At 46.8% G+C, this 144,179-nt stretch overlaps 1 long non-coding RNA gene across 1 annotated transcript; it reads right to left on the minus strand.

Annotated features, from left to right (window-relative positions):
- Positions 1–24,333: 24,333 nt before the first annotated feature.
- LOC147711607 (uncharacterized) lies at positions 24,334–75,156 on the minus strand. The gene is made up of 6 exons (XR_015295704.1): positions 74,895–75,156; positions 63,137–63,206; positions 44,844–44,939; positions 24,990–25,104; positions 24,843–24,902; positions 24,334–24,630 (listed from the first exon to the last, which is right to left on the minus strand). It is a non-coding gene; the product is annotated as an uncharacterized LOC147711607 (long non-coding RNA).
- Positions 75,157–144,179: the final 69,023 nt, after the last annotated feature.

Below are 144,179 nucleotides of genomic sequence, written 5' to 3' on the forward strand. Positions count from 1 at the left end.
CAAAAGGCTATGACATCCTGTTAGCTGAAAAGGATTGGCCCCCAGAGTTTGTCAGGGAGTGCCCTCGTGGCGAAGAAATGATTATGGCTGCCTTCTCGAATCACATTCCGATTCACACTAAATGTATATATGCGAGGAAATGGGCAGTAGTCCAGGCACCAGCATTATATAAAAATCATGTAGGATGGGATGAGGACTCTCCTCCTCACAAAATCCAGTTAAAAAGTCAACCGACTGCACAAAGGCAGTATCCAATTAAGCAAGAAGCTAAAAAACAGGTCAGGGAGATTTTAGATCAACTTGAATACCAGGGGGTGATTGAAACATGCACCTCTCAAATGAACAACCCTTTGTTTCCTGTTTCCAAACCGGACGATTCATATCATCTAGTTTTGGACTACAGACACCTAAACTCATGTTGCAAAACATTTGCAGTACAAAATTCGCTTAGTGCTGCACTAATGAATAACATAGTTCGGAAAAAATATAAAACGACATTAGACATATCTAAGGGATTCTTTTGTCAATATATTGCACCAGAAAGCAGGTACTTGACCGCTTTCTCAGTAATGGGGTCACAGAAAATTTCTGTAGGCTCCCACAGGGATTCAAGACCAGCCCAGGACTATTCTCAGCCAGAGTAACAGAGTTACTACAAATATATGATGATGAGGCATTATCTTACGTTGATGACATCTATCTAACAGACGACGACTTGGAGACTCACTTGAAAAGGGTGAACACCATAATACTTGCGTTCGCTGCAGAGGGTTACAAATTCAACTTTAAAAAGTCTCGAATTGCCCATCTGACAGTCTTATTTTTAGGATACGAATTATCAAGTGAAGGGAAAAGCCTAGCGGACAACTTCTTAGAGAAGTGCGCTGTACTCCAAGCACCAAAGACGCTGAAGAACTTACAATCGATTCTAGGCTTCCTGAATTTCGGAAGAACTTACATTCTAAATTATGCGGAGAGGGTTAAACCTCTCTACGAACTAATTAAACCTGATTTTAAACCAATCAACTGGACTCAAAAACACACAGAAATTTTGAAATCATTGCAAACAGATGTTAGCAAAAACAAAATTAGATACACGTGACAATACACGAATTCTTGTAATCCGAGTCATCCCAGGAAGATGCGGATTCACGTACCTGACCTCTAATGAGGGAGAAACGGTACCAATAGCTTACAAATCTCACTTGTACACACAAGCAGAAAAAACATTCAGTCTCACAGAAAATACTGTGAAAGCAGTGCAAACTGCTATAGCTAAAGAACGAGAACTAGCACATGGCAAAAGGATCAATGTCCTCACAGCGGAATCCGCCTTCGAGGCACTATTCAGCCCAGTAAACCTGCCTACAGTGTCACTGGATCCGAAATGGATACAGTGGGAAAATTCTCTTGCTGCGGAAGACGTGAAATACTATTTTGCCCCGCACATGAAAAAACTGAATGATTTAACTTATGAAAAAGAATATCCTCTGCCAATCGAAATTCTTCCTCTACAACAATACTCCTGTATAATCTACACAGACAGATTTGTACAGCACTACAATGTAGAAAATAAATCCTACGATGCAGCCTGTGCGATTGTTAAAGGTCGCTGGCCCTGCAGTAAATTCAGACCAAAAATATCAAAAACTGAATCACTGAGAAATTGTTCGGCTCAGCGAGCTGAAATTAGATCTTTAAAGATGGCGCTTGAAAATGCAGAACGTGAATTCCCGACACGAATCGTGTGCGATTCGCATTTTTGAGTCAACTCTTACAATAATAAGTTGTAGAGCTGGGTTCAAAATGATTACAAAGATGACACAGGTGCCACAATCAAGCATAAAATGCTTTGGAAACAAGTAGTTCTTTTACAGAAAGAACTACAAAAGACTCACGTGATACACACTCTGAGTCATCAATGTGATGGCGTTCACGTTGCAGGGAATTCATTGGCTAATACAGCCACTGGGGAAGCAACTAAACTGGCTTCCGTAGCCACAAAAAAGCGTTCGGAAAAATACATAGACGGGGAAACCATGCTGGCAGTAAAAACGTCCTTAAAAAGCGACTGTGCAGCACTACCTGTGAACTATCCACTCAATTATGCATACGTAATTGATGCAAACTCCATTCCTTTTGCTCGAATCCCTGGAGTGGGGGATAGGGTAATTCCAAACACGAACCGGAGTAAGTTATTAATAGCAGACGCACACATGGGTGAAGGTCCAAGGTACAAACAGATGAAGGAATCTCTGACTGAATTACAATCAGTGTACTGGTGGCCGGAGATGAGCCTGCACCACTATAAATATGTAAAGAACTGTCCGGACTGGGACAGAGATCGCAGCAGCGAGGCAAGCGGAGTAATGCCATGGCCTGGTATGTAGGGAGCGTAATGCTGTCTATATGCAATCCAGCGTCCTATTAATTGTTTAAGACTAAATTGACTTAAAAAATGTGGCCCCAGCGCTCGGCTGACGCAAAAACTGTTATAAAAGATCTGCGAGTCTTTATCAGCACATACGCAATTGCCATGTTCCATTCTGACCAGGGTCCTGCTTTCAGCTCTCGAGCTTATAAGGAGGCTATGGCCAGTATGGCGTTGGGTTGCGATTCTCTTGTCCATCACACCCTGAGGGGAACAGTGTAGTGGAAAGAAAAAACTGAGACATAAAGCAATCTATAACGGCGAAGGTATTAGGTTCGGGTGATAGGTGGGTCAAACATTTAATAAGTGTCCAACTTAGTCTAAATAATTTGCCAAGAAATTCTCTAAAAAGTTTCAGCCCGTACGAACTATTGTTCGGAACTAGAATGCATATTCAGGATCTTGATAGACAGGCTTCAGTGGTAAAAGATAAGAATAAAGACTTTGACATCAAAGATCGTTTGGCTGTTTTACAGGACTTGAATGAAACAAGAAAATCCTTAAGCAACATAAAGTTAAAGCAACAGCCAACTACCACTGAAGACACACCACCTGTCCCAGCAAGACCTGTCTGGATTCCAAAGCTTGGGGATCTAGTCAGAGAGAAAATAGAGGTGAAGAAGGAATTTGGGCCTTCTTACAGAAAAGCTGTACCTATCTTGGCAATCAACGGAACAAGATCAGTAGTACTACTGCCTCTTGCTGGTAAAAAGGAGAACCGAGTTGTATCAATCGACCTGGTAAAACCACAAGCATGTGGCCTATAATCAACAGTAGGCCAAGTGGACTCCCAAGAAATAACAGAATACCCAAATTTGCAACAATCCAAGAGGTTCAAACTGAAAGACTAATCACATTTGATAAACCTGCAGTGCACAGAGAGGGACTATGCAATAATGCCATGGAACTCGTGCCTCTTGAAACACAGATTGAAACAGTTTGTCATGAAACACCAGTCTACAATGATGTGGCATCAAAATGTGCTACCGAAAGACAAATTGGGAAAACAATTCCAACAATTGACAGAACTGCCTCTGGCTACTTCATCAACTTCGATACCTTTTCTGAAGATCAAAACGACCCTGAAGTGACACCAGAAACAAAGACTTTTAAAGAAAAGGCAACAGAACTCTTTCATCAACTCAAGGACACGTATCTTATTTCTCCATGGTTAGAATTTTGGTTTGGGTTAGGTGTATTTTTCCTCCTGCTTTGGCTCATCATGATACTTTGTTTGGGAAAATTAATTGAGGGAAAATACAGTTCAATGGACACAGCAAGTCAGAAAATCAACTTAGTCCAGAAACCACACAAATCATCCCACGTGAAGAAAAGAGGATTATCATCAGTAAATGTCACAGCCATTCCAATACCCGGCGGGGTAGTATGGGACAAGACTGACTATGAAGTATATGGCCCGGTCGAGATCTTGAAATATCCTCACCAGTTCAAGGTTTCATTAAGTGACTTTGTAAAACCGAGTACATTCTCTGATGATTGGGATTTTGAAAGTATAAATAATATGATGTCGGATTTAGTATTGTCAGCAAGATTTACAGAACATGATTATTTACAAGGTTCGTCTAATCATGAACAGATGTATTGCTTTTCACATTACGCAGACCACTACTTACATAAATCTGCACAACCTAGAAATGTTTTTAAATATAACCAATGGGAACATTGTGCTACACCACCTAAAAGTAGTTCGAAAACATTCTATGAGAAATTCCAGTACTTCTCAGGGTTTAACACAAGTGATGCAGAAACGTTTTATTATAAACTGTTGGATAAAACAGGGTTGAAAACAATGCTGACAAATACTAAATTGATATATTTAGAAGCATTTTATGAAAAAATGATGACATTTGGTTTTGATTTCTGGAAAAACAACATTGAAACAAAAACAATCTGGGGTACAAAAGATTGGCAGGTACAAGGCCTAGAAGCATTATTTTGAGCCTTCATGATCCCAGAACAAATAATGTTCTTAAATGACACAATTCACCAAACAACCTGTCTTGGCCTAGCTAAGATTAAAGACCTTAACAAACCGTCTATTCCAAAACCAATACCTGATAATGCAACAACAGAAGTTGAAATAGACGTATCAAAAATTTTACATCTAAACAAAACACATCCTGATTGGAAAAAGTGGTTAATCTGGCCTACTGACACGAATAACTGTCAAGATAGATTCCTGAACAAAACACAGGGGTTAACAATGACCAGATCAGACCCTAGATACTCCCAGAGACAACATCCAGGGATAGTAACAACATACAGTGTAGGGAAACTGTGCCTTGAATGGCTAGAATCATCCACACTGGCAGAAATTAAGCAACACTTATCTTTACTTAAAGATGGTGCTGATTTGCGCGATTTCATTATGGGACCACGCAAACAGCGTCAAAAACGTTTCATAGCGGCCAGCATATATGCGGCATACAATGAGGCTTGGAAAGAAACTCAAATTGAAACCCACCTAGTACGGAGGATATCTCGAAAAAGGAGCTAAAGAGGTTGTGTTTGGGTCACCTAAGAGAACTACGTGGCTCAACAGAGATCTTAAAACCCTCCAATTCCCAAATCCACGCAGTCCAGATTATTAAAGGTATGCAACCGTACTTATCGTTTTATTTGTCCAACTACGAGAAATATCATTTGACAAGGTTCCGTTTCAACTCTTTCTTTCGTCTGGTTTCTTTTCCACAAATACAGAACTGGTCGAATGCCATCACGAACTGCCCTTGTGATGGCGTATCCCCCCAGTCAACAATTTAAATTATCTTGTTTTGCAAATTCTACAAGTTACCACGAAAGTCCTGGATTTTACCACTTCTCCGTTTAACTGGCCTACGGTCGTGCCACCCAGCATTTATGTCCCTACAATTCCTGGACTCAGAATGTTCTACAAAATGCATAGTTAATTTTTTTAAAGCTTGCATTACGACCCGTCAAGCTCTTGGTTAATCTTTTTTATGTGCACATATTTTATTCTTATGTTTGTAACTGTTATTTTAAATCTTATATTTGTTTTCGCAGTATATTTTAGTTTATTTTTTCATCAATTTTAATTTACTTTGATCCTGTCAGTATTATCGTTTGACTCGTTATGTATCGGGAAATCTTATATTCCGTTTTGAATTTCCATTTCCTTTTTAATTTATTGTCATTTTTATGTACTTTTCATGGTTCCAAAACAAGTGGTAACCGAATAAAAGATTATGAATTGAAACAGCTGAAAAATGGGTTAATGACTCTGTCCTCCAGAATATATTCATTGGACAGTATTGTATCATCTGCCATCGAAATAATAGATAAAGACTTGCTAATGTTACAGCATGGCCAGTCGCAATTGCGTTCTATTGTACAGTTAGGCTGGACGCTGCAAAATCTTCGTTCAGGCTATGTGCCATGGAGTTTAATCAACACAACGTCATTGTTTTCCATCTTTAACCTTACTGATAAACAAATCAGCTTGGCACAGAAAGGAGCAGACTATACAATCCTGAGCATCAAAAAACGTGAGAGATTACCATTGACAATGTCAGAAAGACCTGTCATTGAATGGATAATACACGGGATTATCACAATTCCGATAACAACTTTCCAATTTAAAAATTGCCTTGAGTATATACCAACTGGCCAGTATGAACGATTGGGTAAAGGGTACATTAAGTCAGCATGGAAATTACCATATACACACACATGCTATAGTGACAGCGACAAAAATGTATTTATTAGTGGTGAAAATTGCAAACATTCACTAAGCGGTATACTTTTGTGCCAGGGTATTAATTTACACGGGGCCTGTGAAGGAACTTCAAACAACCTTTCATGCCACCAACATGTCACACCTGCAACGCAGATAGAGCCCTTCTTTAGGCAGCTTTCTAACGGGAGTTACATTCTAATAACGGATCCCAGCTGTTGTGGCTTGGTGCCAGGGAAAGCATATCTCGTAAGCGTAACTTCCATGGTCACTTACTGTATGCAAGCATTGTTTCCAAACGGCCATGAAGATTCCAAGACGCTGATTTGGCCTTCGTTGAATGTCTCTTCTATACGAATTGATACTTTAAGCAGAATGAAGTCTGTGCTTTTACAGACAACAGTGCCCATAACGTCATCTAAAGAGACGTATGATCTCCAAGTTGCAAGGACAACATCAGAGATACATGACCTTTTATCAACAAATTGCCCCGTGCATTTCACAGAAATGCTTAGCCAAATTCTAAATATGTTGGATGCCGTAGGTATCTCAAACGTATTTAAGACGATTTTTTCGGGACTGTTAACACCATTCAAAGCAATTCTGGGCATTATTCCCAATTTTGTCCATTCAGTCCTTGGCGGCATACCCCTAACTTTGGGACTTGTAGCAGGCATTTTATTTTTGACCCTCCTGCTCCAATATGGCAAGCCAAAACACAGACATGACTCCGGCAAGGATGGAAGAAACTATCCTAGCAGTACGCTACCGGGACCGCATAACTAGAGTCCTTGGATTGGCCAGGCTGAGAGATCTGAACATGACCTGGTTTCTTTCATTCAGACCTATATGGCAGACCTGCATCTTACCTGTGCTTCGATGTATGATATGCGGAGAAGAATGCGTGTTAGACACTTGTCTTGCACTACCATCAGCAGTACCAATGGATATCAATACTTTGCTAAGTCCTGTAACGGCTCATGCATCGTGTTGTCCCCAGCGGCTACCAATCCTGATGACGGCATTCGTTGAGACTCCTGTGCTACGACTAGGTGGCGGCAGTGGAGCGATACATGAAAGCAACATCACCCAGGTACGGCCTTCTGTGAGTATTGCTGATCCAAACATCGATGATAGCAATCATTCTCACACCTGCCAAGTTACAGCATTATCGAACTTGGTCGAACTGTCACATGAATATGTAGACCAATTCTTTAAGAGCCTGTCTGATATGATGTTCTCGCCTGAACAGCAACAATGAATTTTTGGAAACACATTCCGGCGCACAGCGTTCCCATGAACTCTGAATTCGGCCTTCAGTTTTGATCAACAAAAACTACTAAAAAGCGTTTGGAACTCTATTCCCCCGTTCACCCTGAAAATTTTTTGAATTGAACACTTTTCAAAATATTTACTTTTTTCCTGGCACAAATACCTTTGCTTAAAGTAGAACTATTCATAAAGAACAGAACTTCTATTTTTAGTAAATCTAGAGACAAAATAACTTTAGCTCAGCCTCTAGCACATTTTACAGCAAATGCATTTATATGTGATGAAATAGTCTCGCCCTTCTTTTCTGTACTAAGAGACATTTCATGTGTAATTTTTTGCAAAATCGTTCAACTGATTACATATGCTATAATTTTTGAATGATTTCTATGCTTAAAGACGTACAGTACCTATATTTTCATGTATTTCAAATACGCCATTTCAAATGCAAACATGTATTTTGAGGTGGGAAGTATTACACACACATCTTATTGCTTTAGTTTTAGTAATTTGATGGACATAAATTCGTGGAGTGGGTGTCGTGTTCTATCTAGGACCCCGATCAATATTGTGACCTTATGCCCCTATACGGCTATAATCAATCCATATCCCTATAACGGCATAAACAATCAGAGCCATATTTCAGAAACTCGTCTCTGCAGCTCATTACAGTATATGACACAGCAGAAGCCACTATCTTAGATTCCTAGATTACACACCGAGTTCTTTCAACAGATAAAACCCCCAGCAACCTGGGAAAGCTCCGCTTGCTATGTTTTGATTAGTAATAGAACTCTAATGAGCACTGTAAGAACGACTGGTTCTTAGTGACATCTTTATTGATGTCTTATGTCCAAAAACTTACTATAAGGCACCTTTTAGGTATAAATAATACCAACGTTGCCTTAAGCAAACACAGCGGTGGTGGTGGTGAATACAGGAGCAGAACAGCTGTCCCTTGCAGAGCCCAGCAGATGCGAGAAACCCACGGACGCTGCCCCTCCTCCTCCTTGACGCGCTGAGAAAGACGCTGTCTTTTCTCCTGCCGACAAAATCCAGCTCCGGCGTTTCCAGCCTACCCTTGCGGGTAACTGGGATATCGAGTCCTGAGAGGAGATACCAGACCTCCAACATTCTATTCCAGAGGTACAGTGTTGACTAAACCCTTAGAGAGAATTCTTGAAGCAAACCCTTGGCAAAACCAACTTAACTTAAATTGCTACTTACTTACTCCCTCCCAAGTATTAGGCTTAGGTCAGGTACACTGGGGTAGGCGTAGTTAGAAGCACCAGTTGAGGACGTTAGCTAAATGTATATATGAATGTATATATTTTATTCATTTTAACTATCATATGGCTAAGAAACCATATCAATGCTTTTACAGTATTATTTCGCAATCCTCCTTTTACTGTACGCACTTTTTATAATAACAAGTCTTGCAATTGTGGCAATTCATTTCTCGTGCATGAAAAGAAAGACTGTTCAATAAATAATACCTTTTATTGAAAACGCCCGTCTCTCTATTCTCTGCATCCTGGTGAAAGTAATTCTTGCACAACTGACTGAGTGAAATAGCTGTCTATTGTTTCACACGACTCTAGAGATTGACTCTTATTCTAAAGAGCAAAGTTGTCATGTTTATGCGGTTGTTGGAAAACGAAATCCCTTCTTGTCTGAGCCAGGGAAGCTGATCACTTCCTATTCAGTCAAGAAAGTTTCCAGTGACCTCTGAGCTAGTTGGTACAAACCCAATTAAGTCTAACATAGTCAGTAGAGGCCTGGAAGACCGCACTTCTACGTCTACACTGCTGTTTATGTTATTCCAATGCTCAGGGCCTATAGGGAAAATAGGAACTACACTACAAGAAGATTCCACCAAGCTGAAAAAGTGACCTCGTGGCATCCTTTCAGTTGGAAGTAATAACCTGAAAAGCAATAGCAATTAACAAATCCACAAAATTGCCCATCTTGTGAACACCAAACCAATGTACAGAGTTACTGCCCAGAAATATGGAGTAGATATCAAATTGAAAATGGCAAGAGTAAATGGAGGTGATTAAGTTACATACCTTTGTCCAAAAAAAGGAGATGTTAGGACAAAGGAAAAAGGAGTGTAACTATGTGCCAGGAGTGTTTCTACATGACCAACTGTTAGGGAATAAGTCGGAACTAAATTTGGAAATGGCTAATGGGGTTAAAAACAACCTCTGATAGAAGTAATAAATTGTTTGAATAGTGCTAGAATTACAGGAAGTGTGATGTATTCGTGTCCAGATAGAATTCCATGTGTGTACAGACATGATACGCTGCAAATCCAATTCCCATAAAAGTTCAGTTTTACTCTTGGGGCGATCAGGAAGAGAAAAATGTAGCTATTTGTAGATATGAGAGGCCTGAACGGGAAGGGAAGTAGATAACGGTTCTAATGAGGGGTTTGATGAAGAGAAGGGTGATCCAGAAAGAAGATCAAACTCTTGAGTTAAAAGCAATCTTAAAGAGTTGTATTCAAGAAGGAAAGTGACAGGCAAGCAAAATTTTGATTGTACTACCTGAGGAGATCAAAAATGTGTACCATGTACTAAGTGTTTAACCTGGATGATCCCTTTCACCACCTAATCTCTCAAAAATGGTAAAGTTGGAAAGTTTAATGGATGTGTTATGCCATATTGGGGAATCCAGGAAAATTTGCGGAGATGAAAGGGATTTGTTAAGGACCGGGTTAAAGGTCGATATAAATTGTGAGATAGTTAGGGACTTAAATGAGCGCGTAGGATGATTAAAATTAGCTAAAGAAGAGAAAGGAAATAGGTGAAAAACCGATCCCTCCAAACTATGCCAAACCGATACATGAAGTTCGTCCAAAGGAGACAGATAAGGTAATATTTGACGAATTAAAGAAGAGGAGTGATACTGACGAAAGTAGGGAAAATTTACACCAACCGATCCTTAGGAGTAGATAGGGAGGATAAAGATATACGAGCTTTCCGGTTGTTCCAGAGAAATCTACTAACACCATTAAGGGTTTTAAAAATGTTTAAAAAAAGCCTCACTGGTAACATGATTGAAAGTGGCCTAACCCCAGATGGCTGCTAGGACTCTGACATGCAACAACGAGAAGTGGTGTTCCTTTATAACATTTTAATCATTTTTTCTAGGAATTCAAACAGTAAACATTCCGAAATCATTCATTTTACATTATTCATTTCATTTCAATTTGTTTCAACACTGTACAAAATACATTTATAACCAAATACATTTCCATCAATAACCCAATGCATTTCGGAACTTAATGTTCCTTCCTCAGGGGTTCTGTTGAGAAAGAGAGAGAATAAAGGGAACATATTAAGACAATGCCGTGTTAATGAATTATACATTTTAGAGATCAATTTCTATTGACTAACGGTTTTTGACAGGACGATTACTCTTTAGGTTCTGATGTTTGAAATGTACTGATATTAACCTATGATTTTTAAGAATATCAGTCTTACCTAGATTGAGGGATTTGGTGTTCAAAGACACGCGAAATGCCAAGGTTAACACGAAACTGTGGGCATCTGTATATAAATGAACATATACAATGTTTAAACGCGATGTTAAGTGTGCATTTGCGAGGTAATATCTCAATGTACTCGATCTTACCTGTCGAAGATAGTGTTAATAAATGCAGGATAATCGGGGCAACCTGAAAATTTAAACAGGATGTATTCAGGGTTCGAAATTTAAATACGAATTTTTGAGTTTTGATACGAGTTAGTAGCTGTGGTGCAATTTAAACAGCTCACCTGGGGGCGAGGCCAAGATGGCGGAGTGAGCAGACGCTTCTCTCCGGAGCTCCTCCGATCCGACTGGGCCCAAGCCTGAATCCTAGCATTCTCCCCCTGCCACAGCAGAGTGTAGACAGCGGGAGCGAACGCCACAATCCGGACTACCCCACTGCCCATCGGGGCTCCGGTGAACCTGCGGCGGAGAGTGAGGAAGGGGGAAGCGCCGGCCCGCCGCGGCAGCTAGAGCCAGAGGCAGCGAGCGGGGCACCATCCCGAGGGACACGGCGGCCTGGCCTAGTCGGAAGCCGTGCCTTGTGACCGGCGAGTGACAGGAGAGCGGCGCCCGACCCTGCGGCGCAGTACAGCCCAGTGATTTGGTGGGCACGGAGACTTGGAGCCCGACGGTGGCGGGGACGGCCGCCTGGACTACTAATCGAGGCCGCGGCCTACATGGGTGAGGCCCTCGCCGACGGACACCGGGGCACCCGGTGGGTTCTGCCGGAGCGGCCCCCTCCCCGATACCTCACCCGCTCACACTAGCCCCAATCCGGGTCCCCCGCAGAGGCAGTGACAGAGGGGGGCCCGACTCGCCTGGAGAGGCCCAGTGGAGCAACCAGCGCCGAGACCCTACGCCGGGCCTAGAGGAGCTCGACGTGCCACGAACCGGCCTGACCAGGCTGAAACTCCCCGAGGCCTGGAAGCCGAAGCTTACACCCACCCCTGGACCCCCGGAGGGGGGCGACCTACGCTGCGCAACTTCGGGCGCCCATCGGCCGGTTGGACCCGGGACACATGGGGTGGGCCTCACTGGAGGTCCCGGCTGCATCAAAGGGGACAGTGCTTTGGAGGTGAGGAGGCCCACCTCACTGCGAGGGACGGGCGGGGTGCGGGCAGGCGAGCTCCGGCGCGTCTGGAGTCGACGATCATAGCGTGGCCTTCCCGCCAGTACACCTACCTCTGCAACCCGCTGCGTGCTACTCCCGCCGCAGATGAGTCACCGGACGCACGGCCGTTGCTGGGTCCACGCTGCCTGGCGGCGCCGACCGGCTGGGGGAACGAGCGGAGACCTGAAGGGCGGAGACCCACGCAGCCTAGCCACAAAGCCCCGCGGCCGCCGCACACACCTGGCACCGGAGCATCGCAGCTGCGGTCAGCCCCGAGCAGCGGGAACCTCCCTCGGAATGGCTGCCCAGAGTGGGATAAGAAGGGCGAGCGGACACTGCCTGAGATGCTGAACAAAACCCAGGCGAAAACGGACAAGGGACATCCATCACCGAGCTAGTCGAAAGACCAGCAGGATGCTGACACAGGTGAAATACCCATAACCCGCTCCTTTCTGGAATCCCTTTTCAATTCCCTTAGGGAAGACTGCCATACCCTGAAACAGGAGGTGGTGGGCGAGGTCAGAGAAGTGCGGAGGGAGGTAGACAGCCTCGGGGAGAGAATTGCCGCCATGGAGAGCGCAGACACCACCAGAGATGAAGAGATAGTGCAGCAGCAACAGGAGGTGATACGCCTGAAGGACCAACAACTGGACCTCCAAGCCCACACCGAGGACCTTGAAAATAGGTCCCGCCGGAACAACATTCGGGTCCGAGGCGTTCCATCCAAGGAGGAGGGTACCGATGTGGTGGGTTACCTGCAGGACTTGTTCCGTGACATCCTGGGCGAACCAGCGGACTTCCAAATTCGGATTGACAGGGCCCACCGTGTGGGACTTGCGAGGCGGACCTCAGCCCCACCGCCGGACATTTTGGCCTTTCTTCCGGATTACTCGCTCAAGGAACGTATCCTTAGTGAAGCCAGGAAGCAGCAGACCTTGCAATTCCGAGGACATCCAGTAGCCCTCTATCAGGACCTGTCCGCCATAACGCTCCAAAAGCGTAAGTCCTTTAAAATTGCAACGGACTTTCTGAGGGAACATGAAACACTGTATGCCTGGGGTCACCCCTTCCGTATCATCTTCAGGTGGAATGGGACCTTACACCAACTCCGCTCCCTCCAGGACACCTGCGGGGTGTTGGGGATCACGGCCACAGAGGAAGACATGTCCACCCCACGTCAGCGGCGTTTCACCAGGGATGGCTGGAAGCAGGTCTCGCGACGTCGATCGTCAGGATCCAGCTCGCGCCCAGACCCACAGACTATCAGAGCGGACATGGTCAATGCGGTGCGGGAGGTTGCCCGGGACACTGCACCAACAGCTTGAGACTTTCTCAGGGGGAGAACACTTCAGCATCAATCATTTAGCAGGTACTGGGCTCTGGGGAGGGGGGGCGAAGGAGAGAGGCCTGGTGGCTGGACGTCCACTCAGGTAACTTCCACTGACTTGTCCCCTGGTGGGACTGGACTTGGACAATGATGTGTTTGGGGGCCGAAACTGAGATGTTCCTTCATGGTTTCATGTTGGGGGGGGATCCGGGTGGGGCTGGGAGGGGTGTTGGTGGAAGTTGGAGGGGGGAAGGGGGTTTGGGGGGGTGGGGAGAGTGGGTGGGGGTCCTCCTTGTCCACGAGTACTGAACAGGGCCGTTTCTCCTGGTTCACCTCTGCGAACCAAGCGCACCGCATAGCTTCTCCACCTACAGGCTTGACATGACATGCCCATTGACTATTCTCACTCTCAATGCGAGAGGGCTCAATAACCCAATCAAACGCAAAGCGATTCTTTCACTCCTGGAACATTCCGGGTTGACATCTGCCTCCTGCAGGAGACACACCTGCTCCCCAAGGACCACAATAGACTTAAATCACGCTCCTTCCCATGGCAATTTTTCTCATCTGCAAACAAGAAAGTAGCTGGAGTAGCGATACTAGTGGCAAAATCATTTGGGGGACGGGTCCTACATAAGGAAGCAGAGATCAAGGGCAGGTTACTGGCACACCGCTTTCTCATTGCAGGGCAGACTCTACTGATAGGCTCCATTTATGCACCCAATGACGGTCAGGAGGCATTCTTACATAGGGCCTTGGAGACGGTCACAGCCAACACGCACTCACACTTATTGCTGGGGGTCGTCCTCAACTTGGTGTTTCACAACACCGAAGACCGGTCGGGTCAGCGCTCAGGTCAGGTAGGGGCGTTCTCAAAGATGGGCCAGACGGCTCTCGCGGATCTGGGCCTAATTGACTTGTGGCGACAGGTACACCCACAAACCACAGCATACACTTATTACTCTGTGGCCCACAAAACGTACGCACGTCTCGATTATCGTTTGTGTTCCTCCCAACTGGCGTCCTGCTCACGAGACGTCGAGATTCAACCGGCCTCCCTGTCGGATCACTCTCCGGTGGTGGCGTCTTTCATGATGCCGACCAACCCAGGACCCCAGCGGCACTGGCGCTTGAGCGATAGCTTACTGCAAAGCCCGGTCGTGCTAGAGCGCATCAAGACTGCCCTCAGACAATTCCTCGGTCACAATGCGAACGCAGATACCACTAAAGCCACCCAATGGGCAGCGCTCAAGGCAGTCCTTCGGGGCGAATTCATCTCCCTGGCCACAGCCAACAATAAGGAACGCGCACAAAAGAGGGCCGAGATCACCCAACGCGTGGCAGAGCTAGAACAAATGAACCACGCGTGCCAATTCTGCGCGGAAAGGAAGATTATTGCGGCCTTGGATCAGGATGTGGCTGAGTACGCCGCTCTCCGGCTGCGCCATGCGTACTACACGGGGGGACCGATGTGGGAGACTCCTGGCAAGCAGGCTGAGGGAGCAGCAACAAGGGCAGCACATCCGGACCATCCAGGTTGGGTGTGGTGACCCGATAGTGGAGGATGGAGCAATTGCCGCTGCCTTTGGGGACTTCTATGCTGACCTCTATGAGGCGGACCGCTTGGATCTGCAATCCGGCTGGGACTACCTCCAGGGTGCAACCCTCCCTTCTTTAACTGAGGCACAGGCGGAGTTCCTCGATCGTCCCATAGGACTAGAGGAAGTGATTTCAGCGATATCCCGCCTCAAACTGGGCAAATCACCGGGACCGGATGGCTACTCTGCGGTCTTTTACAAGACGTTTTGCCCACAAATAGCCCCTCTACTGCGTGATCTATTTAACACCTTCGACCAACCCGGCGCTGTGCCTCCGGATCTGCTAGAGGCCGCGATATCGGTAATGCCCAAAACTGGCCGAGATCCCACCCAGTGCGGATCATACCGACCAATATCCCTGTTAAATATAGATCTCAAGCTGTACACAGGGATCATAGCGAGTAGACTTGCCCCTTACATGCAGCAACTAGTGGAACCCGATCAGGCCGGATTTATCCAGCAGCGGCAAACCAGTGACAACACTAGGCGAGTCCTTCACTTGATAGAGGCAGGGTCTCGAACGAGACCGGGCTGCATGCTCCTTACCATCGACGCTGAGAAGGCATTTGACCGAGTGCACTGGCCGTACTTAGACCTGGCACTTCAGAAGTTCGGCATAGGTGAGACTCTTCGCAACCGGATTTTCAATTGTTACCAACAGCCGACTGCGACGGTCAGTGTCAATGGCCATACATCTCCGTGCTTTCCAATTGGCCAGGGGACCAGACAGGGCTGCCCACTGTCCCCCCTGCTGTTCGCTCTCTATATGGAGCCGTTGGCACAACGTATACGACAGCACGGCCTCCTTGAGGGTACCCCGTTTGGCGGGGATATGCATAAGGTCTGTATGCAGACGACATTCTGCTCTCCCTGATGACACCGACGCAATCCCTCCGGGCGCTCTTTGTGGAGCTTCACACCTTTACTCTGGCCTCGGGCTTCAAGGTCAACGTAGAGAAATCAGAGGCCCTGAACATCTCCTTGCCACCTGACATGTTGGCGGAGGCCAAGGCCGAATTCAACTTACAGTGGTCTACCTCCCCCATTTCCTATCTAGGGGTTCTGTTGGCACCAACGGTACGAGCTACAGTGGAAGCCAACTACGCGAGGCTCAGCACGCGCCTCAATGGAGAACTCAGGCGGTGGAAACACCTCACACTCTCCTGGCTGGGTCGCATTGCGGCTACCAAAATGACTTTGCTGCCACAGATTCTTTATGTTTTTCAAACTCTTCCCCTACGTCTGCCAGCGGGGTGGCTCCACAAAACGCAGTCCGACCTAGCGCAGTATATCTGGAACGGCCGGCGCCCGTGCTTTAAGCATTCGATTGCTACACTCCCCCCCGCACATGGTGGAGTGGGCGTACCCGACCTCACTCTATACTCCCAAGCCGCCCAGCTGCGTACATTGGTAGAATGGCACCAACTGGAATCCAGTAAACACTGGCTCTTCCAGGACCAGGCAGTAGCAGGATGTCCCATTTTTACCGCGTCGCCATAGGCCGCCCAATCTCTACGCGTCACAGATCACGAGCACGGTCCTGGGCACTTGGGACACAGTGGCGGTACGGCGGGGCTTCACCTCATTCCCCTCCCCGATGACACCGATCTTCGGCAACCCAGACTTTTCCCCGGGCCTTGACCCTCAGGTGTTTGCGATTTGGAGGACGACACCCTGCAGAGACGTGAGACACATGTTTGATCTTAGCGGTATTCTTCCCTTTCAGAAAGTGAAGGAGGATTACGGCATACCTGAATCGGACCGCCTGCCCTACCTACAGGTCCGTCACTGGGTTCTTCACCCGTCAATCAGACCCGGCGCACAGCGACACCTCACACCGTACGAAAAATGGCTGTTGACACATACCTCCGATAAAAAGCTGCTCTTCGACCTATACCAACACTTACTACTCACTAACATTCACTCCTACAATGCAGGGAGGGTCAGGTGGGAGAGAGACTTTGGGAGAGAACTTACACACAAGGAGTGGGAGGGCATATATCACAAGGCCCGCCACTCGGCCTACCACAAACGCTGACAAAAGTGACCACATATTGGTATCACACACCTGAACGCCTACACCGCTGGGACTCCCGAGTCACTGATCGCTGCTGGAGGGGATGCGGGGAGCTCGGCACCCTAGAACACTTACTCTGGAGCTGCGAACGTCTACAACCTTACTGGACCGCAATCCAAGACTTAATAGATATGCACCTAGACACTCAATTTCCCAGATTCCCCGCCTATGTGCTGCTTGGCCTCCCTAACGCCTTGATGTACCCTCTGAAGTTCTTGAGGGGGAGACTCATAGCGATCGCACTGGGAGCAGCGATACAGAACATTGTGGCACACTGGAGAGATGTTCAACCTCCTCAGCAACTTGGGTGGTTACATAGGCTCTGGATGGTACTAGGGATGGAGAAGCTGTCGTAGGCAAAGGCCGGGAGGGGAGCGGACTTTGCAGAACTCTGGCGTCCGTTCCTGACCGTACTCACCGGGGAGTTCAGGGAGTTGAGCTGCCCCCGCTACCTGCGGCTGCTGCGCTTGGCGGATACCTCACTCACAGATCCTAAAACACAATCACGTAGGCCGAAAGCTCAGAGGCGCGCAACCTCCCAGGAAACGCTTTAAAGCGATGTCAGTCTCTTGTAGCTCTCTTACTTGTTGGACAAGGAGGGGGGTGGGATGGGCGGGGTTGGAGGGGGAATTGTTGGGGTTGTCATTGTTCTGCTTAATAGCATACTGCAAGCAAAGGTGGCTCCTGAGCCCTTACAACGCGGCCGGCCCAGTTGGGTTGTAGGCGACTTGCTGTGTGTTACGCAAAAGGAACAGAGCTCATCGCAGACCTCCTTACATGCTTGTATTATCATGGGTGGGTCCGTGCCACTTCAAGCACGAGCCACTGCCCCTTTTGTGATGCTTTTTCTTTCAATAAAAAGATTTAATACTAAACAGCTCACCTGCGTGAATTGAAGGGCTGTTCAAGATATATATGTGAAGTGATAGCAGGATCCCGTAGGTTTGATGACTGAAAGTGAAAAAAGCGACCGGTTTAGATTTCTCGAAAAGTGGTATTCAGACCAATCGGTATTTAACGATTCTAGGCGGACGATGAGTGACTTACCCGTGGATACGGGAATTATCGAGAAGCAGCGTTTCTCCTTCGTTTGTGGCCGCTATACGATAGTCCTTTTTCTTTATTTAGTGACTTGGTTAATGTCAGTGAAAACTGACAAAGGACTGGTGAAATTGTCTAATCAAAAACGAACGACCGAATGTTTGGATCGCTGCTAGACCATATCTGTAAACACTGTGAACAGTGTTTTTAAACATTCTATGAGTATTAAAGTCAAAGTGATTAGTAGTCACTAAAATAGGACTATATTAGATTTTGGTGAAAACTTTGTTATTCACATTTTGAGTAGTATGACCACTATCGTCACACTGAGTTGTAGTCACTGAAAGAGGACTGCTCAAGAAGAATTTTATTGTTCACACATATCGTGTAGAGATGATTAAACCCTTGTAAAGATGAGGAGATATTATCATTGAAATGGCGTGTAATGAATTTTTCAGGATAATTTGGAGTTATTGGATAGATTATTGAGAGTGGTTATATGAAAACATTTTGATTTGATTAATGTGATCCCAAATATATTACATAACATACATATGAAATATTGACATTAGATATCGTCAGAATTTATGTCTGGAGACCTGATGTGATGAATGATTATGTATGTAAGACTGATCTGATGTTTAGGTTAAAGCAGTTATATAGGACAATAAGACGTGCATGTGTCGGTCTTCTGTGGATTTCAGGCTATAGTTTTTGTGTAATTTATAGAAAACAAGCCATTTCTAGTTTGTCATTGAGTCCTGACGGTGCTAAGGTTTACAATTTCTTTATCCAGAAAATTTCTCGTTGGAGCAGAATTTTAGAGTTGTCAAATACAAGCTTTTGTGGTACTAGTTCAATTATTTGGAACTTCAATTGCGCAATTGAATGTCGATGTTCTAACCAGTGTGTCGCTAGCGGTGATGTAGTACTTTTATTCCGTATCCTGCTTTTGTGTTCTGAGAGTCTTATTTTTATTTTCCTCTCGGCCTTGCCTACATATATGAATCCACAAGGGCATTTTATCATGTAGACCAAATGTTCAGAGTCGCAGTTCGCTGTGTGTCGTAATTGAATTTTTTCTCCAGTTCTTGGGTGTGATAATATATTCCCAGTGATGGCGTTATAACAGTTCTTACAATTCCAACATTTGGTTGTACCTTTGAAGGAACTTTGTTTTTCATGATGTGGTTGTTTAATACGTGTAGTGAGTAGTTCTTTCAGATTTTGTGCTCGTTTATATGCGAATAGCGGTTTGTCCTTGAAAAGGGATCCAAAGTCCCTTTTTGTTTCAGGTATTTCCCATCTTTTGAGAATGATCTTTTTTATATCTCTTGATGCTGATGAATACTTTGACACAAAAACCATTCTTTTACTCGATTGTTTTGCTTTCTTTTCAAGAAGTGAAGATCTTGGCATTGCATTTACTTTTGATATGTGTGCATCTAGTTGTTCTGGAGGGTATCCTCGTTCTATATATCTTTGCTTTTGATCTTGAAGTGCTCGATCACAAGTGATCTGTTCTGAAGAGATTCGTCTAATTCTCATAAATTGAGAGACTGGTAGGTTGTTAATCAAGGTCTTGGGGTGAAAGCTTTCATAGAGTAATGCAGTGTTTTTGTCTGTAGGTTTCTTGAATACACTGGTGTGAATTTGGTTTCCTTTTAGTTCAACCAATGCATCCAGGAATGGAATGGCTTGTTTGTCCATATGGTAAGTAAACTGAATTCTAGGGTCAATTTGATTTAGGGTCTGTATATTCTTAATCAATGAAGTTTGTGTGTTTTTCCAAATTAAAAATATATCGTCAATATATCTTTTGTAGCATACCAAACCTTCTTGCCACGTTCGGTCTGCCACGATATAGTCATTTTCAAATTTGGCCATGAATGTGTTTGCATATACACAGGTTCCTGGAAAGCCCATTGCTGTGCCGTTGAGTTGAAGGTAAAAGTCATCTTGCCATTTGAAGTAGCTGTTTGTTAAGCAGAACTCTAAGAGTTGAATAATGAAGCAATTTACAGTTTCTGGTTTATCTTCTTGCAATAAGGCCCATTCGATTGCTTCTAATCCTAAAGCATGAGGAATTGATGTGTACAATGCTACAACATCTATAGAACATAAAGTCCAATCTTCAGTTGAATCCAAGCTGATTGTCATTAAATTTCTTAAGCAGTCGGATGTGTCTTCTAAGTAGCTTGGATATCGTTGAATGAAAGATTGCAATTGACTATCAATGAATCTTCCTGTGTTTTCAAAAATCGATTCACAGCCCGATACTATCGGTCTGAAGGGGGGTTTCTTAAGATCCTTATGTATTTTGGGTAGGAAATACATTCTTGGTCTTCTTGGGAAAGTTTGCCACAAGTAACGTTTGGTGTTTGTATCGATCCAATTAAGGCTCTCTGCTTGATCTAAAATTATACTTAATGTATTTGCTATATCTGTTGTTGGATCTCTGTCAAGTTTAGCATAGATATTCTGTTCCGTCACATGTTCTGTGCCTTTTGCCAAATAGAAGTCCATATCCATCACCAGCAAGCCTCCTCCTTTGTCCGCCCTCTGGATTGTAATTGCATCATTTTTAGCCAGTGTTTGTAGGGCACTGTATTCTGCTCGTGTGAGGTTTTTTAAGGTCTTCTTGTATTTAATTTTGCTCAGATCAGCCTTGACGAGAGTTTCAAAAGTGTCTAGACTCTTGTGCGAAATTGGAGCAACAAATGTGCTCTTTGGTTTGAATTTAACAGTAGAATCGTCTTGGGATTCAATGGGATTAACCAATATAAAGAAATTCTTGAGGCAGAGAACTCTCATAAATTTGAAGAAAGAAACTTCTGTTTCCAATTCTGTTGTGTGGTAAGTGCTTACAAATGTAGTGCCTTTGTTCAGTAGATTTTCTTCAAATTGTGTGAGGTTTTGTTTGGAGATATTGACTATGAGAGTTTCCCTTGGCTTCTCAAACCCTTTTTCGTGTTTTCTTTTTCCTTTTTCTTTTCCTCGTCTTGTCTTCTTTCGAGTGGTTTGTTGGTTGTTTGATCTGGTGGTCTGCTTTGCGTTCCCTCCTTCTCTAAAAAAGGCAAAGATGATGCGGATTCTGTATTACTAGCATCTTGTTTTGATGTTGTTTGGTCTGTTGTCTTATCGGATGGTTTGTAGCTTAATGAGTGGTTGACTGGTTATCTAGAGATATTTGTGTCATTATCCGAAATAACACTCTCTTCTGAAGAAGCTGGTTGTGTTTTTTTGCTGCTGAATCTCCGTTGTGCATAAACTTCGGCCCATGTATAAGCTTCATTCAGCTTATAATCAATGGTGTCTCTCTTGAATTTCCTTAACTTGGTTTCTTTTAATTGTCAAGACAAGTGTTTAGGTCTTCAAGAAATTCTCCCCATTCGCCAAGATAGATCTAGTTTTATGTTATATATTTCCTCCTCAAGTTCACTAATTGTTTTCGAAAGTTCCTCTATGTGAGAAGTTGGCCTGATATATGATATCTCCAATTCTGGGGGCACCTTGTATCAGTCCAAACAATCCCTTATGGTGATGGTTGTAAGTCAACCTTATAGACAAGCTATCCTAAGGGTAGCATGGACTAAGCAGCCTTAAAGGCTTAACTCAAGAGGGCAAGTGAAGCAAGCTGTTTTACCAATCACAATCCTGTAATATCAAATGACAGGACACCACACAAGTTATATATTATAAAAATATATTTATTTATTACTAGAATAATCCTCTGTACTCTTTATGAGTGCAGAGGCACAAGCGTTTAAACAAAAGCACAGTTAAACATATAAAAGTTGCACAATTATGGATGAGGCCCAGGGACCACTCAAACCATATTTTTAAAAAGTGGTATAAGTATCACTAATCAAACAGTGGTCAGGCCTAGGGCCTGGGGAATCGCTGGGAGCAATCGGGACTAGCAATGCTGAAGTCTGGAAAAGCCCGCGGGAATCGGGTGCAGCACTGAAAGCACACACATGCACCAATGCAAAGTCAATGGTGCGTAAAAGTTATTGAGTTACTGTTTTAAGAGTCTCCCGACTGACCTAGAAGGACAAAACTTTAGACTTAGGCACTAGAGGTGTATACCTATACAGGAGCACCGGCGTTCAAGAGTTACCTCACCCACAGGAAGCGGGTGCACGGGTGCAAAGTTGTGCCGGCTTTCGTCGTGTACATCTATGGAGCCTGTAGATGAAGATGCTGCAGGCGGCCAGAAGAGAAGTGTCCCGTGCGATACAAGGGTGGATCGAAGCTGAAGGGAACCTGAAAGCAGAGGGGACAGAGTCTGGGTCACTCAGCAGTGACCAGGGTGGAACCAGGAAGGAACCAGGCAATGTCGGGCGCAATCAGGTGGTTGTCAAGAAGCTTGTCTCCGCTGTCACGTGGACTCTGGGGCACCGAGGATGTCCAGGAGTGGACCACGAGCTGTCCCACAAAAGTTCTCACTGTCAGTGGTATCGGATTCCAGATTGGAGCAAACAAACCTTGGCAAGCGCAACCCACGCAGGATTCGAAGATCGCTTCTTACTCAGACCGGGAAGGTCAGAGCGGGTGCTCCTTTTCAGGGGAGCGAGGGCCAGTCCAGAGCAACCGGACTGGCAGAGCAAATTCAAAGGTTCGTTGGTACTGGGGCCGCTATCTAACGGGCAAGCGACCCGGACCAACGCGTTGAGCCAAAAGATGCAGAAGGGCTCCACGCAGCACTCAGTGAGTGTAGAGGGGTGAGCTTCGGAGCAAGAGTGGCTCAGGGCTAGGGCTTCTCAAACCCCAATGCACAGTTTCGAGGGAGCCTCAGGAGCTGCACGGTCATTGCCTTGTGGTCTTTCCAAGATGGCCGGCCCCACGCTTCAGGTCGCCTCCACGGGTCTCAGCTCTGCAGGGACTGTGGATCTGGCGGTTAGAAGGCCGGCACGCTGGGTCTTGTTGATCTCTGTCACTCGAGTTCCGGCGGGAACTGCAACAAAGCAAAAGTCGAGGTGCTGGATGGTGCCTGTTTGCATAGGGTGGTCACTCCTTGACCACAAGGGAGATTCTTCAGTCTTCTACGTCGAGTAGGATGTCGAAGGGACCAGAGTTTCATTTCATAAGTTTCAGTCAGGATAATCTGTGTGCACTAGCACTGCTCCCACTCTTATACCAATCTAGTGGGCTGGATTACCTGTAAGGTCCCTCCTATGGGTGAGACCCAGGAAGCTCGTGGTTACACCCCTTTTCCTTTGTCCAGGGTCGCGCTGGGACTGGGGCTGGAGTGCCCCAGAACCGGTTTGACCGGATTATGCAAGGGGAAGCCTTGTGCGCCCCAGGCAGTGTCTAGTTTCATTCAACCCAAACTGCCCCAATACACTATCTCCTGTCTGGGGAGGTGTAGCACCTCCCTGCGACAGGAAACCCTTTGTCCAGGCCTCCTCTGCCAAGTTTCGGTCAGCAGCAGGAGGTCAGACTTGTGTCGGTGGCAGCAGCATCCATTTTGTGATACTGAGGCTCTGGTTAGAATTAATTGTGTTTTAGCAAAGAAACATGTCTTCTCCCTCTAGAAGGATGGAATGCTACCCCCGTCGCCAGGACTGGTGAGGGGGTAGTATTCCAAATCATATGACACCTTGCACATGTTTTGATAAAGCCAAACCAAAGTTAGCACATAACCGCAATGGATTATAATGCACTTAAGAGTATATGGTATGGAAATATCCCGGAACAGCTAAGGAAGTTGGTGTCAACAGCTGCAGACAGGCTCAGCTCGTGCTAGAGCACCATCTCACATAAAACCAAGCACTCTGCCTCCAGGATTTATAAGGCCTGCCATAGGAGTGACTTATAGGTATGTATGTGTCCAGATATAGGTTTAGATATAGGTATACTATATCTAAGCAAGGGGGGATTACACCACCCTCCCCCAGCTGAGTGATCAGCCAGTTGTATTAATTTAAGAACCAGCCAGGGGTGGCAAAATATATGCCGCAGCCCCTGGTATTTAAAGGAAAAGTTGCCGGCAAGGGATTTGTTTGGTGCTTTGAGTTTCACAGTATCATGAAATCTATATTAATTAGATCAATCAGCTGAATAAAACAGCAACTGTGCAACGTTTTGTCAATTCTAAGAGAGACCAATAGAAACTACCACACTAGCTCTATAAACAGTCTAAGGACTTAAACTAATTAATGATCACTTTTGTGTGTTAAATAAAAGAACAAAAGTAAAGCAACACGGGAAGGTTTGTTCTTGAAAAAGGTTTTTGTTTATATTTGTATAGAAATAAATTGTCAACAAATAAAGGGTACACAATTAGTAGCGATTGCATATGTATCTTAAGTAAATGGAACTGAAAAAACAATCCATTAGTACAAAAGAAAACAATCCAGTCTATAACAAAGTAGATAAAATTGACTTCTTTTAAAAGATCATAAATAGAAAGTCAAAAACAAACAAAGGACTTGGATTGATGTGTCGACGTTTCGGTCTCAGTGGAGAAATCCAGAGACCATCATCAGGACAAGAAGGTAATGCAATGAAGATGACCCCTACAAAAAATATTTGATAAAATTAACAAATAATCCTAACACGTGTTGCTAGCATATATCCACAATTTGCGCATTTATTTACATTGTTTACATATATCCAAAATTTACACTATTTACATTGTTCACATAAAAGAAGTTTAACAAGCTAGTCAGTGTGGTGACAAGGATGTTAACTAACAAAGTTAATAGAGCCTACTGAAAAATACACTTACTTATAATGTATTAAAGACCCAAATTTTGATGAACTCAGGTGAAAAGTCAAGGTTCATAACCTACAAGGAATGAAAGGAAAGCCCAAGTGAGCTATCAGGTAACAGTGTTATTTGTGAATATATCTATCTCTGAGGAGACCTGTTTACCTTAAGGGAAATATGATTTATACCCTTTGGTTGTATCCATGCGTCCAGGCTAAGTCAAAATTAAATCCTTTATGGTAAGGTGAGAACGTGACATCAATGTCAGGAACCACGAAAGCTGTGGAATGTATAAAATCAATGATTTAATTGCTATGGAAGGAAATGTGACATTTAATTTATACACATGACAGAGATTAGCTCTGGACTAAGTACAGTCACTCCGCAAGATTAAGCGGTTATTGGCCGAGGACAAAGCATTCTGTGTATTTACACTTAGTTACTAACATTTGGTGCAGTTAAATGAACAGAGATAGATGTTTTGTCATGAAAAAATCATGTTCCAGAATCGTTGTATCAAAGTGCTCACTGCGATATATATATGCTAGTGAGCAAAGAATACAAAACACGGAGCTAACACGACTGTGATCGGTGATCGCAGCGTGTTGACACAATTAACTGCTCTACATGGACAAAGCCGAGATGTAAATGGTAATAAATCTAGTGCAGCGTGATAAATCTGGTGCAGCGTGGTAACGAAAGACAGCTGCAAGTACACCCATCTGTTACATTTTATCATCGTGAAAATACGATGAGAGAGCTAGGCAACATTGTAACTCGAGCGGACATTGAGTAAATGGAGAGACCACGAAGGTGCCTGCATTAAGTGCGTGACAGCGGCGTCTTAGAGTTAGCTTCGTACTTACTTCGGGAAAGGTAGCAAACGTCTCCTCTGTGCCGGGTCAAGGGTGAAACAAAGCACCACGACCAACACGGCCAATAAATAGCCCCTAAAACTAAAGTGTCATAGTCATGTGATGTGGGAAAGCCTAAAGCCTGAAAGCTTAGCACACACGGCCGCCATCTTAGAATGATAGTATGCTCATGTATCGCTACAGAAGCGCATCTTATTATGTAAAGGATGACGCACGATATTGTGACTTGGAATTACGAAAGGTCCATCATAAACATATGTTAGACCGTGGTTTCAAAGAAAAAACACTATTAGTCAATATGTGTATTGTTTGTATGTGTCTCACAGTAACTATAGGTGAGTGTGTGAAGGGAAGCAAAATACACTGTCACATCCCAAATTGCGCGCACATTCTTAGTTGTTTCATACATGTGAAATCTCATGGACATTTATGCCATACATCATCAAGCTTCCAAATATGAAGATAGTGACTAATATCCCAGTTATTGTTATTACTATAAATTATCTTAATGACTGTAAGTGAATCACAATTAGGAGAACATGGTGATATGTGATGAGAAATCAATTATAGGCACAAAGGCTTGTCGCATAATAGAGGCGCTCACAATCTCTGGAGAGAAAATTCTCATAATGTACTGTTATCACTGAAATTTATAGTCATGACATTTAGTGACACACAGTCAAAAGAGCATGGAACTATAGGATGGGAAATCAGTTCCAAGCACTGAAGTTTGTCGCATTGCAGAAACGCTCACATTCTATAGAAAAAATGGAAAAGAACTTATCATGGTGTGTCAAGTAATGCAGGCTAATGTATGCCACTCAGTGGATGAGTTTAAACCATTTTTGAAGCTGTTCGCAAATTCTATCCACTGATTTTCTTTTAAGGTTAGAAGTCTGTCTACATTTGTTTGCCTAATAGTAGGTTTGACTACTTCTATGACCCACCACTTGAAATCATTTTCCCTGTGTTTCTGTTGAGTAAAATGCTCCACTAAGGGGGCATTCTCTGTTTTGCACCTAATTCTAGGTTGGTGCTGCAGGATTCTTTGTTTAATCATTTGTGTGGTTTTACCAATGTATGTCATACCACAAGGGCACTCGATACAGTAAACCACATTTTGTGTACGGCAGTTAGAGAAACTTTTCATTTGAAAAGTTTTGCTATTCACAATGAATGATTTCATGTTTTCCGTAGTCCCGCAGGCAGTGCATTTGTTACATTTATAATGGCCTGTTAGAGGGGCCAATTGTCTCATGTTATCAACTAGGTTTTGATTATTATTCTCGTAGGCATGTACCAGTCTGTCACGTAGGTTACGGCCACGTTTGAATGAGAATAAAGGTTTCTCTTTCAATTCCGGTAACTCTGATAGTAGTGGCCAGTGTTTCATTATGACCTTTTTCAGTTGGTTACTGAGAGTGCCCTTTGTCCAGGGTCGCGCTGGGACTGGGGCTGGAGTGCCCCAGAACCGGTTTGACCGGATTATGCAAGGGGAAGCCTTGTGCGCCCCAGACAGTGTCTAGTTTCATTCAACCCAAACTGCCCCAATACACTATCTCCTGTCTAGGGAGGTGTAGCACCTCCCTGCGACAGGAAACCCTTTGTCCAGGCCTCCTCTGCCAAGTTTCGGTCAGCAGCAGGAGGTCAGACTTGTGTCGGTGGCAGCAGCATCCATTTTGTGATACTGAGGCTCTGGTTAGAATTAACCGCGTTTTAGCAAAGAAACATGTCTTCTCCCTCTAGAAGGATGGAATGCTACCCCCGTCGCCAGGACTGGCGAGGGGGTAGTATTCCAAATCATATGACACCTTACACATGTTTTGATAAAGCCAAACCAAAGTTAGCACATAACGCAATGGATTATAATGCACTTAAGAGTATATGGTATGGCAATATCCCGGAACAGCTAAGGAAGTTGGTCTCAACAGCTGCAGACAGGCTCAGCTCGTGCTAGAGCACCATCTCACATAAAACCAAGCACTCTGCCTCCAGGATTTATAAGGCCTGCCATAGGAGTGACTTATAGGTATGTATGTGTCCAGATATAGGTTTAGATATAGGTATACTATATCTAAGCAAGGGGGGATTACACCACCCTCCCCCAGCTGAGTGATCAGCCAGTTGTGTTAATTTAAGAACCAGCCAGGGGTGGCAAAATATATGCTGCAGCCCCTGGTAGGCATTGGATGCACCTATGCCCTGGGCACCTATAGTGCACTGTACAGGGGCTGATAAGGTGTCCAGTACCAGATTGGTTATACACCTAGGGTGCATGGAGTCCATTTTACAGAGAGAACAGATAGCCTGGGGCCCTGATTAGCAGGGAACCAGGCCAACTAAGTCGAAAACCAGCTAAACACAAGGCAAAAAATCTGGGGTAACCATAGTCAGATATCCACCTTCCTACACTCTATTAGAAGTATAATAATCTAGTGAATTGCTAGCCTGAGACCACGTGGTTTCCTTTTCACGCGATGATATTGTATTAAAGTGGAGGCATGTAGACGTTGATTAAGTTTGAGCCTTGTAAGATATTCCAATTGACGTAATTGTTGAGTAATTTATCCACTTTGGGCATCGAATGTTTTAGTTTCCTTTATTAGTTTGTAGATTTCTGTTGTTTCATCCGCCATGTAAACTTTTGTATTTGCATGGTTGTCTGTTATATTGGCGATTGTTTCAAAAGACATTTTTTGATTGGTGGTGCTGATTTTCACTGTGGCAGAATGTGAGAATCAATGTATGTGTGTGAAACTCGCACTCGAGTTTTTGAGGTTCAAATAACTATTTTAATACGTGTGCTATGTCACATTAATGCCTGCTAGCATTTGAAATACAATTGAAAGTGGCATAACCCCAGATGGCTGCTAGGAGTCTGACATGCAACAACGAGAAGTGGTGTTCCTTTATAACATTTTAATCATGTTTTCTAGGAATTCAAACAGTAAACATTCCGAAATCATTCATTTTACATTTTTCATTTCATTTCAATTTGTTTCAACACTGTACAAAATACATTTAGAACCAAATACATTTTCATTAATAACCCAATGCATTTCGGAACCTAATGTTCCTTTGTCAGGGGTTCTGTTGAGAAAGAGAGAGAATAAAGGGAACATATTAAGACGATGCCGTGTTAATGAGTTATACATTTTAGAGATCAATTTCTATTGACTAACGGTTTTTGACAGGAAGATTACTCTTTAGGTTCTGATGTTTGAAATGTCCTGATATTAACCTATGATATTTAAGAATATCATTCTTACCTAGATTGAGGGATTTGGTGTTCAAAGACACGCGAAATGCCAAGGTTAACCCAAAACTGTGGGCATCTGTATATAAATGAACATACATACATAAACAAAAAGAATCCACTCCTTGAACATGTACAATGTTTTAACGCAATGTTAAGTGTGCATTTGCGAGGTAATATCTCAATGTACTCGATCTTACCTGTCGAAGACAGTGTTATTAAATGCGGGATAATTGTGGCAACCTGAAAATTTAAACAGGATGTATTCAGGGTTCGAAATTTAAATGCAAATTTTTGAGTTTTGATACGAGTTAGTAGCAGTGGTGCGATTTAAACAGCTCACCTGCGTTAATTAAAGGGCTGTTAACGATATATAAGTGAAGTTATAGCAGGATCCCATAGGTTTGATGACTGAAAGTGAAAAAGCGACCGGTTTAGATTTCTCGAAAAGTGGTATTCAGACCGATTGGTATTTAACGATTCTAGGCGGACGATGAGTGACTTACACGTGGATACGGGAATGATCGAGAAGCAGCGTTTCTCCTTCCTTTGTGGACGCTATACGATAGTCCTTTTTCTTTATTTAGTGACTTGGTTAATGTCAGTGAAAACTGACAGAGGACTGGTGAAATTGTCTAATCAAAAACGAATGACCGAATGTTTGGATCGCTGCTAGTCCATATCTGTAAACACTGTGAACAGTGTTTTTAAACATTATGACCACTATCGTCACACTGAGTAGTAGTCACTGAAAGTGGACTGCTCGAGAAGAACTTTATTGTTCACACATATCGTGTAGGGATGATTAAACCCTTGTAAAGATGAGGAGATATTATCATTGAAATGGCGTGTAATTAATTTTTCAGGATAATTTGGATTTATTGGATAGATTATTGAGAGTGGTTGTATGAAAACATTTTGATTTGATTAATGTGATCCCAAATATATTACATAACAAACATATGAAATATTGACATTAGATGAATGATTATGTATGTAACAGAAATCTACAAACTAATAAAGGAAACTAAAACATGCGATGCCCAAAGTGAATCAATTACTCAACAATTGCATAAATTGGAATATCTTACAAGGCGCAAACTTAATCAACGTCTACATGCCTCCACTTTAATACAATATCATCACGTGAAAAGGATCCCACGTGGTCACAGGCTAGCAATTCGTCCAATGTTATTCAGACTCAATACCAACCAACAATTTATGGATAAATGGTATTGCATCCTCAATAAATGCTCACTAGATTTAATTCTACTTCTAATAGAGGAACTTTCGAAAACAATTAGTGAACTTGAGGAGGAAATATATAACAGAAAACAAGATCTATCTTCGCGAATGGAAACAGAACCATGGGGAAAATTTCTTGAACACCTAAACACTCGTCTTGACAAATACGGCAAAGAATTACAAGGAACCAAGTTAAGGAAATTCAAGAGAGACACCGGTTTAACGATACTTTATAAGCAATTCTTCAAGTACGGTAAAATAGTACAAGGAGGTCTGGACTCAGGGGTCCCCTCGGTTCTAGTCTCTGGATTGGGAAAAGGGTAGCGGGACAGTCTTGTTACCAATTGAATAGATGAAAATAGCTCTCAATCCTCAAGCTCGGCGTTCTAGATGATCGGGCCGCGGCGGAGCCAGCAGGTCTCGATGAAGATGGTTGAAGGTAGCGACGGTCCGCGGCGGAGCCAGCAGGTCCCGATGAAGATGGTAGTTACAAACGGTCCGCGGCCACGCCAGCAGGTCCCGACGACGATGAAGGTTACGAAGGTTGCGGCAACGCCAGCAGGCAGGATGATAGTTCGCAAGGCAGGGCTACGGCAGCGCCAGTAGTCCGTCAAGGATGAGTTCTTCTCTGCGTCTCTCGACTCCAGGATACAACTGCCTTCCTGCTCTGGAGCTGCCCCAGTTATAGGTCTGGCGCCCTTTGATGTCCGGACCCTCGCACTTGGAGGTCGGGAGGTCCGGGATGAGGGAGTCCAGACACCCAGCAGGGGGGTGGAGCCAGCGCCCGGGGAGGCTGGGGGCGATCGGCACCTGGCGGGGGAGAGCCATCGACACCTCTTTCTCCCATTGACCTGCCAAGTAGTCCGCTCACCTCCTGGGTGGATGGTGGTGCCGGGATGTCGGGGGCCTGGCCAGGCCCAGGGTTAGGGTTGATCGGAGGCCACGCGGCCTCGTGGTGCAGTGTCCAAGATGGCGCCCAGGTCGGGCGCGAGGGCCGGTAGAGGATCGGGCCCATGAGGTCGAGATGTTCAGAGGCAGGGGTCCCAGAGGGGACGGAAAACGTGGAGTGGTGGCGTGTAACACTTGAGGGGCCGGGCTCGGGCCTGGTCGTGCAGAGGGGGAGCGGGCCCTTCATGTGGCCTGTCCAACATGCGTCCCCCCCAGCTGAAGGCGGGGAGAGTCACCCATCCTCTTGGGGACTCTCCTCGTCGAGGCGGAAAAAGCGTGACAGGCCATCCGCGTTGGCGTGGTCTTGCCCAGGTCGATGTTCCACAGTGAAGTCCATCCCCTGTAGGGAGATGGACCAACGTAGTAGTTTCGGGTTTTCCCCCCGCATCTGCATCAGCCACTGCAGGGGTCGATGATCGGTCTGTACCCGAAAGTGTGTGCCGAAGAGATAGGGCCGGAGCTTTTTGAGGGCCCATACCACGGCGAAGGCCTCCCTCTCGATGGTGCTCCAGCGTTGTTCTCGGGCCAGGAGTCGCCTGCTGATGAAGGCCACTGGCTGGTCAAGGCCTTCGGGGTTCAATTGAGACAGGACCGCCCCAATGCCATGGTCGGAGGCATCCGTCTGGACGATGAACTCCCGGCTGTAGTCGGGGGCCTGAAGCACAGGGGCGGAGCACATGGCGGCCTTCAGTTGCTCGAAGGCTGCTTGACAATCTGGGGTCCAGTTGACCTTCTTTGGTTGGTTTTTGGATGTGAGTTCCGTGAGGGGCCCCACTATGCTACCATAGTCTTTCACGAACCGTCGGTAATAGCCTGTGAGTCCCAAAAAGGCGCGTACCTCGGTCTGGGTGATGGGGGGCTGCCAAGACTGGATGGCGGCGATCTTGAGCTGTAGAGGGGCCACCAGACCGCTTCCCACCTGGTGTCCGAGGTAGGTCACGGACCCCTGACCAATTTGGCATTTGCTGGCCTTGATCGTGAGGCCAGCTCGCTGAAGGGCCTGTAGCACCTCTCTGAGGTGGTGGAGGTGGTCGGACCAGTGGTGGCTGTATACAGCGATGTCGTCTAAGTAGGCGGCACTGAATCCTTCACGTCCTGCCAGGACCTGATTAACTAGCCGCTGAAACGTGGCTGGGGCATTCTTCATGCCGAAGGGCATGACCTTGAACTGATAATGGCCATCAGGAGTGGAAAACGCAGATCGTTCTTGGGCCCGGGATGTGAGGCCGATCTGCCAGTAGCCCGCCGTCAGGTCGAAGATGCTGAGGTAGCGGGCAGCTCCCATGCGGTCGATTAGTTCATCCGCCTGGGGGATGGGATGTGCGTCTGTTCTGGTGACCACATTCAAGCCCCGGTAGTCGACGCAGAACCGGAGTTCCGGTGTGGTGCCGAGGGCGGCCGCTTTGGGGACCAGTACTACTGGGCTGGCCCAGGGGCTGTCTGAGGGCTCAATGACCCCGAGCGTGAGCATTTTGGCCACCTCTTCTTGGATGCAGGCCCGTACCCGATCTGGTACGCGGTAGGCCCGGTGGCGGATAGGGGGACTGTCCCCCGTGTCCACGTCGTGTACACACCAGGAGGTGACCCCTGGGGTGAGGGAGAACAGGCTGGCGAACTACAGCAGAAGGTTTCGACATTCTTGGCGTTGTTCCAGGGTGAGAGCCTCCGAGAGTCGGACCCCGTCCACGGAGCCGTCTTTCTCCCGAGTCCGTAGGAGGTCAGGGAGGGGTTCGGAGTTTTCCTCGGCCCCATTGTCTGTGGCCATCAGGAGGCTGAGTTCTGAACGCACGAAATGGGGTTTCAGTCTATTAGCGTGGAGAACCCGGAGGGGGTTCCGTGAAGATTCCATATCGATGAGATAGGTGACAGGGCCCTTGCGCTCGATCACCTTGAAGGGCCCCGTCCATTTATCTTGCAGGGCGCATGGTTCGGTGGGGGACATTACCCATACTTGTTGGCCGGGTTCAAATTCGATGGAGGAGGCATTTTGGTCGTACCACCTTTTCATGTCCTCTTGACTGGCCTCCAAGTTTGCTTTTGCCATCTCCCTGAATCGTCGGGTCTGGTTGCGGAGGGTTAGGAGGTATTTGAAGACATCTGGAGGGTTCTTTAGAGGGGGCATTTCCCAGCCTTCTTTGACTAGGCTGAGCGGCCCTCGCACCGGGTGTCCATACAACAGTTCAAACGGGCTGAAGCCGAGTGATTTCTGGGGGACTTCTCGGTAGGCAAAGAGAAGGCACGGTAGTAGCACATCCCACTGGCGACGGAGGGGCTCTTCCAACCCCCCAATCATCCCTTTGAGCGTGCGGTTGAACCGCTCAACGAGTCCGTTTCCTTGAGGGTGATAGGGGGTCGTGAATCGGTAGGTGACCCCACACTGTTGCCAGAGGGACTTCATGTATTTTGAAATAAAGTTTGTGCCCCGGTCACTGACGACTTCCCGGGGGAATCCCACCCGGGAGAAGATCCCCATCAGAGCCCGGCCGACTACCGGGGCTGTCACAGTTCGCAGGGGAACAGCCTCAGGGTAGCGGGTGGCGTGGTCCACCAGCACCAGGATGAACCGATGTCCTTGTGCTGTACGGGGGTCGAGGGGCCCCACAATGTCTATCCCCACCCTCTCGAACGGGGTGGTGACCACTGGAAATGGTTGCAGGGGGGCTTTCAGTTTGCGGCCGCTCTTTCCACTGGCTTGGCACGTGGGGCAAGATCGGCAGTGCTGGAGTACATCGTTCCTCATTTTAGGCCAGAAGAAGTGGGTCACCAGGCGGCTGTAGGTTTTATCCTGACCCAGGTGGCCAGCCAGGGGGACATCGTGGGCCAGGTTTAGCAAGAAGTCTCTAAAACGGAGGGGCACTACTAGCACTCGACTGGCCCCTAACTCTGCGATTCTTTGTTCACTGTATAGCAGATCATTGTCCCAGTAGACCCAATGTGTTCCGGAAGTATCCCCTGCGCTCTGAGCGAGGGCTTGTTGGCGGAGTCCCTCGAGGGAGGGACAGGTCTTCTGTTCTTGGCGAAACTGCTCCTGGGTGGGCCCCCCCTCGTGATGCCACTGATCCAGGCCGGAAAGGTCCGGAGGTTGAGCGAGTCCCTCGGGAGCTTGTTCTGGGGGGACGGCACGGTCGGTGTCTTCTACGGGAGCGACCGGGGGAGGAGGTGCCGGCCATTCAGGTTCTTCGGGTCGGGGATTGGCACGGGCGGCCATGGATCGGGTGGTGACGCACGCCCAGTCCGGGATGCCCAACATCCCCAGGTGTTCTCTTCGTTCTACGGCTGCCCACGGAGAGCTTTCAAGGTCATTCCCCAGGAGGCAGTCTACGGGAGCGTCATCTCGGACCGTCACCTTCAACATGCCGGAGACTCCTCCCCATTCGAAGGGGACGCAGGCCATCCGACACAGACTCTCCGAATTATCGGCTGAACGGACAGGGCAAAGAATGTTTGGTAGGATCTGTTCTGGGGTCACCAGGTGACAGCGGACGGCTGTTACACTGGCCCCGGTGTCACGTAGGGCTTCGGCCCGGCGTCCATTGATGCTCACCCATTGACTGTACTTCCGGGTGTTAGCGGGTAGGGGGACCCGCGGGACCATGTCCTTCCCCCCTAAGCATGCTAGAGCCATGGCGGCTGGCTCCCATTCTTGGTGTTCTTGCTCATATTCTTCTTGTTCCTCGGAGATCTGTTCTTCCCCCAGGGCAGCAGCAGCCACTTGGCGGGGTCTCGGGCTCTGGTTCTGTGGGCAATTTGGGTCGTTTGCGTAGTGGCCGACTCGCTGGCATCGGTGACACGTGACATTGGCTCTATATCCCGGTCGTGCCGGGGTGCCGCCCCGGTTGGCCGGGGGGGTGGTGCTGGTAGCGGGGGCGGCCGGAGCGTTGTCTCTTCCTCGTCCTTGGCCCCCTCCTCCTCCTCCTCGGGGACGGTGCTGACCGTGGTGGTTCCGGTTCTGTTCATAGGACCTATTTCGGCCCACTCTGGTGATTTCCCACCGGTCAGCCTCGGCTGCGAGCTGCCGTGGATCCGTCAGTTTGCTGTCGAGGAGGTGCTGCCGGAGCTCGATGAAGCAATTATTTGATAGATGCTCCCACACCATGAGATTGAAGAGTTGTTCGTAAGTTGTGACATTGCTTACTTTGATCCAACCCTCGAAGGCTCGGCTGAAATAGTTCACGTATTCCACCCAAGTTGTACCCGGGATGCGGGTGCAGTCTCGGAACCTCTGACGGTACATCTCGGGTGTGAGCCCATAGCGGGTGAGGAGGGCAGCTTTCATGTGGTCATAGGAGGTCATCAGGTGGTCCGGGAGCTGTAGCAGGGCATCGCGGCCCTCATTGAGGAATCTCCCCCATAGACCGGCTCCCCAGTCGCTTCGATCGATCCGGTGGGAGGTCATAGCTATTTCGTAGGCCTTGAACCATTGTTGGATGTCGTCCTCTCGGAAGTATTCTCGAACGACATCCTTGGGGATGTGTACCTTTTTATCTGTTGCCCTTGGGGTGTGGGGTTGCTCGGGCACCCCTAATTCTTTGTTCTGCTTGCGTAAGTCTATCTCAGCTAATTTGCGCTCATGTTCATATGCCAGTCTTTTTTCCTCGAGTTCTCTTTGTCTCTGTTTTTCCTCTCTTTCTTCTCGGAGCCGCAGATGTTCTAAGTTCAGTTTCTGTTCGGCCAATTTGAGTTCACCATCCATTTTGAGCCGGGCCATTTCTAGTTCATGTAGTCGTGTTCTTTCTCGTTCCTGGATCTCGTCCTGCGAGAGACCCGTTCTTCGCTCCTCGGGAGCCGTGGTGTCTTTTTCTACTGCTGCGATATTTTGGTCCGGGGGTCTGACGGCCCCGGTTTCTGCCCAAGACTCCAGGGCATGCTTGAAATCGTCTTTGGTACTTAGACCGGTGGTAGCGATACCTAGTTCGATGCAGAATTGTTTTAATTCACAATGGCTGTATTCTTCCAATTTCTCCATCTGAAATTTCTCGGTGGATCCGCTTTCTTTGGTTGTCATCGTGATTTCGTCGTGGGGTGAGCTACTCTCTGTACGATTATGCGGTGATTCGGATCGCGCCGCTGGCCACCAATGTTAGACGGGCCGGGAGGGTCGGCCGAGGATAAGGGGAGAGGTCTCCGGGGAGAGCCGTCTCCAGCGATCGTACAGACAAGTAACTTCCCCCCCACAGACGGACACCACACAAGGATAAGGTTTAACGATACTTTATAAGCAATTCTTCAAGTACGGTAAAATAGTACAAGGAGGTCTGGACTCAGGGGTCCCCTCGGTTCTAGTCTCTGGATTGGGAAAAGGGTAGCGGGACAGTCTTGTTACCAATTGAATAGATGAAAATAGCTCTCAATCCTCGAGCTCGGCGTTCTAGATGATCGGGCCGCGGCGGAGCCAGCAGGTCTCGATGAAGATGGTTGAAGGTAGCGACGGTCCGCGGCGGAGCCAGCAGGTCCCGATGAAGATGGTAGTTACAAACGGTCCGCGGCCACGCCAGCAGGTCCCGACGACGATGAAGGTTACGAAGGTTGCGGCAACGCCAGCAGGCAGGATGATAGTTCGCAAGGCAGGGCTACGGCAGCGCCAGTAGTCCGTCAAGGATGAGTTCTTCTCTGCGTCTCTCGACTCCAGGATACAACTGCCTTCCTGCTCTGGAGCTGCCCCAGTTATAGGTCTGGCGCCCTTTGATGTCCGGACCCTCGCACTTGGAGGTCGGGAGGTCCGGGATGAGGGAGTCCAGACACCCAGCAGGGGGGTGGAGCCAGCGCCCGGGGAGGCTGGGGGCGATCGGCACCTGGCGGGGGAGAGCCATCGACACCTCTTTCTCCCATTGACCTGCCAAGTAGTCCGCTCACCTCCTGGGTGGATGGTGGTGCCGGGATGTCGGGGGCCTGGCCAGGCCCAGGGTTAGGGTCGATCGGAGGCCACGCGGCCTCGTGGTGCAGTGTCCAAGATGGCGCCCAGGTCGGGGGCGAGGGCCGGTAGAGGATCGGGCCCATGAGGTCGAGATGTTCAGAGGCAGGGGTCCCAGAGGGGACGGAAAACGTGGAGTGGTGGCGTGTAACACTTGAGGGGCCGGGCTCGGGCCTGGTCGTGCAGAGGGGGAGCGGGCCCTTCATGTGGCCTGTCCAACATGTGGGCGGAAGTTTATGCACAGCGGAGATACAGCAGCAAAAAAACACAACCAGCTTCTTCAGAAGAGAGTGTTTTTTCGGACAATGACACAAATATCTCTAGACAACCAGTCAACCACTCATTAAGCCACAAACCATCCGATAAGACAACAGACCAAACAACATCAAAACAAGATGCTAGCAATACAGCATCTGCATCATCTTCGCCTTTTTTAGAGAAGGAGGGAACGCAAAGCAGACCACCAGATCAAACAACCAACTAACAACTAGAAAAAAGACAAGACGAGGAAAAGGAAAAGGAAAAAGAAAACAAGAAAAAGGGTTTGAGAAGCCAAGGGAAACCCTCATAGTCAATATCTCCAAACAAAACCTCACACAATTTGAAGAACATCTACTGAACAAAGGCACTACATTTGTAAGCACTTACCACACAACAGAATTGGAAACAGACGTTTCTTTCTTAAAATGTATGAGAGTTCTCCGACCTCAAGAATCTCTTTACATTGGTTAATCCCACTGAATCCCAAGACAATTCTACTGTTAAATTCAAACCAAAGAGCACATTTGTTGCTCCAATTTTGCACAAGAGTCTAGACACTTTTGAAACTCTCGTCAAGGCTGATCTGAGCAAAATTAAATACAAGAAGACCTTAAAAAACCTCACATGAGCAGAATACAGTGCCCTACAAACACTGGCTAAAAATGATGCAATTACAATCCAGAGGGCGGACAAAAGAGGAGGCTTGGTGGTGATGGATACGGACTTCTATTTGGCAAAAGGCACAGAACATGTGATGGAACAGAATATCTATGCTAAACTTGACAGAGATCCAACAACAGATATAGAAAATACATTAAGTACAATTTTAGATCAAGCAGAGAGCCTTAATTGGATCGATACAAACATCAAACGTTACTTGTGGCAAACTTTCCCAAGAAGACCAAGAATGTATTTCCTACCCAAAATACATAAGGATCTTAAGAACCCCCCCTTCAGACCGATAGTATTGGGCTGTGAATCAATTTTTGAAAACCCAGGAAGATTCATTGATAGTCACTTGCAATCTTTCATTCAACGATGGCCAAGCTACTTAGAAGACACATCCGACTTCCTAAGAAATTTAATGATCAGCTTGGATTCAACTGAAGATTGGACTTTATGTTCTATAGATGTTGTAGCATTGTACACATCAATTCCTCATGCTTTAGGATTAGAAGCAATCGAATGGGCCTTATTGCAAGAAGATAAACCAGAAACTGTAAATTGCTTTATTATTCAACTCTTAGAGTTCTGCCTAACAAACAGCTACTTCAAGTGGCAAGATGACTTTTACCTTCAACTCAATGGCACAGCAATGGGCATTTCAGGAGCCTGTGTATATGCAAACACATTCATGGCCAAATTTGAAAATGACTATATCATGGCAGACGGAACGTGGCAAGAAGGTTTGGTATACTACAAAAGATATATTGACGATATATTTTTAATTTGGAAAAACACACAAACTTCATTGATTAAGAATATACAGACCCTAAATCAAATTGACCCTAGAATTCAATTTACTTACCATATGGGCAAACAAGCCATTCCATTCCTGGATGTAATGGTTGAACTAAAAGAAAACCAAATTCACACCAGTGTATTCAAGAAACCTACAGACAAAAACACTGCATTACTCTATGAAAGCTTTCACCCCAAGACCTTGATTAACAACCTACCAGTCTCTCAATTTATGCGAATTAGACGAATCTCTTCAGAACAGATCACTTGTGATCGAGCACTTCAAGATCAAAAGCAAAGATATATAGAACGAGGATACCCTCCAGAACAACTAGATGCACAAATATCAAAAGTAAATGCAATGCCAAGATCTTAACTTCTTGAAAAGAAAGCAAAACAATTGAGTAAAAGAATGGTTTTTGTGTCAAAATACTCATCAGTATCAAGAGATATAAAAAAGATCATTCTCAAAAGATGGGAAATACTTGAAACAGAAAGTGACTTTGGAACCCTTTTCAAGGACAAACCGCTATTCACATATAAACAAGCACAAAATCTGAAAGCACTACTCACTACACGTATTAAACAACCACATCATAACAAACAAAGTTCCTTCAAAGGTACAACCAAATGTTGGAATTGTAAGAACTGTAATAACGCTATCACTGGAAATTTATTATTACACCAAGAACTGGAGAAAAAAATAAATTATGACACACAGCGAACTGCGACTCTGAACATTTGGTCTACATGATAAAATGCCATTGTGGATTCATATATGTAGGCAAGACCGAGAGGAAAATAAAAATAAGACACTCAGAACACAAAAGGAGGATACGGAATAAAAGTACTACATCACCGCTAGCGACACACTGGTTAGAACATCAACATTAAATTGCGCAATTGAAGTTCCAAATAATTGAACTAGTACCACAAAAGCTTGGATTTGACAACTCTAAAATTCTGCTCCAACAAGGAATTTTTTGGATAAAGAAATTGCAAATCTTAGCACCGTCAGGACTCAATGACAAACTAGAAATGGCATGTTTTCTATAAATTACACAAAAACTATAGCCTGAAATCCACAGAAGACCAACACATGCACGTCTTATTGTCCTATATAACTGCTTTAACCTAAACATCAGATCAGTCTTACATACATAATCATTCATCACATCAGGTCTCCAGACATAAATTCTGACGATATCTAATGTCAATATTTCATATGTATGTTATGTAATATATTTGGGTTTACATTAATCAAATCAAAATGTGTTCATACAACCACTCTCAATAATCTATCTAATAACTCCAAATTATCCTCAAAAATTAATTACACGCCATTTCAATGATAATATCTCCTCATCTTTACAAGGGTTTAATCATCTCTACACAATATGTGTGAACAATAAAGTTCTTCTCAAGCAGTCCTCTTTCAGTGACTACTACTCAGTGTGACGATAGTGGTCATAATATTCAAAGTGTGAATAACAAAGTTTTCACCAAAATCTAATATAGTCCTATTTTAGCGACTACTAATCACTTTGACTTTAATACTCATAGAATGTTTAAAAACACTGTTCACAGTGTTTAGAGATACGGACTAGCAGCGATCCAAACATTCTGTCGTTCATTTTTGATTAGACAATTTCACCAGTCCTCTGTCAGTTTTCACTGACATTAACCAAGTCACTAAATAAAGAAAAAGGACTACCGTATAGCGGCCACAAACGAAGGAGAAATGCTGCTTCTCGATAATTCCCGTATCCACGGGTAAGTCACTCATCGTCCGCCTAGAATCGTTAAATACCGATTGGTCTGAATACCACTTTACGAGAAATCTAAACTGGTCGCTTTTTTCACTTTCAGTCATCAAACCTACGGGATCCTGCTATCACTTCACATATATATCTTGAACAGCCCTTCAATTCACGCAGGTGAGCTGTTTAAATCGCACCACTGCTACTAACTCGTATCAAAACTCAAAAATTTGCATTTAAATTTCGAACCCTGAATACATCCTGTTTAAATTTTCAGGTTGCCACGATTATACCGCATTTAATAACACTGTCTTCGACAGGTAAGATCGAGTACATTGAGATATTACCTCGCAAATGCACACTTAACATCACGTTAAAACATTGTATATGTTCATTTATATACAGATGCCCACAGTTTCGGGTTAACCTTGGCATTTCGCGTGTCTTTGAACACCAAATCCCTCAATCTAGGTAAGACTGACATTCTTAAAAATCATAGGTTAATATCAGGACATTTCAAACATCAGAACCTAAAGAGTAATTGTCCTGTCAAAAACTGTTAGTCAATAGAAATTGATCTCTAAAATGTATAGCTCATTAACACGGCATCGTCTTAATATGTTCCCTTTATTGTCTCTTTTTCTCAACAGAACCCCTGACGAAGGAACATTAGGTTCCGAAATGCATTGGGTTATTGATGGAAATGTATTTGGTTATAAATGTATTTTGTACAGTGTTGAAACAAATTGAAATGAAATGAAAAATGTCAAATGAATGATTTCGGAATGTTTACTGTTTGAATTCCTAGAAAACATGATTAAAATGTTATAAAGAAACACCACTTCTCGTTGTTGCATGTCAGAGTCCTAGCAGCCATCTGGGGTTAGGCCACTTTCAATTGTATTTCAAATACTAGCAGGCATTAATCTGAGATAGCACACATATCAAAATAGTTATTTGAACCTCAAAAACTCGAGTGCGATTTTCACACACATACATTGATTCTCACTGGTAATATGGACAAGTAAAAATTAATAACAAGGAGCATCATCATTTTAATTGTGTCCAATCTGCCCCACCATGACAAAAATAAGGGAGACCATTTGTCTGCCACGCCCGATACCTTTAATAAAACATCCTTCAAATTAAGCTGAACCATTCTAACGACTAAAGAGGAGTATTTGACCCCCAGGCATGTAATATAGTTGGTGTTCCATTTGACATGTGTTCCTTCAAACATACTTCCTATGCATTACTTGTTCAATGGATGCACTTCAGATTTAGAAAAATGTGGGGGCATATTAGCTAGAACTTCGTTAGAATTATTGCCGTTCTAGTTGTAGGAAAATACTGCTAAAACGGCGACAATGGGCTTGCTAATATAGGTTATAGAATTCCAATAGAAGCCCAAGTTAGATGTGCAGGACATTTCACCTGGGCTTCTATTGGAATTCTATAACGCATATTAGCAAGCCCATTATCGCCGTTTAAGTGGCAGTTTCCTGCCGCTAAAACTGCGATAATTTTAACGAGGTTCTTGCTAATATGCCCTATAATGTATAATCTGACAGAGCTGCATATGGAGATAAATATATAACAAAATGTCATCTGCCTAAGCAGTGAACTTGATTTCAATTGATTTGTGTGTAAAATGACGAAATACGGAAGAATGTTGTAGAGAGTGAAGAAAAGGTTCAAGAGATAAGATAAAGAGCAAATGTGAAATAGAGCATCCTTGATGAGTGCCCCTTTGGAGGGTAAAGTAAGGAGATTGAAATCCATTAACAAAAACTGAAGTGGTTGGAGACGAATGTAACAAAACTTATAAGAGACAAGATAACAGGACCAAAACCATGCCACTTAAGTGCGTGCATCATAAAAAAAAGCCAATGAATGCGATCAAAAACGTTCTCATCGTCTAGGGTGATGGCTGCAACAGGGGAGGAACTCTAAGACACAACATGAATTATATTTAAAAAAAGTTCTTGAATAATCTGCCAACGTTCTTCCTTTAATAAACCCTGTCTGTTCAGAGTCAATAACATCAGGAATTACCTGATTGATACAAAGGGCCAACACCTTAGCAGAAATGTTGCAATCAAAATTAATTAAAGAAATAGGGTGACAGTTTGCACAGGATGAGGTATCTTTATTCTTCTTTGGGATTAACCAAATCATGGCTTCAAGAAAAGAGCACCAAGCCTCATTGTGAGAAATGAAATGCTGAAAAAGAGATAAAAGGGAGTAAAGTCTGTGAAAAGCAGGAATAGAATTCAGCGTTAAAACCATTGGGCCCAGGGGCCTTATCTTTAGGTAACGGGGATATGGCTAACTTAATTTCTGAGGGGGCAGGTCTTTATCTAAAAAAGAGCAATCAGGGGAGGGGGAGGAACGAGGAGGCAACAAATCAAAAAATGCCTCAAAGAAGTGTCAGATGGAGAAGATTCAGGAGCGTACAAGGTCTTATAAAAATCCATAAAACATTTTAATAACTCCTAATCTTTTAAGTGATTAACACCGTTATTATCAATGATATTAACTACTTTGGATCTTTGAGATTTAACTTTCAAATAGTTCGCTAGCAGTTTGCTGGCTCTGTTACGACCACCGTCGAATTTGGAATTCATTTTTAGTAAAATTGCAGAGGCTTCCTCCGTTAATTTCCTATTAAAGTTCAATTTTGCTTGGACTAGTTTCTTAAGAGTATAATCAATATTAGAAGAAAAATAGGTATGCTCGAGTTACTTAATGGAAGATAATATGGAAGCTGATTCCTTGAGAATTTGTTTCTTCTTGGCAGCCACGTAATCAATGATAAATTCTCTGGCTGGTGCCTTAAAAGTGCACCAAATGGTGTGAAAAGGTATGTCCAGGATAGCATTACGAAGAAAGAACTCTCACAAAAAAATCCTTGAAGCGCCCCACAACAGTAGGATCTTTAAGTAGATAATTATTAAAGCTCCATCTGCAGGGTTTGGATGGTTCAGAAGGAATATCTAAATTAATAAAGACATGAGCGTGCTCTGAGATAAGTATGGATCCAATTTCGGCATGGATTAGATTAGGGAGAAGGTGCGGACTCAAAAAATGTAATCCATTCTAGATGTAGAGTTATGTTTGGGAGAATAAAAACTGAATTCCAAACGGTCCGGATTATGTATCCTCCAAGCATCTACCAAACCTCTCGAACGAATAGTGCTCATAAAGTTTTTTTGCATTTTAATAAGTATATATCTAGAGGAGGATTTCCTGTCAATAAAAGGATCCATGACCTGGTTGCAGTCCCCACCCACTAAGAGGTTAGACTCAGAACAGTAGTGGAGGATATGTGACATGGACTGCTAAAACTATGAATCAATACCAGTAGAACCACAGATATTAAGGAGAGAGATTGAGGAACCATTACTAAGTGAACGAAGAAGAAGCCATTTGCCATCAGCATCTTCTCCTCCTTTTCCATAGTAAGTGAAAGGGACTTATGAAATATTGTCACCACTCCATTTTTTATTTCTTTAGCTGGCAAAAAATACACATGACACACCCATTTCTTTTTAAGAGAGCTAATATCGTTTTCAGTAAGATGTGTTTTTTGTAGAATCACAATTTTACAGTGTAATCTAGATAAATGAGTAAGTACCATTTGTTTCTGAACGGGATTACGAAACCCTTCACATTCCAGGATACTATGCGATCATTATCAATCATTATGAGAAGGGAGAAACAATAAACAACACCATGGGCATTCTAAGTTTGGTAAAACTGATAATTCAGCATGAGAACCTTTTGAGCCAACAAATAAGAAAATGTGCAATAAGAACAAAAAAGAAAAAAGATGTTAAATGAGTAAAAAACAAGAAAAGAGGAAGGGACGAAAATGGTCAAAGATGATATATTGGAGAAAGACGAAAAAGGAAAGGGCCACAAATCAAAGAAAAAAGAACAAGAAAAAAGAAAGAAGAATAGAATAGAAAAAAAAAGAAGAAAGAGAGGAGGGTATAGATGATAAAAAGAGAGAAGATGGCAGGAAGCCAGGAGACTTCCGCCAAGGTGAGCAGAATACATTTCCAAGTTGAAAGGGACAGCATGAGAAAGCGGGGAGCCGCGTAAGGAAGACAGACGACAGAGCCATCGAGGTCAACGAGAAACGACGAGGACCGCAAAATAAGTGAGCATAAAAAAGGAGAATATAATAAGGAGCAGCAGCTAGGAAAGTATAGTAAACAAACTTCACCTATTGAGATAGATAATAAAAACAAGCAAACATATAATACGAGCATACTTAATGGAGGGAGTAACACTTACCACACTTAAGGAAGAACTATGAACACTGAGGGTGGGATGGGAGGAAAGGGAAGGATGAAACAATGAGGAGGGGTGTCCGTATCAGACAAGAGACATCTGTGAAAAGAAACCACATAGTTAATAGGGAACAGCCTCCAGAGAAAGTAGACACATAAAAAACACGAGTGAAATAAACAGATAACAACAAAAAAAAGGCAAGAACCATAAAAAACCTGTAAAATTAGGTGAGGTTAAGACAAAAAGGAACTAAAACCATGTGAAGCAGACAATATCAGGCTTTCACAAAACCCTATTCTGGTGAAAATCATCAGAATCTATAAATTAGAGAAAAGTAAGCAAAAATGTTGTTACAAAACAATGTTCATGTTTTCCCAAAGTCCATTTCTTCTTCTTTATGATGAAAAATAAACTGTCATAAATCCTCAGGACAGTCAAATGAATGAGTCCTTTCCTTGTACTTGACTTTAAAGAGGCAGGGATGTACAAGACCATATCTGGCATTCATAGAACGAAGAGCAGGTCAATAGGAAAGGAACTCCTTACGACGAGCAGCAGTGGCACAAGCAATATCCTGAGAAATAAAAACCTTTTGGCCGGAACAAAGCATTTGCTTCCTCTGCTTTGCACCCGGCAGAACCATTAACAAGTCAGTATATTAAACAAAAAGGACAATTATCCCTCTGGAGTGCCAAGCATGTCAGGCCCCTCCTCCCCCTCAGGAATTCCGTAAATTCTATGGTTGTTGCGCCTGTTGCGGTTTTCCAAGTCCTGCGTTTGTTTGAGCAGAGCTACTTCTTTGGACATAGCTTCAACTTTAGGGATCACATCCTGAGCATCACTGATCCTCTGCTCCACCATTGATACCTTGACTCTAAATTAGACCATTACTCCTCTAGTCTCTGAAGAGTAGCGTTAGTGTCAATAACGAAGGGTTTCATATGCTTTATTTCCCCCATGAGATCATCCAATGTTATGGGCAGGGGAGATTTTGTGGGAGAACCGGGGTCCTTCTTCTGGCGTTTAGAAGCGGCAGTGGTGGATCTTTATGGAGGGAAGACATGGTAGCTGCAGCGCCCTTCTGGTTGGAGGGGTAAGGATGTTCCATATATAGGCAGGAGACTATATAACACAGCCTCAAAAGACACTAGGTTAATACTTGTTTGGCGATTGCAAAGTCCAGACCCTGGGAGTAAAAAAAAAAAAAACACTGAACCTCTTCCATACCTCTTCCCCCCTATCTCCTGAACAAACAAGAGAGAGGCAGAGGTGAACATACAAAAGCCACTAGGATAAGTCGCCAGTGTCCCAGTAGAGACAGAGGGCTTTAAATATGGTTATAAAAAGGTTAATTCAGTCACAATTATTCCAATAATAATCAGGACTCCTGTCTCTAGGGTTTAATACATTGCCAGATTGATGAAATAGCAGCTGTTCACTGTCGCCTCCCACTGAATTAAAAATGGCGGCCACAGTAGGGAACCTGTGGAAAGTGCGACACGGGGGAAACAGGGTTGAAAAATGGCATGAAGAGGTAAAACAATATCAGCTACCTGTGCTCCCACATCCACGCCTCCAGAGCCTTCACCGCATGGTGCACAAGAACAAGTGCTGCCACTCCGGGGAAAGAAACGGTCTCATTGAAGCGCTGAGCCGCAAAGAGTCGCTGCCATATTGTGCGACTCAAGCCACGCCCCGTCTTCTCACATTGATATTTGTAAGACTATAAATCTGCTGTCCCCAAGGCTTCTGCTGTTAGTAGTTATGTGAGACTGTAGAGCACATGTGCAAACTTGGTGGAACATTTTGTACAGTTTAAGATAGAATGTATTGTTCTTTTCATGTTTGAGGTAGTTGCTGATGCAGACTGTCTGCCGTTGCCAAGGCACTACTTTCCTTTGCTTGATGTTAAATTTAAGTATTTGAATTTCAGTTGCTTCCTATCTGACATTGCCATCTGTGCATCCAGTTTACCAACATTGCTGGCAAATGGGTGAGTCGGTCTGTGCTTGTCTGACGTGCGCACACTTGGTTTGTATGCACGAGCAGACAAGAGTCTGACATTAGCATGATGACAGGTAGCATCTCGCCATAGATACATCCTCGCCTCCTCCACATACATTAAGCGTCACTCATTGGCTATGGATTTCATACCGTAAGTCCATTCTTATTGTCGACCACACTTGCACAGCTTACAATTTTGAAGTGAGCATTCGCTCCAAGCAGCTTCTTTGTTGTGACTAACATGCTTTTTTTGATCCAAATCGGTGATGCTCATGTTATCGACATTGGAAGAATGAAGGACTAGGAGGACCCGCCGGGACTCGAACCTGTGTCTAGGAGGTCAAGGTCGAATTACTGCAGTGGATGCATCAGACTAAGTATGGTTGCCCCATTTAAGGGGGACCTACAACTCCAGAAACGTAACTTTTTTTTTAACTCAAGAATGCCTGGTCCAGTTACCCCAAAATGTATTTCCTGTTCAACGTTGAACCTATACATTTGAGGACTTAACAGAAGATGTCCTTTACTCTTAATCCTGTTTTTTCCCTTCTCTCCCTTTCCAGTGCCTTCACGCACCCCATGGCCCGTACCTCCTTCTTTCTCAGGACCTCTACTAATTTGGGAAATACCTCAGCCTATGTAGCTGTTTCCAGTTTACAATCCGACCCCTGCCCCGTTGGTGTTCTCGTGCATCCCTCCCACTTCTGCTCCCTGTTGAACTAGTCTAGATTTCAGTAGGTCTTATGCCACCCCATGTGTAGATGCGCAGATGCGCTTGTCTGATCTGTCATTGCGCAGCACATGTAACCCTCTTCAAGCAATTCTCTAACGCAGAGTTTAATTATCCTCACTGCTTGCATATGGTTATGTTCCTCCCTCTCCACTAGACAAATTCCTTCAGCTAACCCCTTTCTACATTCCTCCTTCTCATTGGGCAGCCCTGATTTATTTCCAATCCCTTCCATAGTTTCCATAGTTCCCCCGTTTAGCTGTCTCATTGTCTGCCTTCTTGCACAAGTTGTTTCCTATCATAACCTTATTTCTGCCCCTGAAGGTTTCTTGGTCTTGCTTTTCATCTTGCTCATCCTGCTGCTCATACTCCCCTGCTCTCTCTGTGGTCCCCAGCAAGGGGAGCTTCAGCTTGGAAACTTTAGGAGGTTTTACTGTTGCTCATCCCCAGGGCCGCGTTCTTGACTGTGAATTACTGCCCTGAGTACAGTGCCCAGAGGCCGACACCAGCGTGTAACAGCTGAGGCAGCGAGTTTGATGATCAGAATAGCAGGTGAAATGTTGTGTAAGGGAGAGTTATTGCTGTCTGTCAGCTGGAGGCGTGGCCTGCCTTATAGCTAGTGAAGCTATATGTAGCTTCATTGGACATCCATTATGGTCATTAACCCCTCCCCCAACAAAAAAAAATGTGATCTCCATTTCTGATCAAAAATATGTATGTCCAGGACACTCTCATTTGCAAAAGACTGCTATCTGCTTTCAAGGGAAGGTGGTTAGCTGTTTGTCCGAATCTACCTGCTGCTTACCTGTTATCTTCATGCGTGAGTGGTCATCTGCTTTATAATCGAGGGAGTCTGGACCCCACGGACACTTAGATTGCGGCATTAAATTGACTGGCACAGTAAGGTCTCTTAGATTGCCTTTAGCAGATTTGGCACCTTGACATTTTTTAACCACAACCTGTCTTCAGACTTGCCATAAGGTGCTTCTCTGCTAGGGACAGGTCCTGGGACACTGGCTTGCTGTTGGTGTTCTACCTCCCACTTTAGGAGGAGCCACAAGTCTGCTTGGGTGCCCATTAGACTGTTTGTAGTCCTAACACCCCCTGCCTTCCTTCATAATGTATGTAACGTTCCGGAGACATAATTTAAACTTCAAAACCATCACGATTATCCTGTTAGGATACTCGTGAGAGAATATTTATTATCTCTTTTGACTGATGCTTTAAAAGTACTGTGGTGGCAGCAGGACTGCTGTAAGGATACAAAGCGCTTCAGGTCTGTAGGCAGCTCAGCCTAGTCCAGGATGAGCATCAGATTGCTCTTCAAATGGAGCTAAAGTTCTTCCACTTTGCCTTCTACAAAAAGACTGGATGACTGCAGTTTGGGAAGCAAACTTCTATATTGAAGCCGGCCTGCGTCTGAACACTGCATTCAGAAAGTGTGTGGAACCAAAGGACTAAGTAATGCTATAGGCTAGTGAACACTGCTGGCTCCAGCGAGTACGCAGCCGCCACTGAGCACACTCTCCAGAGTAGACAAAGTCATCAGACCTAGACACTTGACTGATCTGCCCTGTCCTGAAAGCCGTTGCAGCTCCTGTTGCTGTAATACATTGTTGGAAATAGAGTGCAGCTTTACAAAGTTTGCATACAGGCATGGAACTGGCCTGATTGCAGAGCTAATAAAGTATAACCTAGTGTTAGAAGAGCTTTTATATTTTGACTGATGGCATTTTCGGCTCGTTAAATCATGACAGAACCCCTTCCACACAGACAGACACTGCAGCACAGTCTAATTATAGGTGGTTGTTTCACGTTTGTTGAAGTTTACTGGCATCACTTTTTTAGGTCGAGCCAGGCGGCAGCGCGCATGCGCTGCTCGCTTTGTGAGACTGCTGTAGTAGAGTATGAGAGAGAAGCTGCGCCCACTCTCCACCCATATTTTTCTTTGCCTTGCGTTATTGACTTTCATAAATGCTGCCTTCGGATTTGTTAATAGGCTTGTTAGTCCCTCCTTAGTACGGCCTTATCTTCATTTGTAACCTCCCATGGCGACTGGCCCCTTTACTTCGGTTGTTACACAGGATCTCTTATTTAGTCTGTAAGCACTATTTACTTTATTGAGTTTCTCTTATTGCAGTCCGGACATGCGCTGCTTCAGCTGAAACCGCAAGAGTTTTTTTAACCAGCACGGCCACCCCCGTAACACGGGCGCCCGCTTTCATTCACTTTAACCCGGCCTTATCTCGATTTAGAAACGATTAGCGATTTAAGTCATGTGAATTCCAGGTAGCCCATAATCGTGTTCTAAAAGGCCAAAGATGACAACAGTACATCTGTGTTGCATGTCATCTGTACTAAATCCACCTGACGAGTTGTTTTCAAAAGCCTGTTTTATTAACACCAACACCACAACCAATACCACCACCACTACCAATACCATCACCACCACCACCAATAGCACCACCACAACCAATACCACTACCATTACCACCACCACCACTAATACCACTACCACCACCACCTAATACCGCCAACACCACCAATACCGCCAATACCACCACCACCAATACCACCACCAATAACACAAATACCACTACCAATATCACCACCACCAATACCATCACCACCACCAATACCACCACCACCATCGCCAAAACCATTACCATTACCACCACCACCACCAATACCATCACCCCCAACTCCAATACCACCACCACCACCAATACCACTACCACCACCAATATTACCACCACCAATACCACCACCACCAATATCACCACCACCAATACCACCAAAACCAAAACCACCACCACTAATACCACTGCCAATACCAATACCAGCAATACCACCACCAATACTACCATCACCAACAACGCCATTACCAATACCAATACCAATACCACCACCATCAATACCACTAGTACCAATACCACCAAGACCCATACCACCACAAATACCACCACCAATAGTCCCACCACAATACCATCACCACCACCAATACCACCACCACTAATACCAGCACCAATACCACTACCACCACCAATACCACCATCACCAATACCACCACTACCAATACCACCACCACTAATACCACCATCACCACCACCAATACCACCACCAATACCACCACCACCAATACCAACACCACCAATACCACCACCACCAATATCACTACCACCAATACCACCACCACCAATACCACCACCATCACCAATATCACCACCACCAATACCGCCACCAATACCACCACCACCAATACCAATACCACCAATGGCACCTCCACCAATACCAGCATCACCAATACCACCACCACCAATACCACCACCACCCAATACCACCACCACCACTACCACCAATACCAATACCACCACCACCAATACCACCACCTCGCTGCCTCTCGCTCCCTAGTAATAGCTGGGGCACTGTATGAGGCCGGAGTTGAGCCAAGACCATCCCTCTCTCCCTCCATGCATGCCATAAAGCACAGCCTGCCCTGCACCAGGGTTGAAGCCAGGGCACTACTACAGCTGGAGGGTTTTTTATTAGCCCAAAGATAGCAATGACATTACGCAATGCCGCACTGCACACTCAAATCAAGGAGAGGGCAGGAATTAGTCGCTCCCCCTCTTGCTCTTCCTCCTGAGCCACAACACCGTAATCACAGAGCGAAAGGTGTTGGAGCACTTTGTTAGTCTTTATAGCTCAGATCATATGTAACTCTCACTTCACACTTTGCGTCTGTGTAATTTACAACACGTACACATCTAATTCACGGCACTATTTATCACTACTTTGAAGATGCCGCAGGCCGGTCTCTTCCTCTGATATTTACAATCTAACAAGCGGTCGAGAAGGCCTTTTATTGCAATGCAATAGGTCTCGCATTTGCAAGAGTTTAAGCTATTACTATTGTAAATGACAATGCCTTTTATTTGTTTTAACCCCTTCGCTGTTAGGCCTTTTTCCCTCCTGTGCTAAGACTTTTTTTGGCGATTTGGGGTAGTGCGCGCTTAGGCCCCTGTAACTTTTTGACCACATAAGGTATCCACACCAAATTTACGTCCTTTTCTTCCAACATCATGTGGATTCCAAAGGCGCCAGGGTTTGTGGATTCCCTTGGAGGGGTCCCAGAAATTAACCAAAATATAGTGAAATTTTTGTTTTTTCAGAAAAATGGGAAATACGGGCTGCAAATGAAAGCCTCTGGGTTTTTCCCTGAAAATGTTATCAAAAAAGGGTTTGTGGGGCTGAAATCTCCATTTTCTCAGCTTTTAGGGAATGGTGGTCTTTTTGTCAGAGAACCGACATTTTTCACACAGTTTTGGCATTTTTCTGGGACATAGCCTATATTTGCTATTTTTAGAGCTTTCCACCTCCTTCCAGTTAATGGTAGAAATGAGTTTGAAAGCAATAATGGATCCTATAAAACTGTACATTTCCGAAAATTAGACAGAATTCTGAATTCAGAAAGGGGTCATTTGTCTAAATCCATGAAGGTTTCTTTATAGAAACTAACAGTTAAATATTGGAATAATTGAAAATTTGTATAACTTTTTCTAATCTTGATAACTCTTGAAAAGCAATATACCGTTACATCCGTTAGACCTTCCTGGTTGTGGGGATATATAGGTCTTGTAGTTTCACCAAGAACCCGACGAACCCAGATCCAAAAACTGAGCAGCAACTTGCAATGGTATTTTTTCATTTACTGGGTGTAGAGCACTTTGTCTTAGAAAATGTATACATGGAAAAATCTGTATGAAAGACACCTATGTACTTCTGAATTGGGTACAAAATATAGAGTTCAGAAACAGTATATAATTGCACATTTTCAAAATTGGGAATACTCATACTAGCATGATAATTATTGGTCATTTTTCAAAAACATTTTTTTTTACACAATGTCTTTCATTGAAAGGGAGAAATGCATGAACGCTCAATTGGTAATAACAGTTGATTTACAAATTTAAATTACCCAAAGTCTCCCGATAAAAACGGTACCTCACTTGTGTTGGTCGGCCTTGTGCCTGCGACAGGAAATGGCGCAAAATGCAACGTGGTCACACCTCAATTTTGCAGTTACAAATTGACCCTTTTATGGCAATGTGCCTACCTGTAGTTTTTGCACCCTAGCTCTGCTGGCACCTAGGTAAACCTAGCAAACCTATACATTTTTGAGAAGTAGACACCCAGGGGAATTCAGGATGGGGTGACTTGACTGCCTACCACCAGGTTTTGTTACCCAGAATCCCTTGCAAAGCTAAGAATATGACAGAAAAAACACATTTTCCTCACATTTCTGTGGTGGAAAGTTCTGGAATCTGCGTGGATCAACAAATTTCTACCCACCCAGCGTTTCCCCAGGTCTCCCAAAAAAAATGGTACCTCACTTGCGTGGGTAGGCATAGTGGCTGCGACACGAAACAGCGCAAAACGCAACGTGGTCGCACCTCAATTTCCCAGTAAAATCTTGTGCTTTTTAGACAAAGAGACTACCTTTTGTTTTTGAGTGCTAGCTCTGCCAGCACCTAGGGAAACCTAGCAAACCTATACATTTTTGAAAAGTAGACTCCGAGGGAAATTCAGGATGGGGTGACTCGACTACCTACCACCAGGTTTTGTTACCCAGAATCCCTTGCAAAGCTAAGAATTTGACAAAAAAAACACATTTTTCTCACATTTCTGTGGTGGAAAGTTCTGGAATCTGTGTGGATCAACAAATTTCCACCCACCCAGCATTCCCCCAGGTCTCCCGAAAAAAATGGTACCTCACTTGCGTTGTTAGGCATAGTGGCTGCGACATGAAATAGTGCAAAACGCAACGTGGTCGCACCTCAATTTCCCATTGAAATCTTGCGCTTTTTGGACAAAGAGACTACCTTTTGTTTTTGAGCCCAAGCTCTGTCAGCACATAGGGAAAGCTAGCAAACCTATACATTTTTGAAAAGTAGACACCCAGGGAAATTCAGGATGGGGTGACTCGACTGCCTACCACCAGGTTTTGTTACCCAGAATCCCTTGCAAAGCTAACAATTTGTAAAACAAAACACATTTTCCTCACATTTCTGTGGTGGAAAGTTCTGGAATCTACGTGGATCAACAAATTTCCACCCACCCAGCGTTCCCCCAGGTCTTCCGAAAAAAATGGTACCTCAGTTGCGTGGGTAGGCATAGTGGCTGCGACATGAAACAGCGCAAAACGCAACATGGTCGCACCTCAATTTCCCAGTGAAATCTTGCCCTTTTTGGACAAAAAAACTACCTTTTGTTTTTGAGCCCTAGCTCTGCCAGCACCTAGGAAAACCTAGCATACCTATACATTTTTGCGAAGTAGACACCCAGGGGAATTCAGGATGGTGTGACTTGACTGCCTACCACCAGGTTTTGTTACCCAGAATCCCTTGCAAAGCTAAGAATTTGACAAAAAAAACACATTTTCCTCACATTTCTGTGGTGGAAAGTTCTGGAATCTGCGTGGATCAACAAATTTCTACCCACCCAGCCTTTCCCCAGGTCTCTCGAAAAAAATGGTACCTCACTTGCATGGGTAGGCATAGTGGCTGCGACACGAAACAGCGCAAAACGCAACGTGGTCGCACCTCAATTTCCCAGTAAAATCTTGTGCTTTTTAGACAAAGAGACTACCTTTAGTTTTTGAGTCCTAGCTCTGCCAGCACCTAAGGAAACCTAGCAACCCTATACATTTTTGAAAGGTAGACACCCAGGGAAATTCAGGATGGGGTGACTCGACTACCTACCACCAGATGTTGTTACCCAGAATCCCTTGCAAAGCTAAGAATTTGACAAAAAAAAACATTTTCCTCACATTTCTGTGGTAGAAAGTTCTGGAATCTGCGTGGATCAACAAATTTCCACCCACCCAGCGTTTCCCCAGGTCTCCTGAAAAAAATGGTACCTCACTTGCGTTGTTAGGCATAGTGGCTGCGACATGAAATAGTGCAAAACGCAACGTGGTCGCACCTCAATTTCCCAGTAAAATCTTGCCCTTTTTGGACAAAAAAATACCTTTTGTTTTTGAGCCCTAGCTCTGCCAGCACCGAGGGAAACCTAGCATACCTATACATTTTTGAGAAGTAGACACCCAGGGGAATTCAGGATGGGGTGACTTGACTGCCTACCACTAGGTTTTGTTACCCAGAATCCCTTGCAATGCTAAGAATTTGACAAAAAAAACACATTTTCCTCACATTTCAGTGGTGGAAAGTTCTGGAATCTGTGTGGATCAACACATTTCTACCCACCCAGCATTCCCCCAGGTCTCCTGAAAAAAATGGTACCTCACTTGCGTGGGTAGGCATAGTGGCTGCGACACGAAACAGCGCAAAACGCAACGTGGTCGCACCTCAATTTCCCAGTAAAATCTTGTGCTTTTTAGACAAAGAGACTACCTTTTGTTTTTGAGTCCTAGCTCTGCCAGCACCTAAGGAAACCTAGTAAACCTATACATTTTTGAAAAGTAGACACCCAGGGAAATTCAGGATGGGGTGACTCGACTACCTACCACCAGGTTTTGTTACCCAGAATCCCTTGCAAAGCTAAGAATTTGACAAAAAAAATACATTTTCCTCACATTTCTGTGGTGGAAACTTCTGGAATCTGCGTGGATCAACAAATTTCCACCCACCCAGCGTTCCCCCAGGTCTCCCAAAAAAAATGGTACCTCACTTGCGTTGTTAGGCATAGTGGCTGCGACATGAAATAGTGCAAAACGCAACGTGGTCGCACCTCAATTTCCCATTGAAATCTTGCGCTTTTTGGACAAAGAGACTACCTTTTGTTTTTGAGCCCAAGCTCTGTCAGCACCTAGGGAAACCTAGCAAACCTATACATTTTTGAAACGTTGACACCCAGGGAAATTCAGGATGGGGTGACTCGACTGCCTACCACCAGGTTTTGTTACCCAGAATCCCTTGCAAAGCTAACAATTTGTAAAAAAAAAAACACATTTTCCTCACATTTCTGTGGTGGAAAGTTTTGGAATCTGCGTGGATCAACAAATTTCCACCCACCCAGCGTTCCCCCAGGTCTCCCGAAAAAATGGTACCTCACTTACGTGGGTAGGCATAGTGGCTGCGACATGAAACAGCGAAAAACGAAACGTGGTCGCACCTCAATTTCCCAGTGAAATCTTGCGCTTTTTGGACAAAGAGACTACCTTTTGTTTTTGAGCCCTAGCTCTGCCAGCACCTAGGGAAACCTAGCAAACCTATAAATTTTTTGAAACTAGACACCCAGGGGAAATTCAGGATGGGGTGACTTGCCTGCCTACCCCCAGGTTTTGTTACCCAGAATCCCTTGCAAAGCTAAACATTTGACAAAAAAACACATTTTCCTCACATTTCTGTGGTGGAAAGTTCAGGAATCTGCGTGGATCAACACATTTCCACACACCCAGCGTTCCCCCAGGTCTCCCGAACAAAATGGTACCTCAGTTCCGTGGGTAGGCATAGTGGCTGCGACATGAAACAGCGCAAAACGCAACATGGTCGCACCTCAATTTCCCAGTGAAATCTTGCCCTTTTTGGACAAAAAAACTACCTTTTGTTTTTGAGCCTTAGCTCTGCCAGCACCTACGGAAACCTAGCATACCTATACATTTTTCAAAACTAGACACCCAGGGAAATTCAGGATGGGGTGACTCGTCTGCCTACCCCCAGGTTGTGTTACCCAGAATCCCTTGCAAAGCTAAGAAATTGGAAAAAAACACATTTTCCTCACATTTCTGTGATGGAAAGTTCTGGAATCTGTGTGGATCAACAAATTTCCACCCACCCAGCGTTCCCCCGGGTCTCCCGAAAGAAATGCTACCTCACTTGCCTGGGTCTGCCTAGTGCCTGCGACAGGAAACTGCGCAAAACGCAACGTGGTCACAACTCAATTTTGCAGTGAAATCGTGCCCTTTTTGGGCAAAGAGACTACCTTTTGTTTTTGAACCCTAGCTCTGCCGGCACCTAGGGAAACCTAGCAAACCTATATATTTTTTAAAAGTAGACACCCAGGGAAATTCAGGATGGGGTGACTCGACTGCCTAACCCCAGGTTCTGTTACCCAGAATCCCTTGCAAAGCTAAGAAATTGGAAAACAAAACGCATTTTCCTCACATTTCTGTGGTGGAAAGTTCCGGAATCTGCGTGGATCAATAAATTTCCACCCACCCAGTGTTCACCTGGGTCTCCCGAAAAAAATGCTACCTCACTTGCCTGGGTCTGCCTAGTGCCTGCGACAGGAAACAGTGCACAACGCAACGTGGTCACAACTCAATTTTGCAGTGAAATTGTGCCCTTTTTGGGCAAAGAGACTACCTTTTGTTTTTGAAGCCTAGCTCTGCCGGCACCTAGGGAAACCTAGCAAACCTATACATTTTTAAAAACTAGACACCCAGGGAAATTCAGGATGGGGTTACTCGACTGCCTACCCCCAGGTTCTGTTACCCAGAATCCCTTGCAAAGCTAAGAAATTGGAAAAAATGTGCATTTTCCTCACATTTCTGTGGTGGAAAGTTCCGGAATCTGCGTGGATCAACAAATTTCCACCCACCCAGCGTTTCCCCGGGTCTCCCAAAAAAAATGCTACCTCACTTGCCTGGGTCTGCCTAGTGCCTGTGACAGGAAACAGCGCAAAACGCAATGTGGTCACAACTGAATTTTGCAGTGAAACCGTGCCCTTTTTGGGCAAAGAGACTACCTTTTGTTTTTCAACCCTAGCTCTGCCGGCACCCAGGGAAACCTAGCAAACCTATACATTTTTGAAAACTAGACACCCAGGGGAATTCAGGATGGGGTGACTCAACTGCCTACCCCCAGGTTCTGTTACCCAGAATCCCTTGCAAATTTAAGAAATTGGAAAACAAAAACGCACTTTCCTCACATTTCTGTGGTGGAAAGTTCTGGAATCTGCGTGTATCAACACATTTCCACCCACCCAGCATTCCCCCAGGTTTCCCGATAAAAATGGTACCTCACTTGCGTGGGAAGGCATAGTGGCTGCAACAGGAAAAGGTCCAAATCGTATGGTGGAGAAATTTAAATAACCAATAGCATCATTACCTTCTTTTGGGGGATGGGGGGACTGAGTTTTTGGACCGGGGCTCGGCGGGCATCTTTGGAAACTACCAAACCCAAACAGTTCTGAAAACTAGACACCCGGGGGAGTCCAGGGAGGTATGGCATGCGTGGGTCCCCCAACGTTTTCCTACCCAGAACACCTTGCAAACCTTAAAATTAGGTTTAAAAAAGTCACTTTTCCAAACTTTTTTGCGTGGGAACTCCGTGCCGGCAAAAATGTCCTAGCACCCAGCGTTCCCCTTGTTCTCCCGAGTAAAATGAAACCTCACTTGTGTGGGTGCCCCAAAGCAGAACAGGCTAAAAATGAATTTTTAAAAATGTACTATTTAGGTTTGTCAAATTAAGCACCCCACCCCAGTCACATGCCTTTGGCCCACCCACACAAGTGAGGTATCATTTTACTCGGAAGAACAAGGGGTGGTAGGACATTTGTGCCGGCAGGGAGATCCCTCCCAAAAATGTATTGAAAAGTGGTTTTTTAACCTAAATTTAAGGTTTGCAGGGATTTCTGGGTAGGAAAACATTGGGGGACCCACGCATACCATACCTCCCTGGACTCCCCCGGGTGTCTAGTTTTCAGAACTGTTTGGGTTTGGTAGTTTCCAAAGATGCCCGCCAAGCCCCGGGCCAAAAGCTTAGGTGACCCCCTCAAAAAATAAGATAGTTTTGCTAAAGGTAATTTTTAATTCTCCACCGTACGAATTGGGCCTTTTCCTGTTGCAGCCACTATGCCTACCCACGCAAGTAAATGAGATACCATTTTTATCGGGAGACCTTGGGGAACGCTGGGTGGGAGGAAATTTGTGTGAGCCCAGTGATGCCACACTTTCCCACACATTTTTGAATGTCAATACCACCAGCTTTTGCAAGAGGGGTTACCTGGGTTTTTGGCCCCGTGCTAGACGGCCATCTAGGGAAACCTACCAAACCCACACATTTCTGAAAAGTAGACACCCGGGGGCTTCCAAGGAGGTATGGCTTGCGTGGATTCTCCAACGTTCCTTTACCCAGAATCCCTTGCAAATCTCTATTGTAGCTGAAAAAAATCAGATTTTTCACACATTTTTGTGTGGGAAAGCGTGGCATCACTGGGCTGACACAAATTTCCTCCCACCCAGCGTTCACCAAGGTCTCCCGATAAAAATGGTACCTCATTTGCGTGGGTAGGCATAGTGGCTGCAACAGGAAATGGTCCAAATCGTACGGTGGAGAATTAATTTTTCAATTTGAGAGCGTGCGATTCAAGGAAATTGTGACAGACAATTTCAAGTTTGCAGGAGATTGTGGATAAAAATCAACAATAGAATTCACCAGAAAGACATGACCATATACTTCCATGGTTTAACAATAATATCTAAATTTAGTAAGTTATTTATAACTATAATGTACACCTTAACAGAGTTACTCAAAAGTCAAACATTCAAGCACGGCTAACTATTCCTCAAAGACACACACAGACAGGTTGGATTTGGCACGAGGGCGAGTGATGGTTCAGTACATAAAATGTTATTAACAAGATATTTCAAAAAATGAAATGCTCTGTCAATAAATAAATGCATAAAAACCGAACCAGTGACTCGCAACTCGTGAGCTGTAAAGCCACGACAAGGCACCAACCGTTTTACAGGCCATTCACGCGCCTTTCATACCTGATACAAACCAGACCATTGACACCATCCGGAAGGAACAGCAACACATTACAACAATCACAAAAAGGGACAAGGTACACCCTACTTCAGAAAGAGATAAAAGACAAACATTACTGCACAGCCATCTAATCCGCAAGCACACACACATTCTGGTTGGATTTGGCACGAGGGTGAGTGATGATTCAGTACATACAATTGTATTCGCAAGTAATTTCACAAAAATTAAATACACTGCGTATAATTGAAAGTATGATAAACTGAACCACTGACTCACAGCTCGTGAGCTGTAAAGCCACGTCAAGGCACCAACCTCTTTACAGGCCATTCATACACCTTTCATATGTGTGACACATACAAAACATTCACACCGCCAGCCGTGGACCCATCACATTTCAACACTCACACCAGCAGACAGCGCCATTCAAGGGCCCATCACTTTCACACGCCACATTTCTGACATTGCAACAACACAAAATGATGGACTGCGTGGAATGTCACTCAACTTGCAGTGTGTGTAGTGACCAACAGAAAGTAACTACTCACACACCGCCAGCCGAGCACCAGTCCACCGACACCACCATCCAAGCACCAGACCATGCACACCGCCAGCCAAACACCACTCAGCGCACACCGACAGCCACGTACCACTCCACACACACCACTAGCCAAGCACCACTCCACGCACACTGCAAGCCAAGCGCCACTCCACACACACCGCCAGCCAAGCACCACTCTGTGCACAGACAGCCAAGTACCACTCCACACGCACCATCCAGCCAAGCGCCACTCCACACACACTGCCAGCCAAGTGCCACTCCATGCACACCACCATCCAAGCACCAGACCATGCACACCGCCAGCCAAACACCATTCAGCGCACACCGACAGCCAAGTACCACTCCACACACACCACCAGCCAAGCACCACTCCACGCACACCGCAAGCCAAGCGCCACTCCACAAACACCGCCAGCCAAGCACCACTCCGTGCACAGACAGCCAAGTACCACTCCACGCACACCACCAGCCAAGCGCCACTCCACACACACCACCAGCCAAGCGCCACTCAACACACACCACCAGCCAAGCGCAACTCCACACACACCATCAGCCAAGCACCACTTCGTGCACAGACAGCCAAGTATCACTCCACGCACACCACCAGCCAAGCGCCACTCCACACACACTACCAGCCAAGCGTCACTCCACGCACACCACCAGCCAAGGACAAATCCAAACACAACACCAGGCAAGCGCAAGAGCACGCACACGGCCAACCAAACACCAGACCACGCACACCGCCAGCCAAGCACCAGTCAACAGACACCGCCAGACAAGCACCAGTCCACAGACACCGGCAGTCAGGCGCCAAACCATGCACACCGTCAGACAATGGACACTACACGCAAACCAACATCATACTTTAGTTTTTTTTTAAATAAAACAAAAACAAAAACAAATTGCAAATTGATACAAATCTACTAACTCAACAACTGAACTAAAAAGACTACACAAATGCAAACGTTGAAACTGAACAATAAGACCAACCAGTTCACTTTACCACTCATTGATACTCCCAAAAATTCTTTTGCGTGTGGTACAATCTAAAACAAGCAGGTACACACATCCCGGGGTTTGAAGGGCAGTCAGGGCAGTACAGACGAACCTCCTTCCGCAAACCTCTTCGCCAACAGACTCTACATCTCCGACTGGGAAAGTCTTTTGAGATTGTAGGAGGAATTGTATCAGAAAAGAGGCGATCTTTCAATCTGGCAATATCCTCCACCACTCCAACTCTAGGAACACTTGCCTGTTCCACTAAAACAAGGCTGCCTATTACAGACTCCTTAAACTTTTCAAAAGTCTTCTTTGACTGGGGACAAGATTTCTTGAACACAACAAAAGCATTAAAGGTTGCCAAATGGAAAAGATGGATAGCCAACTTCTTGTACCAAATGTAAGCCTTACAAAGAGCAGCATACAGTTCCAACCTCTGATCTACTCTGTCAACACCACCCATGTACTTATTGTAGTGCATTATGCACACAGGTTTGCGCACTTCTGCAACCTGACCTCAAACAGTCACCGGTTCAGTGCTTTCATCATGTATTGTAGTCAACATGTAGACATCTCTCCTGTCTGAAAACTTCACAGCTAGAAGCTCCTCACAACGCAATGCACTGCACTGTCCCCGAGCAAGCTTTTGACAAACAAGTTCTTTTGGGAAGCAACAGTGTCCACTTTGGCCAATTCCCTGAACGACCGCACACCAGTGTAGAAGTTATCGACATACAAATGATGGCCTTTGTTAAAAAATCCATGACCAAGTTCCCACACAATTTTCTCAGTCACTCCAAAAGTCGACGGACAACCAGGGGGGTTAATCCTGGATTCCTTACCAGTGTACACCCTGAAATTAGAGACATATCCAGTCTCACTGTCACACAGCATATACAGTTTGATTCCATAGCATGCCCTCTTACTAGGAATGTATTGCCGAAATACCAAGCGGCCTTTGAACAACAGCAAAGACTCATCCACTGCAATTTCTTTCCCAGGATAAAAGATCTCAGAAAATCAATCAACAAAAGGATCAATGACAGGCAGAATCTTGAAAAGACGGTCACAATCAGGGTGATCTCGTGGCAACGCAAGACTATTGTCAACAAAATGCATCATCCGAAGCAGAAGCAAATACCTATCACGACTCATGACTGCCGGAAATATAGCTGTTGCCATCAAGGGACTAGTAGACCAATATGAAGCCATTGATGGTTTCCTAAGAAAGCTCATCAAAAAAGTTAAACCCAAAAACGTTTTCATCTCCAAATTTGTGGGAGTCCACCGGGTAGCTTTAGTGTGGGGCTTAAGGCTGGCACTGTTCACCCTCAAAAAAATTTCAGCATACAAATTAGTCTGCTCTACAATCTCTGCCAAAAACACATCATCCATAAACAACTTGAAAAAATCAATAGGCAAAAAGTTTTCAGTGTTCACCCTACACCCTGGAACACCAGTAAATTCAGGCAATGCCGGCTGCACCATGCCTGGTGCAACCCAGAGGTCAGAACTTTCAACGTCAAGTCTTGCAGCCGCAGGCTGCCGCCCAGCTGCCTCTCGTCTCACTACACCAACTGGAAGTCTATCAGCCCCAGGCTGCAGCCCAGATGTCTCTTGCCGCACTATTGGCACAGCAATGTCCTCCGCAACCACAGGCACAGCAATGTCCTCAGCAACAACAGGCACAGCAATGTCCTCCGCAACCACAGGCACATCATCCACACCAAAAGTAGCTTCATCAGCACTCAGAGTGTCTTCATCATCAGATGAAGCCATGTGTAGAGAAAATCACTACCTGAATCTTCACCTCCCACCTCTGGATCAGAATCAGAGTCAGTCTCTGGACCATGGTCAGAGGAAGAATCAAAAAGCAATCCAACAACTTGCTGAGCAGTAATCCGGCGGCTAGCCATTATCCTTACAAATAAAGGAGTCTGCACAAACAACTCAACAACCCCAACACTGCGCAAAGTAAGATAAAAAATGTAAGCCTTTTTTGAAAAAAATTATATTTAGAAAAAAAATACAATTCACTTACAAGACACAACTACACTCACAAGCACCTACTCTGCAAAGACACAGCAAAGAGGCAACGATATCCCACTAGAAAGAAGAAAAAAAAACTTACATCTACAGGACACATCAAAAACAAATGCAAAACATGTTTTACAATCACAACAAACAGAAACCAAACATACTCGTATTACTACACACTTTGCAAAAAAAAACAATTACATTACAATTGAACAAAAAAGAGGTCTCTTACCAAACACATGCAACTACAGAAACAGCAGAACAACAGAACCACCAGTAACGGAACCGCACACTGCAACAATCTAAAGAGAAAAAAAAACAATACACATTAGAAGAAACAAAAACAACACACATTACAACAGGCTATGTCACAGGGTATGTCACAAATGGGGTGTCTGTCCCCAAGGGGGGGAGATTATAAATCATTATAAATGTGGGCCCCCTGGAAGCAACCCTACGGAGGGCAGAGAGGCCAAATAAAGACACGGCAGAACATACTTTTGAAAACAAATGGGCCCAAGGAAGCAACCCTTGGCCAAGGGGTCGCTCCCTAAAAAAAGTCTAAAAAAAATTTAGGGCCACTAGGAAGCGACCCTTCCCCAAGGGGTCGCTTCCTTTTCAAATACAAACAAATGCCTGGTGACTAGTGGGCTTTTCTGCCCCCCCCCCCCTGGGTGCAGATCGGCCAAAAAAACGGCCGATCTGCCCCAGGGGGGGCAGAAAAGTCTGAAAAATATTTCATCCCCCTAAGGAAGCGACCCTTGCCCAAGGGGTCGCTTCCTTCATAAATATAAATCAATCCCTAGTGTCTAGTGGGCTTTTCTGCCCCCCTTAGGTCCAGATGCGGCCCAAAAAACGGCCGATCTGCACCCAGGGGGGGGGGGGCAGAAAAGTCTAAAACAAAATTAGGGCCACTAGGAAGCGACCCTTGCCCAAGGGGTCGCTTCCTTTTCAAAGGTAAACAAATCCCTGGTGACTAGTGGGCTTTTCTGCCCCCCCCCTGGGTGCAGATCGGCCCAAAAAAACGGCCGATCTGCCCCAGGGGGGGGGCAGAAAAGTCTGAAAATTATTATGGCCCCCAAAGGAAGCGACCCTTACCCAAGGGGTCGCTTCCTGCACAAATACATTAGCCCAAACACAATCCCTGGTGTCTAGTGGGGCATTCCTGGTGCACGATTGTGACGCTGTGCGCGATCGTGCACCAGGAATGCCCTGCATTGGGACATCAGGGGGCAGGAAACACAGTTTCCTCCCCCCGATGCCTCAAGGCACCGAAAACCGCCCCCCCCCCGCCCCACCGGAGCACCAAACACCGACCTGTCTGCTGGACGTGCTGGAAACAAATGGCTTCCAGCGCGTCCAGCGCTTCCTGATGACGTTGGCGCGCGCTGTGCGCGCTGACGTCACCAGGAAGCGTGGGGGGGGCCAGGGGGTGGCAGCGGAAAGTCTTCCGCTGCCACCTCCGCTACAAGCACCAGGATCGATGCCCCAGGGGGGGAGCGCTGGCGCTCCCCCCCAGGGCTGTACTGATGACGGAGCGGTTCCGTCATCAGCACAGCCCAACCGATGCTGATGACGGAACCGCTCTGTCATCAGCATCGAAGGAATGCCCTGCATTGGGACATCAGGGGGGAGGAAACACAGTTTCCTCCCCCCCGATGCCTCAAGGCACCGAAAACCTCCCCCCCCCGCCCCACCGGAGCACCAGACACCGACCTGTCTGCTGGACGCGCTGGAAACAAATGGCTTCCAGCGCGTCCAGCGCTTCCTGATGACGTCGGCGCGCGCTGTGCGCGCTGACGTCACCAGGAAGCGTGGGGGGGCCAGGGGGTGGCAGCGGAAAGTCTTCCGCTGCCACCTCCGCTACAAGCACCAGGATCGATGCCCCAGGGGGGGAGCGCCAGCGCTCCCCCCCAGGGCTGTACTGATGACGGAGCGGTTCCGTCATCAGCACAGCCCAACCGATGCTGATGACGGAACCGCTCTGTCATCAGCATCGAAGGGGTTAAAACCCAAAACATAAATAAAAGGCATTGTCATTTAAAATGCCAATAGCTTAAACTCTTGTGAATGCGAGACCTATTGCATTGCAAATGCTTGTTATTTCTCTAAGCACTCCATGAGAAGCCTTCTTTTTATTGCTCTCTCTCGTGTGCTGCTCCCTCTGGAAATACTCCCTTCACTCTCCTTGTTGCTTCCTCCCCCCTCAATTGTTCTCTCCCTTATTTGCTGCTTTTCGCATTTCAATCATACACGCCTTTACTCCACATGTGCCTTATAGCGCACTCTACCTCCCACTATGCCCACTCCTTCCCTATAATAAGCTTTTTTTTAATTTTATTTTTTTACTTCCTCCTGCCCTAAAGTTCAACTTTCATTGTTACTTTGGTCCACTCCCTGTTGCTTGTCCCATCCGTTCCGTCTTGGCTCCTGCTCCACTCACGATCCATAAAATGTTCCTTTTATTTATCGGAGGGCGCAGCAGCTGCCTTTTGCTGCCGGGCCCTCCTGCTTTCAGATAAGTACTATTGTGCAAGTACAAATTCTTTTTTTAATTTACTGCTCTAAGTGGTGTCCAACATCTTGGTTCAGTAAATTTTAATAAATGGTGCCAGCATCCTTTAGTAGGCTTGTGAATGCTTGGTAACGCAGGTTTGTGACTACGGAATGCACGCATTTGCATCATTACACCTTTTTCTCGTTTTTTTTATACTGATGCAAATAACATCCGCAAAAATATTTTGCTTTTTGCTAATGCTGCACAGAAACAGCAAAATGTATTGGCAAAAATAATAGGCCATCCTGTGGCATTCTCCTAGTTTGCACTCAAAACATGGAATGTCCTCCGTCAGAACATCTAGGCCTCCTTCTCACTTATTATGTTCCCAAGAAGCTGAAGACCCGACTCTTCAAATAACTCCACGTGGACCACACGCCCAATTATAAGCTCAAACAACTCAATACCCTCACGGGGGATTAGTGCACTGTACGAATTGCCATAACATAACAATATAACATAACACTCTTGCTCGCACATACACACCCCACATTTACAAAACAGAGCAAGAGGTCTCTTGTTCTCCAACTTCGCACCCAAAAATTGGAACACCTTGCTCAGAATATCAGTGTCTCCTCTCACTTCTTGAGTTCTGCAAGAAGCTGAAGGCCTGGCTCTTCAAATAACCCTGCGGGGATACCCTCAGGGGTGATTAGTGCACTCTATAAATTGACATAACATAACCAAAAAGCACATTATTTTGGCTTTGCCAGTGCTTGTTAGGTGTTTTGCCTCCAAACAGCTTTTTGCTGTTAATCTCAAAGCACCTCTTGTAGACCACACCAACGCTTGGAGTGAGCTTTAGACAAGCCCATTGATTACCACTAGTTAACTTTCTTGTCAGTCTTATTTGCTGGCTTCATATTCAGTGGATTTGCTTCCTCTTCTTACGTTTATCCCTCCCTGGACCATAGCTTCTTTACCATCCTTTTTAGGTCTCGACCTAAAGCATTGCTTTTAGCAATGCTTGTTGTCGAGATTTCTAGTAAGCAGTTTGAAAAGTCTGCCAAGGGCGGATTAGCCACATTTCATGTGAGAAAGGCGCGTGCACAAACCAGCCACGTCACACACCACCATTTGTCTGCCTCCCATCAGACTTCAAAGGCTCTCCCGCCCCGCCCCCACCACAGCAATGCCGACAGCTTGTTTACCATTGTTTACCATTTACCATTGATTCATCTTCAAACGAGTGCTGCCAGGGCCCATCTCTACTGCAGCGTCGCCTATTCAAATATAACAAGGCTGCATTTCCTGTTCGCATCGATGCTGATGGAATCGCCAATTCTAATCTAATCTTACATTGGGGTGTCAATTAGTTAAAGCGAAAGCGCTCGCAAAACCTACTGCTTTCAATTCTATTGAATACAGAGAGGAACAAAATAGCAACATGGAGATCGCCTTGGCAGAGAAGACTTTCAATAAGGGGAACTGTAACCCATGCAGTGCTGGATTGTGAAACATGAATCTGCTGAAGCAACTTGCAGTTCCAACTGCAAGGTCTATAATGTGATGTTTCCTCTTTTGGTGAGCCTAAAGTGACTCCTAAGAACTTGTATCTATGCAGAATGTCCAGTGTTAGCCCATTCGTGCGATTATCACTATGTCTTCCAAATGATGTTACTTTTGTTTTGGAGATGCTCATTGACAGTTTATTGTTGTTCTTATACATCGTCGGGGAACTTTATAATCTCTGCAAGACAAATGGAGTCTGATAAAAAGATCAAGTAATCTGCGTAGGAGAGCAATCAAATTCTAGACCTCCCTAAATGAGGTGAAAAGCAATGTGTACTTTTTTTATACGCAGTCACTTATTCGCTCACCTATTAAATCATAAACCACACACTCACCAATCCATCCAGGCACTAATTTACCCATCCATTCATCTATCCATGGACGTTCTCATTCATCCATTCATCAACCCACCCATTGATTCAATTTTGCGCTCAACTACTCACACGTTCACTAAACTTTTTTTTGTAGAAAAGTCAGCTCCAGAAGTGTGGCTCAATGATTAGAGAGGCAGACCCTGATGCAGAGGTCTAGCCCGGGACCAGGGTTCAATTCCCTGCTTCGGCGGGTCTTTAGCTCAAAATTCCACGGACCTGATAATTCTCGCCTCGGTGCCTATTCGAATCATGGAGTCCCACTCTGCAACTCTGGGCAATAGCTTGCTTAATCTCCACAACAGCCTCCACAACGCTAAGGATGCCTGGCCTCCACCTTGGGGTGCCCAGGAGTGGACGCCTCACAGGGAAAGCCAGGATGGGTTCCACAGCGGTATTCGTACAAGCGCCTTGAGACCCTTGCGGGTGAGTAGTGCGCTTTACAAGTATCAATTTACATTTAAAGTAGGTTCTTGGAAAGATAAACGCAGCACAATAGTGCTTTTCATTACCATTCAGTTTAGACCCAACATGGGTGTAAGTGGTTCTGAAGATAAAATGTAAAACGGTATTTATAAATGTGGGTCCCTGGTGCCACAAGACAAATAGCAATAAAAAATTAAGACAAATGGTAGAACAAACAACCATTGGAAATGTCAATAGGCCTGGCTTATAGCTGAAAGTGTCTTTTACATATGTTTAGGCTATCAATAAATCATCATGTATGAACTTTGGCACTCATTCTTGCCCTCATACATCATGCTAGCCACTCGCTGACTCCTTCTTGCACTTTCCCACTTCCCAATCCGTAATAAAATTGACACACAAAATCCCATAGGCATGTGCAAAATAAATTATAAGAATAAAAGTAGAAAAAAAACTTAGCAGCATGTATTTACAATACAAAATTAAACTAAAATATAGTAGTGGGTAGCCATCTTGCATTGGTATTGTACAAAGTATATAATTGTTTTAAAGTTACAACGCAGCTACCACACTGCTGTCTGCCTCATACTGCTGCACGCCTCACACTGCTGCACGCCACACACTGCTGCACGCTGTAGGCCACACACTGCTGCACGTCACACACTGCTGCACGCCACAGACTGCTGCACGCCACACACTGCTGCACGCTGCAGGCCACACACTGCTGTACGCCACACACTGCTGCACGCCACACACCGCTGCACGCCACACACCGCTGCACGCCACACACTGCTGCACGCCTCACACTGCTGCACGCCGCACACTGCTGCATGCCCCACACTGCTGCACGCCTCACACTGCTGCACGCCACACACAGCTGCACGCCACACACTGCTGCATGTAACACACTGCTGCACGCCTCACACTGCTGCACGCTGCACCCTGCTGCATTACTCATACTACTGCATGATGCACACTGCTGCCCGTCTCACACTGCTGCCTGCCTCACACTGCTGCAAGCCTCACACTGCTGCACACTGCACACTTCTGTGTGCTGCACACTGCTGCATTACTCACACTGCTGCATGCTGCACACTACCGCACGACTCACACTGCTGCACGCCTCACACTGCTGCATGCCTCACACTGCTGCATTACTCACACTGCTGCATGCCACACACTGCTGCACACTGCAGGCCACACACTGCTGCATGCCACACACTGCTGCACAACACACACTGCTGCACGCTGCAGGCCACACACTGCTGCATGCCACACACTGCTGCACGCCACACACCACTGCACGCCACACACTGCTGCACGCCACACACTGCTGCACGCCTCACACTGCTGCACGCCACACACTGCTGCACGCCACACACTGCTGCAGGCCACACACCGCTGCACGCCACACACTGCTGCACGCCACACACTGCTGCACGCCACACACTTCTGCACGCCTCAAACTGCTGCACGCTGCACCCTGCTGCATTACTCATACTACTGCATGCTGCACACTGCTGCCCGCCTCACACTGGTGCACACTGCTGCATTACTCACACTGCTGCATGCTGCACACTACCGCACGACTCACACTGCTGCACGCCTTACACTGCTGCACACCTCACACTGCTGCCTGCCTCACACTGATGCACGCCTCACACTGCTGCACGCCACACACTGCTGCACGTTGCAGTCCACACATTGCTGCACGCCACACACTGCTGCACGCCACACACTGCTGCACGACACACTGCTGCACGCCACGTACCGCTGCACGCCACACACCGCTGCACACCACACACTGCCTCACGCCTCACACTGCTGCACGCCACACACTGCTGCACGCCACATACTGCTGCATGTCACACACTGCTGCACGCCTCACACTGCTGCACACTGCACCCTGCTGCATTACTACTGCATGCTGCACACTGCTGCCTGCCTCACACTGCTGCATGCCTCACACTGCTGCACACTGCACACTGCTGTGTGCTGCACACTGCTGCATTACTCACACTGCTGCATGCTGCACACTACTGCACGACTCACACTGCTGCACGCCTCACACTTCTGCACACCTCACACTGCTGCACGCCTCACACTGCTGCACGCCTCACACTGCTGCATTACTCACACTGTTGCATGCCACACACTGCTGCATGCAACACACTGCTGCATGCCACACCTGCTGCACACCACAGACTGCTGCACGCTGCACACGGCTGCACGCCACACACTGCTGCACGCCACACACTGCTGCATGCCACACACTGCTGCACGCCACACACTGCTGCATGCCACACACCGCTGCACGCCACACACCACGGCACGCCCCACTCTGCTGCATGCCTTACACTGCTGCACCCCACACACTGCTGCATGCCGCACACTGCTGCACGCCTCACACTGCTGCATGCTGCACACTGCTGCACGACACACTGATGCATGCCACACACTGCTGCACACCTCACACTACTGCAAGGCTCACACTACTGCACGCCACACACTGCTGCACGCCACACACTGCTGCACGCCACACACTCCTGCACGCCACACACTGCTGCACACCTCACACTGCTGCATGCTGCACCCTGCTGCATTACTCATACTACTGCATGCTGCACACTGCTGCCCGCCTCACACTGCTGCCCACCTCACACTGCTGCACGCCTCACATTGCTGCACACTGCACACTGCTGCATGCTGTACACTGCTGCATTACTCAAACTGCTGCACACTACCGCACGACTCACACTGCTGCACACCTCACACTGCTGCACGCCTCACACTGCTGCACGCCTCACATTGCTGCACGCCTCACACTGCTGCATTACTCACACTGCTGCATGCCACACACTGCTGCACGCCACACACTGCTGCACGCCACACACTGCTGCATGTCGCACACTGCTGCACACCGCACACTGCTGCACGCCGCACACTGCTGCACGCCTCACAATGATGCACGCCTCACACTGCTGCATGCCACACACTGCTGCACACCACACACTGCTGCACGACACACTGCTGCACGACACACTGCTGCACGCTTCACACTGCTGCATGCCTCACATTGCTGCACGCCTCACACTGCTGCGTGCCACACACTGCTGCACGCCACACACTGCTGCACGTCACACACTGCTGCACGCCTCACACTGCTGCACCCTGCTGCATTACTCATACTACTGCATGCTGCACACTGCTGCTTGCCTCACACTGCTGCCGCCTCACACTGCTGCATGCCTCACACTGCTGCACGCCTCACACTGATGCACACTGCTGTGTGCTGCACACTGCTGCATTACTCACACTGCTGCATGCTTCACACTACCACACGACTCACACTGCTGCACGCCTCACACTGCTGCATGCCTAACACTGCTGCACGCCACACTGCAGCACGCCTCACCCTGCTGCATTACTCACACTGCTGCATGCCACACACTGCTGCATGCCACTCACTGCTGCACGCCACACACTGCTGCACGCCACACACTGCTGAACGCTGCACACTGCTGAACGCCACACACTGCTGCACGCCACACACTGCTGCACGCCACACACCGCTGCACGCCACACACCGTTGCACCTCCTACACTGCTGGACGCCTCACACTGCTTCACGCCACACACTGCTGCACGCCACACACTGCTGCACGCTGCACACTGCTGCACGCCTCACACTGCTGCATGCTACACACTGCTGCTCGACACACTGATGCATGCCTCACACTGCTGCACGCCACACACTGCTGCACGCCTCACACTGCTGCACACCTCACACTGCTGCACGCCACACACTGCTGCATGCCACACACTGCTGCATGCCACACACTGTTGCATGCCAGACACTGCTGTACGCCACACACTGCTGCACACCTCACACTGCTGCACCCTGCTGCATTACTCATACTACTGCATGCTGCACACTGGTGCTCGCCTCACACTGCTGCCCAACACACACTGCTGCCCAACACACACTGCTGCACGCCTCACACTGCTGCGTGCTGCACACTGCTGCATTACTCTCACTGCTGCATGCTGCACACTACCGCACAACTCACACTGCTGCACTCCTCACACTGCTGCACGCCTCACACTGCTGCACGCCTCACACTGCTGCATTACTCACACTGCTGCATGCCACACACTGCTGCACGCCACACACTGCTGCACGTCGCACACTGCTGCACGCCGCACACTGCTGCACCCCACATACTGTTGCATGCCTCACAATGCTGCACGCCCCACACTGCTGCATGCCACACACTGCTGCACACCACACAATGCTGCATGACACACTGCTTCATTACTCACACTGCTGCATGCTGCACACTGCTGCACGGCACACTGCTGCACACCTCACACTGCTGCACGCCTCACACTGCTGCATTACTCACACTGCTGCATGCTGCACACTGCTGCATGGCACACTGCTGCATGCCTCACACTGCTGCACTCCTCACACTGCAGCACGCCTCCCTGCTTCACGCCTCACACTGCGGCACGCCTCACTGATGCACGCCTCACACTGCTGCACGCTGCACACTGCTGCATTACTCACACTGCTGCATGCCTCACACTGCTGCATGCCTCACACTGCTGCACGCCTCACACTGCTCCACGCCTCACACTGCTGCACGCCTCACAATGCTGCACGTCTCACACTGCTGAACGCATCACACTGCTGCACACTGCAGCATTACTCACACTGCTGCATGCTGCACACTGCTGCACGACACACTGCTGCACAACACACACTGCTGCACACCACACATGGCTGCACGCCACACACTGCAGCACGCCACACACTGCTGCATGCCACACACTGCTGCACGCCACACACTGCTGTACGTCACACACTGCTGCACAGCTCACACTGCTGCACGCCTCACACTGCTGCATGCCTCACACTGCTGCATGCCTCACACTGCTGCACGCTGCTGCATGCTGCACACTGTTGCATTACTCACACGGCTGCATGCTGCACACTACCGCACGACTCACACTGCTGCACGCCTCACACTGCTGCACGCCTCACACTGCTGCACGCCTCACATTGCTGCATTACTCACACTGCTGCATGCCACCCACTGCTGCATGCCACACACTGCTGCATGCCACACACTTCTGCACGCCTCACACTGCTGCACGCCTCAAAATGCTGCATGCTGCACACTGCTGCACGCCTCACACTGCTGCACACCTCACACTACTGCACGCCTCACACTGCTGCACACCTCACACTGCTGCACACCACCACATCACTCAGGGACACCACCACATCACTCAGGGACACCACCACATCTCTCGGGGACACCACCACATCACTCAGGGACACCACCATGTTAGAAATGGGATCCCTGGCTGGCCAGGGCTGGTGCCAAAGTCAGTCAGAGACCACCACTCCCAACTCAGGGCAAGGGAGTTACACGCCAAGATAACCCCTGCTCACCCTCTAGGTAACGTGGCGCGAGCAGCAAGGCTAAACTTGGAGGCGATGTGAGTTAAGGATTTGCGCACGCACCCCAGCAACAACACCCAAGGCCCACCACAAAGGAAACTCCACACAAGGTTATATATAAAAATAGCCTTTGTATTACACCAAAACACATTAGATAAAACACACACTTTACAATGTGCCAACAGGCACGGGCAGAATTTACAGGGGATATGTACAAGACAGGGCCACATGGACCACTGTCAGGAATAGGCACTTTTAGAACGTAGCACTAGGTAGAATTAGCACTTAGAACATAGAATATGAATCACTGTAGCACAAAATAGAACATAAAGTACACAACCAGTAACTTCTGGTAAAGGTTAAGTACCACCTACGCAACCCTAACCACCTTAGGAACAGGTCACGCAGGGAACCAGGACCTCACCAGCACCACCTGTACTAGCAAGAACAACCACCTAAGTGTCACAATATCTTGTAGGGGTATAAGCACATTACACATGATGTATCAACAACACATTCAGAGGTGTATGAACATGGCACATGACGCATTAAAACACATTCAGAGGTGCAGGGAAGGAAAACACATGATGCCAAAAAACATTCAGAGATGTAGGAAATAACAATTGCGCAGAAATCACCTTAGCAAATGTAATGGCTGGATTTTCTGAGTAGGTGGGATCAGCCCCCAGGGGCCCCTCCAACCCAGCCAGAACGTACTCACCTTCCCTCCTCAGGACCACCTATCCAGGCACCTGGTACCTACCTGAGGATGGGGAACTCGCAATATACAAGCTCATATTATTAAGAACACCACTAAATCTATAGGGATACTAAGAATACTCACTGATTACTAGGGATATCCATACCCTACACCACACTTATTTACATCAGTTGGTCTCGCGGCCACTCAGACCCAGACCGGTCTACCCTAGGGCAGATATTGCGCACAATCCGGTGCGACTACACATGGGCCTGCAGAACCCAATGCTCCCGTTTCCAAACGCTCAACAATCCTGTCGAACTCCACGCCAGTGTCCCCCCTGACGCTCTCACTTATTCAAGCCACAATCCAGTGGGTATCTACACTGATCTCCTACTCAGTGTTCTCACTAACGCCGCATATCAACGACGACCACATTCCTATGAACACCTATACATATATATATATATATTGGGAAGTCTCTTCACTAAGGGTCTGCTACTACAATAATATTATGGGATGGTGTACTAACTTAGTCCCTTGGTTGCAAGTCTCCTCTCTCCCTCACTATTACTTACCTGATCAGGGGTAGCATCTGTTCAAACAGTAATACCTACCAGGAGTGATTACCCTCACTGTATGGGGATAAAGATATACACACTATGTGACTGAGTTATTTCTTGATTTAAGCGCTCCTACCCCCCTTTTTGATCCATCAGTGGCTCAACAGCAACTGGCTTGAAGCCAGGATAACTTTATCATAAAAGAACTCAGGCATCACTAATTAATGGGGTCATTTATTAGTAGTACAATATAAACCTTTACACAGAACTGACAAAGACTATAGGTAAAACACACCGCTTGAAAGAGAAGGATTAAACATAACAGGAACACTCCGCTGAAAGGGAAAAGATTAGACATAAAGTGTAAGTGTAACTAATTCAGACTACCTCACCTATTAGAAGGAAGATTTCTCTCTCTGCCTCTGGTGGGATTAGGGCTCTCTCTCTGTCTCTCCCTCCTTCACCACATCACCACGCCTCTGGTCCAATTGCTCCAGCTGACAGCCTTCTTTGATGCTCTCTGCACTGCTTTCTCTCTCCTCATCTTCAGCAATCGTCTGCCTTCTTTCTCCATTCAAGAACTGCACTCTATTCTGCAGCTCCAGCAGACATCATCTCTCTCTCTGCAAGCTGTTCTGTGCTCCAAGCTGTTCTGAGCACCACGCTGCACTGCACTCCAAACTGAACTGAACTGCACACAAGCTGGAATGAACACTCCTCCTCTCCTGTAGCTCGCTAATATGGATTCCTCTCCCCTCATGGAAATTTCCAGCAGAGGGCTGTCTCTTACCGAATTCCTGTGCCAGCTCCCAGGCTTCCACGCAACCGCAGTGGCCATCTGCTTGTTACGTCTGGGCCCAAGAGAAAAACACATTCTTCGGATAAGAAGCGGTCCTAACTGGATCTTCCTCTAGCACACAACAGCCTTAACTATAAACTTTGCCTTTGCCCTGAAAAGCCTCTCAGCTTCATCAAGATGGAGTCCCTCTAGCTCTAGGCCTGTAGGCCTGAAAGGGGTGAAATGCTCCTTAGCTCTGTCAGAATACCTACATAAACCATACCAATGTGTCTAATATGTCAAAGCCAATAGGCAATAGACAGGTTAAAGTCAAGAATAAAGGCATATTAAGCAGCTATCCTCTTCTAGATCTGGAAAAAGGGCTTAAAAGGGCCAACACAGGCTAAGAATACCTATACTAGATGCGAGCAAGATTAATGATCTATATCACTGCTAAATAAAGCCAAAAACTCTGCCATAACAGCAAGTAAATCACAAGTTGCGCAAAACTCACAATAGTCACCACCTGTGACAGTCCATAGGCCAACTGACCTCTCTAGGGCTAGGATGCCCTGTGTCCCAGTGTCAGGGACCTAAACGTAGCAGTTGCACACAAAGTGCTGAGCAACTGGTGCAAACAAGGGGGGGCCAACTTGGGAGCCTTGCAGGCTCTGACCATACCAACTGACTGTCCCCTGAGGCTCGCTGGGCTCGCAGAAACGATGGTGGCACTCCAGAGCCTCTCTGGGCTCTAAATTAACAAGGTGGCGCCTGGAGCCTCTCGTGGCTCGAAGACCAAGGAATGCCCCAAGAGCCTCGTGGGCTCTAACTAAACAAATGGTGCCTTCACAAGCCTCAGGGGCTCTTGAAACAAAGAATGCCCCTTTGCATTGGAGCCCCTCTGGGCTCGTGAACCAAATCGCCCCGCTGTTGGAGCCCCCAGAAGGGGGCTCTAGATCAAGTGAGGCCCCACGGGTCTCCCAACACTCCGGACCTGGTACTAGAGGGGAGGGCGGGCACCGGCAATGTGCCCCGACGCCCCCCTCTCTTTACTGGCACTCACCGGGTCTCTTGATCAGGCGGCTGGCAGCGGGGCTCTCCCTCGCGCTGGGGAGCTCCGCTTCTTCTTCTGACACGGCCTCTGCTCCTCGGGCTTCTTCTCCTTGCCGGGCCGCAGGCGGGGCTCTCTCACCCTCGAGAGCCTTGCCGAGGACAAGACGCTGGGCTCCTTCTCACTCTCCCCGGGGCGCTCCCTTCACATGGGAGCCCCGGCAGGCAACTTCCGGCTTCCTCTTCTGGTGCAGGAGCGCGGGGTGGGCTCCCGTCAGCTTCCTGTTGTCCCGCTCGTCCCGCCCCCGGCCTGCCTGACTTCCGGCCGGGTGGCGGCGGCGAAACTGACAAAGCAAAATGTGGCAAGGAGCGGGGCAATGCCGGGTGGGCACCGGCTGAAACACACAGAGCGCTCTCAAGCGCTTAAGACGGGCACAACGCTTCCAGGCGCTTTAGAAAGGAAATGAACCGCTCCCAGAGCTAAAAGCAAAATGAAGCTCCCCTAAGCGCTATGAGCAAGGAAATAGCGCTCCTAGGCGCTATGGACATTAAAGCGCTCCCAGGCGCTTTAGGAGAGCACAAGTCCAGGAAAAAGTCCTTCAGGATGCAGCCAGGCGGGGGGGGCAGGACTGGGCCAGGGGCCAGCTCACTGGGCCCTCCAGGCAGGAAGGCAGTCCCAAGTGGCGGTTCCTCCTGGCACCAGCAGCAGCAGCCCCCCACAAGTAGGATCAGGAAAAAACAACATTCATGGGGACACAGCCCCTTCTTATACTGAAAAACCCTTTGTCTGTAGGTGCAGGGTGGGGGAGAAACCAGTCGCAGCTGGTTTTGGAGCACCCTTGATGGCTCAACCCCCCCCCCTTTCATTCACTAGGGAGGCTAGGGTCGTTAGACGCACCACAGGGGGCGGAGCCAGCATTGTGTGCGGAAAGCCCAGCCCCATTCAGGAACCAGGTGCAGTCCTCCCCAGCCATCAGCATGCTAATCTCATACTCACCACCGGGCAGACCCATCCAGCCTTCCTGGAGCCAGGCTCACCAGCCAGCTCCAGCCAATCACAGGCGAGGCATATTTTACCCTAATATGCCAACTCCTAGAAGTGGCACTTCTACACAAGACATAATCATGCCACATACATTGTTGCAAAGCATTCAATCACACGAGTCCGCACATACCAGACTCCAGCCCGTACACCCCACGCATCAGGAACTACCAGGGACACATACATTCCCCATGCATTCCTATGGGAGGGCAGGCCTATCTCACCACATGCACTCAGAGTGCGCACGCACTTTACACTGCGCCACAGTGCTAAAGTGCGCAAAGACCAGAAATCACTACCACTGGGTCACAAACACAAAGCAAAAAGTTTATGGGTGAACCTGCCAGAAGGGCCAAGTCCAACACACCACATCACTCAGGGGCACCACCACATCACTCAGGGACACCACCAAATCACTCACAGACACCACCACATCACTCAGGAACACCACCACATCACTCAGGAACACCACCACATCACTTAGGTACACCATCACATCACTCAGGGACACCACCACATCAGTCTGGGACACCACCACATCACTCTAATACACCACCACATCACTCAGCCCAACCACATCATCACTCAGCACCACAACAGCGTCACTCAGCACCACAACAGCACTGTCCTTGCTTACTACCAACAAGCATTGCCATAGCCAATAGGACTCGCATTAGGAAAGTGTAAGCTATTGGCTTTGTAAATAACAATGCTATTAAGTTATATATTTTCAAAGCCAACACATATTTTAAAAAAAAGCATTTACAATTCCAATAGCTCACACTTTCCTAATGCGAGTCCTATTGCATTGCAAATGCTTGTATTACTGAATGACTTGTATCTTTCCACTCTTCACAATCCTGGAAGAACTCCTTTCAGCACTCCATGAGGGTGCATATTTTTTTTGCTCTCCTTCTCGTGTGCTACTTTCCACTCTCAAATGCTCACCTATTCTGCACTCTCTTTTACACCAAACTGAAGCTTGTCCTCTGCTGCCCCACCAGTTCATGGCTTTTGTTTGCATTCTAATTGTTTCTCTCCCCCCCCCCCCTCAAGCGCTTCGTACTGTAAGGCCTGTGCAAACTCTCTATGACGTCCCCTCATTGATTTTTCCCATAAGTGATTCTCTGTTGCTCGCCCACCACTCCTATAATGTTCTTTAAAAAAAAAAAAATCCTTCGGCAAAAAAGTTAGGACGTACAAACATGTGCGTCACATGCATACGTGATTATCATGTTACAGCTGCCTATCGTTATTTAGGTGTGTGGCTATGTAAAAAGATCCTACAGTCACGAGTGAGAGCCAAAGTTAGTGTGGTGAAATTAAAGACAGATGCATGAGGAGGTGGAAATCAAGATAATGCAGTGTTGGTATTCACTAACCCCACGCATTTGGCAGCGCCAGCTGTGAGTTTTTATCTGCTCCTGCACTTACAGTTTTTATTTATTGATTTATTTTAGAAATATTTACCACTGCTTTTTGTATTTAGCAGAAGTGCATACTTATACTGTGTTACAGCTACACCAGTGTTCTGGCTCAATCAACCTTCTGCTGCAGCAGTGTGTTCAGTGTGTACCACATGTTAGAAAACATCCTTTAAAGTACAGTGACAGTCAGGGATTGGCTTTGTCAATGCTGGTCTCCATCAATATGGCACAAAATATTGCTTAGTAAAAAAAAAAAAACCTCAAGGACTCTGATCATTTTCTTTCCTATTGGTGCATATGGCTTGCACCTAATGTAAGCATGTGGGGTATTCGGTACAAATTCATAAATCTGCTTTGTAACATTCTACTTGATACTTCATTATACTCAGGGCTACTGGAATTATGCAATTTTGCAGCCACTTTATTTTCTGTATAATTAAGGAAGGCTTTGCCACATAATCCATCATCTACTGAACAATCTGCAGATTTTAACCCACAAAAAATTGTTTGTAGCACAAACGGATCAAAAGTTACTAAAAACTGGGGGGGCAGATTTACAAGCCCCTTGCGCCTCTTTTACACTGCTGTTGCGTCACTTTTGTGATGCAGCAGCAGCGCAAAAGATGCGCCATGGTGCGGGGTATTTACAACGTGACGCATCTGGGAGATGCGTCACGTTGTAAAGCCCTGTGCCAGAAGGAGGCGTTCCTGCGCAGGGGGGATGTTCCGGCACAGGAACGCCTCCTAAAAGTGGCTGAGTGGAATCTACAAGATTTCTCCTAGTCACTTTGGGGTCCATGCTGTGTCAAAACCCTGCGCCTGCTTGAAGCAGGCGTAAGGATTGACGCAGCATTAACAAGATAGGGCCCCCCAGAGGATTGCTGGAGCTGCGTCGAGCATGAGATGCAACTCCAGCAATGCGCCACTTTTACGGCAAAGATGAGTGACGAATCTGTGCCATTTTTGCCCCATCCATCCATGGTGGCTGAGGCATGGCGCACAATCAGTGGCACATCCCTGCTGATATGCAGGGATACGCCACTTATTGTAAATATGCCCCATGGAGACGTATTTCTTGCTATAGTCAACCGTGCAGCATAATTTGGTCCTTCTCCGCAGCATAATTCCTGTGGCCCTAATTATACTATATTAAGAGTAAAACATTGTGCAATCAAATCGCGTAGGTTTTCACATTGTATCCCCCTCCTCGAAATATTATCCTGCGATAGGAGCGATGCAATGCTTTCTTGCATTTCACTGTATAATAATCATCGAAGCAGTGATGCTGTTTGGCTGGAAAATCACTAGCAAGCTGTCCCTCCCCCGGCATGCTTGTTGTTGCCGAACAGTATTTGGCGTTGGCTCCAGGGAGGGGTTAAGAGGCTGTTGATGCTGTGTACGTGAGCCACGGACTTCTGTGATGGAACGGGGGCACGTAGGAGGCGAGCTCGCGCCTCCAACCTGTTTATGCTTTCCTCCCCCTGAGTACAGTTTGTGCCCAGACACGGCGTTCAACTGCGCAGCACATACGCACGTCCCCGCCCCGCCCCTCCCACTCGCTCTCTTTCTGCAGCTGCACAGCGGGTCCTAATGCCCAGCAGCTCAGACGTCACAATCAGGGCAACCGTTCATCCAAAGTGCTGGCGAGTCAGCGTGACGCTTCTTTAAATCGAGGAAAAAATACTTTCCCGCATTAAAGTTAGAGGGGATATGAAGTTTTATGCTGTTATATTATGGAGTGGCATGCTGGCACCCACCCACAAAAGGCGTGAGAGCCTTAAGGGGTAGAAATTACTATCTTAATGTAACAACACAATTAAAAACTTTCCACTCATAAGCAGCTCAAGGCTCACGCGCGTCCGAGCTCTCCACATATCAGTCAAAGGCCTCTACAGCTCGAAATAGCTGTGAATTTTTCCACACCAGTGCAGGGTTCTGCACGTCTTGTAGATGTTTATAGACTCTATATAGGCCAACATTTTTGAAGAGAAAAGTGGGAGAGTATAAAAAAGAATCGGGAGAATATATCTTCCCAAGGCATTTTCAGACGGGAGACAACTAAAATGAAACCATTTGTGGCTTTAAAATCGGGAGTCTCCCGCTGGAATCGGGTCTATTGGCATGTATGACTGTTGCCTGCAAGTAATCAGAAATACCTACATGAGTTTCTTTGGGGGTCAATGTCAGCACTGAACACCATCCTTACATGCACCAGTGACGTGCATAGCTCTCGCAGTCCTACTATGGCCATGCGGGTTAGGCTGGTGACCAAGGCTCGAGACGGGGTACCACGCGGGTGGACAGCGTCCCCCCACTTATTTTACCGGGTGGACGCCGTCCCCCCTGCCAAACAGCTGGACTTCACTATTTGGCCTCTGGGACGAGATCGGAGCGCACCTTTTGTGACATCACTTCCTGTTGTGACGTCACTTCTGGTGATAGCGTCCCCCCACTTCTCTTTTTAGGACTCGTGCCCTGCTGGTGACTATGCTAACCATGAATTCACAACAGCTAGGTGTTTGCGATATTCTTTTTTGTTGTATCAATTTTCAGCGCATTGCAGTAATCAACTTTGTCCCACTAACAGAACTCAAACTTCACTCATTTTGATTAATCTCATACAGGCTACAGGTGGGTGAGCCAAAAAATTAACAGTGCACGCCGAGCCAAGGATCTTGCTTGGTTCTGAGAGCTCGTGCACGAGCAGAGCAAATGTTTGCCATGTAAATCACACCACAAACATAAAATATGAATAAAGCCTCTTCAAAATTCCAAAAAGTGTATTTCTTTAATAAGTGATAGATAGACCTTAATCTTCACATTAAGCACTGCACTGGAAAGTACTTATTAAAAGAAACTGTTTTTAAACATGCGCTTAGAACCATTCCAGACCCCTCCTGGGCAACAGTGCCTTCAGTGAACCAAGAGGCAAGACAGTTGTCATATAAATTGAACAAAGAGGAGAGACGGTGGGCTTTTAGAGAATCCAGCATACATGCCCATGCTAAACATAGAGAGAAAGGGTATGCAGTTCCAAATAAAGAAGGGCTGGGGGGGGGGCACTGGAGAAGTCCCTGACTACACAATGATAGTATTGGTGAGAAAGGGGAGGGACTGGGAATTCCTTTCTTTCGGAATGTGAGCCCTCCCACACCCAGCCTGCTGGGTGTCATGCTTCATCATCGGGCATGCTCCTCGTCGGGTCGGCGCTGCATTACCCGACGGGCACCCTATGCAGGGGCTCTTTGGCAGAGATCTTTTATTCCCTGCCGTATGGTTCAGTGGGTGTAAGTGGCCTTGGAAGTGTAGGAGTGCAATAGTGTGGATTAAAACAGGGAAATGGAAGAGTCAGGTAAATTAGACTTTAATAGTCCTGCCTTCCCCCTGATTAAAAATCGATTTGGCGACTAACTTCTATAATGCTGCAGTATGTTGCGCTCAGTCTCGTCTGGTCAACATGTTTCTTGCCTGTTAAGTCAGGATGATCTTAGTGGCAATTCCTCAGGACCTAAAAAGAAAGTAACTCTACACTAAAATATGTGAATGCATAGTGGTATTCTCGCCTATTTGTAATAGTGACACCAAGAGGTAAAGTACCTGTTGGTGCAGCAGCCAATCAATAACTAAGATTCAATTGGCCCGATTTAATCACGGCAGATGAAGGGCACAGAAAGGTTATGGTGTCCAAGAAACTGCGCCCAGGTGACGCCTGACCTACACCGCGCTGCCGGATCTGGGAGTTGTCATGTATACCCTATATGTGGCTCAGATTCTTATAGAAAGAGCAACATTATTGTCTACAGAATCAATCACAACATGTTTTGGTACAACTGCTATTTTGAACTCACGTATTTAAAGGTGATTTGATAGTGAAGAAAAAGGCAGATCAGTAAAATAAAATATTTACCTCAGATAACACAATTTGGTTAAGCTTGAAAGCCATGATTAATCCAGGTGTTTTGGTTTCATTTTTTATAAATCGGCTACTGAATGTCTCTTCTTTTTATCTTAAATGTTCATCTTCTATTTTTACCCCTTGGTGCATATGGTTAGACTGAGGGTGGCAGAAGCCTTGTGGAAGCTCGACTCCTTATGGGCTCGAAGTTGAAAAGGAACTGAGCCAGAGCCAGGCTTCAATCTCCAGCTTTCAGTGGCTTACCACCTCTAGTACAAGCCACACTCTTCCTTAACAATTTAAGGTAGAATTTTGAGGCAGCAACATATGCTTCCTCTGTCATATGGAGTCAAAGAACACCCCAGTGTTTTTATCTTATCTCTACGTTCAACTGGCATGTCTCCATTTTGTGTAACTTTGATTATTTCTTGCACATCATTCAGCAAGTGATCAGATCTGGCCAGAGGAAGCTCAATTTTTTTGGCATCATGTTGATCAGTCAATCTGCACCCAATTGTGTATCGCACTAAAGTCACTAATGCTTCCTCAGTCCACCTCCCTGTCTTCAGACAATTTGGATACAATTGAGTCTCATCCCCTTAATTCTGGAAGGACACCTGTAGTCTACACTGTAACTTGTGGTATGGCAGAAAGGAGAAGAAGCAAGAACCCTGTGGCACTCAATCATTAATGGAGCATTCCTCTGACATCTCACCATAGTTCATTTTGGCAGATGGATCAGAAAGAAAAGGCTTCTCTAATGAGCAGCTCGCGAGCTACTGGTAGCTCCAAGCTACCTATAAGTTGTTCTCCTGTGTGCAGCCCAATGGACTAGTTTATAAGCTTTTGCGTGCTCGATTCAACCCATGTATATGCACATTTAAAAATGTGTATTATAGTGAAAAACAGTGCATTCGCTAAACTCAGAAGCTGACTCTGGATAAAAATGGTTGCATTTTCAAGATATAAAGCTGGCATTTGAGTGCCAAATCTTGTGACGTTGCTGAGACTTATTATTGTTATTATTACCTGGGTGTCAGGGGCATTGCAGCTAAGCCTGTTAAGTATTACCTGAGGAAAGGCATTCCACATTGATAAAGCCTTTTTTACATTTCTGCTGGTAACTCTGCCTGATGTACTGAGGTGATCGTGGATAATCAAGCAAGCCTATCAGTTTTCATAATCTGGATTTTTGCTGAGGGTTTGGCTATGTAACTTTTGCTGTTCCCTAGCACCAAGAAACCTTATGGTGAACGTGCACTTTATCAATTCCAGGTAACATAACAATCTTACATATGGTGGCCACTAATATACATTTGTCGGTTGTGGTCACTGTTACAACAGTAGTAATATTAGTAGCTCAGGAAGATTTTCAATGAACATATGTAGCTCATACTACATGAAAGGTTGTAGACCCCTGGTCTAAACCAACTGCCAGATACCTCCGACACCTTTAATAACCCCTGGCTCAGTTTTGAGTGATCAACGGTGTGAAAGGTCAACTAAAGAACCTGTGATGTTGCTGTGGATTGAAGTGCTTTTATACACAGCTCCAATGCAGAGCCTATAAAATTCACATTATTTTTCAGTGCATGGTGAACATCAGTAAAACAGATCATAAAAGATGCTCTCTAAAGCAGTATGAACATGAGGACTTAGGACCGTAGTTGATCAGACATACAAATATAATAAAAACGTCTAAGAGGACAGGTTTTTGCTAATTTGTTATTCCCCATTTGGCATCTACAGCTCTGACTACTTAGTGGCAATCCTCACTATACTGAGACCTACTCTTTCTCATCACAGTCCTTATTAAAATGGGTGAGGCATGACCAGAAACAAGCCTACCACAAAACCACCTCCCCAACAGTGCAGGACAAGATTGCCAGATGATGACAAAGCATCCACGAGACAGAAGACCTACTCCAAAAACCACAGGGATACAAGATACACCAGAAAGTAATGTTTAATAGCAGGAATGAAGATCTTGGTACTCTGGCCAAAAGTTAAATGGAGAAAACGTTCCACCAAGCACACATTCCCCTTGGGCAAAGTGCAAGAACAAGCCCCATCGAAGAGCAAATGAATCGACCCAAAAAGAGCAAAGCAACAAATATATGCAACATATCACTTTTTTGTGGCCTTGAACTGAACTGAGTGGAACCTATCAATTGTACAACTCATGCAGGATTATATCGACCAGTTTAGCGACTTGGGAGCGCATGAAATTGGGCATAACCGGTTACTCATATCCAAGGATTATGAACTTGTCAAGCGAACCAAGAAAGTCACACCCAGCCTTCGCCAAAGCAAAAAAGCAGTCCCGAAAGACAATCAACGAACAGCTGCCTAAACAAGGGTCATGTGAATATGTAGCTGACTTGTCAAGTTGGAAAAAATGAACACTATAAGAACTGGACAAATCTGCTCTGAACTGTCAAGGTGCAAATGTCACAGAGAGGAACTTTTGAGACAGGTAGCACCTAATATTCAAGCTCATGAAAGTCTCAGTTTCTGTCTGGCAGGAAGGCCAGAAAATACCAGAGGACACCAAGCAACTGCATCAATGTTTCCCTTTGGTAACTACCAGACAACAAGCTGGAAAGTGTCCTTCTTTCGGGTAAGAGTTCAAGTATTAATGTCTCCAGGACAAGTGAAGGAGTTTTTAAAGTGTTGGTCAATTATAGAGGCTATCACAGTTGCATGGTTCTGGTTATAACTCGCCCTCATAATGTAAGGATAAAGGAATGAAATGGTAATGGTAATGCTATAAAATGTGATTAAAAACTATTGTAGTCTGATAGTTTACCACACATATCGGCCTCCGAAAGACCAGTGGGACTATGTCAAAGCAATAATTATTATAATATATAATAGCTGAAGAAATGAGCAAACAGTTGATTATCCTTACCATACCTGGGTTTCTACTATTCCTTTTTGTCCCTCCTTCGCTGACCTCAATGTTGGTAAACCCGGCAATCTTGAGACACCTGAAGATGGCTACCAACATTCACTCTTCCTAGTGGTCATAGATAATTGTCTATTGTGGAATGAGGTCTCACCTTAATTTAGATCAATGTGGAAACACCACCACCAGCTCTGTGAAATCATTCTGCAGTGTCACAGGATCTGGTATTGATTAGATGGAACATGGGGCAATTCAGAGAGGCTTATAGTTTCTACACCCTCTCAAGTAAGGACCTATTGAGCCTGAAGAAGCTCTGTGCAAGTTAGTAATTGAGTTGCTGGTCACCTTCTGTGTCACATAGCTTTCAGGGTGATACGAAGACCAACGGTCCTCTCCATGTTTGGGTAGATAAGCAACCACTCCAGAAAAGACTGCATTTAGTTTTGATATTTCTAGATTTTATTCTTCACATGAAATTGTGCTTCTCCCTTGAAAATGTGGCTGTCCTCTTGTCATGGGATTATTTCATGGTTTAAATATTTTTATTGATTTCCAAACAGATGTGAAAGACAAGACCCTCAGCTCCTCTACCATAGTGCGAAGGAGACTACAAGGTCGCAGTACACATCATTACCGCAGGCAATAAGCATGGAGCGGGTTGACAGAATTAACAAAGGAAGGAAACAAATGAAAATCACTCCCAACTAACCCTCCACCTGAGCCCCCCATCTCGTCCAACATGAACAAAAAAGGGAAAGTGGGAATAGAGGGAGAAGCAGCACACTGTTTAGCAACGTGGTTTACAATTTTTCGTGGAATCGTTGCTTGGTATCTGCGTGTCTGGGAGACGAAGCAGTCGGAGGTATCGAAGGCATGTCAACTATCGGAACTCAGACACCAGGAGAGTCAAGACGGGCCGCCACAACTCAAGTCAAGTCAAGTCAAGTCATACCATTTATATAGCGCACTACATACCCAGAGGGTTTCAAGGCGCTTGGGAAGGGGAGGAGGATTATTTGTCAAATATCCATGTTTTAAGCTGCTTTCTGAACGCTAGGTGATTCTGGGTGAGGCGAAGGTAAGCGGGGAGTGAGTTCCATGTTTTGGCAGCTAGGTATGAGAAGGATCTGCCTCCCATGGTGGTCTTGTTGATGTGAGGTACAGTGGCGAAGGCTTGGCTGGAAGAGCGAAGTTGGCGGGAGGGGGTGTAGAAGGATAGTCGAGAGTTGAGGCAGTCTGGTCCGATGTCGTAGAGTGATTTGTGTGCGTGGGTAAGCAGTCGGAAAGTAATCCTCTTATTGACGGGTAGCCAGTGGAGGTCTTTAAGGTGACCAGAGATGTGTTCGTTGCGTGGGATGTCTAATATGAGCCTGGCTGAGGCGTTTTGGATTCGTTGTAGTTTCTTCTGGAGTTTAGCGGTGGTACCTGCGTAGAGGGTGTTTCCGTAGTCCAGTCGGCTCGTGACTAGAGCGTGGGTGACTGTTTTCCTTGTTTCGGAGGGGATCCAGCGAAATGTTTTTCTGAGCATGCGAAGGATGTTAAAGCAGGAAGAGGATACAGCGCTGACTTGTCTGTTCATTGAGAGTGAGGAATCCAGGATGACGCCAAGGTTCCGTGCGTGGTCTGTCGGGATGGGTGCATTTCCGAGGGCTTCCGGCCACCAGGAGTCGTCCCATGCAGAGGGGGATTTACCTAAGATGAGGACTTCTGTTTTGTCTGAGTTCAGTTTCAGACGGCTTTGTTTCATCCATTCGGCGACTTCTTTCATTCCTTCGTGTAGGTTAGTTTTGGCGGTGCTGGGGTCCTTGGTGAGAGATAGGATCAGTTGAGTGTCATCCGCGTAAGAGATGATGTTGAGGTTGTGTTGGCGGGCGATGGCCGCGAGGGGGCTCATGTATACGTTGAAGAGGGTGGGACTGAGTGAGGATCCTTGTGGTACGCCGCAGATGATTTCAGAGGCCTCGGACTTGAATGGTGGGAGGCGGACTCTCTGGGTTCTTCCGGTGAGGAACGAGGTAATCCATTCGAGTGCTTTTCCTTGTATTCCGATGTTGCTGAGGCGTTGTAAAAGGGTGCTGTGGCAGACTGTGTCGAAGGCTGCAGAGAGGTCGAGGAGGATGAGGGCGACTGTGTCTCCATTGTCCAGTAGAGTTTGAATGTCGTCTGTTGCTGCGATGAGGGCGGTCTCAGTGCTGTGTTTGGCTCGGAAGCCAGATTGTGAGGGGTCGAGTGATTTGTTGGCTTCGAGGAAGGCGGCGAGCTGGTTGTTGACAGCTTTCTCGATGACTTTGGCCGGGAATGGAAGAAGCGAGATGGGGCGGTAGTTTTTGAGTTCGGTGGGGTCTGCTGTTGGTTTTTTCAGAAGGGCGGTGAGTTCAGCGTGTTTCCAGTCTTCTGGGAAGGTAGCGGAGTTGAAGGAGCAGTTGATGACGTCTCGGAGGTGCGGAGCTATGACGGAGTCTGCTTTGTTGAAGATGTGGTGAGGGCATGGGTCTGTGGGGGATCCAGAGTGGATGGAATTCATCAGGCGGATGGTGTCCTCAGTGGAGATTGGGTTCCAGGCGTTAAGGGTGTTAACGGGAGGAAGATGGTCAGCTGATGGTAGGGTGGGTTGGCTTCCGGGTTGGTTGTCAAAGCTGTTGTGGATGTCAGCAATCTTGTTGTGGAAAAAAGAGGCTAGGGAATCGCAGAGGGTTTGAGAGGGGGTGATGTCGTTGGAATTGGCCGAGGGGTTGGAAAATTCCTTGACGATGTTGAAAAGTTCCTTGCTGTTGTGGGCGTTGTTGTCAAGTCGATCCTTGAATGCTGTTTTCTTGGCTTTTCGGATCAGTTGGTGGTGAGTACGGATGGCGCTTTTGAAGGCGTCCTTGTTGCTGGTGGATGGGTCTTTTTTCCAGGCCTTTTCAAGGGAGCGGCACAGTTTCTTGGACTTCTTGAGGTCATCGTTGAACCATGAGGCCTTCTTGATGCCAAGTTTGTGTTGACGTTTTTTCAGTGGTGCTAAGGTGTCGGCGGTGTTGGATAACCAAAGGGTGAGGTTGGAGGCGGCTTCGTTGGCGTTAGAAGAGAGGGCTGGGGAGGTTTGAAGGAGCGATGTGGAGATCTGCTCCGTGGTGATTTTGTTCCAGTTTCTTTGTAGAGTTGGTTGGAGGTGGTTGATGGGTTTCGGCTTGTTGTAGGTGAAGTGAACGCAGCTGTGGTCAGTCCAGAGGAGATCCGTAGTGTGGCTGAAGGAGACATGGTTGCTGGAGGTGAAGATGGGGTCGAGTGTGTGACCTGCGATGTGGGTGGGGGAAGTGACCAGTTGTTTAAGTCCAAGGTTGGCGAGGTTGTCCAGGAGGGTGGCGGTGTTGCGGTCGTTGATCTTTTCAAGGTGGAAGTTGAGGTCTCCCAGAAGGATGTAGTCTTTGGAGGGGAGCGCGTGTGGGGTGATGAAGTCCGTGATGTCTTCACTGAATTTTGCGCGGGGTCCTGGTGGTCTGTAGAGGAGGGTGCCTCTGAGTGTGGTTTTGGGGTCGGTGTGGATCTGGAAGTGAAGGTGTTCGGAGTTAGCGAGGTTGGCGTCGGAGCTGGTAGAGATGCGGATGGATTTCTTATGGACGATAGCGATTCCTCCTCCTGTATGGTCGGTGCGGTCCTTGCGTGTGATCTTATAGTCATCAGGGATAGCGATGGCGATGTCAGGGGCGGAGGAAGTGTTCATCCATGTTTCCGTTAGGAAGGCGACGTCAGGAGAGATGGTGTCTAGTAGGTTCCAAAGGTCAATGGCGTGCCTGTGGACCGAGCGGGTGTTGAGAAGGATGCATTCTAGGTGGTTGGGAACTCCGACCCCCTACCGGCCAGTGTGCTAGTAAGTTTCTCCATGCCCAACACCAGCCAGAGTCTATGGAGCCAGCCAGAATGTGTGGGAAGCTGGGTAGAGCGCCAATGTGTCAGGATGTTCTGTATGGTAGCTCCTAGGGCAATAACCATCAACCGGCCCTTCCGGGATTTAAGTGGGTACGTCAATGGATTAGGTAAACCCAGAAGAATATAGGAGGGGAAGCGAGGGAGCTGGGTCTCAAAGTGTAGGTCTATTTCATCAAGGACATGGTACCAGTATGGTTGTATGCGGGTACAACTCCAGAGGACATGTTTTATTGTACCCACTTCCCCACATTCCCTCCCGCATAAGACGCTCCGCCGGAGATCAAAGCGGTGTAACCGCTCCGGTGTGTAATACCAATAGGTGGCAATCTTGGTCAAGGTCTCTTTGAGGCCCATATGTTAGGCCGAATGTCTTGCCCTATGGTATATGCCTTCCCATTCTTTGTGCGTTTAAACAACAAGGGGACCCAAAGGATGCAGCCATGGACCTTGGGAAAGTACTTTGTCAACAACAGTGGTCCATTGCAAAAAGTAATTTAAAGAAAAACAATAAAATATAGACACAGTCGAAGCTATATTTAGTAAATGGACCAGCCCAGCCGGGCGAGGGTCTGAGGTGTATTGATATAAAAAAAATTGTGAGACAATATTACAATATTACAAAGTGGGGCACAAGCCTGTGACCCACAATACACACTTACACAGTTACGTACGAACAAAACACAAGGGGCTTTTTAGGCAAGAAACAATTGGTTTGTGACACTTCCAATACAATTTTGTCAAAGTGTCACCGAAAAATGAACCATAACACCTTTACAGTCAGATTACAGTCTTTTTGGAATAGTATAAGGCGTTAAAGGAGTGTCGACGGCGTTTCGATTTGCTATTTTAGATCATGCGAATCATCATCAGGACATTAATTTATGCCTAAAATAAGCCATAATAGCCTAGGAAAAGAAGGGAAAGGAAAATAATTACTTAGGAGCCCTGTTATCAGACCACCTGTAGGGGAAGAAGGGGAGAAATTACACGGAATACATATAACATTTAAGATATGTCATGCTTAAACTGTGTTAATCCTGATAATTTGTGAGCATATTGTATGCCGTTAATTAATACTTGTTAACTTATGGTTGTGTTACTATGGAGCTGTGCATGGAGGCACAACCCCGTAATAACGGCAAGGAACATAGTAGGACTACTGTGCCCAATGGTAACATATAGCCAAGGTAGTGAAATCAGCGAGGGGGTTTAGTAGGCGAGTGGTGCAGTTTACATTGATCGTAGTGTGGGAAAAGTGATAGTGGGTGGATAGGGGAACTGCGTAGACTTCACGGCGATAAGGTGAGTTAAAATGATACAATATGGAGCAACGGTGCATGGTGACAGATGTCAGTGTTGCAGACAGGACCGGGTGGAAAAAGTGATTACAAGGATACAGTGATCAGCATCGGTGGGAGAGAACCCTCGGCGATAAAAGTGAGTTAAGAGGTGTCTGAATTTACAGACATAGCCGGGTGGACTTGGTGCGTGCGTCGGCCCAAGGTGACCCAACGAACAGCGTCAGTGAGGGGAGGCGCCAGTCCATAAAGTGTGCAAAAGCTTACCGCAGGACAGGGGATCGTCCACAGCACGGTTGTGGCTGAGAAGGCAGGTCAATACCTACGGGAAATACCTTAGTCAGTTACTAGGTTTCCCATGCGTGGTAAAATGGGGGAGCATGCCGGACCGAAGTGGCGCTTACCTTTAAATTAAGGCGGATCAGTTAGAAATCTCGTGTACTGCTCGGGATGATACCTAAGAAATAAGCGGTAGGCATTTACCGGTTATTATCGTTGCGCAAGTAGGGGTACGAGGTAGGGGGATGCCTCGCGTGGTTGTTGGACTTACCGGTGTAACAGGGACGAGTTTCCATCAATGGACGGCAAGCCCCATTCACCATGCACCACTTATGGATTAGTCCTTCTTCACTGATCACTCGCCCCATGTCACCCGCGTCACGATTCAATCAGGAAGTGCTTTTAATTTAATGCACTGGCTCCGAGGTAGACACACTGCGACCCGAGAGCTTGCCGTCCATTGATGGAAACTCGTCCCTGTTACACCGGTAAGTCCAACAACCACGCGAGGCATCCCCCTACCTCGTACCCCTACTTGCGCAACGATAATAACCGGTAAATGCCTACCGCTTATTTCTTAGGTATCATCCCGAGCAGTACACGAGATTTCTAACTGATCCGCCTTAATTTAAAGGTAAGCGCCACTTTGGTCCGGCATGCTCCCCCATTTTACCACGCATGGGAAACCTAGTAACTGACTAAGGTATTTCCCGTAGGTATTGACCTGCCCTCTCAGCCACAACCGTGCTGTGGACGATCCCCGGTCCTGCGGTAAGCTTTTGCACACTTTATGGACTGGCGCCTCCCCTCACTGACGCCGTTCGCTGGGTCACCTTGGGCCGCCGCACGCACCAAGTCCACCCAGCTATATCTGTAAATTCAGACACCTCTTAACTCACTTTTATCGCCGAGGGTTCTCTCCCACCGATGCTGATCACTGTATCCTTGTAATCACTATTTCCACCCGGTCCTGTCTGCAACACTGACACCTGTCACCATGCACCGTTGCTCCATATTGTATCATTTTAACTCACCTTATCGCCGTGAAGTCTACGCAGTTCCCCTATCTACCCACTATCACTTTTCCCACACTACGATCAATGTAAACTGCACCACTCGCCTACTAAACCCCCTCGCTGATTTCACTACCGTGGCTATATGTTACCATTGGGCACAGTAGTCCTACTATGTTCCTTGCCGTTATTACGGGGTTGTGCCTCCATGCACAACTCCATAGTAACACAACCATAAGTTAACAAGTATTAATTAACGGCATACAATATGCTCACAAATTATCAGGATTAACACAGTTTAAGCATGACATATCTTAAATGTTATATGTATTCCGTGTAATTTCTCCCCTTCTTCCCCTACAGGTGGTCTGATAACAGGGCTCCTAAGTAATTATTTTTCCTTTCCCTTCTTTTCCTAGGCTATTATGGCTTATCTTAGGCATAAATTCATGTCCTGATGATGATTCGCATGATCTAAAATAGCGAATCGAAACGCAGTCGACACTCCTTTAACGCCTTATACTATAACAAAAAGAATGTACTCTGACTGTAAAGGTGTTATGGTTCATTTTTCGGTGACACTTTGACAGAATTGTATTGGAAGTGTCACAAACCAATTGTTTCTTGCCTAAAAAGCCCCTTGTGTTTTGTTCGTACGTAACTGTGTAAGTGTGTATTGTGGGTCACAGGCTTGTGCCCCAATTTGTAATATTGTAATATTGTCTCACAATTTTTTTTTTATATCAATACACCTCAGACCCTCGCTCGGCTGGGCTGGTCTATTTACTAAATATAGCTTCGACTGTGTCTATATTTGATTGTTTTTCTTTAAATTACTTTTTGCAATGGACCACTGTTGTTGACAAAATTCCCATTCTTTGTGGCTTAGGGATCTCCCTAAATCTCTCTCCCAGCGGGCGCGACCCGCGTTATATGTGTGGGTGGTGATGGCTAGAAGCATTTTGTAGAGATCAGAGCTGATTTTTTGTCAGAGATGTGTGTTATCAGCCATTTTTCATAGGGAGATAGAAGATGCTGTGCCTGCAGTTTGATTTGTGGGTGTAATGCCCAGTGTCTAATCTGGAGGTACGGCAAACGTTCCGTTTCTGTGAGACCATAGTGTTCCCTGAGCTGTGGAAATGGGATAATACTGTCTAAGTCCAAAAGGTGGCCCAGGGACCTGCAGGTGGAAAATCGGCAAGCTTGAAAGGCCGGGGCATCTATACCAGGTTGAAACTCCGGGTTGTCAAATAGTGGTGTGAGGGGCGATGGAAAGGTGGTCAGTTGTGCGGAAAACATGTGTGTGAGCCCAAGATTCCATAATGGTGCTAGTGATATATGAAGCACAGAGATTAGGCTGTCGGTGGTGTTTGTAGAGAAAGGGAATACCCTGCAGCCGTCTGCCCGCTACCGTCTGATCCTGAAACAGCCAGTGTTTCTACGATTCCGGGTGTTGCCACTCATCCAGGTATCTAAGCCGAGCGGCGTGAAAGTATAGCTGAAGGTCAGGTACCCCCACCCCTCCCTTTTCTGGGGGCAAGCTGGATGCCTAAGTACGGGATCGCGGCCATCGCCCACTGCATCGTGTGCTCCTCCTGGAGGTGAGTGAGGGTGTGCAGAGAGAGGGAGATATTAAGGGCCAAGGATTTGTCCATGTTAATTTTAAAACCCGATCCCTTGGCAAAGCTGTACAATTTGATAAAGAGGGAGCGCAGGGCCTTGATGGGTTCCAATAAGGAAAGTAGGATGTCGTCTTCGTAGAGGCTTATGGTGTGGGTATCCCCCCAAATGTAATCCCAGTTATAAGAGGGTGCCGATGAACTCAAAGCGCCAAAGGCTCCATGTAGTGTGCAAAGAGGAGGGGTGACAGGGGGCACCCCTGTCTAGTGCCCCTCCCAATGGGGAAACGGGAAGATATGTGACCGTTGAAGAGGACCGTCGCCATGGGAAATCGGTAGTAGTTCAGGATCCGAGTGGGAAGTTTCTCGCCCTAGCCAACGGCCAACAAAACCATCTCAAGGTAAGGCCAATGCACCCTATAGAAGGCCTTTTCTGCATCGATGTCCAGGAGCATTTACTCGCCTTGGGTACGGGACTATTTTTGTATCATATGTAATATGCGTTTAGTGTTGTCACTAGTCTGCCTCTGTGGGATAAAACTGGCCTGATCAGGCTCAACCAGTTGGGCCATATAAGGCGCCAATCGGGCTGCTAAGATGCTAGTGTATATTTTGATATCTATGTTGAGCAAAGATATAGGTCTATACGCGCTACATGCTGTCCTGTCCTTTCCTGGTTTCGGAATAACGACTACTGCCGCCTCCAACATCTCTCCTGGGATCGCTTTGGTTTGCTCAAAGGTGTTAAACAGTCCTGTCAGGATGGGGGCTAATTTGTTGCAAAAGGTCTTATAAAAGGCGGCTGTATAGCCGTCCGGGCCGGGTGATTTGCCTAATTTAAGACGGGAGATCGCAGAAATAACTTCCTCTGTCTGTATAGCTCTGTCTAGGTAGTCAGTCTGCGCTTGAGACAAGGAAGGCATACCAACAGCAGCTATATAATCAGCACTACATTGGGTATCTAGAGGGTCTCCCGTACAGAGGTCCGCATAGAAGTCACGAAAGACTTCAGCTATAACCACTTTGTCGGCCACAAGCTCGCCCTCCGGCATCTGAATGGTCTGAACCCCCTGTCTCTGTCTGACCTCGCGCAACTTATTGGCGAGTAGACGGATGCATCGGTCCCCCACCCCCCCCCGTGTAGAAGGAGTGATGGAGCCTGAGGGCTGCACACTTGGCCCTGCCCTAGTCATGGGCTGCGAGTTGCTTCCTTTCCACGCAGAGCTGACACCAGGATCGAGAAGCGTCTGTTCTCTGGTGTAGCTGCTTGAGTTCCGAAACCTCTGAGTGAGTTCCGCTCTCTTGCGGTCCCTCTCTTGATTGTGGGCTGAGGAGATAGCAATAAATTCCCCCCTGAGGACTGCTTTCAATGCTGCCCATTGAGTCTCCTGGCAGGTGTCGGAGTTAGCGTTAAGGGTGATATAGTCTGTGATGGCTTTGTGAATTTGTTCAATCACTGGTGAGAGGTGCAGCATTGTGTCATGTAGGCGCCAATGTCTAAGAGGGCGCGGTGAGCGCGGGAGCCGAAAGGTAGCTACAACTGGGGAGTGGTCCGAAAACAAGGCCGTCAGAATATCAGTATCTATAGCATGGGCCTGGAGGGATGAGGATCTAAGGAAATAGTCCAATCGTGCTTAAGTCTTGTGGGCCCCTGAATAGAAAGTGTAGCTGCAAGAGCGTGGGTGGAAGTGGTGCCAGAGATCGGACAGCCCTAGGCCATGAAGGAGCGCCTGTCCCGTGGGCGTGAGTATGCCCACCTGGTTCGTCCTTTGACAGGAGCAGTCCAACACATTATCAAAAACAATGTTGAGGTCCCTCCCCCAGTAATAAGTGTCTGTCTGAGGCTGCGGCCGCCTGCTGAAGAGCCTTGAGGAGGAACTTAATCTGCACTTCATTGGGTGCATATATAGATCCTATAACTAGGGTCATCCCCCCTAGCATGAACTGGTATGTGAGTAAGCGATCCCCAATCTCCGCTTCCTTCTGCAAGACCCTCCCAGAAAAAGAAGGGAAACCAGAATTGCCACCTCTGCTGATTATGAGGTGTTAGAAGAGAACAGCTGTGTAGGAAATGCCTTAGACTTCAGTCTATGGTGATCCTTGGAGTTAAGATGGGTCTCCTGGAGTAAACATATGTCTGCCTTTGAATGTTCTAAGTAGTGGAGGACAGCCCTGGATTTGATTGGGTTGTTCAGACCCCTCACATTAAGAGTGAGGATTTTAAGGGAGTCATATGGCATCAGAAGACTAGGGTCGGTGCACGCTGCTGGCTATAGCCAGCGACAGGGAATCTATAGGCATCTGAGTGAACGTTGGCTGATCAGCGAGTCGTAAGGCGAAAAATCTCAAAGGGACAATCCAGGAAAGGTGGACGAGGGAACCAAAACCCATCAAAAACCCCCAAAAATGTTATCAAAATAAATGTCTCTACTAGAAGTGAGTAGATCAAAATCGTAGGAAGAACCAAGTTCCAAGAAAAAGTCCGCCAACCCGGGGTATCCGGGAGGTCGTCAGGTGGGGGCTTGTGGTGTGACCAAGTGGAGGGGTCCGGTTCTCCCCGCCACCCACCGGGATTCGGAGAGCCGTAGTCAGGGACATGTAGGTGTCAGCTTCTCACTCAGCAGTAGAGCTCGTTCCGGCTAAGGCGTCAGTTGCGGAGGCTAGGGCATCTTGCTGGCCTTTTGCTATGTCCGTTTTGTTAGGTTTATGGACCCGCTGCCTTCTGCTTTGGCGTTGCCACCCCGAAGGTGTAGACTCAGGCCCTGAGCTGGTGCTCTGTCGATCCTCCTCTTCACTGGGCACTGCCAGGCCCAACAGTTCGGCAAGATTCAATAAGAGAGACCATCTGGTGAAGCTGACCATTAAAGCGAAAGATGAGGTGGAATGGGTGCCCTCAGGAGTACGAAATGTTTTGTTGCCTGAGATGCTTCGTTACTGAACGGAATTGCCAACAACGCTGCAAAGTGATCAAGGCCAGGTCCTGATAAAGTACTGGGGAGTGTCCTTGATAGGAGATGGGGTGGAGGGCTCTTGCTTTCGTAAGGATGGCTTCTTTGGTTTTGAAATCTTGCAAGCATACCAGAATATCTGCTGGAGGGGCATTAGGTGCTCGTGGCAGGCCAACTCTATGTGCTCTATCCAGGATGATTTCAGTGCTAGGCGGGGCTGCCAAAATATGGTGGAAGAGACCCATCATAAAAGCGAAGAGATCCTTGGTATCTTCTGTCGCTTTCACCCCTTGGATCCGGATGTTATGCCGGCGTGATCTGTTTTCTAAGTCTTCCAGGTGCGTCTGAACATCCAGTTGCTGATCCTGTAGACGAATGATCTCTTGCTGGAGCATGGCCACTTCCGTCGTTGACGCGTCACTTCTGTCCTCTAGAGTTGTGACACGTTCCCTAACGGTGTCCACATCTCGGCACATCTCCCGCATCTCGGTCGTTAATTCAGTTTTCACCATGTGTATATCAGCCTTGAGAGTGTTGAAGAGCGATTCCAGCAATGCCTTAGTGATAGGTTCATCTCCGGTGTTGGGGGTGGGTTGCGTAGTCGCCATTTGAGGGGACGCAGTCGTGATGTCGGGGATGGACTGAGCTCCCCCAAAGATGTCTTTCAGAGATTTCTGTTTCCTCGTCCGGGCCGAGGACATAGTCATGGGGACCCTGATAGAAGGTCTGTGCCAGAGTGTTGCTGTCACATTGACTCCAGATAAGAAGAAACTCCAGGTATCACTTTTGGCTGCATTGTAGAGCAGGCCTCCCACCTCTATTCCCCCAGCTACACAGGTATCTGCATATGCACCCAGATAGAAAGCACTCCTTTCAACTTGAGAATGTGGGGTCACGCCACATCCAAGGCTGCCGCAGCTTGCGTGAAGACCGCCTGGCAGGTGGGAGGGAGATCAGCCGAGTGCGTGCTTCTCCAGTAAGCGGACAGTATGGCGGACCAGAAGCAACCACAGCTGCAGGCACGCTTCCCACTTGGTGCGCCCGGTGGACCTCCTCAACAGCCCGATGCTCACGCAAGGCAAAAATGTCCTCTCATTGTCGCCCAACACTGCAGGGATGCCGAGAGGCCCCAGCACGAGGGCAGGTCTATATGCAGGCAGAGTCGCACGTCTTATGTTGCAGAACCACCCCGTGGAGCTGCCAGAAAGGGGGGAAGGCCCGCCGGGTCAAGGTGCAGTGTCTCTAGGGTCTAAATCTGTATCGCTGCTTCCATGGGCCCCCAGCGGCCTATTCGGATGCCCACGGGTGCTCCTAACCCTCGGGGAGCCGGGGATCCCTCACACAGGGCATTGTGTGCTATGGAGCCCTTCAAGCGCTCCGCAGGCAAGGGTCGCCTCGAATCTGCGCAACATGGGCCTACCTCCTCTTCCGGGCTCTTCCGGGCCTCAGGTCGCCGATCTAGCCGCCCTATGTCGTGTGTACCGACTCCCCCGCTCCACAGGTGCAGCACTGTGATGATGGCTTGATGAACTCACCAAGGTCCTCAACTCCTCGATCACCATGACCCACTTCCCCCAGAAATGGAAACATGGTGACGTGAAGCCGTTGCTGAAGAAATCTTCCGTAGACCCGGGAGAACCAGAAAACTGCCGACCCATATCGCTGCTCCCCTTCCCAGCTGAGGTCATCAAGAAAGCTATCAACATCCAGCTAAATAGCTATCTGGAGAACAACAACCTCCTGGACCTCTCGACATCCATCTTCAGAGCAAACCACAGCACCAAGACAGCTCTTGGGCAGCCACGGACGACAACAGAGTGCTGCATGACCATGGAGAAACATCAGCCCGCATCCTCCTCAACCTTTCAGCAGCCTTTGACACCATATTCCACCACACACTGATCAACAGACTACACCAGATCAGAATTAGAAAAGGAGCAGCCCTCAAGTGGATCACATCCTACATCACAGGAAGAACTCAGAAGACCATCCTTCGTGCCTACTCCTCGCTCACTAAGAACATCATCTGCGGCGTACCACAAGGCTCATCCCTACCCTCATCAATGTATACATAACACCCCTGGCCAACATTGTCAGATGACATGGACTCAACATCATCTGCTAAGCGGACAACACCCAACTCATCCATTCCCTGACCATTGACCCAACGACCATCAAAGACAAGTTCCAAAGATGTATGAACGATGTGGCCATCTGGATGAACAGCAAATGTCTCAAACTCAGCACAAACAAGACAGAAGTACTCATCTTCGGGAAAGACAAGGACACTCTGCTGAACAACGAATGGTGGCTACCCGAGCTGAGCCCAACAACCAAATCCACCAAACATGAATGCAAACTTCGGCATCATCCTCGACAGCCAGGTATCTATGAAGAAGTAGGGCAGCTCTATCTCCTCCGCTTGCTTCACCACCTTTTGAATGCTCAGGAAGGACTTCAGATGGTTCCCACCCAGAACTGGGCAAACTGTCACACAAGCTACTCTACTGTAAGCCGACAGCTACAGTACTACTGAATGGGCCCAGATCTCCCCCCTTTAATATTTTCAGAGGCACCAGGCAAGGCTGCCCATTATCCCCAATCCTATTTGCATTGGCCATTGAACCCTTAGCTGCCAAGCCCAGGCAACACCATAATCACAGAGCATTGATCTATCCAGCCAGACAACTGCTAATTTCTCTATACGCAGATGATATGATATGACACTGTATGTTAAAAAACTTCAGGACAACTTTAACCCTGTGTTGCGAGAGATCACAAAATTTGGTGGTATATCTGGCATACAAATCAACTGGTCTAAGTCTGCTATCTTCCCCCTTACTGATAATACCCAGCCGCACCAACTAGACTACCCCCTGGTCTGGGAATCTGATGAACTCATACACCTAGGCATACGAATTACGAGAAACAAGGATACATTGATGAGGAGTAATTATGGGAAGGCCATTGATAAGATAACTGACAGCATCACTAGATGGCTCCATCTACCACTTTCCATGGCGGGCAGAATCACTCTTATCAAGATAGTAATACTACCTAAATTATTATACCTGTTCATCAATATCCCATATCACCCAGGGAGGTTTTTCTTTAGCACACTTAGGACCCAACTCACAAGACTCATATGGGGAGGGAAACAGGCACAACTTAACCTAGCTACACTGATGCTACCATATCACCAGGGTGGATACGAGGTCCCCAATTTTGAATATTATTATTACTACGCACAGGCCCACTTTGCAACATACTGGGTCCATCCACCGCCGTTTATGTCCCATCTGGCAGTAGAGGATGGCTCTATGGCCCGACGCCTCCGGCGTGCTACCTTTTTAAGCCAGTAAGTGAGCGGGAGCGAGACCCATCCACTGTCGACTGCACAGTGATGTCGTGGCGACAGCTCGCTCGAACTCTGGAAAACCCTTTTTTGTACTCCCCCAAGATGTCTTTGTTGCATGATCCCAGATTACAGGTGACATGTGAAGAGATATGCCGCAGGATGCTAGTGGGACTACAATACCATACCTGGGGACCTTTACACCGGAGGCCAATTCCGTTTCATAGAGCAATTTTTTGGAACGTGCACACCCACGATAATGGACACATTCCTATATACCCGCCTCCAGCAAAGTGTCAGAGCTGCCAACCCCGCATTTCCTGAAGAACCAGACACACTTGCACCCCTAAACGCTTTATTGCAAAAAGAGCCCCCCGCCATGTCATATCCCTCTTGTATAAACACACAGAGTGCGTCACCTACTCACACTTTGGGGACTAGGCAGGCCTGGGATGAAGATCTAACAATACCCTTAACGGATGACCAGTGGGAACTTAGCTGTGTACAGACAGAAGCAATTACAAGCAATAGTAGGCTGCGCCCCATCCATTTTAAATTCTTACATCGTTTGTACCACACCCCCGCCAAACTACATAGGTTCCATCTCAGAGATAATGCTCGGTGTGAGCGTTATGGGGGAAAGGGAGCAGATTTTATGCACTTGGCATGGACCTGCCCCCAAGTAGCAGACTACTGGGCACTTATTTTTGAAAGACTATCGGATGTGTTGGGAGTCAAGATGGCACCATGCCCATTTGTGGCCCCATTGGGCCTGTCACAAGAAATTAAAACTGTCGATAAAAAGTTTTTGGCAATGGGCTTGCTTCTGGCCAAGCGCCAAGTGGCATGCAGGTGGGGAAGAGGTCGGGCTCTCAAATTCAAGACCTGGATACACACTATGTCCACTTGGCAGGATCATACACATTCCTACGCAAAACTGCTGCCCACTAAGTCTCGACCGAAAGATATCAGGGGCCCACTCACCTCTTATCTTCTTAGGCAGGAAGCAGACGGGGAAGGGGGGGAGGAGCGAGAGGATTAAACGGCAGATAGTGAACACCAAACTGCACAGGCTGCACCAGAAGTGTAGTAACTCTGGGGCAAAAGATAACTTTTCAGATATAACCCACTTGGACTGAATGTGATGTGGGTATTGTACTGTGTGAGTACTATAGCTTAGACTGAGATATCGAAGCTTAGACCTAATAGAAGTTGTGTTCTCTCTAAACCACGTATTACCATGATCTTGCTATTACTGTAACGTGTAACTATCAGAACAATGACCCAATTTGTTGCACTGCTATGACCCAGACTGTATTTCACTGTTATGTCTTAACTTTTGAACAGCATGCAAGTTGTTTGAGGAGGGGGGGAATTTTTCCAACAAAATGTGACTGTGGACACCGGAAGGTGTTATTTCTCTGCCTAACATTGTGACAGCCGATTTGATGACTAGATTACACTGATGTACTGTGCTAATAATCAATAAAGGTTTTTGAAACTTTAAAAAAAAAACTGTCACGCAAGCTCTTGTCACCTGCATACTTGACTATGGCAACTCCCTCTACGTAGGAATCACCACCCAACTCCTGAGAAAACTCCAGACAATCCAGAACACAGCAGCCCGACTCATCCTCGACCTCCCCAGACAGATGCACATCACGCTTCACCTCAGGGAACTCCATTGGCTATCAGTCATGAAGAGATGCCAGTTCAAGCTGCTCACCCACACTTACAAGGCACTACACAACTAAGGACCGGCGTACTTCAAAGAATGAGTGAATTACCACTAACCGACCAGGGAACTCCGTCCCGGATTCCTCTACCTAGTAGTGGCCCAACACATCCAGTGAGCAAACAGCACTGCACTGCACTCTACAACACTCTACTCTATGCCACTGCACTCTACTTCACTTAACTCTGTTCTGAAGCAATCTGCTCTACACTACACTATTCAACTATCCCATTCCACTCTACACCAATGCACTCTACCCTGCACCACCCCACTCTAACCCACTTTACTCTATGCCACTGCAGTCTACGCTAATGCACTCTACACCACCTTACTCAAAACCAATATTCTCTGCACTAATCTACTCTGCACCACTGCACTGTATGTCACTATACTGTACCCTGCAAGACTCTGCTCTACGTCGCTGCACTATACACCACTATACTCTACACCATTGCACTCTACATCACTTTACTCTGCGCCACTGTACGCCAACGCCTTATACACCAATGCACTCTACGCCACTCTTCCCTACGCCATTGCACTCTGCTACACTCTACACCACTGCACTCTCTGCACTCTCTGCCACTGAACTCTACGCCAATCTACTCTGCGCCACTGCACGCTACTCTGCACCACTCTTCTCACTCTATGCCACTATACTCTATGCTGCTACGCTCTACTCCAATCCACTTTACACCACTCTAATCTACCCTGCACCACTGCACTCTGCACCACTTCACTATATGCTACTCTACTCTGTGCCAGTGTACTGTACCCATGCTACTATGCACCACTGCACTCTACGCCAATGCACTCTACGACAATGCACTCTATGCCACTGCACTCTGACACTCCACTCTGTAAGAATGCACTCTCAGCCAATGAACTACACACCACTCTATTCTATGCCACTGAATTCTATGCCACTGCACTCTATGCCACTAAATTATATGCCACTGCACTCTATTCTGCACCACTCAACTCTACCTCACTCTACGCCACTCCGCGCCAATGCACTCTATGCCACTACACTTTACACCTCTCTACTCTGCAGCACTCCACTTTACACCACTCTAATTTATTCTTCACCACTGCACTCCATGCCACTGCACTCTACAGCATTATACTGTATGCCAGTGCAATCTACACCACTCTGCACCTCTGCAGTCTACCCTGCACTACTCCACTCTGCACCACTCCACTCTATGCCACTTCACTCTACTCTGAAGCAATCTACTGTACATCACTGAACTCTATGCCACTGCATTGTACGCCACTCTGCACCACTCCACTCTACGCCATTGTACTCTGCTGAAATCTACTCTGAACCACTCTACTCTATGTTACTGCACTCTATGCCAATCGACTTGGCTACATTTTACTCGATGCCAATGCACTCTACGCCAATCTACTCTGCACCTCTGTACTTTACGTCATTTCACTCTAGTCCACTCTACTACACTCCACTCCACGGTACTCCACTCTATGATATTCTACTCCATTAAAATCTATTCCACTCTACTCCATGCTATGCCACTCCACTCTTTGCCACTCTATGACACTAGTCCACTGTACGAAGCTCTGCGCAACTCCCTCTTTGCCACTCCATGCCACTGTACACGACTCTATTCTATGACACAATTCACCACTCTACTCCACTGCTCCACTCTACACCACTCCCCTCTGTGCCACTTCACCTCAACACTATGCCACTCCACTCTAATCTATGCCACTGGACTCTACAACACTCTACCCCACTCTGTGACATTCCACTCTCCTACACTATTCTACTAAATATCACTCCACTCTACAACAGTTTACTCCGCTCTACGTCGCTCTACTCTACAACACTCTACTCTACGCAACACCCTCTACGCCAATCCACTGTGCTCTACCCCTCTCCATGTTACTCTATGCCACTCCACTTTACAACAATCTACTCCACTCTGACAGTCTACGCCACTCAACTCTACGCCTTTCCACTCTTCCACTCTCCTCCCTCCATGACACTTTACAACACTCTGCACCACTCCACTCTATGTCACTCCATGACACTCCACTCCACTTCACTTCACTCCACTATATGCAACTCTACTCCACATCACTCAATGCCACTCCGCGCTACTCTACGCCACACCAACACTCTCTAAGCCACTCCATAACACTCCACTCCAATTTAAGACACTTCACTCCCCTTTACCCGACTAACTTTTATCTGTGCTGAACAGCTGCCACGCTGGTGTACAACATGGCTAAAACAGTGCTTCAAATGGGCTGGTACTGTCTGGTACTGAGTACCAGCATTTCTTTTTTTAAGAGGGAGAGCACCTGCACTTCTCAAGAGTGACGTGATACTTTTAATTGGAGAGTACCTGCACTTCTCAGAAACAAGCAGGTACTTAGAGGGTATCTGCACTTCAATTTTTCCATTTCAAGCACAGGGCTAAAACATATTGGCAAAGCCAATAGCTCTTGCATGGGCGAGCCCGTTGGCTTTGCCAATGTTTTTTTAATTATGTATCTCTTTGAACTCCTACACCTCGTTCCATAGATCACAACCTCTCCTTTCTCTGAAACCCAATAATGCCCAATCTCTTCTAGCTCTATATTCATCCCACCAATCACTTGCATGATGCTGCACAGCCCTACAACATTGACATCTAAGACGTATTAATTTAATTTACCACAAACTGATGTAAATGTATGGAATGCTTCAAAGCCTCACAGGGGGGTTGTAGGTACAATATAAATACAATTATTTACGAGACAGCACTGCCCTTTTCAACCTTCCCGGACAGTCAGCATCTCTGAACTGTGCTAAGCATGCTGCACGCTGCCTAGCAACCGCGCGAGCACGAGTGAAGTCAGAAGGTCTGAGTTTCAGCACCTCCTCATTCCGACCAACAGCTGCGCGCCCGGCAGGTGCCATTCCAATGCCCTGTTTACTACAGGATCACAGTGCCACGTGCTGCGGCAGGGCAGGCAGCTAAGAATACACGGACCCCGCAGAGAACGCGGAGCCTCGTAGCAGAAGGAGTCGACTTGCTTTAAAGGGCAACGCGCTCCGCCCACCATAAACGATGCAATCCTCATTCGTGAATCAAATAATTCTAATTTTCTTCCCACACTTTCATACACCTATCATCGCACGATATTTACAAACGAGTGGCAGAAAAGGCAAAGGCAATGCTCATTTTTTGAGGATTTTTATTTTGAGAATTGTTCTGATTCCTAATTCTTGGCTGCACGTTGAGGCCCGTTTTGTGCTGTGTTAGGGGTGATGTAGAGAGTGTGTACCGCTTTTGGCATGGGCGAACTGGACCCAGGCCCGGGGGCCAATTTTCAGAGGGGCTCGCATAACTTTACTGTCTGCAGTAGGATTATGCATACAGCACAGCAGCGCCCCTCGCATGACTCACGTGATTCAGAGTAAACCACTTTTAATCCTCCTTTTTACCATGGTGTGCGCTGCTTTAACACTCAGTCCCCTTCCCTGCCCCCCACCCCCATCTTCCTCTCACCTCCTGCCGCCACGCACAACTTGGAATCAGCATGACTAATGGGGGATTCAGGTGAGTTGGGGGCGCCGGATTGTTCAGAGGCCAGCCACTATTGCAATTAGCACATAAAAGCCCTCCACACCGCCTCATTTTATTCAGCGGCCGCAGCGAGGACGCCACATGTCTGCCTGACGATGCATATGATATCAACGTTCGGGCCCGTCCTACATTCCAATGCAGAGTCTTACAATAATTGTAGCCAAGCATCAGGAAATGGAGGACAGAGTTTGAGCAGGAGAATAACTCGCGTATTCGATAACACAAAATAGATGCAGAGCAATAGACGGGGTGGAGTGCTAAATAATCCAAAATAGACTTTCAGCAGAAATGGAAATCAATCACCATAAATTCATTTTACTACTTGTTAATTGGCACATGGGGGGACCCAGGGAGAGCCAGGCACGAGCCGGTCTCTTCCTGGGTAGGTTCGCGCGAGAATCAGGAAATCAGGTGGGACTGATTAGGGAACAGATATAAAGGGGTCAGGCTGACGGTTGGGAACTGCGTAGCGGGTGGCTATTAGGGAGGTTTGTTTTGCGACGCTCGTGGTTTCCCTTGTATCCTGGGTCATGGAGGCAGCGGCTGAGGTCCGGAGGGCGGTGCAAATCCTTTGTGAAGCAGGGCGTGAGGACCTGCTGCGGCCGGGTGTCCCGGCGGAGGCGTGGGTCGGCATGGCTCGCCCCCCTCGCAAGGCATCGGAGGGTGTATCCCGGGCGGTGGAGGCCTGTTTATCGCAGGACCTGGAGGAGGAGGACGACGGAGACGCGGCTATGCCGGCTGACGGGCCTGGGCTAGTGTTGCCCGCCGTTGCTGTGGAACCCTCGCCGGATGCCCCGGGCGCCTCCCAGCAGGTATGTGCGTTACCCTATTTTAGTGCTGGCACACGTGGGGCGCCCGGGGGGAGGAGGGGTCGCTCAGCGGGCCGGCAGGCTATGAGTCCCAGCGGGCTGGTACGTGGAAAGTCGGGGAAGCCCCAGGCGGGCCCCAAGCCCAAGCGTGGGCGGAGCTTGGATGTGCATGGGCGTGTGCCTTTTCCCCCCCCTTCGGGGGTACCTCCCGTCCCCCCCTCTGAGGTTTCCCAATTGTCGGACGGGGCCTCGCCTTACTTGTGGCTGAACGGCCAATGTTTCCTGCTCTCCCCCGCTGTACCGGGGCCCGGTACTGTTCCCCACCCCTCTTTTGCCCCCCCTCCCCGGGGTGGGGCTGATGCCCGGTTCCTGCCGGGCGAGTTGCCGGCTTGCTCCCTAACTGACGACCCGCCCCCTGCTGAAGTTGTTCCTGCCGCGGGTGCTGCAGTTTTTGGGCTGCCACCCCCGGCTGCCCAGTCCATGGACTCCGGGGTGTCTGACCTGGGTACTGCCATTTCCACTCCCTCGGCTCCGCGTGGGGGGGGTCCATTGCCCCGGGGGGCGCACACAGGCGCGGGTCCCTCCCTGTTCCCGGTTCCCAGGGGCCGGCCGGGTGCCAGTTCGGGTGGTCCGGCGTATGGGTCGGTCGGTAACCATGGTTTGGCGTCGGGGGTTCGTTCCTCGGGGGAGGATGGCGTCTTCGTTTTCGAGGACCCGGTTACGGGGTCTTCTTATTTGTCTGGCTTGAGCGGCCGCAGTTTTCATGCTGCGCCGGCAGCTGGGCGGCTGTCGGCTGTTTCTGCGGGCCCGGGAACTGTCCACACGGCTGTTTTCAGTGGTGGGCTTCACGGGGGGCTGTCTGGAGCGGATAGCTCTTCTACAGTTTTCAATATAAACAGCTTTCAGCCTGTTGATTGGCAAAGTTATGACGGGGGTATTGGTGATGGGGTTATGCCCAGTGGCAGTGACCAAGTTTTATTTTCTGATCAAGCTTTCTGCGGGAGTTTTCAGACTGAGGATTTGGAGGAGGGGGAATTGAGAGAATCAAATTTTGGGCTTTTGGCAGCACGGGCCCAAGGGGGTGGGATGGGGCAACCCACTGTTTCTCGTGTTTTGCAGGAGTCTCGAGCGGACCATGCAGGTGTACGAGGGGCAGTGAGGTCTGGACCTTCGCAGAAAGATCGTGGGGCTGTCACGCTGCCGTCCGAGCAGTTGCCCAAAGGTAAGGATGGGTGGTGGTCTGTGTGGCAACCTAGGGAGAGTCTCCCTGTGAAGAGTACAAGGTCTATTGGTACGGGAGATGGGGTTGTTGAGCGAGTCGCTCTGGCACCAAGGCTGGAGCGGCCGGTATTTTCGAATGTTTCTACTGGGGATGGGGTTATGGCTGAGCGAGTCGCTCTGGCACCGAGGCTTGAGCGGCCGGTATTTTCTAATGTTTCTACCAGAGATGGGGTTGTGGTTGAGCGAGTCGCTCTGGCACCAAGGCTTGAGCGGCCGGTAGTCTCGAATATTTCTACTGGGGATGGGGTTGTGGTTGAGCGAGTCGCTCTGGCACCAAGGCTTGAGAGGCCGGTTGTTTCAAATTTTCATATGGGGCAAGTTGCCAAAGAAGTTTCTCCTGTGGGGACTGGGGGATTGGTTGCCACACAGGTTGCGGAGGATAGTATCCTACCGAAAAAGTTACCTTATTCTGGGGTGGGGATGCCTTTGGGGTCTCATTTGTCCGAAAAAACGAAGAATCTGATTTGGTCTGGGGCTTTTGTGGATGTTTTTCGACTCCTCCATAGAGATGTTCAGGCAAAGGAGGGGTCGAAGGAGGAGGAGTTGGAACTGGCTCGGAGGCCTCGTGTTCCGAAGTCTATAGAGAACTGGACCTCAGCCTTTTTGATTTATGCCAGTGTTTATTGTCAACGTCATCCTGAAAAAGCAATTGATATGTTTAAATATGCTGATATTGTCCGCAAGGCCCACAGTTATTTTGGAGGTTTTGCCTGGTTGTCCTATGATGATGAATTCAGGGCCCGCATGAGCGCTTTCCCCGAGCGTTCATGGGGCGAGGTTGATTCTGAATTATGGTTACAGTGGATGGCATCGGCGAATCCGTCTGCTACGACCCACACGGCTAGCGGACAGCCAGTGTATTATCGGCCCTTTCCAGCTCGCCCCGCTCAGTCTGGGGCGGGGGTTTGGGGCAGAGGTCAATCAGCCGCCACTGGCACTTGCTGGCACTTTAACAGGGGTTCCTGCAACAGGCCGGCTTGTCGGTACAAGCATGAGTGTTCTCAATGTGGAGGGAAGCACCCCCTCACCCACTGTTTTCCTGGACAACGAATGGGCGACCAGGGACGAGGTTCAGGGGGTAGGGGCCAGCCGCAGCAGTCTGTTCACAAGGGCTCCTACTCCTATTAGACAGACGGTTCTCGATCTCTGGCTAGTGGATTATCCGGATTTTGAAGCCGCTAAGATTTTGTCTTGGGGTTTCAAAATTGGTTTTCGGATCGGGTATCAGGGGCCCAGGGTGGGTAGGTGGTCGGACAATTTGAAATCTGTGAAGGAGAGTCCCCAGGTTGTGAGAAAAAAGCTGGATGCTGAACTTGCGGCTGGTAGAATTGCTGGTCCTTTTGTGTCTTGTCCTCTGCCTGATTTGATTGTTTCGCCCCTGGGCGTGGTGCCCAAGAAGGCGGCAGGGGAGTTTCGTCTTATTCACCATCTGTCCTGGCCAGAGGGTACCTCCATTAATGACTTCATCGATCCAGCCGACTCAACCGTTACCTATGCCTCAGTGGACGATGCCTTACGGCTCGTGCGCCTGGCAGGTGTTGGGGCGTTGCTGGCGAAGAGCGACATTCAGTCGGCTTTTCGGCTCCTGCCCATCCATCCTTGGGATTTCAGTCTTTTGGGAATGCAGTTTGATGGTTGTTTTTACGTGGATCGAGTGTTGCCCATGGGTTGTTCCGTGTCCTGCTCCCTTTTTGAAGCTTTCAGTACCTTCTTGCAGTGGAGATTCACTTTTGTTACTGGCCACTCCCTGGTCTGTCATTACTTGGATGACTTTCTTTTCATTGGGGAAGGTCGCTCCGGGCAGTGTCAGTCGGCTTTGAACAGCTTTCAGGCACTGGCGGAGGAATTGGGCGTTCCTTTGGCGCCTGACAAGACTGAAGGCCCCTGTACGTCCCTGGTTTTCTTGGGGATTGAAATTGACACGCTGTCTATGATGGCGAGATTGCCTGCACCTAAAGTGAAGGAAATGTCTGATTTCATACAACTGGTCTTGGGGGAACGGAAAGTTGCTTTGAAAATTGTCCAAAAGCTGTTGGGATACCTCAATTTTGCTTGTCGGGTTGTGCGGGCGGGTAGGACTTTCTGCAGGCGTCTGGGGTTGTCCATGTCCGGTGCGACCCTTCCCCATCATCGGGTACGCATTACCGCCGCTGTCCGTTCCGATCTGACAGTCTGGCTTCAGTTTCTGCAGGATTTCAATGGTGTGTCCTTGTTTTTTGCGGATGAGGACATGGTGTGGCAAGTACAGTTGTTCACTGATGCTTCCGGGGCTCACGGCTTCGGGATCTTTTGGGACGGTAGGTGGTGTGCGGCCGGATGGCCGGCGCACTGGCAGGATCAAGGCCGTAGCATTGCCTTTCTTGAGCTCTTCCCACTACTGGTTGCTTTGTATCTGTGGGGGGATGAGTTTCGGAATAGATCAGTTCTGTTTCATGTGGACAACTTGGCAGTTGTACATCTTGTCAATCACCAGAAGGCTCGTGATTTGAGGGTGTTGCGCTTACTGCGCGCATTCATGCTACGGTGTCTGCAATTGAATATTGTGTTTAAAGCACGGCATGTTCCCGGTACCTCTAACTGCATCGCTGACACTTTGTCTCGATTTCAGTGGGCAGAGTTCCGCAAGTTAGCTCCTGGGGCGGACCTGGAACCAACAGCGATCCCACAGTACGTATGGGACCTGGGGGATTGAGGGTTCACCAACTGGTCGAACAGTCGGTGGCTGCCTCCACGAGGCGGGGGTATGTGAAGGCTTGGAGTGAATTTCTGCAGTTCGGTAAGGATTGGGTGGGACCGTCTGGGGCTGTTTGGTCTGACGAACAGGGCATCTTGCAGTTTGTGTTGCATTTGGCTGACAAAGGTTTATCGCCCACTACCATTTCGGGCAAGTTGGCTGGGATTTCTTTTTATGGGCAGCTTTGGTGGGGAAGGGATCCGGTTGGGGGGGTGTTGGTTCGTAAAATGTTGAAAGGTTTGGCCAGGCTTCGGGCTGGTGGTCCCCAGCTCCGGCAGCCAGTTACTTTCGAGTTGCTTCAGTTGTTGTTACCAGAATTGGAGGTGTGTTGTCACGATGCCTTTGAGTGTGCCAAATTTCGTTTGTGTTTCATTTGGTTGTTCTTTGGGGCATTCCGGGCATCGGAATTGTTGGGGTTACGGGGTAGGGTAGGCATGACTAGTGGTGAGGTGGTGTTGGAAAGTGAGAGGTTACGGCTGTGGCTGCGGGCCTCTAAAACTGACCAGTTGGGAAGGGGTAAGTGGGTGTTCCTTGGCAGGAGTGGAGTTTCTGCATGTTGCCCGGTTGGGGAATGGGAAGGGTTTGTCTCCTCTCCGCATTTTGTGCCAGGGTCTATATTTTGTCATGTGGATGGTAGTCCCATTGTGGCATCCCAATTGTTGGCTGTCTTGCGCAAGGTGTTGTTGCGCTTGGGGAAGGATCCGGTTTTGTTTGGTACACATTCATTCAGAATTGGTGCGGCAACGGAGGCCGCTCGTTTGGGGTGGGACTGGTCCCAGATCCGGCGCATTGGGCGCTGGCGTTCCAAGTGCTGTGAGAAATATGTACGAAAATAGTGCATTTTTGGATTGTCTAACATTTCTTTTTCTCCTAGGTCCTTGGCCGTCGGTCGCCGGAGGCAAACGGAGGGTGTGGATACTGGGGCACTCTTTTATTAAACGTGCAGCTTTAGCCGCTGCCAATCAGCTCTGTGGGAGATCGCTGGGTCTCAACAGCACGTCACACGAAGTCTCCTGGCATGGAACTGGGGGCATGCGCTGGGGCGGGCTTTTTCCCGCCTTGGCAGCTTTGGTTTCCCAATGTTTGGGGGGACCTCCGGATCTCCTGGTGCTACATCTGGGAGAGAATGACCTGGTTACTTTGTCAGGGTTGACTTTGTTGAAACTCATGAAGCAAGACCTGGAAATTATAAGAACCACATGGGTGAACACCATGTTGATATGGACTGAATTTGTGCCTCGTCTACAATGGCGTGGAGCGAGGAACCATTCCGCTCTCGAAAAGGCCAGGAGAAAAGTGAACAGGACGATGCGACCTTTTTGTCATAATTTGGGTATATATTGTTTGAACCATTATCATTTACAGGTCTCGGAACATCATTTATTTTGTGAGGACGGAGTGCATCTCTCAGCTTTGGGTCTTTCTTTTTACCTGTTGGAGCTCAGGGATTTGATTAGTAAAGTTCTTCAAGTTCAGTTATGGTGTGCCCCTCCCTGTTCTTTTGGTGGGGCAGGAAAACACTAAAGGTTTTCCTGGGTGGCGGGGTTTTTGTAGGGGGGGTGGGCAGCCTGGAGCGGGTTGGCCATCCTGAAGGGTAGCGTGGGTAGGTTAGGGGTAGTAGGTAGGAGTTTTCGTTCTGGGTTTTTGGGATTCAGTTTTGCAAGATCATTGTACAGTTGGAATTTGTAAATAAATAAATAATGATATGTGTTTCGTGAAAATTATGATGCACCTGTCCTAAAATAAAGTGGCCTTTTTTGCTCCTAAAAGAAAGAGGTGGACAATGATTTCTTGCGCGAGGGGGGACCCAGGGAGAGCCAGGCACGAGCCGGTCTCTTCCTGGGTAGGTTCGCGCGAGAATCAGGAAATCAGGTGGGACTGATTAGGGAACAGATATAAAGGGGTCAGGCTGACGGTTGGGAACTGCGTAGCGGGTGGCTATTAGGGAGGTTTGTTTTGCCCCACCCACCCTCCCTCTTTTTCTTTTACATTCGGGTAGGGGGTGTTTTCTCTTCTTCTGCGGTACTTTAGGTGCTGCTCCTTTCCTTAGCTTGCCACAGTTAGGATGGGTGCATGTGTGCTAACTAGAGGCGGGGTTTTTGTAGGGGGGGTGGGCAGCCTGGAGCGGGTTGGCCATCCTGAAGGGTAGCGTGGGTAGGTTAGGGGTAGTAGGTAGGAGTTTTCGTTCTGGGTTTTTGGGATTCAGTTTTGCAAGATCATTGTACAGTTGGAATTTGTAAATAAATAAATAATGATATGTGTTTCGTGAAAATTATGATGCACCTGTCCTAAAATAAAGTGGCCTTTTTTGCTCCTAAAAGAAAGAGGTGGACAATGATTTCTTGCGCGAATCTGAGTTGTTAACCATTGAAACCATCCGTGAGGACTATGTTATTGCAGGTCAATGGGAGGGATTAAAGGTGTGTGTGTCTGTACACACTTAGATATACATAAAGTAAATAATGTTACTTCTGTCATTTACTGGGGTAGAGATTACATTTTTTTGAAAGAATGTTATGTCTGGCAGAGTCACTGCCTGGATGGTCCACTACAAGAAGCTTTTGTTGTCCCATATAGAGAAAAGTATTGAACTCCTTAGGTCTCAGTTTGGTTGATCTCTTATAGAATCCTCACCAGTCTCATTTTTACAAATTTAGTCGGGTTATCTAAAGCCAATTTGATTGCATAGCTGAAGTGTACCAAAAGTACTCTTGTCATTTTGGGTAATCAAGGTATGTTCGACCCTGAATGGAAAAACCCTGAAGTGACAAGAAGTGGTTAACAGGGTGTTACTCTGCCTATAGACACATCGAGTGGGCATGGCGATTCTCAAATTAACATGCATAGAGAATCTTGATTTCATTAAAGACAACAGAGGCTAACATTATGGAATAATCCTTTATTGCTGCCCCAACATGCAGCCCTTTATATAATATCAACGCATCACAAAGCATTTAGAATGTTCAAAGCATATACATATCCAGTGCACGCAGACATTCTCCTCTTTTCGACTGCGAGAAAACATGGTAACAACTTATTCTTCCATTGACAAACGTTGCTAAGCACTGTTTGAAAGAAACTATAGTTCTAAAATTCAAAGGAGTCCTGTATAGAGGACGGAATCCTATCACCAACGTGATGGCATGCTTTATCATCTGGGATCTCCTCTTGGTTGCAATACCTAGTGCAGCCAGGGGCTACAACCCCCTCCCTAGGAGGGGGGAGCTCAGGGATGTTTTAAAGTAGTCGTTTCTAGGATCTACTAAATTCCCTAGAAGCGAAGCAATCTAGATTGTTTATAGGGTGATGGTTGCAGTGCGTGTAGTGATAGAGTGAAGGTGATTTAAAATTGGCTACCAGGCAGAAGAACTCCTTTAATAAGATCTACCCTGGTGTCAAAACCTAAAAACAATGTGTGTGCAGCTTAAACAAATAACTGCATTAGTCCGAAATAAGGTCTACATGTTTTAGTAGTGTCGATCAGGATATGATCTCGGCATTCCTCAGGACCTAGATGATTAATCGCTAATACAAAAGATGAATGTGAGTAAATGATAAATAAATGCAACATATCATTCTCCAAAGATTATTTTCTACATGAGACTATCAATCACACACGCCAGAGTTATGTGCTATTCAAATGTCTTTGGAAAAATTTCTTTGAGCACATCATAATTACAATCTATGCCAGCCTAGTATAATGCAAAGTTGCTATTCCTGACAACTAATGTTAATTATGAACTAGAGACTGAGCACCACTCAGCAAAACCGTTTTTAAGATCACTTTGCTCGTGTTGCTCAGCCTGTATCAAAAAATATTAAAGAGCTGCCTATTGAGCTTGTTATGTACAATTATAATAGGTAGGCCTAAAGCCTCCAGCAGGTTCGTTTTTGAAAGAAACAAAATCTAGTTTCCCTCGGTTAATGCGAACTGTAGCCAGAAATGCCACCTAAACAACAAGCTCTTGTGTTGCGAAAAACCTCAAATTAAATTAAATACTGATTGAATCTAAAGCCTCCTAGTACGCTGCAGGGCCGCAATGTTCAAAACCGCAATAATAAAAGTAGGGCTGCTGCTCCCTGCAGCGTCGTAGAGGGTTGCTATGCTACATGTCCACTCTGGACGATGCTGGCATCTAGGAGGTTGCCTGGCAATGCATGCGATACGTCATGCTGCCAGGACTCCCCTTTAAGGGAAAAAGTGGCAATAGCAAGCACCCCTTTAATGAGAAAATATTTGGTAGTTGGAAGGTGCACGGCCGGAGCGAAAGTCTCAGCACCTCGACGTCCTTCCGCAAAAAACCCTTGTGGGAAGACACAGCAAATTAGGGGCGCTTTGGCTAATAGCAATTAACACTTACCTAGCCCAACCATAAATTGGAGGGGCACAATATGAAAAATGTACTCACAAGCATAAGCCATAGGAAAAACAGTCAATTAAAATAATCATAAATGATCTAAGAAAGTACTTATCTTGTCAGGAGCAGTGAATAAAACAATTAAACAGGGTGTTACCTGGTCTATAGAAGCATTGAGTGGAAATCACATGAGATGAAGAAATCCACTGTGAGGTACTGTTTCATTTTAAATGATCCCAGCAACCGGAAATATTTTTATTAGAGACTAAGAACTTTCAGAAAAGGATTCTGCTAACTAGTGCATGTTTTTGAGGCTTACCAAGCATGATATGTGTTCCAAGATCTATACCATTGCTTTATTTCCTTGTAATAATAACCCCACATACACAACAATGTATTTTTTCCTTTTGTAGATTTTATCAGGTTTCTAGAAATACATTTGTGATGCCAGCTTTTAGATCACTGGTCTGTGGTTGTGACAGTTTGTGAATATTACACCTTTTAAAATTCAAATCACCCCATATTTGCTACAGTTTAGTGAGATTCTTAACAGTGTTGGTTTTTAAGGATTAGAGACCCAATGAAGTGGATAGCAGTATGAGAACCCGGAAAATATGTAAATGATTCTCAATATAGCTGAATTTACTCTTGTGTAGACCAGTACAACCTTTATACAGGCAGGAACATTTGGAGAGGAATTTATCCTCAGTATTATAATATTATATTTATGCCTATCCTATTTTTTTTACCTATCAGTCGGGTTGATGTAAGTATAGCTTAATTATTGGTGCATTTCTGCAGTTAGCATCATTTGATTTAATCGGATTAGTTTATTGTTGAGGTTACTGCTTTTTTTTCAACCAAACTAAACTATTTGACTCTCTAATACATGAAAGTAGTCTGCGATCCCGGCATATAATCCAACACAGAGCTTTAACAATGGGCGATGTAAAGAATCAGGAAATATAGGACAGAGAGTAAGGAGAGCCGAGAATAACTCGGGGGCATATTATCAAGAACAGACGATACAATATCACCGCTTTTATCGGCAGGAAACTGCCTATAAAGCGGCGATAAGGGCCTTGATAATATGCTCTATGAATTCCAATCGAAGGCCATGTTAGATGTAAACACATCTAACATGGGCTTCGATTGGAATTCATAGAGCATATTATTAAGGCCATTGTCGCCCCTTTACCAGCAGTTTCCTGCCGATAAAAGTGGCGATATTGTATCGCCTGTCCTTGATAATATGCCCCTCGGAGTTTAGCTCAACGTTCCATAGTCCAGCACACACAACGGTCAAAAGCAGAAGTCAAGCATCAAATAATCCAAAATTGAGTTTTTGCAATAGTGGAGCCCAAGCACAAAATCCACCACACACAATTTGAACAACATTCGAAGTCAAGCATCAGACAATCTACTACAAAATGTGAGCAACACGAGAAATCTTTGGTCACTTATTGCTTTACAGAATTAAAGTCTGTTTTACTTTTATGACATTTTACTATTCGTGCTGAATTTCTAACTGTCTTTTAAAAATTTGCCGTATAACTTTTCTTATTCTGTAAAATGCTTTTATGATAAATCTTTTATCGAATAAAACCTATGTAAACAAATTAAAGTATAGCAAGAATTAACCATTAGTAGCAGCGAGGCAGCAGTCTACATGAACAAGTCTGAATAATAGCACAGGTCATTATAAGCTAAAAGTACACACACACATATTCTAAACAACAGTAACAGCCACATATATCAGAAGTCGAGCACACAGACAGAACAATAGATGCATCAGTCAAGCCAGCATGGTTTGCACATATTAGTCCAGCATCACAAAACTCAACATGGAGTAGAACTTGTAGCAGGAATCAAGCATCTGATGGTCAACGCATTAAACATCAGATAAGCCAACACCTAGCCTGAGCAGCTGAAGAAATAAAGCAACAAAAACTGCTGACTAATAATCCACCCATATGTTACTACTGATGGCTTTGATTGTACATTGAAGTATTTTTTCTCATTTCTTAATGAGCTTTATAAACACTGTAATTTCATTATTTAAAGCACATTTATTTTCATTGCCGTTTTTCATTATGAAATGTGTCGCGTCTCTTTTGCACATTTTCCACGTTGTACCTTTTTCTTTTATAAAAATCCCCACGTTGATAATTCAGCTTCTGTTAGTTATGTTTGTTAAAACACACTTAATGAGCAAATTCGATCAAGCAATATTATTCTCTAATAATCATGCTCCATCACTACCTCTGCATTGAAGGGGTAGTAGCAAGCCCTGCATGAAAAAACACATCAAACTTGAGCTCCTCCAACGCACCTGCAATCCTGACCACACCCATCACAGCCCCAGATCCGTGACTCAAAATCTGCTTGCTATTTATTCTTAAACAGGTGAGGATATGAAATGGTGGCTGTGGAGGGAATAACAGACTGTGTAATGAGGTGGAGAAAGGACACATTAAGAGGCCTAAGGAACGGGAGCTAGAGGACAAAGAAGGTTTGGAGGTGTTATGCAGAACATGGATATAGGGCTATGAAGGAAAGCGACAATGAACCAGGCAGCACAATGGAGAACGAAATTGACAGGGGCCGAACTGGTGAGAAACAAAGAAAAGGCCCAAATGAGTGTTTCCTCTGAATTAGATTACATATGCTTGCAGGGGCGGCTGGTGACATTTGAAAGTGGTGGGCGTAAAAGTTCAGGATGAGCGGCATGTAGCGAGCGAGCGGAGCATACCTTCTAATTACACTTCCACCACATCCATCCATCCTGAATCCATGACATTCATCCATCCTGCATCAATTACATTCATCCATCCATCCATCCTGCATCCATGATTCATCCATCCATCCTGCATCTATGACATTCATCCATCCATCCTGAATCAATGATTCATCCATCCATCCAGCATCAATGACATTCATCCATCCATCCTGAATCCATGTTTCATCCTTCCATCCGTCCATCCTGCATCAATGACATTCATCCATCCATCCATCCATCCTGAATCCATGATTCATCCATCCATCTATCTATCAATCCTGAATCAATGACATTCATCCATCCATCCTGAATCCATGACATCCATCCATCGTGCATCAATGACATTCATCCATCCATCCATCCATCCATCCTGAATCCATGATTCATCCATCCATCTATCTATCCATCCTGAATCAATGACATTCATCCATCCATCCTGCATCAATGACATTCATCCATCCATCCATCCATCCTGCATCAATAACATTCATCCATCCATCCTGAATCAATGACATTCATCCATCCATCCATCCATCCTGCATCAATGACATTCATCCATCCATCCTGAATCCATGACATTCATTCATCCATCCATCCTGCATCCATGATTCATCCATCCATCTATCCATCCTGAATCAATGAAATTCATCCATCCGTCCTGCATCCATGATTCATCCATCAATCTATCCATCCTGAATCAATCACATTCATCCATCCATCCATCCATCCTGCATCAATGACATTTATCCATCCATCCTGCATCCATGATTCATCCATCCATCTATCCATCCTGAATCAATGTATTTTTCATGTCATAAAAATAAGCTATGGTCACTTTAAAACCAAACAGTGGCCCTAACATTCCGTGCCCCCACCTTCCTACTTGCCCCAATGTATCATTATATTTGAGACTACTCGCTTTGCATATCTCTGCTTTCATTATGTAAAGCGATTCGCCGCACATCAGGCCAGGTTTATGTCCTGCAAATGCCTAAAAGATACTTATTGTATAGGTGGACACTTCAGTTCGTGGATTTATTACTGAAACAATAGCCCTGGTACCAGCCAATCAAACCGCACAGAGAACAGCTCGCCAGCTGTGAAACCCCAGGTGCAGATAGTTCTTGCCAGTACAGAAACACAGCCTTCCGCGCTCTGATGTTAAGGCAATAAACAATTATGGTTATACATGAACCTTCTTTACCCTTAACCCTCCTCCTCGCAGTGGGACATTTTGTGTGATGAGGGAGCGCAGCGCCTCCACACACAGACGGGAGGCAGGATCACCACCAAAGGTACAGCCACTCTAAGCCAATCCTGGCAGCGCCAGGGCATGGCTATTCTTCGCCCGTAGCACGCCCATTAGGAGCCCAAATGGCTCCTAATGGGCATGCGCAAACAGGTCAAAACAGGTCAAAACACAAGTGCGCATGCGTGGGCACGGTGCCCTCCGTCCCTACTCATGCACACTTTTGTTGTGCTGATGCCTGTTGCCCCCCACTGGTCTGACAATCATGTTAGTCAACATGACGCGGACCGGGCGGTCCGGCGTCATGTTGACTGACATGATTGTCAGTTCAACCTCGGCGTCTTTAAACTTAAGTAAACTGAGAGTTTACTTAAGTTCAAAGACGCCGAGGGAGCTGCGGGCGGGGGGGCTACGCCCCCACACCCCAATGGACGCACCGCGCCTGTATGCTTGTCAAGTTGGAAACGTTTCTCACTGGGTGAGAGAGAAGGCGTGGCTTCAGAGGAGCAGGGCCAAGAGATGGAAGAGGAGCTTTCAGGATGTCTCAGTCTCAGATGCTTAAATGTAAAACATTTGTCAAAACAAGCTTATTTCAAGCTGTAGTGGGCAGGGTCTGTAAATGGAAAGGGTTTTCACTCCTGCCCTGGCCAAAAATCTAACCTTCGCCTGAGTCAATTCCCATGTACTTTTGGGTAATATGATGAAACCAGTAATGGATTTTATAATCCCCTCCACATACGATCTGGAAATTCATTTTTAGGAGATGTTTCCACCTAACCTGGGCCCAGATTTGCAATGAGTCTTCATGTTTACATAAAAATGTGTATAGAAACCGGACGCAAACTGTTACATTGGTAATTACAATTCAGTGGAAATCACAATTTGTTTTGGATTGTAATCAAAAGTAATGCAAAGTTGTGAAAACCGTTGCCTTGCGTAACTTTGCGTCAAGGGGGTGTTCCATGAGTGGTGCATGGGTATTTCGATGTACCTACCTGTGGGTTAGATGCAAATCCCTATGTACAATGAACTGTAGACATAGGCTTGTGCCAACATCCTGCGCCTCCTTGAGGCAGGTGTAATGATGGGAAATGTTCTATGTCTGGTTGTTTTTCCATCTTTACATTCTACTGCACACATACAGCGAAGGAAACCCCTTAAAGCACAGTTTTTGTATACCTAGGGTCCCCTTTTGTGTTCAAATTCTATGCTTACCGTAACGCAGACACCCTTCCACTATGGTAAGCAGAAAAGATTCACATCTTAGTAGATATTTGTTCTGCTCTTTCCCGTTCATGAAACGAAGTGCAGCAATTTCACAACATTGGGTGGCACATACTGGTGCTGTGTGAGTTCACAAGCTTAGTTACATCTGTAAAAAAATTACGTCCCTACAAGAGTGGGGATGACATTCACAAATGATAACTGCTTTGGAGAGGGCCTGCAGAGTACAGCAGGTACCCCAGAGTCAGTGGGTGCAATCTTATGGCTCTCCTTTTCAGATAAAGGCAGAGACAAGCTCCTGACAGTTAATGAACAGGATGCTGACAACTACTATGTCCTGAAGAGTGCTGTGATTGATGGGTTTGGCTTAACCACTGAGCAGTATAGGTTGCTGTTCAGAGACACCCAAAAGACACAGACTCAGGACTGGACTGACTTTGTAGATTGTGCTACTAAGGCCCTGGAAGGCTGGTTACTGGGCAGTAAGGACAATGACTATACAGGATTGTATAATTTGATTATGAGAGAACAGATTCTTAATAATTGTCAGAACCAGTTATTACATCAACACCTGATTGACTCTGCTCTGACCGTTCCCCAAAAATTGGGTAAGAAGGCAGACAAATGGGTCAGAACCAGGGTGAAGCAGAAGGTACAGAACCAAGGTGGTAATCAGAAGAAGCAAGACCAAAAGGGTGGGGAGAAAGCAAAAGACCAGAAGTCTTCGCCAGGTCCCCAAAAAGCTTCTAATGAGGGAGGTTCTAAGAAATCCAAAAAGAAAGAAGGTCCAAAGAAACCATGGTGCAACTTTTGTAAGGTTAATACTCACTGGACCAGTGATTGCACCAACAAGGAGGCAGCTCCAGCCACCATTGCCCCTAAGGCAACTGTTCCCCCTAGTACATGCTAATAGTGGTGGTTCCCAACCAAAGGTTTTAGTACGGTTAACCCTGGGAACTGAGGTGGATTCTGGCCTAGTCAGAATACCAACTCAAGCTGTTCTTGTCTGTGATGTGGACATGGCTATGTCCTCTACTGTGAGCCCAGTAACTTGGGAAAGTGCATACAGACTCATTTAATTAATAAAAAAGTGGCTCAGGCCTACAGGGACACATGTGCTAGAGTCACAATGGTGACACCCTGGTTTGTGGACCCTGGACAGATCATACTAGATGGCAATTACCTAGTGACCAATGCAAGCAATGTCACTACCACCCATAGTATGGCAATTGTTAATTTCTCCTGGGGAGAGGTAACTGGCCTCAAAAGAGTTGTTGTTAGTTCAGACCTCCCTGTAGAATGTTTGCTTGGCAATGACCTAGAATCTTCAGTCGGGTTTGAAGTGGAGTATAGGACTCATGCAGAGATATTAGGTATATCAGCATATGTCCTTGCTGTGACCAGGTCACTGGTCAAAAATTGCAACACTGAACAGGCCCTGGATCCTGAAATAATGGACCAGTTGCCTACCAGGAGGAGAAGCAGTAGGGGTAAGGCAGTGCCTTCCCCCTTGCCTCAGAGTGAGAAACAGCCTTCCAAGGAAGCTGATTGTGAGACCCAAGAAGGAACTGTCCTAGAAGAGTTTGAGCCTGATCAGGTTGAGTTTCTTGGGACAGTGGGACCTTCAAGGGCAGATCTGAGGCAGGTGCAGTCGCCTTCTCTTGAACCCCTCAGACAGCAAGCTGCTGCTGAGGCTGCTGGGAATGCTAATGGAACCCATAGAGTGTATTGGGATGAAGGGCTCCTGTATTCAGAGGCTAGAGACCACAGGCCTGGTGCTTCCAGGAGGTTGGTCATACCTTTGGCATTCAGGGGCTTCCTTCTTACATTAGCCCATGATATTCCCCTTGCAGGACATCTTGGCAGGAACAAGACTTGGGACAGGCTTGTCCCTCACTTTCACTGGCCCCACATGACAGAAGACACCAAGGAGTTTTGTCGCTCCTGTGTCACCTGCCAAGCCAGTGGAAAAGCAGGTGGCACCACAAAGGCCCCGCTAATACCACTACCTGTGGTGGGGGTTCCCTTTGAAAGAGTAGGGATTGACATTGTTGGACTAATGGATCCACGAACAGCCTCTGGGCACCGGGTTATTCTGGTGGTAGTGGATCATGCCACCAGATACCCATAAGCTATTCCCCTAAGGACCAAAACAGCACCTGTTGTGGCAAGAGCCCTCCTGGGAGTTTTCTCGAGTGGGTTTTCCAAAGGAGGTTGTCTCAGATTGAGGTGCAAACTTTATGTCTGGATATTTGACTGCTATGTTGAAGGAGTGTGGAGTGAACTGCAAGTTCACCACATCCTATCACCCACAGTGCAATGGTCTGGTGGAGAGATGCAACAAGACCTTAAAGGGCATGATCAAGGGTTTACCTGAAAAGCTTAGGCGAAGATGGGACATCCTGCTGCCCTGCCTTTAGTTTGCTTACAAAGAGGTCCCACAGAAGGGGGTTGGCTACAGAGCCTTTTGAACTTCTGTTTGGGCACCCTGTAAGATGACCCCTTTGTCTGGTGAAGGAAGGATGGGAGTTAAATTTCAAAGCTCCAAAGCAAGACAATGTGGATTATGTACTTGGTCTCCGCTCCAGGATGGCTGAATATATGAAAAAGGCATTCAAAAACCTTGAGGCTAGCCAGGAACTCCAAAAAGCCTGGCATGACCAAAAGGCTGTGCTGACTGTTAACCAGCCAGGGCAGAACATGTGGGTGTTGGAGCCAGTGGCCCCAGCAGCTCTCCAAGGCAAATGGTCTGGACCCCACACTATTGTTGAGCAAAGGGAGAGTTAACCTATTTGGTTGATCTTGGAACTCCCCTGAGCCCCCACAGGGTGCTTCATGTCAACAGATTGAAACTATATGTTGACAGGGCAGACATGGGCTTGCTCATGGCTATAGATGAGGGACAGAAAGAGGAGAGTGACCCTCTCCCAGACCTGCTTTCTCAGAACCCTGATGATGGTTCAGTTGATGGTGTAGCTTTGGCAGACAGCCTCACTGACCAACAGCAACAGGACTGCAGACAAGTTCTACAGTCCTACAGACATATGTTTTCTCTGACTCCAAGTCAGACTACCTGGTGCACTCATGAAGTGGACACTGGGGACAGTCTGCCTGATAAAAGTAAGATTTACAGGCAACCTGATCATGTCAGGGACTCTATCAGTCTTTCAAACAACAGAAGAGTGTAATTCAATGAATGTGTATAAGCACAAGAAAGGGAGAAAGGCGAAAAGACAAATCTCATTAGATTTTTTCAGGAAGCCCTCACTCACCACCCTGGTTGGTGACATGCTTCATCATCGGGCCCACCAGGAGAAGCCGAATGCCTCCCCGGTGTGCTACCACGCCAGGATACTGCGGTGCTGGTTTTTTGTAAAAGTTGTGTGAAAAGGTTAAAAATGTCCAGATTATGTCTCACATAAAAACTTTATTCAGTGGACAATCTGACATATTAAAACGATGGGTTGGGAAACCTCCAAATAAATTGTTTGGATATGTCCACTTAAAGTGGGGTCAACATGTTTCTGCCCTTTATGTGTAAGTTACTGGGCATTCGTCAGGACCATGGGGAGTGTACCTCGGCGGTATGGGCACGCTAAGGCCCACCCTAACCTGAGGACGTGAAAGTTAAAAAATGGTGTAAAAACTAGAAGGTGCAGGACAAAACAAAAGAGAACAAACCAACAAGTTGTGGGGATTTACCCCAAAATCAGAGGAACCTGTATAGTCTGGAAACTGTAGCGATATTAAGGACTACCGGGAACAAGCCACTGACCTAACCCAAAGACTAAGATCAAGAGGCTTCCCCACAAACATTCTAGACAAAGGCAACTAAACGTGCAAGGAGTCAGCCTCGTGAAGCACTTCTTGAAGACAACGTGAAAGAGCCCAAGGATCCCCCACTCACGTGTGTTACTACATACAGCAATCTGTCAGACGCAATGAAGAAATCATTAACAAACACTGGAGCATCATCACCAGCAACAACAAAATCTGGGAAAAACCTCTTTTCTCTTTTAAAAAAGGAAGAAGCTTGAGAGACTCCCTGGCCCAAACACCCCCAAAAGTAGAACCCCCAAATATGTCAACTGAGAGATCGATCACCAGTGCGTGGGGTCTTCCACCAATAACCGGTCATTACCCATGCTCGAATTGTAGTGTGTGTCACCTAACCAAACACACCGATCAATTAACCTTGGAACCTGGCAAACTCTGGACCCAAAAAGTCCACACAAATTGTAACTCCACTAATGTGGTTTATTTGATCACCTGCCCTTGCCAGAAAAGATATGTGAGCATGACTACTCGCAAATTTAAACAGCGAATTTGCGAACACCACAGCAACATCCGGTGTCGCAAGGTGACAACTAAAATGAGCGAGCATTTTCTCCTCTCAAATCACACCCCAAATGATTTAAATTGGACGATTATCGAACAAGTGTCTTTTGGGAAAAATATCACCAATGCACTATTCGAAAAAGAACAGTGCTGGGTGTACCGATGGGGGACGCACATGTATGGCCTGAATGATGGGATACCATGGTAGACAGTACTTAAACACTAACAATTCTGTTTTTTTTTACCAGATCATACACTAAGTATCACTATCATTTTTTGAAATAACTAATCTTTTTGGAATAACACATAGTCTCCATAGTGTCTGGACAACATATCCTCCTTTTTTGCCCTATATCAGTGCCTTTGCCCTAATGAATGTATTCCTGGAATTGCCATGATCCATTCGCTTACAGCATTTACTGAGGAATATGAAACACAGGAACGATACCATCACTTAGATTATATCCGATTGTCGTCCATAAGTAATTAGTTAAGAATGATTACTTTTTCCACTCCACACCAGCAATACTTTCATTTTTTGCGCTGGTGGTTAGACCTGTGCCCCTGTAACACATAAACATCTACCCCGACTCGGACAAATGATTAGGCAGTACAATTTTGATTAATTTGAAATAGTCCAACCCTACCTCTATTCGGACTAACGATTAGTAAATTTTGACTGATTTAAATGGTCCAGCCTCACCCGTTCTGTTTTACTACCTAGCACTAATGTCTAGCTTCTAACTCCGTAACAATTTTGGAGCACTCCCCAATATTTGTCAGTTTAATAAAGTTTTGCAGATTGATACCTCGGAGATCTAACAAGGTTAGCATTCTAGCCTCTTTTTCAGTGCAAGCGCGAATGCAGCCCCTGATTGGGTGCTCACACGCAACACACACTCGCAACCACGGACCGCTTCCGGGTCGAGCACTTCAATCGTAACTACAATAACGATGCCTCCTCTACCGGCCCACATCCACGAGGCCCGGTTAGAGGCAGTACGCAGGTATCGAGCGGGTGCCAGGCGTTGCGGGTGTGAGTTCCACTCCATCTCAACCAGCAGCTAAGTTTTTCTCAATGCTTCGTGCATCTTGTTACAGAGTTTAGTTTAACTCCTTTTCTGTTATTTTATTGTCCTTTCTTCAATAGGGTGTGCCATTTTCGCCTCCACCCCCTCCCGAGACCTATGGGGCGTGAATCTTTTACTTGACAAGTGAGAGTCCATATGTTATAATTGTCATAACGATTGCGCTGGGTCATTTCTTAGTCACCTTCTATCCACTGGCCTCGCATTTTGGCCCATTGATCTCTAACCAAGAGTATCGATATAACGCCATAACCGGCGTGGAGGTCCACTTTTTACACCATTCCTCTTGCATTTTGCATGTTTTGTCACCAGTCTGTCTCTTCAAGGCCGGTGTATTTACCACTAACATATTACTATGATATTATGGTCACTATTGAGTGCCTAGTCACAAGCACATCTCTTAGAGATCGTTTTTTTTAGAGAACCAACGTGACAGACTGAACTAACTACATGTTTTGTCTTTCTATATGTATGTATGTCATTTACTCTCTTTTCCAGACTATACAGGTTCCTCTGATTTTGAGGTAAATCCCCACAACTTGTTGGTTTGTTCTCTTTTGTTTTTTCCTGCACCTTCTAGTTCTTACACCAATTTTTAACTTTCACTCGACAGGTTAGGGTGGGCCTTAGCGTCCCCATACCGCCGAAGTACACTCCCCATGGTCCTGACGAATGCCCAGTCACTTACACATAAAGGGCAGAAACATGTTGACCCCACTTTAAGTGGAAATATCCAAACAATATATTTGGTAGTTTCCCAACACATCGTTTTAATATGTCAGATTGGCCACTGAATAAAGTTTTTATGTGAGACACAATCTGGACATTTTTAACCTTTTCACACAACTTTCACAAAAAACCAGCTCCGCAGTAGCCTGGCGTGGTAGCACACCGGGGAGCCATTCGGCTTCCCCCGGTGGGCCCGATGATGAAGCATGTCACCAACCAGGGTGGTGAGTGAGGGCTTTGTGAAAAAATCTAATGAGATTTGTCTTTTCACCTTTCTCCCTTTCTTGTGCTTATATACATTCATTGAATTACACTCTTCTGTTGTTTGAAATACATTTACCTGGGGGACTGAGAGTGTATCCTTCCCCCCCTCTCCCGTTGTTAAAATATAGGGACTGTATAAGGTCAGAGGTCCAAAAGAAGTTGGAGTTGGGAGTCATTGAGCCCTCAGAGAGCCCTTGGGCCAGTCCTGTAGTCCTAGTGCCTAAACCTCACACCCAAGATGGAAAGAGAGAGATGAGGTTTTGCGTGGATTACAGAGGCCTCAATGCTGTCACTAGGACAGAGGCCCACCCAATACCAAGAGCAGATGAGATCATTGACATATTGGCTTCTGCCAAGTTTTTGAGTCCTTTTGACTTGACAGCTGGCTACTGGCAGATCAGGCTAGCTGATGATGCCAAAGCCAAAACAGCATTTTCAATCACAGGAGGACATTATCAATTTGTGGTAATGCCCTTTGATCTGAAAAATGCACCAGCCACATTCCAAAGGTTGGTGAATCAAGTCCTCCCAGGTCTGGAAGACTACTGTGCAGCTTATCTGGATGATATTGCTGTCTTTAGCTCCACTTGGGAAGATTACCTGATCCACCTGAAGAATGTTTTGGAGGCCCTGCAAAAGGCAGGCCTAACTATCAAGGCTACCAAGTGCCAGATAGGGCAGAGTAAGGTTGTGTACCTGGGCCACCTGGTAGGTGGAGGTCAGGTTCAACCATTGGAGAGCAAGATCCAGACCATAAAGGACTGGACTGCTCCCACCACCCAGACACAGGTCAGAGCTTTCTTGGGCCTGACTGGGTACTACAGGAAGTTTGTCAAAAGTTATGGGTCCATTGTGACACCTCTCAATGACTTAACTTCAAATAAAATGCCAAAGAAAGTTCAGTGGACAGTAAGCTGTCAAAAGACTACTCCAAAGAATTCATTGTTCAAACAGAAGCTTCTGAATTGGGTGTGGGTGCTGTTTTTTCACAACTGAATAAAGATGGTCAAGACCAGCCAATAGCTTTTATTAGCAGAAGGCTGACCCCTAGAGAGAAACGTTGGTCAGCTATTGGTCAGCTATTGAGAGGGAGGCCTTTGCTGTGGTTTGGGGCCTGAAGAAGCTTAGGCCATACTTGTTTGGTACTCACTTCAAGATTCAGACAGACCATAAGCCCCTTTTGTGGCTAAATCAGACGAAGGATGAAAATCCCTAACTGCTTAGGTGGTCCATTTCCCTACAGGGGATGGACTTTACAGTGGAACATAGACCTGGGACTGACCATGCCAATGCAGATGGACTCTCCAGATATATCCACTTAGAACATGAAGACTCAACTGGTCAAAGTTAGTTTAATGTCCCTACGTTTGGGAGGGGGGTTGTGTAGGAGAATAGGGTCTGCTTCCTATGGTCACCCCCACTTTTTGCTGGGATTTTCTGTTTTTTTTACTTTAGTGTGGCTGTGGGCCTGCTAATCAGACCCAGAGCCCAGCTGTTCCCTCTCTAAATTGATACCATGTACTTTAGGTACATACCTGATTGGGTATTGGGTCTCCTTTGTGAGCCCCTGTGTAGTGTACCATAGGTACCCAGGGCATAGGTGCATCCAAGGCCTACCAGGGGCTGCAGCATGTATTATGCCACCCCTGGCTGGCCATCCAAACTGAAACCACAGGCTGATCACTCAGCTTGGGTAAGGTGGTGTAATCACCCCTTACTTAGATATAGTATAGCTATATCTACCCATATATATAGACACATATGCACCTATAAGTCACTCCTATGGTAGGCCTTGACAATCCTGGAGGCAGAAAGCTTGGTTTTATGTGAGAGGGTGCCCTAGCATGAGCTGAGCCCCTCTGCAGCTTTCGGAACCATCTCCTTATAGCTGTTCTATGATATAGCCATACCATATACTCTTGAAGGCATTATGATCCTCGCGGTTAATGCTAACTTTGGTTTGGCTTTATCAAAACATGTTGTGTAAGGTGTCAAACACTTTGGAATACTAACCCCCCCCCCCCCTCCAATTCTGGAGGCGGGGGTAGCATTCCACCCGTCTAGAGGGAAAAGACATGTATGTTACTGCTTTACCAGGTTAAAGTTAAACAGAGCCCCAGCATCACAAACTGGATGCTGCTGCCACAGACAGAAGCCTGACCTCCTGCTGCTGGACGAAACTCCAGCAGGGAAGGCCTGGACAATAGGTTTCCTGTCCAGGGAGGTGCCAGCACCTCCCCAGACAGGCAGATGTGTATTGGGACAGGGAGAGCTGCATCAGCAGATACTTTTTGAGACACTGCCTGGGGCATGCAAGGTGCTCCATACATAGCCTGGTTCAAACCAGTTGCTGGGGTACTCCAGCCCCGCTCTGGCGCGAAGCTGGAAAAAGGGAAAGGGGTGTAACCACCCCCTTCCCAGGTCCACCCATAGGAGGGACCTAGGCAGGTAATCCAGCCCCTTAGCTTAGTATAAGTATAGGAGCTGTGTCCCCAGGACTTTAGATTATCCTGGAACGAAACTTTGATACAGAACTCTTGGACCTTCTCTTTTCCAGATATACAGGTTCCTCTGATTTTGAGGTAAATCCCCACAACTTGTTGGTTTGTTCTCTTTTGTTTTTTCCTGCACCTTCTAGTTTTTACACCCATTTTTAACTTTCACTCGTCAGGTTAGGGTGGGCCTTAGCGTCCCCATACCGCCGAAGTACACTCCCCATGGTCCTGACGAATGCCCAGTAACTTACACATAAAGGGCAGAAACATGTTGACCCCACTTTAAGTGGAAATATCCAAACAATTTATTTGGTAGTTTCCCAACACATCGTTTTAATATGTCAGATTGGCCACTGAATAAAGTTTTTATGTGAGACACAATCTGGACATTTTTAACCTTTTCACACAACTTTCACAAAAAACCAGCTCCGCAGTAGCCTGGCGTGGTAGCACACCGGGGAGCCATTCCTATGCTCACCCCCACTTTTTGCTGGGATTTTCTGTTTTTTTGACTTTAGTGTGGCTGTGGGCATGCTAATCAGACCCACAGCCCAGCTGTTCTCTCTCTAAATTGATACCACGTACTTTAGGTACATACCCGATTGGGTATTGGGTCACCTTTGTGAGCCCCTGTGTAGTGTACCATAGGTACCCAGGGCATAGGTGCATCCAAGGCCTACCAGGGGCTGCAGCATGTATTATGCCACCCCTGGCTGGCCATCCAAACTGACACCACAGGCTGATCACTCAGCTTGGGTATGGTGGTGTAATCACCCCTTACTTAGATATAGTATAGCTATATCTACCCACATATATAGACACATATGCACCTATAAGTCACTCCTATGGTAGGCCTTGACAATCCTGGAGGCAGAGTGCTTGGTTTTATGTGAGAGGGTGCTCTAGCATGAGCTGAGCCCCTCTGCAGCTTCCGGAACCATCTCCTTATAGCTGTTCTATGATATAGCCATACCATATAATCTTGAAGGCATTATGATCCTCGCGGTTAATGCTAACTTTGGTTTGGATTTATGAAAACATGTTGTGTAAGGTGTCAAACACTTTGGAATACTAACCCCCCGCCCGCCAATTCTGGCGGCGGGGGTAGCATTCCACCCTTCTAGAGGGAAAAGACATGTATGTTACTGCTTTACCCGGTTAAAGTTAAACAGAGCCCCAGCATCACAAAATGGATGCTGCTGCCACAGACGCAAGCCTGACCTCCTGCTGCTGGACGAAACTCCAGCAGGGAAGGCCTGGACAATAGGTTTCCTGTCCAGGGAGGTGCCAGCACCTCCCCAGACAGGCAGATGTGTATTGGGACAGGGAGAGCTGCATCAGCAGATGCTTTTTGAGATACTGCCTGGGGCACGCAAGGTGCTCCATGCATAGCCTGGTTCAAACCAGTTGCTGGGGCACTCCAGCCCCGCTCTGGCGCGAAACTGGAAAAAGGGAAAGGGTTGTAACCACCCCCTTCCCAGGTCCACCCATAGGAGGGACCTAGGCAGGTAATCCAGCCCCTTAGCTTAGTATAAGTATAGGAGCTGTGTCCCCAGGACTTTAGATTATCCTGGAACGAAACTTTGATACAGAACTCTTGGACCTTCAACGTTCTATTTCGACTAGAAGACTGAAGACATCTCCCTTGTGGTCAAGGAGTGAACACCCTGTGCAAACAGGCACCATCAGTACCTTGCCATTCTGCTTTGTCGACGCTCTTGCCGGAACCCGAAGACTCAGCGACACAGGAGCTAGACTTTCAGACTTCTCTGACTCCGACCCACATCCACAGCAAAGCTGAGACCTGTGGTGGACACAAGAGACGTGGGACAGGACACCCTGGACAACCTGCATTTTGCTATCAGCTCAACTACTGAGGTACCCTCGCAGTTGTGCATTGGGGTACAAGAAGCCCCAGACCCAAGCACCATTTGTACCGAAGCTCAGCCCTCCACACTCCACGAGTGCCACTTGGGGCCGGCTCCTGCATTTCAGCTCAATGCTTCTTCCCGGTAGCTAGCCCATTGGCTAGTGAGCCCCCTGAAGACAAACCTTTGAAACCAAACTGCTTTCCTGGTTGCTCCAAGTTTGCCCCAGCTTCCCTGCAAAGGAGAAGCTCCTCAGACCTTGCTGGTCTGACCCGAAGCCCATCTTCACTTCCTGCATGAATTGCGTTTGCCAAGGCTTGTTGGGCCTAATCCGGATACCGACACCCCAGTTAACTAGATCCTTTGTGGGACAGCTCGAATCCAGATCCTGGTTGTCGTCGGCACCTCCTGGTTCTCTTGGCTGCAGAGACAACCTTAACCTCTTCACCTGAGATCATTGCAACATTGCCTGGTTCCTTCCTGGTCACTGGCTAGTGACCCAGCTCTGTCCCCCTCTGCTTTCAGGTCCTTCACATCTTCGATCCACCCTTGGATCCACCCGGACACTCTTCCTCTGGGAGCCTGCAGCACTTCTTTGCAGATCTCCATTGAAAGCATAGACGAAACCCAACACCAAAAGGCACCTATGCACCCGGCTTCCCTGAGTGAGGTAAAACGAGTACTCCGGTGCTCCCATGGGTCTTGACTCTCAAAGTGTCCTAGTCTAAAGGGATTTTGTCGTAGTCCATCCGGAAGTGCCCTTAAACAGTAACTTTGTAACTTTTACGTTCTCCATTATAAGTTAATAGTAACTCGCGACTGTGTTTAGACACTGCACGTGTCTCCCGTGGGCCTCCTACTTCCTAACCTTTTGTTGTTTAGTGTAGCCCCAGCGATTCCCTAGGCCCTAGGCCTACTCACTGTTTCTGTCGTGGTTCTTATACCACTTCTTTAGTATATGGTTTGTGAGGCCCCCAGGGCATACCTGTATTTGTGCAACTTATCGTATGCTAATTGAGTAACTTGTGATGTACTTTTACCTCTGACCTCATAAAGAGTGCAGAGGGGTTGTGTTAAAAATAAATACATATATATTTGATATATACCTTGTGTGGTGTCTTTTCATTTGCTATTCAAGGGATTATAATTGGTAAAACAGCTTGCTTCACATGCTCTCTGAAGTCTTAGCCTATGACTGCTGGTCCATGCTAACACTAGGATAGCTTGTCTATAAGGTTGACTTTACAACCACCATCAATAAGGGTCGTTTAAATAACACGGCCTGGTCCGCCCGGATCACTTGGACCCTCCACGCCGCTCTGTATGCCGATTGATAAGTGGACGTATGTTGGTACTACTGATAGAAAAGGCCAGGGGTGATACCGCCTAGGATCCAGTGGACTTATTGATGGCTGACGGTGATTTGGGGGACACTGGGCGGGGATTTTATTGATGGTGCTATCGGTGATTAATGTTTTCCATGGCTATTCTGATCTTGCTTTTAGGATGTTTACCGGGAGCGGGGGTGGGGGGGGGAGGCCAGGTGGCAAGATCGAGGGCCCTTCTCCACTTTTTTCTTCTTTTCTTCTTTCTCCTCTTTTTCTATATTTCGGGTCTCTTATTTAGGGCGACAGGCACGCTGCTGGGGGGGTAGGCCGTGGCCTTCTGCAGGAGTGCAGGGTGGGGGGTAGGGGGATGGGGTTGGTTAATTTGTCCGTTATTTGTTTCTATGGCCCTTTTGTCTTTCTTCCTTTTTGGTGTCGTCGTTTTTCATGTTTGCTACAGTATGTTTCGTTTTGAGGGGGGGGTGCAGCTTTGCTACGGAATGGGTTTGTGTTCACATTTATAATGACTCATATACTTTACCCCCAATACTTCAATTGTATTTGCATTGTTTGCGGATTTCCTGATTCATGCTTGTTATTGTAGGACCATGTATGACCGTACGGCATTGATTCTTAGTTTTTTCTTTATTGTAAAATGAACCTTCATGAATCCTGAATTTCGGCCAGTACGCTTGAATACAAGTCATATCCTGGACACTTGTTAGACCCCGGTTCTCGGGCTGCTATATTTTCCCACATTGATTTGCTGTACTTACGACTTGACTAGCGGCCGGCCGGGATGGTTGTAGGCCCATGCTTGTATTTGCTTGAAGTAATAATAAAGGTCCCCCCCCCCCAAAAAAAATAAATAAATAAAATAAGGGTCGTTTAGACTGGTGCAAGGTGCCCACTAGAATAGTGGACATCATATGCCAGGCTAACTTCTCACACACCCTTTCTACAACTCGAGAGGTTTAGTAGGGAAACAAATACTTACCAAGACTTACCAAGTGATCAATGCTAGCAATTTCAGGACCACCCATGCCCTGGCAGTTGTTAATTTCTCCTTGGGAGGGGTATCTGGCCCCAAGAAGGTTGTGTTAAGTGCAAACCTCCCTGTTGAATGCTTGCTTGGAAATGACCTAGAGACTTCAGCCTGGTCTGAATTGGAGCATAGGACACAAGCAGAAATGTTAGGAATCTCAGCACATGTTCTTGCAATGACTAGTTCACAGGTCAAAAAGTCTAACACTGGACAGGCCCTGGATTCTGGAATAATGGACCAGGTGCCTTCCAAGAAATGGAGCAGTAGGGTTAAGGCAGTGCCGTCCCCCTGGCTCAGAGTGATGATCAGTCTCTTGAGGGAGATGATTGTGAGCCTGAAGAAGGAACTGTCCCAGAGGAGCTTGAACCTGATCAGGTTGAGTTCTTGGGGACAGGGGGCCCTTCCAGGGCAGATCTGAGTCAGGAGCAGCTGAGCTACCCTTCTCTTGAACCCATCAGACAGCAAGCTGCTGCTGAGGCTGCTGGGAATGCTAGTGGCACCCATAAGATTTATTGGGATGATAGACTCCTGTACTCAGAGAGTAGAGACCCCAAGCCTGGTGCAGCCAGGAGGTTGGTTATACCTTTGAAGTTCAGGGGCTTCCTATTGACACCAGCCCAAGATATTCCCCTAGCAGGACACCTAGGCCAGAACAAGACTTGGGACAGAATTATCCCTCACTTTCACTGGCCCCACATGTCCGAAGACACAAAGGAGTTTTGTCGCTCCTGTGTAACCTGTCAAGCCAGTGGTAAGGCAGGTGGCACTACAAAGGACCCCCTGATACCACTACCTGTGGTGGGGGTTCCCTTTGAAAGAGTGGGGATTGACAATGTTGGACCAATGGATCCTCAGACAGCATCTGGGCACAGGTTTATCCTAGTGGTAGTGGGTCATGCCACTAGGTACCCAAAAGCTATTCCACTTAGGACCACCACAGCACCTGTTGTGGCAAGAGCCCTCTTGCGAGTGTTCTCAAGAGTGGGGTTTCCTAAGGAGGTAATATCTGACAGAGGTGCAAACTTTATGTCCAGCTACTTGACTGCAATGAGGAAGGAATGTGGAGTGAACTATAAATTCACCAAACCCTATCATCCACAGTGCAATGGTTTAGTTGAAAGGTTCAACAAATGACTGTACAAAACAAGTTGTGTTTGGTGTCAAACACTTTGGAATACTACCCCCGCCAGTTCTGGTGGCAGGGGTAACATTCCACCCTTCTAGAGGGAGAAGACATGTGCACAACTATTTACACGGTAATAGTTAAACAAGGCCCCAGCATCACAAAATGGATGCTGCTGCCATAGAAACGACTCTGACCTCCGGCTGCTGGACAAAACTACAGCAGGTCTGGATAATAGGTTTCCTGTCCAGGGAGGTGTAACCACCTCCCCAGACAGGCTTTAGTGTGTTGGGGCAGGGTGGGCGCATTCAGAGAATGCTTTTCAGACACTGCCTGGGGCACGCAAGGTGTCCCTGTGCATACCCCAGTTCAAACCGGTTCCTGGGGCCCTCAGCCCTGATCTGGCATGAAACTGGACAAAAGGGAAGGGGTGTAACCACCCCCTCCCCAGGTCCTCCCATAGGTGGGACCTTAGAGTTAGTCCAACCCCTAAACTTAGTAGAAGTATAGGAACCCAGTCCCTAGGACTTTGGATTACCCTGGATGAAACTCTGCAACATATATCTTGGACCTTCGACATTCTATTTCGACTAAAAGACTGAAGAAATCTCCCTTATGGTCAAGGAGTGACTCCCCTGTTCAAACAGGCACCAAAGAAGCATCTTGCCGGTCTACATTTTTGAGGCTCCCTCCGGATCTCGAAAAATCTGTGACACAGGACATAGACTTCCAGACATCTCCGAGGCCGACACAAGTCCCCAGCAAAGCTGAGACCTGTAGCCATCACGAGAGACGTGGGACTGGAACTCCTGGACAGCCAGCACATTTGCTAGTGCATCAACTTCCTGAGCTTTCCTTGGGTTGTGCATTGGCCTATTTGTAGTCCAAGCCCTGAGCACCTTTTGCACCGAAGCTTGTGGGCCCACACTCCACAAGTGTTCCGTAGGTCCGCTTCCTGCATTCCTGCTTGAGGCCCCTTCGCCATCCCTGATTCATCGACCGGTGGGTCCCCACGAAGGACACTCTTTTGTTTCCAGGGCTTCCCTGGTTGCTTCAGACGTGCACTGACTCCCCTCCAAAGGGTGAGTCCCTCAGACCTTGTTGGTCTGTTCCGAAGCCAATCTCTGCATCTTTAATGGGTTGCTGTTGCCAAGGCTTGTTGGGTCCAATCTGGATACCGACTCTGCAGCACTCGACATCCAACGTGATACAGCTTGAATCCAGCTCCTGGTTGTCACCGATGCCTTCTGGACCTCGTGGCTGAAGAGTCAAGCTTCACCTGCATCACCTGAAATCACACGCATCTTCTTGTTGCCTTCCTGGTCACTGGCTAGTGACCCAGACTCTGTCCCCTCTGCTGTCAGGTTCTTCAGATCTCCGATCCACCCTTGGATCCATCTGGACACTTTTCATCTGGTCGCCTGCAGCACTTCTTTGCAGCTCTCCATAGGAAACGATGACGAAACCCGACACGAAAGGACACCTATGCACCCGGCTTCCCTGGGTGAGGTAACATGAGTACTTCGGTGCTCCCATGGGTCTTGACTCTCGAAGTGTCTAGTAATGAAGGGGTTTGTTCCCAGTCCACTCCTAAGTGTCCTTAATCCTTAAAAATCTAACTTTCTCCATAGAAGTCAATGGTGATTCGTGGCTGTGTTTAGACACTGCACGCGTTCCCCGTGGGTCTCCTGTGTCTCTACCTTGGTTGGTTCTTGGTTGCCCCAGCGGTTCTACAGGCCCTAGGCCTTGTTTCTATGTCACTCGTAGTTCTTATGCCACTTTCTTAGTATATGGTTTGTGAGGCCCCTAGGGCAAAAAGTATACTGTGCTAATTTACTGTGTGCTAATTAAGTTCCTGTATTGTACTTTTGCCTCTAGCCTCATAAAGAGACTAGAGGACTGTGTTTAGAATAAATACATCTATTTTTATATATACCTGGTGTGGTTCTCCTTTCATTTGATCATTCATGAGGATAAAGACTGGTAAAACAAGCTGCTCTACATTCCCTCAAGACTTAGCCTGAAGGCTGCTCTCCACAGCTACCACTAGGATAGCTTTCAATAAATGTTGTCTTAAAACCTACCATCAATAAGGGTCGTTTGGACTGGTGCAAGATGCCCACTAGAATAGTGGACAGCATATGCCACGCCAACTTCTCACACCATAGCTGCCAGTGCACATTATTTACTACATCACAAAGGGAAAGACTACACAAATGTATCTCCTCACTTAATCACTTTGTCCTTTTATATTGATGCTGAACTACATGTGCTCCCAGACCTTCTGTCGCTATCATTTACAGCACTTGTGGGAGAAGAGCTTAACAGTTATGTTCTATCAACAAACTGTGGTCGAGATGCAATGCAATAAAGACCTCCTGCTCCTGTAGGTGCCATATTGGCTATGCACACTAGGCACGAGGACAATAGATTGTGGCTAGATGTTGGATACTCCACCAACCTCCAAGTTTGAAGCAACTAGCAAGATTATCCAAGGCACATTTCCAGCCACCACTTTACCTTGTCTGGGACTCTTCCAAGTTGCAAAACCCCAGGTGCATGGACCAAGGCCGCTTGTGCTTATCCTAGCTTTGCAAGGCTCACATACTTCCCAAACAAACCCACCCTATCACTGCAATATATAATTCAACTTTCCCACATGACCACCAAGGGGCAATACCGGTGTTCAATATTGGACCAGACAGACTCTGCCTATCCTGAGTGTCATCTTTGCAGGTCACATGATCAGTCAAATGTGTATTGAATTACATGAAATGAGTACAAATGCATGTTGATTGTTAGCTTGGGCAAGAACTGAAGACAAAAGCCGAACGTCTCATATGTTACATGAGGAAAAGCGGTGTACACATTTGTAAAGAGGCTCCTGGCAATGTAGACAGCTTGCAAACTGATAGAATGCCAGTGTTGTTGATTGTGATAATGGAGTTGGAGTTGTGAGGTGGTCATGCGTGGCTATTTGAAACCAGTTAATGACTATCCTGCCAATGGTTCACGTTTTATATCCTAGCTGTCATCAGAAGGGCACAAGAACTTTCCGAGACCTCAGTTTCCCCACCCAAGCCCAATGATCATCCCCTCCCTAGTGGGTTTTAAGTAAGATGGATCATAGATCCACCAGTTCTAGCAGGATCAAGTAACCTAATGGGCAGGATTTTTAGTCAGAGTCGTTAGGAGTGCTTTGGGATCACCCCCGGACACATTGTAACCATTTTATGGTTAAACGGTTATAAATGGTCCAAAGGCCACTGTCCAAATCTCAATAGTTCAACACTATAATCAGGATTAAAAAAATATATTTTTGAGGGAGAATTGAACAGTTTTAGGAACTTTTTAATAGGGTGCATTACATTGAGTTGAATTCTTAGGGTTGTGAGTACATGCTGTTGTGAGGGTCCATGAACTGTGGCGGTTAATTTTATTTGTAATCAAGGATATCCCTAGGTCACTTGAATGTGCATTTTAAGAATGGTTATTTCAATATAATGTATTGGATGATTTTATTGGACTTGCCCTTTTATGATCTATCGACCAAAATATAATATTGATATGGAAATGGATAGTGATAATAGTGTTGTGCATTATGCCATAAGGCCAAGTTCCAGCTGTGCAGTCAATAGCACCAAGCATCCAGGAGAAATGTGCATAGGCATGAACTTTTGTGTCACAAGTTGCTTGTTCTGCAGTGCCCTTGGCACTGTGATGCAGTGCTGTACTTGACTAGTGATGCATGCTAATAACTGGTTTAAACACTTGGGGGCAGATTTACAAGGCCCTTGCGCCTCATTTACGCCACCGTTGTGTCACTTTTGTGACACAGTGGCGGCGCAAATCTTGCGCCATTGTGCGGGGTACTTACAACGTGACGCATCTGGAGATGCATCACGTTGTAAAGCCCTGCGCTACATGTAGGTGTTCCTGCATTGGTTTTTCTAGTTACATTACAACGTAACCAACAGGGGCACAGAATGGAGGGAGGAAGGAGTGGGTAAGAGGGAAGGAGCGAACGGAGGTGAATGTAAAGTGTGTGCGGGAAGCTGGTTGAAATCACCGCTTGAGGTACATGAGAATAGGGAGGAAGGGAAAATACACACGTCAGGAGCGCATTAGAAAAAATGGCTAGTGTGACGCTGTGGGCTAATGCTTTGCGCACGATTATTGCGGTAGCAGAGTGCAGAGATGGGAAACTGTGCGCGTGCTCGATGTATAATGCAGTGTTTGAGGGTTGCGGCTTGAGATCCTTACACTGCTTGGAATAGTCACATTGCAATGTAACCAACAGAGGCACATGATGGAGGGAGAAAGGAGTGGGTGGGAGGGAAGGAAGGAGCGAACGGAGGTGGATTGAAAGTGTTTTGCGGGTTGCGGCTTGATATCCTTACACTGTTTGTAATAATCACAATACAATGTAACCAACACAGGCACAGAATTGAGGAAAAAAAGAGTGGGTGGGAGGGAGGGAAGAAGTGAACGGAGGTGGATTTAAAGTGTGTGTGGGAAGCTGGTTATTGCGGTAGCAGAGTTCGGAGATGGAAAACTGCGTGTGCTCTATGTATAATGCAGTGTTTGCGGGTTGCGGCTTGAGATCCTTACACTGTTTTTTATAGTTACAAATATAATGTAACCAACAGATGCACAGAATGGAAGGAGGAAGGAGTGGGAAAGAGGGAAGGAGCGACCGGAGGTGAATGTAAAGTGTGTGCGGGAAGCTGGTTTAAATCACCGCGTGAGGTACATAAGAATAGGTAGTAAGGGCAAATACAAGCGGCAAGAGTGCATCAGTAAGTGGCTAGTGTGACGCTGTGGGCTAATGCTTTGCGAAAGATTATTGAGGTAGCAGAGTGCAGAGATGGAAAACTGTGCGCGTGCTCTATGCATAATGCAGTAATTGCGGGTTGCAGCTTGAGATCCTTACACTGATTTTCCTAGTTACATTACAATGTAACCAAAAGGGGCACAGAATGGAGGCAGGAGGGAGTGGGTGGGAGGAAAGGAGCGAACAGAGGTGAATGTATTTTGTGTGCGGGAAGCTGGTTTAAATCACAGCGTGAGGTACATAAAAACTTATACTGCAGTGGTTTTTGGGGAGCGGCTTGCGACCCTTACACCGTGTGCTAATAATGACACAAAAATGTAATCAACATGGGCGCAGAATGGAGGGAAAAGGAGTGGGTAAGAGGGAAGGAGCGAACAGTGGTAGATTTAAAGTGTGTGCTGGGATCTGTGTGAAATCATCGTGTGAGGTACATCAAAAACTGCATAAGCATTCATGTGGGCTGTGTAAAGTACATAAGGCCAAATTAATTATTGTACCGAAATTTGAAAGTGGGGAAGTGGATGAGTAAATGTTTGATTTGCATTAGCAGCTTAGAAGCAGTATCTGCACAGAAGACCAACAATTTTTGATCCTATATTTTGCATATAATAAAGGGACGACTGGTCCGACGTCGAGAGAAAAGCAGCAAGTAGCGAACAGGAGTACACTGTGGGGTAATGCTTCATTTGTATTTGCAGCTTTAAAGCAGTAGGAACACGGGGAGTAAAGAAAGTGGAAGCGCACCATGCGCGCGTCCTGCTCAGACACTGTCATTACAGGAAACACCTGGGGAAAGCAAAGCAGCGAATGCATATGTCTTGTCCAGGCGCGTACACATGCTGTGTCCGGGCAGGCACGCCAAAGGAAGACAGGGAGGGAACCAAACATGCTTCCCTCCCAATGGAAAGCACAGATTTGGCAGGCTCGCCAATAAGAAGCGTGGGTGGAGCTTCCACCCTCGCTTCGCAAGACAAAGCAAAGACAATAGATCTCGCCAGGAGCGTGAATCGCATGCACTGCGTCACTAGGCGAGACCTGATAAAGGAGGCAGAAATAAATGGAAATGCCCTCAAATGGCTAACCAATTTTCTAAAGCTGAGAAGCCTCCAAGTCCAGGTGGGCTTTTCCTTATCTATAACCTTTGCTTTAAACTGTAGAGTACCCCATGGATACTCGTTGAGTTCCACCCTTTTGATTCTTTATGTACGTCCTCTGGAAGAAATTGGGAGAGCAAATGCATTTGCCTCATATGCAGATGACACTCAGATTGTCGTCTCGTTCTCTACAGACATTAAGAACATCTCGCAGGAGCTAAATGCTTGTCTCAAGCATGTTACCAGCTAAATGTCGGACAGTCATCTAAAACTTAATAGAGACAAAACAGAGGTGTTGGTGGTAGGAAACAACTCCTCCCTTTAGAATGAACTTAACTGGCCGAATGAGCTAGGGTTGATCCCGGCACCTGCTCTATCAGTGAAGAGTTTAGGTTTCTAGATCGATGAAAGGCTCACAATGGAAATCCAGGCTAAACATTTGGCAGCATGCTGCTTCAGACTTCTTCGCACCTCAAGAAAGTTCTAGAGCTGGCTTCCTATTAACAAGCACAGAATAGTAGTTCAGGGCTTCATCAACTTGTGCTTAGACTACAGGAATCTGTAGCCCTGAATACGTTACTAACGGACTGAAGATAATACATAATGCAGCAGCGCTCCCCCTTTTCAGAATCCCCAAATTCACCCCAGCTGCCCCTGATCTGGCAGCTCTTCTCTGGCTGCATGTCGAACAAGCATTGGCATAGCCAATAGGTCTCGCCTTTGGGACCTTATACGTTTTTAGACATGCAACAGTTGATGTTATTGCACCAAGGATATTGTGCTGCATAACGAAATACTTATAAGGTCCCCAGAAACGAAATCTATTGGCTATGCCAAAGCTTTTTTTTTCTTTTTCAGATTTATATAGCGCGAACTCGACCCAAAGGTATTGGAGCGCTTTACGTGAGCACCGGTTACGTTTCACAAGGACACATTAATTTTTTTTCTTTTTTTTGTAGGCAAGGGGAGATTAAGCGATTTGCCCAGAATCACAGGATGTGTCGACAGCTCTAGCGTCAGACCACATCCCTCTCACCTAATGCAATTTCTTCATGTTGACCAGTATTAAAACAGTGGCTGTACAGCATGATGGAAGGATAATAAAAGCAATAATAATATAATGAGCACAATGACGCGGCCACTAGGTCGTGTCATATTGTAGGTGCGTACCTGTGCTAAAAATGAAATCTTACATGTTAGTTTTACACACTGCATTGCTTTTAAAGACTCACCCTTACCTATAAGTAGTACAGAGTTCACTGCTTTTGAAAACTTATTTAGGATGTATACTTTGAGAAGTTTGCGTGGGAATGTATTAGATGCCCTCACATGGTATAGCTATTTGTATTTCCCCCTCCCAACTCTTCCATGCGACAGCGACTATCACCATATACAATAAAGGCATTATCCTCATTCAAGCCACAGACCTTAACTTAAATCTCTTGGACAACATCTTCCCCATCATTGAAAACCTTGTGCCTAAACCCCAATTGGCAATCTTTTTTCATCGCTAGCACACAAGCGGTCTGACAGCCTCGCCCTTCTACCACCATGTCCACTACTGGCATCGGACTCTTACGATACCTCCACCCAATTCACACCTCCAACCAACACACCTCACATCACTCCACCTAAACCTCCCGGCACGCCGGACATCAGTACCCCCCAGCCACCCCACCCACTTCTGGCATCAGACTCTTATGATACCTCCACCCAGACTACCCTTCCCAACAACACACCTCACAACACTTCACCAAATCTATACACTCTACCTCCCTGCACGTCTGAGACAGCATACGCTCCTCCAATAGATATTGAACCACCTCAACATAAGATCATAGCTTCCCTCCTACCGAACATCATACCTCCATAACCATCTCGCCCGTTACTTCATCCATGCCCCATATTGCTACTCTTTACATGTATAAATTTCCCTCCCAAAATACACTAACCCGCCCAATGCGAAGCATCAATCCATTGTCGGAGAGCGATCTGCTCTCTCTTCTACACTCTTACAAACCCTCTCTCACGAACTCCTTATCTACCACTCAGATGACCATCCCGACTATTTTACTCAACCCATTCAGGTCCTCCACACATAACAATAGAGGAAGCATCAATAACAACCTAAGAAGAGTCCCTCTCACTCAGCAGCACACCTCTTCCCTCATCACACCCCGTCCTAAATGCACACTCCTAAACTGTATATCTGCCTCTAGATACGCAGCGGACATAGCGGACCTCATCATCTCACAGGAGCTGGACCTGATAATACTTACAGAAACCTGGCTAACGGAATCCTCCATCCCACTCAGACTTATTTAGGATGTATACTTTGAGAAGTTTGCGTGGGAATGTATCAGATTTCCTCTGGATTCTCGATAGGTTAGTCTCTGGAGCCTGATCTTGGCTTAAATCTACTGCCTGGAGAATCAACAAACCCAGTATGCAATCCGCTTCATGGTGACATCGACATACAGTGGATATCCCATAGATCCCATATCCCATAGATCCCCAATAGTCTTAATGGACAGTGAAATAGGACTACAATGGTGCCCACACACTTAATGGAAACAGACAATGGACTACACAGTTGCTCAGCAAGACCTCTCCCAATGAGTCGGCCATCTTAGACTGTCTCTAACATAGATCTCTGCGTACACTGTCCTCTCCGCCATATCACCGCAGATTAGAATCCCGTTACATTCTTCCCGTGATATATTACAGACTATTTTATTCATGAGCCCTGTGTCTTTTCCTTCCTCTCTTTTCCCCCACATCCTACTCTGCACCCGGCAGGATACTTGGGATCCCACCCCCGTTTCCCATCAGCCCATGATTACCTAGCCACCACCTTATGGGCTTTTCTGCACCCCTACTTACCCACCCTCCGCTAATCACTCATCGCCGATTACCACGAACCCCTACGTGGTTTATACCCACCTTGCATCTCATATCATTGCACCTACTGTGCTGTTAATATCATGGAGCTTGGAGGCACACACACCTACAACATCATTTACCCACCCAGCCTCACAAAAAAATCAGCCAAACGAATCACAACCACTGACATCATTTTCCACACGAAACGAAGAGGCCAATGGGGGAAAGTATTCCTGGCCTCTCTCTCGATCTCTTCCACTAGGAAAACCGCACATGGTATAGTTATTTGTATTTCCCCCTCCCAACTCTTCCATGCGACAGCGACTATCACCATATACAATAAAGGCATTATCCTCATTCACGCCACAGACCGTAACTTAAATCTCTTGGACATCTTCCCCATCATTGAAAACCTTGTGTCTAAACCCCAATTGGCAATCTTTTTTCATCGCTAGCACACAAGCTGTCTGACAGCCTCGCCCTTCTACCACCATGTCCACTACTGGCATCGGACTCTTACGATACCTCCACCCAATTCACACCTCCAACCAACACACCTCACATCACTCCACCTAAACCTCCCGGCACGCCGGACATCAGTACCCCCCAGCCACCCCACCCACTTCTGGCATCGGACTCTTATGATACCTCCACCCAGACTACCCTTCCCAACAACACACCTCACAACACTTCATCAAATCTATACACTCTACCTCCCTGCACGTCTGAGACAGCATACTCTCCTCCAATAGATATTGAACCACCTCAACATAAGATCATAGCTTCCCTCCTACCGAACATCATACCTCCATAACCATCTCGCCCGTTACTTCATCCATGCCCCATATTGCTACTCTTTACATGTATCCCCCCATCACAGACACCCCTCCCCAGGTCAGTTGCTGGCACATATCATGACACCCCATTACCTTTCTGAAAACACGCTACCCTCAGAGCTTATCCAGCTCCCAATCTCTCCTTCCACACCCACACAACAGCCATCCACCCCCTCTACTCAGCCAACTACAAGCACAACTCACCCACCCTCTCGCACAATACTGCCACATCACTATTCATTCCTGCACCTGATCACTCACCCAACCTGACCACAGTGCAGCCATCCACATGCACAACACAGCCACCTACCTCACTCATATCCTCACCAGAGGGAAGACTAGATGAAATTATGACAGCACTTCACCAAATCAAAAAGGAACTCCAATCTTTTAAGGAGGTGATGTCGAGATAGTCATGGCGCACTATTTCCTCAAGAACTTCTAAATCGAGTGAGCGCTCGTACCA

Source organism: Lissotriton vulgaris, chromosome 5 (genome assembly GCF_964263255.1).
Source record: "Lissotriton vulgaris chromosome 5, aLisVul1.2, whole genome shotgun sequence".
Taxonomy (NCBI): domain Eukaryota; kingdom Metazoa; phylum Chordata; class Amphibia; order Caudata; family Salamandridae; genus Lissotriton; species Lissotriton vulgaris.